At 40.3% G+C, this 127,850-nt stretch overlaps 4 protein-coding genes across 5 annotated transcripts; 2 read left to right on the top strand and 2 right to left on the bottom strand.

The window, feature by feature from the left end:
- Positions 1–43,297: 43,297 nt before the first annotated feature.
- LOC137268242 (ventricular zone-expressed PH domain-containing protein homolog 1-like) lies at positions 43,298–74,114 on the bottom strand. The gene is made up of 15 exons (XM_067802779.1): positions 74,004–74,114; positions 72,910–73,126; positions 71,159–71,303; positions 61,952–62,126; positions 59,391–59,554; positions 58,837–59,046; positions 55,449–55,663; positions 51,500–51,673; positions 50,877–50,994; positions 50,278–50,395; positions 47,992–48,128; positions 46,384–46,518; positions 45,096–45,245; positions 43,973–44,077; positions 43,298–43,812 (listed from the first exon to the last, which is right to left on the bottom strand). The coding sequence occupies exons 2-15, from the start codon at positions 73,116–73,118 to the stop codon at positions 43,582–43,584; spliced, it is 2,286 nt and encodes a 761-aa protein (XP_067658880.1). The 5' UTR covers positions 73,119–73,126; positions 74,004–74,114; the 3' UTR covers positions 43,298–43,581.
- A 3,788-nt stretch (positions 74,115–77,902) lies between these two features.
- LOC137268266 (uncharacterized) lies at positions 77,903–85,193 on the top strand. The gene is made up of 2 exons (XM_067802809.1): positions 77,903–77,995; positions 81,922–85,193. The coding sequence occupies exons 1-2, from the start codon at positions 77,985–77,987 to the stop codon at positions 82,574–82,576; spliced, it is 666 nt and encodes a 221-aa protein (XP_067658910.1). The 5' UTR covers positions 77,903–77,984; the 3' UTR covers positions 82,577–85,193.
- A 2,554-nt stretch (positions 85,194–87,747) lies between these two features.
- LOC137268478 (purpurin-like) lies at positions 87,748–91,034 on the bottom strand. Its single transcript, XM_067803044.1, has 2 exons — positions 90,709–91,034; positions 87,748–88,850 (listed from the first exon to the last, which is right to left on the bottom strand). Exons 1-2 carry the CDS (start codon positions 90,980–90,982, stop codon positions 88,456–88,458), a joined length of 669 nt encoding a protein of 222 aa, XP_067659145.1. The 5' UTR covers positions 90,983–91,034; the 3' UTR covers positions 87,748–88,455.
- A 1,832-nt stretch (positions 91,035–92,866) lies between these two features.
- Positions 92,867–119,456, top strand: LOC137268649 (uncharacterized). Of its 2 annotated transcripts, none has more exons than XM_067803225.1 (4): positions 92,867–92,963; positions 113,806–113,898; positions 114,568–114,681; positions 115,167–119,456. In XM_067803225.1, exons 2-4 carry the CDS (start codon positions 113,841–113,843, stop codon positions 119,375–119,377), a joined length of 4,383 nt encoding a protein of 1,460 aa, XP_067659326.1. In that variant the 5' UTR covers positions 92,867–92,963; positions 113,806–113,840; the 3' UTR covers positions 119,378–119,456. The 2 variants fall into 2 exon arrangements, with proteins under 2 accessions (XP_067659326.1, XP_067659327.1); XM_067803226.1 differs by lacking the exon at positions 92,867–92,963 and adding an exon at positions 93,412–93,475.
- The last annotated feature ends 8,394 nt before the right edge of the window (positions 119,457–127,850 follow it).

The following is a 127,850-nucleotide window of genomic DNA, read 5'->3' as shown; positions in this document are numbered from 1 at the left end:
GGCAAACAAGGATAAGTATGATCTCCAACCTGATAATTAAGCCATATTAGCATGTGTGAGGGCCGCACTCTGGGTCTTGTCATTGTGAGCGAAGGGGCCTAGGACGACCGTGATCATGTGAGACTAGATGAGAATCTTATGAGCAAGTCATGTGAAGCTGTGGAATCAGTTTCATCATTATGCACTGCATGTACACTAGGCTACATCTGCTCTCCCTTTCACAGACCACGTGGGTTTGCTCGCTGCTGTGCACCACCTACTTCTTGTACACACATTCTCTGTGCCAGTCCAACTTGTCCTTGTTCGCCAGTACGTTAATGTTGGTCATGCAGAGTATTTTTCAGTGGTAGACTTAGTGCTAACCCTTAGTTAGAATTTGGCCACAGTAACCCATGTTTGTTGTAAGGAAGTCTAAAGGTATCTGGTGGTCAATCTTGCTGACTTGGTTAGCTCGTCACATATCCCTATTGCATAGATCAATACTGTTAATTACCGGATTGTCTGGTTGAGACACAATTATTTACAGGGTGCCATATAGCTTGAGTGTGGTCCATTTCTGCTGAAAGCTTGTGTAGTAGTCCTGATATCTCCTTATATATAACAAGTGACATTGTGAATACCCAGAAGAATGGGATGGTTATGTCACTCCTATTCTTTTTCTGGGGGTGGTCAAAATAGTTTTTTGTGTTCTAAATATTTTGTTAAATATATAGTTACAACTGTCAGAAATTTACAATGGACATTAAAATGCCTATAGGTACCCCAAAGAGGACTCTCTTCAAAGAATCAGCTACCTGTGCTTGTTAGTTTAAATTTTTAACATTTCAAAGGCAGCTCTTTTTCTTTGTGATCTTTTGACCAGTGTTGTAGGGAGATCAATCATGGTCGAAGCACTTAAGAGCAGATATGAATGAGAAAGTGTAGTATACAAATTCATGATCCCCAGGGAGCTGAGAATGATAATACGACATGCCAATGAGATTGACATCCAGTGATCAAGGGAAAAAACAAAGCACCTTTGAGTAGATATCCTAGATATCGGCACTATTCATATGTTAGTGTAATAAGGCCAGAACAATTTTATATCATGTTTTACAGAGTTCTGTGCTCAGAAAACGTTTAATCATCGCCAGTCAAATCACCAAGGAACACCTAACATTTTTTTGTCCATTTTTACTTTTAAATTCTAAAAGTATTTGACTTTTGGCAATGTATGAGGTGTGTATGGGCCAAAAAAGCAATCTAAGACAAACTCTTCTGCAAGTATACATTTTTGGCCAATAAAAATATTATTTTTTGAGCAGGGAAAATTAATTTATATTTTTTTTCTTACTCTTGTAAATACATGGTGGATCCTTGAAACAAGAAATAAAATTGGTCAGGCCTATGAAAAAATAAATTAATTATCAGTTCTTAAGCTGAACAAAATTAGTAATAGCTATAAGTTGAAGAAACTTAAAAGGCATGAATTAATAAACCAAATTTGAAAATATGTGAGTAAGAGAAACACAATTCATGGTCCTGTCAAAAATACAATTCAAGATAATGGACTACTTATTTATGGTTGCTGTTTCCAAGAAATACATCAAGCGGTTGACTGTGCTTTTTTCTGATAATCCTCTTGCATAATGACAAACTGTCTCACCTCTCAGATATGAGGAGGTTATTTCTCAAAAGCATTATTTAGACAACAAAAACTTACAGAATCGATAATCATGACAGCTACTCAATATACTATGCAAGAATTATCATCTGACTATATTTTGTACCTTATATAATTTTCAAACAATTTGAAATATTTTTTTCTACTTTTTTGTGTTGATATGGTGCACATTTTTATGGAAAGTATTTTTTAATGTTTATATGGTACTCTTTTGAATATTTTGCAAATTAGTCCTGTTCATGTTCTAGATGACCAGTCACATCTGATCATGTTGTTGACAGTGAAGCTCTGTTAAACTCCCATTTGTCTGGAATCCTGAGTTCAGGCTTGTGGTTCTGAAAGTATACACATTAATCGTCATGGTTTCAGCAACTGCATTCCGTGTTCAAACAGAGTTGGAAAAGATTTGACCTAGGTTATTATGCAAGTTATGTCACCACTGCCTTAAAATGCATTGGGTTCATCTTACATTGTGGTGTGTCTGAAGAGGATGTGTCCATCATAGAGAAAGTGGGTCATACATGGAGAGGGTGTGTCTGACATAGAGAGGGTGTCTGACATGGGGAGGATGTGTCTGGCGTAGAGAAAGTGTTTCTTACATAGATAGGATGACATCGAAAGGGTGTGTCTTACATAGATAAGGTGAGTTTTACATGAAGAAGGTGTGCCTGGCACGGTGGCAGTTTGTATGACATGGAGACAATGTACATAATTTGGAGAAGGTGCGTACAACATAGAGTTTGGAGGACATAAAAACGATAAATCAGACAAATGTTATGACCCACTGAGATCGTGGACATGGTGTGTATGTCATTGAGATGGTATGACAGATGTAGAATTTGTGTTTCACATACAAAGGACTTCTTGGACACATGGTGTGTCATGGCGTGTTCTGGACAGAAGATCCTTTTCATGCGTTTATCATTGGTTTGTAACTTTAGGGGTAGAATGTTCTCAAGTTTCCATTGTCTGTCAACTAACATGACAAGGATTATTGATTGGGTGGGCAAGTCCTGCGGCTTTCTTCCTTACTTGTCAAGCTCTGTGGCTTAGCTGCTTCTTGTCACTGAAACAACATCGGGGAGCGAGTTTAGTTGACACCACTTTTAGCAATATTCCAGCAATATCATGGTTGGGGACACAAGAAATAGATATCATGTGAACCAATATGAGGAATCAAACCCAGTTCTAGAGAGCAAACGCTAGGGCCACTAGACCACCCCCACCACCCATATGTTGTTAAGAAGTGGTGGGGTAGCCAAGTGCTTAAAGATTTTGCTCGTCATGCTGAAGACCCGGGTTCAGTTCCCCACATGAGTGGCCTACAATACGTGAAGCTCTTTCTGGTATCCCCTGCAGTGATATAGCTGGATTATGGCTAAATGCGGCATAAAACAATGCTCACTCACTGTAACAACATTTCAACGTAGATCATTGTTCACATCATCCAACATTGGATTGTCACGTTCCATTAAGTACAGGTCAGTGAGATATGACCAAATATTGAAAGCGTTAAACATCACACAATCATTGTATTAATGCTAGTATTATTGTTCATATGTATGATTTTTGCAATGCATATTATGTCATGTTTTGTTGATGATAGTCTAGCTTACAAGTGACGTAACATCCTGAATTCTAGAAGTTAAGCACTTTTGTTTCGAAAGTTTGCTGTTTTTTTATTCTAGAATAATTTATTAATAAATGTACAGCTAAGTTTGGGCATATACTGTCAAAAGTTAGTCTGTCTATGTTGAAGTTTTCAAAGGCTATATTATCTAAATGTTTCGTGAGTCTGGCCCAACACTCAACAGCGCTGTTGAGTTAGAATATTGTTTAGAGATGTTGTTGAAATTATGTTTGTTTTGTACAGATTATTTTGTTCTTTCCCTGTTAATAACATCAACTATTTGACAAGTTATTTCATAGGTGACAGTTTATTATTCATGTAACTACAAGCAATTGTTTGCTGTTGGCTTTTACGTTCTTATTCAATGGCCTTTCCCGTGTGTTTAAGTTCAAGTGGGAAAAAGTAAATAGATATGTTACATTGTTATCAATGCCTACATTCCAAATGAAAACAAACTTATTTAGTTGCCTCTTTTACAGGTTATCTTGTTTTTCTTTCTCTCCTTAGTTTTCCCATGTGTTTAATTATTTTCTTGCTCTGTGTGATGATATTTAGGACAGTTTATTTTTGGTTTGCCTGACTGAAAAGTTGGTAATTTTTCAAAAATGGAAAGATTAAACTGCTGGTCTTTCCGATTTTGTCATAAAAACAAGTGGAACCACAGAGAGAAAAATACAAATTGATTTCTGTGATAAAAAGTCAGTGATCTGGATTAGTTGCTAACAGTTTGTAAAGAGTTAGTGTGCAAGAAGGAAATTCTTAATGGCCATTATACCACACCACACGTCTATAAAAATAAGTAATTCATTTCACTCAATAATACTATCAGCCCACAGTGAAGCTGTTATATAATGTATTCAAAAAAGATTAGATATTTAGATTAAAATACAAATTAAAACGTTTGAATGCTGTATATGGCAAGTGTTCTCTGTTTTGAAGTTTCAATTATCGATTTGAGGCAAGTCATAAAGGACAGTAAGACAATGTTGATGAAACTAAAATTTTAGAAAAGAGGCATCAAAATACAAATACTCTCCATTTCCTTCTTATTTCTTACATAATTATCATTGGTTTTAAATTATTTAATGTGAAAGTTAAAGATTCCCAATTAAGTTGGGTATATACAAAACAAAAGTGATATAAAATGTAAATATTTAGGCTTGGAACATGTCATTAAACATTGTCTTTCTTGAAGTGTAAAGACGAAGGATCTTGGAACTTGTATTATATTTGTTGAGGATGAAATTTATATTGTGTTTTGTTCTGTCAGCATATTGGCTTCTGTCCTCATATTGTTCTAGAGGCATCTTGGTATCGTTCCACGGTATTAAAATTTCAACATTTGACTCACAGCAGGACGCATCATTGATGATATTCCATATTAGATTCCTTAGTTTTTTCATTAAACCCAACATATATTTATGTGATACCGTATACGAGACCAGGGTAATTTAGCCTTCATTATTTGGATTAATCTAATAGTTGTAGAATAAGAACTCACTGTTTTTGTTTGTGTTATTTTCTTTCTGTTTGCTGTTCACATTTTAGTAATATTTTATCCATTTGGCATTGGCCTTGTGTGGAGTTAGTCAGTCATATTTGTTTGGTTTTTTGTTTGCCTTTGGTCTTTAGGAGCAGTGTAACAGCACAAATACCCAAGAACAAGATCTTTGTAAAGGTGCATTCTCATGGTTTAACTTGTAGTAGCAACTTGTAGCATAGAACACACTTGCAATGTTGGAATGCCCAGCTTGTAATGATTTGACATCGCATACAAGCCGAGTTGTAAGACACAGGGTTTGTCCAAATTCCTGCTACAATGTGCAAGCTTTTGACCAATCAAATTGTTTAGATCTCTTTGCACTCAGAGAGAGTCAAAATGATTTAGGCTTTAATTCTCATGTTTTATAATGACTGCAGTATGTAGACTGACATAAAGGCTAGCGTTGTGTGCAACTTAGAAAGTACACAAATTTCAAAGTGGTTGCAATCTTTGTTACTACAAGTCGCATAAGATGCTCTATTACTTAGCACACTGTCCATGGTTTAGCTGTTCATTTTCTTATTTTCTTTTGAAAGAATAAAGCATGATAAAGAGACTTAAGTGAAGATCCACAGATATACACTGTGCAGCATAATCTAGAAAATAAATATCCTAAGAGCACAAAACATTATGTCAAAAAAAACTGCTTAGAGACCAGTCATAATGTATAGTGATGATGACTTTTTCATAGAGGAGCATGTACAGAGTGATTGAGAAATACATGAACAAGTACACACACAACACACACCTACACCCCCACCCCATACCCCTGCATGTCATATTCAGTGACCCTCTCCACCCCATAATTATAAGTGGAATTTTTAAATACTTTCATGTACAGAATTGCTGATCCCCCAACCCCCAGTTATTGTGTACAAACTTGATAACCTCCCCAGAACAAGTCTTTAACATCTCTCCCCCCTCTCTCTCTCACACACACTCACACACACTCACTCACACACACACACACACACACACACACACACACACACACACACACACACACACAGACAGACAGAGCCATAAATTATTTTAGTCCCTAATGGCAGGGTACACAACAAATGGGCTTCACACTTTGTGGAGAACTGAATCTGGGTATTCGGCACAAGCCAATGCTTTTAGGCTATCCCACTGCCCCTTAGCAAAAGGAAGATTAATTGGGGCAAGGTGTCATAGAGAAGAATCTCCCAGCATTCACTCTTCTTTTCCAATGTAGTCCAGCATGGCCACTGTAAAGATACTAACAACTTTTGTTTTGGATACCTATCATGTTTCTTTGTCACCTTGATTTGAAAGATTACATGTCAGTTTAATGAGACACATATTTCTCTATATCTAGTATTATGCATATTTTATTTGAGCCATTTAACAGTTCAGTTAATTCTTGAAGAGTAGTGTGCCAACTATTGATGATGTGATAATAATCAAGATTTCTGTGGTTCTTTCCAAACTTATCATTGTTCAGGATGCATCATAAAACATTGAATTTGTGGGGTCGACTGAATGATATTTATGATATTTTTGTTGATGCCCGGTTAACAATTTTGATACACAGATTTATCAGATATTTTCCTCACAGTGTTAATATGCTAGGATATTTTTTACTCTGTGTACAAAAAAATGACCACCGTCTTTTCTTCATGTTGTTAATAATTTGTTGATCATTCCAATAAATCAAACGACACATTTCACACAGTGTTGTATTGTTGAGACAGCCATGACAAATGAGTGTGTGAGTGAGTTTTGTTTTATGCAGCAATATTCAAGAAACATCATGGCAGACATCAGAAATGGGCTTCACACATTGTACCCATATGTGGAATCGAACTCCATGAGGAGCAAACAATTCAACCACTAGACTACCCCACCACCACCATGACAAATGAACTTGTTTTGTCAGATATACTGCTCAAAAGAAATCATGGACCTAATTCTTTTATGATTTCATACTTGTTAGTTCTTTGAACATTAGTATAATAACCTGTTCTGAATAGCAGATACACCAATTGTGCCTGTATCTTTTGATTAGATCAAAATTGCCACATCAAGGTGTAAATACAGAACACAAAGGCCGAAAGAAATGATGATGATTATTGACTGTAATCATTGTGTTTTACAGATTAGGATAAATAAAGCACAGCAATTTTTCAGTGATCCTGGCACAGTCAGGCCGGTAAGACTCATCATCAGCTCAGGGCCCTCGCCCCGTCTACACGCAGCCCAGACAGCGAATGGGACTTCTCCCAGGAAACACTGCCTAGTCGAACCTACCAAGAACTTTCGGGAGAATGTGGAGACTCCCCAACACTACTGGCTTCTGCATTACCCAGTGTCAAAATGGCTGTAGCTCCAAGGAGAACATCAAAAGATAAGGAGGTAACACCCAGGACACCCAGAAATACTGGAGAACCCCATGAGAGTACACTACCCGTAGTGGTGCAAGTGAGACATTTTACTGGCAATGTACGCATTGTTCACATGATTATTCCTGATATTATTTGGGCTAAACACATCGTGGCCATGTGGGGAAGCGAACCCACGTCTTCGGGGTGACAAGGGATTAGCACTAGACTACACCACCACCCAGATTCCCCTTAGGTTGTGGCTTGGAAGACAAAGGATGGAAGCCGAATAGTTTTAGAACCATGACACCTTGGGTAAAAACATGCATTATGATTTGGGGGTGGGGGGTTGTGGTATATGTAAATGAGCAATAATCGACATAAAATCAATATGGATTCCAGTCATTTTGTCGTTTTGTATGAGTCAAAGGATAATTCTGGTCACCACGAGATGTTTTCTATAGGTGTTCAAAATACCAGGGGTTCGTTGTGTATAGATGTAAATGGATATGTAATTTTCAGCACTTCTTTGAATTTCACATTGTCCTGAAGTTGTTTCTGCTTTAGTTTATTCTACTGATTGCTTTGTTCGAGAGATCAAAACAGATCTGACGTGACAGAAGGGCTACGCTCTCAATGTAAAAGGTTTCCAATATGAATACTCTAGATAGAGAATTGAGGCAAGCGATGACTCCATTTTCAAATCACGTCCTTAAACCGTGTTTATAATATCAAAAATGTTTTCTTCAGTGTCCTTACTAAATATCTGCATCATACCAGTTTCGCAAAAAAAAAAAACATTCCCTGGGAGAGGCGATTAGTTACGAATGGTTATGTAACCTGCCTAAATTTCATGGAACGCATGCAAGTCGGGCATATTTGCTACAAGCTTGGCTTGCGCACGCGCACTCGAGGTCAGGAACAATTGTGATGAGTACAAGAGCCACAATGGAGGGTCGACAGCACCATCTTTCACAGCCAAATATTTGGGGCGAATTCAATGGTAAGTTGTATGAATTATCTAAATATGGTAAACAAAAGTAAGATTAAATTTGATAGTTTTATCTGAGGCGTTATTTGTTTTGTGTGTTTGTTTTCTTGCAACGTGAGGGTTTCCTTTTCATGTTTTCTTAAAGTATTACAACATATCAGATTAGTTTTTGAAACTTCACATGCTCTCCGAGGGGACCCATGGTTTGAATGAATGTTGAATGAAAACGCTTTGTTGAAAATGCGAGACTGTCTGAATAAAAAATATGCTATATTTTTGCACGCATTGCCTAAAAGGAAAAACAATTTACGAAGAGCATTCACCTTTTCAATATTTTGTTATATCATTTCATGTCATGTTTCTTTTTGTTGAGTCTGTGTAGGTAAATTGAGTACTTAAGCTTTGCTAGATGGTAATTCTATCACATTTAATGTTTGGAAAGACGTATCCCCTCTTAAATTTCAACCTAGTCAAATCATATCTGAATATATATATATATGCCTCATCATGATGACAGTGAGGTTTAACATGTTTCTTTAATTGTATCTGAACATACTGAAAGATGCCACTCGAGGAATTTTGTTAAAGTTAAGAGGGGATACGGGTTAAAGTGTTTGCTCGTCACGTTAAGGCCCGGGTTCTAATCCCCACGTGAGTACAATGTGCGAAGGCCATTTCTTGTCTCCCCCGCCGTGATGTTGCTGGAATACTTGCTAAAAGATGCGTAAAAGAATACTCGGACAACCGCCATAATGCTTGAATAATGCGGAGGGTTCAACAGTCAAAACTCTATTTTGTCACACAAGGATCAAACACATGCAAAGGTGACACAAGTGACGTAATAAAAACAAAACACATCCGCTCACGTGATTCAAGTCAAGGACACTGTAGTTGATTATTTTGATCACATTTCCTTCCCTAACAGAAACATTCGCGCAGATAAGATTTCCTGTAGAATGTAATGTCAGAACCTTTCCTCAACCCCAATAGAAAGTTTTGGAAAGGTGATACAAATCAAGGGATGATAAGTACATTTCCGGTAGAACAACTTGATTGCCGTACCTGTCGCTAACCCCAAAGAAACATGCAACCACGTGATGCAAATCAAGGGCAGATAAGTAGATTTCGGTAGATTATGCTGTAGAACATCTCCTTCCCAAGCATAAACATCCGGCCACATGATGCAAATCAAGGGCAGATACGTTTGGCAAATTGCGGAACATGAATCTGAAACTTTCGGTACACGTGATGTTAATCAAGGGGAGATTTCCGGGAGAATGTAATGTGCGTATCTGTTTCCAAACCAAATAGAATCATCCCCTCTCGTCATGTAATTCAAAGACAGGTATGTTTCCACTAAACTGTAGTGTCCGAACCGGTTAAGTTATCTAATTAATGGGCAAACAAGTACATTTCCGGTAGATGATGTTGAGCTCACGCAATGCTGTTCAAGGGCATGCAGGTATTTACCGGTAGAACAATTGATTTTGTAATTGCCGATCCTGCCCCCAACCCAGAAATATCTAGGGCAGATAGGTATATATCTTTCATTTAGGTTATGTTGTAGAACATCTCTTTCCCAAACACAAACATCAGCTCACGTGATGTAAACCAAGGACAAGTAGGTGGATTGCCGGTAGATTATATTGAGGAACGTCTCTCCTTGCCAAACAAACATCAGCTCACTTGATGCAAATCAAGGGTAGATAAGCATGTTTCCGGAAGCTCTACCAAACATTGATACCTCCACTCTCGTGATGTAACGAAAATCTCTCTTCCCGAAACAAGAAACATCCGATCAGGTGATGCAGTTCAACTTATCCCTAACCCAAACAGAAAGATTCTGTAACGTGAAACCAAATAAGGACATATAAGTTGCTCTTCAGTAGAATGTTATGTGCCAACCTGCCCTCAACCCAAATAAAAACATTCCCTTTCGTCATCAACGGCAGATACATTTCCAGAAAAAACCATGTCATGTAAATCAAGGGCAGATAAGTAGATTTCCGGTAGAACAACTGCCGAACGTGTCCTTAACTTATATAGAAACATCCGCTCACATGATGCAAATTAAGGGCAGGTAAATAAATTTCAGGTAAAATAGCTTCATTGCCGAATCTGTCCCGACCCAAACATGCATCTACTCCAGTGAAGCAAATCAAGGGCAGATAAGTAGATTTCCGGTAAAAAGTTATGTCCGAACCTGTCCCCAAACAGAACCACCCGCTAACGTGATGCAAACCTCCACTCAAACAGAAAGTTCTTGTCACCCGATACAAGTCAAGGGCAGAGAAGAACATTCCCGTTAAGAATATAACGTCCTACCTGACGATCGACCCTATCCCCAGTACAAATAGAATCTACCTGTCAAGTGATGCAAATCCAGGGCAGATACGTATATTTCCGAAGAACAACCGGTTTCCTGAACCTGCTAATACAAATAGGAACTTCCGGCAACGTGATGCAAGTGAATGGGAGATAAGTGTTTCTAGCAGACTGTAATGTCCGAACCTTTCCCCAGCAGAACCAGAACCATCATTGGCAGATAAGTATATTACCGGTGGATCAGCTCATTTGGTCCCGGGGTAGAGTAGGTCTTCAGCAACCCATGCTTGCCATAAAAGGCGACTATACCTGTCGTAAGAGGCGACAAACGGGATCGGGTGGTCAGGCTGGCTGACTTAACACATGTCATCGGTTAACACATGTCTGATCCAGACTGGATAATTTACAGACCGCCACCATATAGCTGGAATATTGTTGAGTGCGGCGTAAAACTAAACTCGCTCACTCTTGTAAAACGTTCGCTCTCGCAATGCAAGTCGACTGCAGAAAAGCATGCTTCTGGTAGAATAATTTGATTCCCGAACCTGTCCCAGTCAAGGGGAGATGTCACGTCCAAAACTTTCCCTAACCCAAATAAAAACAACCGCTGAAACTAGGGCAGATAAGTATATTTCCGGTAGAATGTAATGTCCGAACCATGCTACCCCAAAGAAAGCTTCCGGTCACATGATGCAAATCAAAAGCAGATAAGCAGATTTCCGGTTGATTATATTGTGGAACCTCTTTCCTTCACAAAAAAATCCGCTCACGATACAAATCGATGGGAGATAAATATAAATAATGTCTGAACCTTTCCTCAACCCAAACAGAACCATCCACTCACGTGATGCAAATAGAGTGCAGATAAGCATGTTTCCGGTAGATTACATCTTGGAAAAATCTCGCCTTCCAAAATAGGAAACATCAGCGCACGTAAAGAAATAAAAAAGGGCAGATAAGTATGTTTCCGGTAGAACACCATGATTGCAGAGCCTGTCCAATATGCAAATACGAACTTCCGCTCACGTGATGCAAAACGGGCAGATAAGTAAATTTCAGGTAGAACAATTTGATTGCCGAACCTGTCCCCTTCACAAATAGACACTTCCGGTCACATGAGGTAAATCAAGAGGAGACAAGTAGATTTCCGGTAGAACCATTTGGCTGCCAAGCCTGCCCTCAACATAAACAGAAAGATTCGCTTACCTGCTGCAACTCAAGGCAACAAGTAAATTTCCGGTAGATTATATTGTGGATGATCTCTCCTTCTGAAACAGAAACCACCTGTCACGTTATGCAAAACAAGGGCAGATAAGTAGATTTCCAGTAAAACGATCTGAGTGCCGATCCTTACAAATAGAAACTTCCGGTCACATGGTGCAATTCAAGTATGCTTCCTTTTCACCATATTGTAGATGATCTCTCAAGCAGAAACATGCGGTCACGTGATGTAAATAAAGGGCAGACAAGTATATTTCCGGTAGAACACATTTTTGAACATCTTTTCTTCCTAGACAGAAAAATCCGATCTCCTGATGCAAATCAAGAGCAGACTAATGCATTTCCGTTAAATGATCTGGTGAAATATCTCTCCCTTCCCAAATACAAATATCCGCTCATGTGATGTAAGTCAAGGGCAGAGAAGTATGTTTCCGGAAAAACAGTTTCATTCCTGAAGCTGTCCCAGTATACAAATACGAACTTCCGGTCACGTAATGTAAATGAAGGGCAGATAAGTAGATTTCCGGTAGATTATATTGTGGATGATATCTATTTCTCAAATAGAAACTTCCGGTCACCTCATGGGAACAAAGGGCAGAGAAGTAGATTTCCGGTAGAACCACTTGGCTGCCAAGCCTGCCCCCAACCTAAACAGAAACATCCGCTTATCTGCTGCAACTAAATGGGATACGTAAATTTCCGGTAGATTATATTGTGGATGATCTCTCCTTCTGAAACAAACTTCCGGTCACGTGGTGCAATTCTCGTATGCTTCCTTTTCAACATATTGTAGATGATCTCTCCTCAAGCAGAAACATCCGGTCACGTGATGTAAATAAAGGGGAGATAAGTAGATTTCCGCTAGAACCACTTGGTTGCCGATCCTGTCCTCAACCCAAACAACTGGTCACGTGATGTGAATTAAAGGCAGACAAGCATTTTTCCGGTGGAATACATTTTTGAACATCTTTCCTTCCTAGACAGAAAAATCCGATCTCGTGATGCAAATCAAAAGCAGACAAATGCATTTCCGTTAAATGATCTGGTGAAATATCTCTCCCTTCCCAAATACAAATATCCGCTCATGTGATGTAAATCAAGAGCAGAGAGCAGAGAAGTATGTTTCCGGAAAAACAGTTTCATTGCTGAAGCTGTCCCCCTATGCAAATACGAACTTCCGGTCACGTGATGTAAATGAAGGGCAGATAAGTAGATTTCCGGTAGATTATATTGTGGATGATATCTATTTCTCAAATAGAAACTTCCGGTCACCTCATGCGAACAAAGGGCAGAGAAGTAGATTTCCGGTAGAACCACTTGGCTGCCGAGCCTGCCCCCAACCTAAATTTCCGGTAGATTACATTGTGGATGATCACTCCTTCCGAAACAGAAACTTCCTGTCACGTGATGCAAAACAAGGGCAGATAAGTAGATTTCCAGTAGAACGATTTGATTGCCCAACCTTACAAACAGAAACTTCTGGTCACGTGGTGCAATTCTGGTGTGCTGACTTTTCACCATATTGTAGATGATCTCTCCTCAAGCAGAAACTTCCGGTCACGTGATGTAAATAAAGGGGAGATAAGTAGAGTTCTAGTTGAACGATTTGATTGCCGAACCTTACAAATAGAAACTTCCGCTCACGTGGTGCAATTCAAGTATGCTTCCTTTTCACCATATTGTAGATCCCTCAAGCAGAAACTTCCGGTCGCATGATGTAAGTAAAGGGGAGATAAGTAGATTTCCGGTAGATTATATTGTGGATGATCTCTCCTTCTGAAACAGAAACTTCCTGTCACGTGATGCAAAACAAGGGCAGATAAGTAGATTTCCAGTAGACCGATTTGATTGCCCAACCCTACAAATAGAAACTTCTGGTCACGTGGTGCAATTCTCGTATGCTTCCTTTTCAACATATTGTAGATGATCTCTCCTCAAGCAGAAACATCCGGTCACGTGATGTAAATAAAGGGGAGATAAGTAGATTTCCGCTAGAACCACTTGGTTGCCGATCCTGTCCTCAACCCAAACAACTGGTCACGTGATGTGAATTAAAGGCAGACAAGTATATTTCCGGTGGAATACATTTTTGAACATCTTTCCTTCCCAGACAAAAACATCCGATCACGTGATGCAAATAAGGGTAAGATAACTAAATTTGCGGTAGATTATATTCTGGATGATCTATCCTTCTCAAACAGAAACATCCTGTCACGTGATGCACAACAAGGGCAGATAAGTAGATTTCCAGAAGAACGATTTGATTGCCGAAAGTTACAGATAGAAACTTCCTGTCACGTGGTGCAATTCAAGAATGCCTCTTGTAGAGCATATTGTAGATGATCTCTTCTCCTCAAACAAACTTTCGGTCACGTCCGGTCCGGTCCGGTCACGTGATATGCACAAAGGGAAGAAACAGAAACATCGCTTACGTGCTGCAACTCAATGGGATAAGTATATTTCCGGTAGAATGTAATGTCAACCTTTTCCCCAACCCGAAACGAAAGACCCTGTCACATGATACAAATCATCTCCACATAAGTATGTTTCTGAACTTCTGACTTCCGAAATAGAGATAAGTAGATTTCCGGTAGACCAACTTGATTGCCGATCCTGTCCCCAACCCAAACAAACATATGGTCTTGAACATTTTTCCTTCCTAGACAAACGTCCAATCACGTGATACACATCAAGGGCAGACAAGCATACTTCCGGTAGAATATGTCTTGGATAATCTCTCCTTCCCAAACAGAAACATCCGCTCACGTGATGCAAATCATTTGATTTTCGGTAACATGTAATATCCGCAGTTTTCTCCAAACGAAAGAGGTCAGTAACTTGGTGGAAATCAAGCGTAGATGAGTATGTGTCCGCTAGACGGAACTGATTACTGAATTAAGCTCTCCCAAACCTGTATACAAACGTGCTCTCTTTATGCAAATCAAGTATGCAGATAAGTATGTGTCCGGTAGAATGTAGTGTCCGAACCTTTCCCCTACCGAAAAGGAAGCTTCTGGTCAAGTGATGCAAATCAAAGGAAGATACGTATGATTCCGGTAGAAATTAATGTCTTAGCCTTTCCCCAACCCAAACAGAAACATCCACTCAAGTGATGCAAGTCGAGTGCAGATAAACATGTAAAATATTAGATTCCTGAACCTGTCCCCAATGCAAACAGAAAGCAGAAACACCCGATCACCTGCGGCAAATCAAGAGTAAACAAATATATTTCAGACAGATAATCTTGTAGAATATCTCTCCTTCCCAAACACAAACATTCGGTCACGTGATACGTATCAAGGGCAGACAAGACAAGCATATTTCCGGTAGATTATATCTTGGATAATCTCGCCTTCCAAAATAGAAACATCCGCTCACAAGATGCAAAACAAGGGCAGATAAGTATGTTTCCGGGAGAACAGTTTGATTGCAGAGTAAATACATTTCCGGTAGATTATATTGTGGATGATTTCTCCTTCTCAAACTTCCGGTCACGTGATGGAAAACAAGGACAGATAAGTAGATTTCCGGTAGATGATATTGTGGATGATATCTATTTCTCAAATAGAAACTTCCGGTCACCTCATGCGAACAAAGGGCAGAGAAGTAGATTTCCGGTAGAACCACTTGGCTGCCAAGCCTGCCCCCAACCTAAACAGAAACATCCGCTTATCTGCTGCAACTAAATGGGATAAGTAAATTTCCGGTAGATTATATTGTGGATGATCTCTCCTTCTGAAACAGAAACTTCCGGTCACGTGGTGCAATTCTCGTATGCTTCCTTTTCAACATATTGTAGATGATCTCTCCTCAAGCAGAAACATCCGGTCACGTGATGTAAATAAAGGGGAGATAAGTAGATTTCCGCTAGAACCACTTGGTTGCCGATCCTGTCCTCAACCCAAACAACTGGTCACGTGATGTGAATTAAAGGCAGACAAGCATTTTTCCGGTGGAATACATTTTTGAACATCTTTCCTTCCTAGATAGAAAAATCCGATCTCGTGATGCAAATCAGAAGCAGACAAATGCATTTCCGTTAAATGATGTGGTGAAATATCTCTCCCTTCCCAAATACAAATATCCGCTTATGTGATGTAAATCAAGAGCAGAGAGCAGAGAAGTATGTTTCCGGAAAAACAGTTTCATTGCTGAAGCTGTCCCCCCATGCAAATACGAACTTCCGGTCACGTGATGTAAATGAAGGGCAGATAAGTAGATTTCAGGTAGATTATATTGTGGATGATATCTATTTCTCAAATAGAAACTTCCGGTCACCTCATGCGAACAAAGGGCAGAGAAGTAGATTTCCGGTAGAACCACTTGGCTGCCGAGCCTGCCCCCAACCTAAATTTCCGGTAGATTACATTGTGGATGATCACTCCTTCCGAAACAGAAACTTCCTGTCACGTGATGCAAAACAAGAGGAGATAAGTAGATTTCCAGTAAAACGATTTGATTGCCCAACCTTACAAATAGAAACTTCTGGTCACGTGGTGCAATTCTGGTATGCTTACTTTTCACCATATTGTAGATGATCTCTCCTCAAGCAGAAACTTCCGGTCACGTGATGTAAATAAAGGGGAGATAAGTAGAGTTCTAGTTGAACGATTTGATTGCCGAACCTTACAAACAGAAACTTCCGGTCACGTGGTGCAATTCAAGTATGCTTCCTTTTCACCATATTGTAGATCCCTCAAGCAGAAACTTCCGGTCACATGATATAAGTAAAGGGGAGATAAGTAGATTTCCGGTAGATTACATTGTGGATGATCACTCCTTCTGAAACAGAAACTTCCTGTCACGTGATGCAAAACAAGGGCAGATAAGTAGATTTCCAGTAGACCGATTTGATTGCCCAACCCTACAAACAGAAACTTCTGGTCACGTGGTGCAATTCTGGTATGCTTCCTTTTCACCATATTGTAGATGATCTCTCCTCAAGCAGAAACTTCCGGTCACGTAATGTAAATAAAGGGGAGATAAGTAGATTTCCGGTAGAACCACTTGGTTGCCGATCCTGTCCTCAACCCAAACAACTGGTCACGTGATGTGAATTAAAGGCAGACAAGTATATTTCCGGTGGAATACATTTTTGAACATCTTTCCTTCCTAGACAGAAAAATCCGATCTCGTGATGCAAATCAAAAGCAGACAAATGCATTTCCGTTAAATGATCAGGTGAAATATCTCTCCCTTCCCAAATACAAATATCCGCTCATGTGATGTAAATCAAGAGCAGAGAAGTATGTTTCCGGAGAAACAGTTTGATTGCTGAAGCTGTCCCGGTGTGCAAATACGAACTTCCGGTCACGTGATGTAAATAAAGGGGGAGATAAGTAGATTTCCGGTAGAACCACTTTACTGCCAAGCCTGCCCCCAACCTAAACAGAAACACCCGCTTATCTCCTGCAACTAAATGGGATAAGTAAATTTCCGGTAGATTATATTGTGGATGATCTCTCCTTCTGAAACAGAAACTTCCAGTCACGTGGTGCAATTCTAGTATGCTTCCTTTTCAACATATTGTAGATGATCTCTCCTCAAGCAGAAACTTCCGGTCACGTGATGTAAATAAAGGGGAGATAAGCAGATTTCCAGTAGAACGATTTGATTGCCGAACCTTACAAATAGAAACTTCCGGTCACGTGATTCAATTCTAGTATGCTTCCCTTTCAACATATTGTACATGATCTCTCCTCCAGCAGAAACTTCCGGTCACGTGATGTAAATAAAGGGGAGATAAGTAGATTTCCGGTAGAACCACTTGACTGCCAAGCCTGCCCCCAACCTAAACAGAAACACCCGCTTATCTCCTGCAACTAAATGGGATAAGTAAATTTCCGGTAGATTATATTGTGGATGATCTCTCCTTCTGAAACAGAAACTTCCGGTCACGTGGTGCAATTCTAGTATGCTTCCTTTTCAACATATTGTAGATGATCTCTCCTCAAGCAGAAACTTCCGGTCACGTGATGTAAATAAAGGGGAGATAAGCAGATTTCCAGTAGAACGATTTGATTGCCGAACCTTACAAATAGAAACTTCCGGTCACGTGATGCAATTCTAGTATGCTTCCCTTTCAACATATTGTAGATCCCTCAAGCAGAAACTTCCGGTCACGTGATGTAAATGAAGGACAGATAAGTAGATTTCCGGTAGATTATATTGTGGATGATATCTATTTCTCAAATAGAAACTTCCGGTCACCTCATGCGAACAAAGGGCAGAGAAGTAGATTTCCGGTAGAACCACTTGGCTGCCGAGCCTGCCCCCAACCTAAATTTCCGGTAGATTACATTGTGGATGATCACTCCTTCCGAAACAGAAACTTCCTGTCACGTGATGCAAAACAAGAGGAGATAAGTAGATTTCCAGTAGAACGATTTGATTGCCCAACCTTACAAATAGAAACTTCTGGTCACATGGTGCAATTCTGGTATGCTTACTTTTCACCATATTTTAGTTGATCTCTCCTCAAGCAGAAACTTCCGGTCACGTGATGTAAATAAAGGGGAGATAAGTAGAGTTCTAGTTGAACGATTTGATTGCCGAACCTTACAAACAGAAACTTCCGGTCACGTGATGCAAAACAAGAGGAGATAAGTAGATTTCCAGTAGAACGATTTGATTGCCCAACCCTACAAATAGAAACTTCTGGTCACGTGGTGCAATTCTGGTATGCTTCCTTTTCACCATTTTGTAGATGATCTCTCCTCAAGCAGAAACTTCCGGTCACCTAATGTAAATAAAGGGGAGATAAGTAGATTTCCGGTAGAACCACTTGGTTGCCGATCCTGTCCTCAACCCAAACAACTGGTCACGTGATGTGAATTAAAGGCAGACAAGTATATTTCCGGTGGAATACATTTTTGAACATCTTTCCTTCCTAAACAGAAAAATCCGATCTCGTGATGCAAATCAAAAGCAGACAAATGCATTTCCGTTAAATGATCAGGTGAAATATCTCTCCCTTCCCAAATACAAATATCCGCTCATGTGATGTAAATCAAGAGCAGAGAAGTATGTTTCCGGAGAAACAGTTTGATTGCTGAAGCTGTCCCGGTGTGCAAATACGAACTTCCGGTCACGTGATGTAAATAAAGGGGAGATAAGTAGATTTCCGGTAGAACCACTTTACTGCCAAGCCTGCCCCCAACCTAAACAGAAACACCTGCTTATCTCCTGCAACTAAATGGGATAAGTAAATTTCCGGTAGATTATATTGTGGATGATCTCTCCTTCTGAAACAGAAACTTCCGGTCACGTGGTGCAATTCTAGTATGCTTCCTTTTCAACATATTGTAGATGATCTCTCCTCAAGCAGAAACTTCCGGTCACGTGATGTAAATAAAGGGGAGATAAGCAGATTTCCAGTAGAACGATTTGATTGCCGAACCTTACAAATAGAAACTTCCGGTCACGTGATGCAATTCTAGTATGCTTCCTTTTCAACATATTGTACATGATCTCTCCTCAAGCAGAAACATCCGGTCACGTGATGTAAATGAAGGGGAAATAAGTAGATTTCCGGTAGAACCACTTGACTGCCAAGCCTGCCCCCAACCTAAACAGAAACACCCGCTTATCTCCTGCAACTAAATGGGATAAGTAAATTTCCGGTAGATTATATTTTGGATGATCTCTCCTTCTGAAACAGAAACTTCCGGTCACGTGGTGCAATTCTAGTATGCTTCCTTTTCAACCTATTGTAGATGATCTCTCCTCAAGTAGAAACATCCGGTCACGTGATGTAAATAAAGGGGAGATAAGTAGAGTTCTAGTTGAACGATTTGATTGCCGAACCTTACAAATAGAAACTTCCGGTCACGTGGTGCAATTCAAGTATGCTTCCTTTTCATCATCTTGTAGATCTCTAAAGCAGAAACATCCGGTCACGTGATGTAAATAAAGGGGAGATAAGTAGATTTCTGGTAGATTGTATTGTGGATGATATCTATTTCTCAAATAGAAACTTCCGGTCACCTCATGCAAACAAAGGGCAGAGAAGTAGATTTCCGGTAGAACCACTTGGCTGCCAAGCCTGCCCCCAACCTAAACAGAAACATCCGCTTATCTCCTGCAACTAAATGGGATAAGTAGATTTCAGGTAGATTATATTGTGGATGATCTCTCCTTCTGAAACAGAAATTTCCGGTCACGTGGTGCAATTCTAGTATGCTTCCTTTTCAACATATTGTAGATGATCTCTCCTCAAGCAGAAACATCCGGTCACGTGATGTAAATAAAGGGGAGATAAGCAGATTTCCAGTAGAACGATTTGATTGCCGAACCTTACAAATAGAAACTTCCGGTCACGTGGTGCAATTCAAGTATGCTTCCTTTTCAACATATTGTAGATCTCTCAAGCAGAAACATCCGGTCACGTGATGTAAATAAAGGGGAAATAAGTAGATTTCCGGTAGAACCACTTGGTTGCCGATCCTGTCCTCAACCCAAAACAACTGGTCACGTGATGTGAATTAAAGGCAGACAAGTATATTTCCGGTAGAATACATTTTTGAACATCTTTCCTTCCTAGACAGAAAAATCCGATCTCGTGATGCAAATCAAAAGCAGACAAATGCATTTCCGTTAAATGATCTAGTGAAATATCTCTCCCTTCCCAAATACAATTATCCGCTCATGTGATGTAAATCAAGGGCAGAGAAGTAGATTTCCGGTAGATTATATTGTGGATGATATCTATTTCTCAAATAGAAACTTCCGGTCACGTCATGCGAACAAAGGGCAGGGAAGTAGATTTGCGGTAGAACCACTTGGCTGCCAAGCCTGCCCCCAACCTAAACAGAAACATCCGCTTATCTGCTGCAGCTCAATGGGATTAGTAAATTTCCGGTAGATTATATTGTGAATGATATCTATTTCTCAAATAGAAACTTCCGGTCACGTGGTGCAATTCAAGTATGCTTCCTGTTGACCATATTGTAGATGATCTCTCCTCAAGCAGAAACTTCCGGTCAAGTGATGTAAATAAAGGGGAGATAATTAGATTTCCGGTGGAACCACTTTGTTGCCGATCCTGTCCTCAATCCAAACGTCTGGTCACGTGATGCAATTTAAGGGCACACAAGTATATTTCCGGTAGTATGCATTCTTGAACATCTTTCCTTCCCAGACAAAAACATCCGATCACGTGATGCAAATAAGGGTAAGATAACTAAATTTGCGGTAGATTATATTCTGGATGATCTATCCTTCTCAAACAGAAACATCCTGTCACGTGATGCACAACAAGGGCAGATAAGTAGATTTCCAGAAGAACGATTTGATTGCCGAAAGTTACAGATAGAAACTTCCTGTCACGTGGTGCAATTCAAGTATGCCTCTTGTAGAGCATATTGTAGATGATCTCTTCTCCTCAAACTTTCGGTCACGTCCGGTCCCGTCCGGTCACGTGATATGCACAAAGGGGAGAAACAGAAACATCGCTTACGTGCTGCAACTCAATGGGATAAGTATATTTCCGGTAGAATGTAATGTCAACCTTTTCCCCAACCCGAACGAAAGACCCTGTCACATGATACAAATCATCTCCACATAAGTATGTTTCTGAACATCTGACTTCCGAAATAGAGATAAGTAGATTTCCGGTAGACCAACTTGATTGCCGATCCTGTCCCCAACCCAAACAGACAAACGTCCAATCACGTGATACACATCAAGGGCAGACAAGCATACTTCGGGTAGAATATGTCTTGGATAATCTCTCCTTCCCAAACAGAAACATCCGCTCACGTGATGCAAATCATTTGATTTTCGGTAACATGTAATATCCGCAGTTTTCTCCAAACGAAAGAGGTTAGTAACTTGGTGCAAATCAAGAGTAGATGAGTATGTGTCCGCTAGACGGAACTGATTACTGAATTAAGCTCTCCCAAACCAGTATACAAACGTGCTCTCTTTATGCAAATCAAGTATGCAGATAAGTATGGGTCCGGTAGAATGTAGTGTCCGAACCTTTCCCCTACCGAAAAGGAAGCTTCTGGTCAAGTGATGCAAATCAAAGGAAGATACGTATGATTCCGGTAGACATTAATGTCTTAGCCTTTCCCCAACCCAAACAGAAACATCCACTCAAGTGATGCAAGTCGAGTGCAGATAAACATGTGAAATATTAGATTCCTGAACCTGTCCCCAATGCAAACAGAAAGCAGAAACACCCGATCACCTGCGGCAAATCAAGAGTAAACAAATATATTTCAGATAGATAATCTTGTAGAATATCTCTCCTTCCTAAACACAAAGTTTAACTATCGGTCACGTGATACATATCAAGGACAGACAAGACAAGCATATTTCCGATAGATTATATCTCGGATAATCTCGCCTTCCAAAATAGAAACATCCGCTCACAAGATGCAAAACAAGGGCAGATAAGTATGTTTCCGGCAGAACAGTTTGATTGCAGAGTAAGTAAATTTCCGGTAGATTATACTATGGATGATGTCTCCTTCTCAAACTTACGGTCACGTCATGGAAAACAAGGACAGATAAGTAGATTTCCAGTAGAATGTAATGCCCGAACCTTTTCCCCAACCCAAACAGGAACTTCCGCTCACGTGAAACAAACCTAGTAGATTGTAACGTCCTGGCAAACCCGTGCCCAATGCAAGTAGGAACTTCCAGTCACGTGATGCAAGTCAAGGACAGATACGTGTCTCTTGTAGAAGTTAATTTCCGAACCTTTCCCCAACCCAAACAGAGCCATTCGTGATGCAAATAAGGGTGAAAAGTAGATTTCTGGTAGAAAATAATGTCCTAACCTGTCCCCAACCCAAATGTTCACGTGATACAAAGTAAGGACAGGTAAGATATTACCGGTCGTGCGTGATCTCGCCTTCCCAAACAAAGTTCCAGTCAGGTGATGTAAGTGAAAATACTGTAAGTAGATTTCCTGTAGATCCAACCCAAACAGAAACTTCCACTCACGTGATACAAGTTTCGGTTACGTGATAATTAGATTTCTGGTAAAAAGGTGTGTCCGAAACTTTCCCAAACCCAAACAGTTCGAAACACCGCTTACGTGATAAGCAGCAAGCATTATGAACTATTTAACCGGAAATCTGTATCATAAATCGTAACTAAAGGTCATATACAACCAAAAAATCAAACATAATTAAAACACATTTATCACTTATTCATGACATATAATATACATTGCTGCTTTAAAAAAACACAAAAAAAACCCAGTAAATTATAAGCGTACAATCGCGATTCAAAAGTGCAATATTTTGTACTTGGGCTTACTTGCCCCGAAACGAAGCCCTCGGGAGACCGAACCCAGTCACAGCGGATGGATGTGCACTCAAGTGTAGTGACGGCTTCCGATTGGCTGTTTCATTTGCTGAGGGTTCATTGTATGTACAGAAAGATAATCTGTTTGATGGGCATTTTAGAAGTATGCAGAGTCACAAGAAAGTAAGATTCTTTATGTCGTATAGTCTGATAGGTGTTAAGTTCAAATTGCACGTGGTCAATGATTGAAGCTGTGTACTGCATGTTGTCTTTAGCAGACAGGCAGACAGACATATAGGTGTGAATAAACCAGACAGTGAGCTTTCTCTTAGACAGAGACTGCTTACCACAATCAACAATTTTTTACGTAACGAGTAGATTATTTACTTGTTTGTGTACACAACCAAGATTAGACTACTGCTCACAACCTCAGACCCTAGGCATGCATACTGTTTCAAGCTCCGCGAAACCTATTCACTGCGCATGCGTTATTGACATTTTTCATTTGTTTCGGTAAGTGCATACCGAAAGGTACCAGAATCTGCAGAGTTGTGTTTTACGTTGCATGTGACCTTTAATGTGAATTCCAGATGCCTTAGACGCGGCAAGAAAACAAATCACTGGGCTTTACGTTTCTGTTCCAGAGATCGAGTGATGACGTTGTGCCGGGAGGAACGATTGAAGACTGGGAAAACTGGAAGAAACTGGACCCAGCTGAAGAGACCAGATGTATCAAAGAAAGCTTTTCCGTCCCTCAGTGTCAACTTGAGATAATAAATTTTTAGTCTCTCTCAACTTGTCCTTATATGGGTTTTTTTCTGTGTCATATCCGAAACAATCATCCTCAGTTGAGACCCTGGACTTGAGAACATCAAAACAAATCAGTCACAAAGTACACACCAGAACAACACGGGTTTGAGGTTTCGATTTCTTTGCATGATAACGATCTTCACGCGATCTTCCACAGTGCAGTTTGTCCACTTTACACCAAAACACAGCTGCTCAAATGTGCGGAGGACCATTCTGTTATTTCGTATGTAGCCGGGTTTTTCACACCTCCATACACCACGGTCACTGGTGAAAAAAAAGCTTCGAAAGTCGAGGTCCCGCAACACCCTTGCCTCTTAGAATTCTAACACGGAATAGTTTTTAAACCTCCGGGTTCACTTTCCTAGACACAACGCGAAACGTTGTTTATTTTAATTACAAAGTTTCCATTCGCACTTGGCAGTTTCAGACAACAGTTTACATTATTTTATGCTTTTACCAATGTTCCAGGTGAAAATGTGTTACTGAAAATGTCCGTTTTTACCTAAAAATTAACTTTGGTTCTGTTTTGGAAGCAATATTTCCACAAAGGGCCAGATGAGTTAGTGAATTAAGTTTTACGCTATATGGCAATCCAGATTAATATCCCGCCCTATGGCGATGGTCTGTAAATAGAGTCGAGACCAGACCATCAACAACATGAGCATCGATCTGCGCAATAGGGAACCGATGACATGTGTCAGCAAGTCTGACCACCCGATCCCATTAGTCACCTTTTATGGCAAGCATGGGTTGCTGAAGGCCTATTCTACCCCGGAACCTTTACGGGTCTTTGATTACATGATTCACAAAACAGACACAAAAATATTATAACATTATTATTGACATGTTTTTACATGTGTCAACCAAGTCACCAAGCCTGATCACCCGACCCCGTTTGTCGCTTTTTACGACAAGCACAGTCGCCTTTTATGGCATAGTATGGGTTGCTGAAGGCCTCGGACTATCACGGGTCAAACGTGCTCCTAAAAAAAGTAGGAACTGAGGAACGTTACAATGACATTCATCGATTACTAAGTGTCCTATGCCCATTCAAATGTTATCGGTTTTCTTCTTCTTCACAACCTCATGCAACAGAAGGAACATATTAAAATTCTCCATTGCATTTTGATATCTGATTTTGTTCTGAGTGAGTTCAGTTTTACGCCGCACTCCGCAATATTCAAGCTACATGGCTGCGGTCTGGACCAGACAATCCAGTGATCAACAACATGATCATCGATCTGCGCAGTTGGGAACCGATGACATGTGTCAACCAAGCCAGGTAGCCAGACCACCCGATCCCGTTAGTCGCCTCTTTACAAGCAGTCGCCTTTTATAGCAAGCATGCCTATTCTACCTCGGGACCTTCACGTGAGTGAGTGAGTTTAGTTTTACGCCGCACTCAGCCATATTACAGCTATATGGCGGTGGTCTGTATCGAGTCTGGACCAGACAATCCAGTGATCAACAACATGAGCATCGATCTGCGCAATGGGGAACCGATGACATGTGTCAACCAAGTCAGCTAGTCTGACCACCCGATCCCGTTAGTCGCCTCTTACAAGCATAGTCGCCTTTTATGGCAAGTATGGGTTGCTGAAGGCCTATTCTACCCCGGGACCTTCACGGGTCTATTTTGTATGTCATGTATATTGATTTTATTCGCGTTTTGTTTTTATTTTTATTTACTTGTTCCTCAACTTCCTCACGGCGATCTGGAATAACCAAATCCAGGAAGTGTTCTTGACCAGAAAATCCGGTCAAATCGGTCGTGTTTCAGCCTTGCTTGACTATAACATCACTACCAAATAACATTCATAACGTTTGAAAGTAGAACCAGGAACATATGCACAAGGCCTTATCACCAGTTACTATGCCACCATGCTGGGGACCACAACAACTTCCGGCATCTTTAATGCCAGTATGGAATCCCTGCTAAATTTACCCCTTTCCCTTCAGCTGCTGTTCAAGTAAAACTAACAAATAACCACAATTCAAAATTGTGGTTAAGGGGGAACTTTATTCATTTATTCATTCAATATGCATTGCAAACCAAGACAAAACAGTACACAAACCAAAATATTAAATAGAGTGAGTGAGATTAGTTTTACGCCGCACTCAGCTGTATGACGGCGGTCAATAAATAATCGAGTCGAGACCAGACAATCCAGTGATCAACAGCATGAGCATCGATCTGCGCAATTGGGAACTGATGACATGTATCAACCAAGTCACCAAGCCCGATCCCGTTTGTCGCGTGTTACGAGCACAGTCGCCTTTTATGGCAAGCACGGGTTGCTGAAGGCCCTGGAGTATCACGAGTCAAACATGCTCTTTAAAAAAAGTAGGTAGAAAGAAAACCCATTGAGGAACGTCACAATGACATTTATCTTGTGTATGCAGCATCATTTCACGTTATCATCACATGCAAACACAATGCATGAGTGACACTTGCACAACGAGGGAGCCTACAACACGTGCATGGGGTATCATGATGAATCTTGACGTTTTTCAGACATGTCGCTAAGTCACTGTAGACCATTTTTGTGATAATTTTCTTCCTTCTGCATGGTCAGGTTTTTCAGAGTCAAATCTACTACTACTGAAAATTGTAAACATGACCTAACAGGGGAATAACTGAACGAGATATCTAAAAATGATATCCAACAAGATATTCGTACGTTAGACAAACGCTATTAATACTTATATATTCCTCTCCCTCGGTCATTTAAAGCCTCCGCACTCGGCACTCAGACTGCTTGGTGAAACCCACGGGTGAGTGAGTGAGTTTAGTTTTACGTCGCACTCAGCAATATTCCAACTATATGGCGGCGGTCTGTAAATAATCGAATTTGAACCAGACAATCCGTTGACCAACAACATGAGCATCGATCTGCGCAATTGGGAACCGATGACGTGTCAATCAAGCCAGGTAGCCTGGCCACCAGATCCCGTTAGTCGCCTCTTATGATATTCTACCCTGGACCTACACAGGTCTGATTATACTCCTCAAAAACAGTAGGGGAATCATTTTCGATAGGAAGTATAAGCGCTGAAATTTTTTCAAGGACAGACTTGCTATGAACGCACCACCATTTTCTTTAACCAACGCATGGCAGTAGCCCAAGTCTTGTGCATGTATCATTCTTGATTTTGACTGTTTTCAAGATCGATAAATCACTGTAGACCATTAATTTTGGCAGCCATCTAGTCGGGGGTTTTGTTTGAAAATGAAAATCGTACATATGCAAATTTCACATCATACAAGAGTCTTTCAAGAGTGATTACTGCACTACGATTGTGCAAGTTGCGATGCTCTCAAAACATTCATTATTATATGAACATTGACTGGCTCCGAAATATCTTCCAAGTTTCTCAATCGTTAACTGAAAATGACGTTCTCTACTTTTTGTAAAGAGCATATGTTCATCGTAAGCGATGAAAGAAAGAGTAAGACTCCCGTTCCCCCATCCCAAATAATATTTATATTCATAATTATAATAATTACCTATTGAATCACAGAAATAACTAAAAGCCCCAAATATATAGGGTTGGACTATTTAGTACCTCCTCTTCTGCGGAAGAAAGAATTTGGGGGAACGGAAGGAACTCTTTCAAAACAAAGAATGACAAGGGTACAATGACAAGTACAGATGTAATAAAACAAACATACAAATTATACATGTTGTTTAACGCCGCACTCAACAATTTTTGGATGCAGTAAAGCACTAGCTGCATTGTTTGAGTGAGTGAGTTTAGTTTTACGTCGCAACCAGCAATATTCCAGCTATATGGCGGCAGTCTGTGAATAAACCAGTCTGGACCAGACAATCCAGTCATCAACATGAGCATTGACCTGCGCAATTGGGAACCGATTACATTTGTCAACAAAGTCAGTGAACCTGACCACCTGATCCCGTTCGTCGCCTCTTACGACAAGCATAGTCGCCTTTTATGGCAAGCATGGGTTGCTGAATGCCTATTCTACCCCGGGACCTTCACGGGTAGGTTGCATTAAGTCACTTTCCATAATTTAAAGTGGGGTGGGGGTGTGATACTGCCCATGGAGCGACTTTTGGTTTACGCAGCTTCTACCAATAGTCCAGCAATGTTGCGATGGGGAACACCAATAATAGGCCTCTCACACTGAACCAATGCGGCAGGTTTTCCGCGTGACGAGCGAACCACTAGACTACCCATACGCCCTAAGTGTCGAGACAGTCCAAACAGAATCGTTTGAAAATTTCAAAGACCACGACATCCTATACTACCCATCAAAAGGTTAGACTCAATAGTGTAAACGTTGCCACTTCAGCCAACGGATCTAAACTAGATTTTGCAAAATATCACATACGTTTAAAGATTCTGATTACACATGAACATGTCTTGAAAAAATTCGTAACATTGAAAAAATTATTGTCAAGAGTTCAAAAATGTAAATTGACGAATTCGTGACAAAACGTTACATCCAAATGCAGCTGTTCAAGTGCACAATATTTACACATGCTTTTCAGCAATTTGGTGCAATGATCCCTGTGCAATTCATGTGCATAACTTTTGCAGCTGGTTCCCAAAGTGGAGAAATCTTCGATGCAACATACAGTAAGTGCTTTCAGCGAGTCAAAACATTTGATGGACAGTTTATAATCTTGTCTCATTTTGTGAAGGTGTGAGTCAAAAACACAAAGTTCACAAGGCAAGTAACACAAACTTACAGAAATGCATATAAACATTTACGCTGATTGACAATTTTTTTCTTAATTCATCAAATAATGGCGTCTATCTCTTACCGAAGATACCGTACATATAACAACAAACTACCAACATCGACGACAATATTCTGCAGTGAAACGCTGAGCTGAGTTAAAGATGTCTTCCACAAACTAAACAACACCCGACTCCTTCCTTGTTCCTCTTCGACTGATCACCAAAGTGCATGAGATTCCTTCCGATGATGTGCGCATGTGCAGATCAAGCTTATCGCATCCAACCACTCTGCACGAATTACACGTCTTTCATATGACATGTTACATAACATCATTGTTATGTTACATAACATCATTGTTGTCGCATTCGTGACACTCGTGACCAACTCGTGCTAATGTTGAATGGAGGTAACATATGTCATATTTGGGATTTCACTTTCTTAGTAAAGTACAGATTCTAGTACTTTTTTGGTTGAGTCCCATCCGGGATTCGAACCCACACCCTAAGAGTCAGGCACCTAACCGCCAGCACATAAAGTCAGCCTTCTAGCCCGCTGGAATGGAAGTCTTCTTGGAGGTTACGGAAAGAGTCGAGTGGTGACGAATGGCAACTCGTGTTGTTCCGAGACAAGCTTTATTCGTGAACAACACGTGTTAATCCAGGACAAGTTGAATAACGAGGTCACGGAAAGGGAGGAGCCGATTATATTTTTCCTGAACAATTTGGATATATTTTTTTTCAGTTCGGGTGAGCCGACTCAGAGTGAACAGAATGAAATAATAATGTTTAAGTTAATGATTCAATTCTGACCACCCAGTCTGAATGAATGAAGCGTCAGGTCTTCAGCCAATCAGATGCCACCTTTCTAAACCTATTCGTCATCCTTCCTGTGCCCTTTGCACCCACTGTCAGTTTCGACCGATAACTGATACCGGACATACTCATATCATATATTTACACCTCAGTTTGGGCATCAGTTCGATCAAAGTTAGACTAGAATATGTAGAGAGAATCTCAGTGTCTTTTGATATCGAATATATCATTACTTGTGCTGGTACTGGCATACAACCTGCGATACGACATATCAAATTTTAGTCACGACGGTATGTTTATTACCGAAGTATTGTCTCCTTAAAGGTCACATGCAACGTAAAACACAACTTTGCAGATTCTGGTACCTTTCGGTATGCACTTACCGAAACAAATCATAAAAAATGCCAATTCAACCTATAAAGTTGCAAAAAACGCGATGAAAGAAGCCCGCGAAATCGGAGTTCAAACAATTCATTATATTTCCCCCAGCGCTGGGGGAAAAACTGGTTTCAACATCTGTGCTGCGCTGTGTCCATAACGCATGCGCAGTGAATAGGTTCGCGGAGCTTGAAACAGTATGCATGCCCAGAGTATGAGGTCGTGAGCAGTAGTCTAATCTTGGTTGTGCACACAAACAAGTAAATAATCTACTCCTTACGTAAAAAATTTTATTGATTGTGGTAAGCAGTCCCTGTCACAGAGAAAGCTCAGTGTCTGGTTTATTCACACCTATGTGTCTGCCTGTCTGTCTGCTAAAGACAACATGCAGTACACAGCTTCAATCATTGACCACGTGCAATTTGAACTTAACACCTATCAGACTATACGACATAAAGAAAATAAACTGATTTATGACTCGTGCACCCGAGTCCTCTCGCTGCCACATTATGTAATTAGGCAGGTGTGACACTTGTACACATGACATGTTTTTATGTCTGTGGGTTGCAAACAAACTACATTCGGTTTTTTTTCGGATGATTGAATCTGACGGAAACTGGTGCAAACTCTTGTTAGTTTCAAGTCCTGCTTTGTACTTGGACGAATGACAGATTCCAGCCACGCAATAGTTTACCATCTCTACTGACATGATGTTTTATTGGATCGAGCGCAAATTCGGAGAACATGTATTTTCAAAACCTAGCATCTCTATATACATTCTTCATGGATAACCACTTCTTTTAGTGTATATGATTTTGTTTTGACAACAGTATATGAATCCATACTGGAACGACGCATCAACTACACAAAAAAGAGGTTGTTACCCATAAAGAATCTTACTTTCTTGTGACTCGTCATACTTCTAAAATGCCCATCAAACAGATCATCTTTCTGTACACACAATGAACCCTGAGCAGATCAGCAAATGGAACAGCCAATGGAACAGCCAATCGGAAGCCGTCGTTACACTTGAGTGCACATCCACCCGCTACGACTGGGTTCGGTCTCCAGAGGGCTTCGTTTCGGGGGAAGTAAGCCCAAATACAAAACATTGCACTTTGGAATTGCGATAGTACGCTTATAATTTTGTTTATTTGTTTTTTTCAAAAGCAGCAATGTATATTATATGTCATGGATAAGTGATAAATGTGTTTTTATTATGTTTGATTTTGTGGTTGCATGTGACCTTTAAGTTGCGATACGATGCAAGTCCAGATATAAGGATGGCGATACGATACGTATCACGATGCTAAAATCTTTAATTCTAACCCCAACTATTACACACCTTAACAAAACAAAAATATGTTTAAATCAAAAGTACTTTCATTACAAAAAAACAACAACATCGGGCACTTCTAAACTTGAAAAAATAAATAAAACATAATACTGTTTTAAATATAATACTGGTACAAAGAACTTCTGGGCATAAAAGTTTCTTTTGCTTTTTATTTTCTGAAATAATTCACTGTACTGTGTAAATTATTTTTATTGCATTATATTATAGTTAATGGAGAGGCACTTACATAAGCCTTTGGCTTGTTGTGCCATTCCATATTCAAGTTATTTATGTTCATGAATAAAAATATGTTTACAAAAAAAACCCAAAACTTCTGGGCATTGAGTTGCCTGAAATCCAAATGTCTTCCAAACAGTGGCTTAGAAAACAGCCGGGGCTAACACGAACACGGCCGTTCCCCATTTTGGCTTGTGTTTCATTAACTTTCGTTTTGCTAAATTTCGGTATGTTTACATGTTTATTATAAACATAGCTCGTATACAGTTCCTTGGTAATTTCAAGCAAATATAAGTGATAATTAATATTAGTAAGAATTTTAAAGTGTTTCGTCAAATGCTCAATGCGTCAATGTTCATTCGGAAACAAGATAATACACGGACTTTGTTCTTGACTCTTCGAATTCCCCAGAAAAGCCGTACTTGAGGAGGGGGAATAAGTATGCACATATTTTAATCATCAACAAAAGTCGCGACTCGGTAATATACAAACTTAAACATCGATTTATCGTGGCCTATTTGCAGTATCGTTTCGCGATACGCGACAGAGCAAAACTTTGTATCGATTCACTGTATCGGCAGCTCGTGGTGAGTTGATAAACACGGCAAGCCTCGGAGGTTTCTCACTTGTATCAACGAGTAGTGACATATTTGATATCAAAAGATACGAAGGTGAGATTTTTTCATCCAATATCATACTTAATCTGTCCTTCATGGGAAATTAAAAACGAAACGTCACCTCTGACAAGTTAATTTGAAGACTTGTGCAGGAACGTGAGTACTGGAAGAGGGACCACGTGACACCACAGCGCCATACAAAACAAGCTCACAAAAAGGTTTTGTTAATATTCATTGCTTTAAATTCCGCAATGCATAAGTTTCATCATTACTTGGTGGCGTTTCAGTCAAACTTTAATGTCATTCGAGTCAGTGAGTTCAGACTGAAGTCTGGGGACTTATGCTTGACTTTTTACTCAAATTTTAAAAAATGCATTTCCCAGAATGAAGTAAAATCCATATCAAACTCAAATATAGTAGACAATCTGAGTTGGGCGAATAGAGTATTTAAGTTGTTTGGACTTTTGTTATAAAATGCTGTTTAAAAGATCAGCTGTTTGAACTTGTCAAACTCATTTTGAAATTTGAGTAAAACCTCAAGTTTGTTATGAGAAATCGGAGCAAGGAGAACGAACCTCAACTAACCATGGGACTGATTCGTGCCCTTGGTTCTCACAATATTGAATTACCCACTCTTGGTTAATATTTTACAAACCAATCAAATGTCAGATAAAGAAAATGAAAATGGCCTAGGGAGATAAGTCGTGTTGCATAAGAAACCCCCAAATCCACAGCAAGGTTTATTGAACGGAAATGCATACTTACTCGTAACTTCCGAGTGTTAGTCACACCATGAATGTTGAATTTCATCCTGTCTCAATCAAATAGTCTGCATGATGTCACTGCCATAAAATAGGGACTCGTTTGTAACCTTGATCCAGATTGCACTGTTAGAATGAACAACAGTCGCCCACATTTGCCAAAGAAAAGCTGTGACATATGAGATCGTGAGAACCAAGAGAATGAAATACCGAAATGTAATCCAGAATTTTCAAAAGACTGTACTTGGTATCATGCATTTCTGCATTAACCAGTGAGTGAGTTTAGTTTTAAGCCGCTTTATCCATTTCAGGTCGCTAAAAGTCAAATTTGAACACAGATTGGCTGCTAAACAAATTACAGAGTATTGCTTTTTCCATATTTTATTAACACGTAGAATAATGTTGATATCATCAAGATATCAGATATGATTTTTCATATATCACAAGTACAATATATAAAAAGTTCCAACATGATCAACAGTTAACAAGTAAACATGGAATTTATGAAGTAAATAAGTGTGTGTTGGTAGTACTTTCACAGTAGCAGATTCCAACAGAACCACACCATCCTGGGTAATCCAGGGTATTATATCTCCTTTCTGTTTATAATAAATACCTTAAACCAACATGTGAAATGAAGGTTTCAGTTTGCTAAAGGGTAACCCTGCAAAGATGATTTATCCTACAGTCATCTGAATGGTTAATCATCACACCGTTTATTTGGAATGGCACTCAAAACAAAGTTGTGACACTGAATATGTTTCAGGTAAATCTTAATATTTGGCATATAATTACACACAGCTACACAATTTACTAAGAAGCCCGGAGTTGGTGTCAAACACAATCCTGGTTCTGCTGGGATCAATGTCAAACACAATATTGGTTCCATCAAAATCTTTGTCAAACACAACATTGGTTTCATTAAAATCATTGTCAAACACAACATTGGTTCTAGCAGAATCATTGTCAAACACTATTGGTTCCATTAAAATCATTGTCAAACACAACATTGGTTCTAGCAGAATCATTGTCAAACACAACATTGGTTCTTGCAGAAACTTTGTCAATACAACATTGGTTCCAGCAGATCTTTGTCAAACAAAACATTGGTTCTAGCAGAATCATTGTCAAATGCAACATTGGTTCCAGCAGAATCATTGTCAAACACAACATTGGTTCCTGCAGAATTAATGTCAAACACAATTCTGGGGCACAAATCAAACAGTGCCTTGCTGTGACAAAGCATGAAACGCCACCTATGACAATGCATGGAGGACGTCAGGTTGTATAACTCCTACTGATAATGCTTTCACTATGATGTTACACTACAGTTACTTATACCTTTATGACATAATGTTAATAACGTTACAAATGCTAAGGACTGAGATGTTGAAATCCATACGTCAATATGTTTCTGTGGACAAAGCACCAAAGATTAGAGCAAGAAGTGCTGACACCTTAAAATGTGATAAAGGTGACAACACTAACTCTTACAATGTGTTCTTTGAGTGCCATTTTCAGAAGTTGGAAGTCACATAGAACAAGTATATCTATGGATGACAACTTCTTTAATTCCACAGCATGACGTTTCTGTAATGGTTCTTGTATCGTTTTGAACACTTGAACCTGTGTTCGAAAGGTCGTTCTGTAGAAATAAAGTCATCATCCAAACATACTTGTTCTGTCTTACAATGTGTATTTGTTGATGTGTCACAGAAATTATTTACCATAACAGTCATCAAAATGTTAAATACCAAAATAGGCACATTATTTTAACTCAACACCAGGACACTTGACATTCAAGAAAACTCATGAGAAAGAACCCCAAGGCTGTTTTTTTATAAAAAGTATTCTTTCCTTTCTGGTAAGACCTGCAAGGGAATATTTCACCTTTTCTTGTTCCTTGACTAGGGCGTATAATCTGGACACTTGTTAATCTGGACTATTGTTTCCACTGATTCTTTAGCAATTACAGTGTCCTAATTCATAAATCACTGGAACTGAGTCATGCATCAGACATTCCAAAAATCTTATCAAGATGGGTTTCTAGAATAGCAGGGTCCACAGGTCAACTGTACATAGCTATAACAATACTAATCATGATAACTCACTCCAGTTCATTAATATCAGGAAAGTGGGATATTTTCCTTTAAAAAGGAACATATAGAAAAATGGAGGGTTTCACTGTTGTAAGACACTAAAGGTACAAGATTTGTGACAACTTATCTACAGTGAACAAGTACAAGGCAATGTCAAGGGGGTAACACCCTGTAATATTGACAACTAAATGTATCCCACCAAAATGAAACATCAACATGTTCAACTCAAAAAATAGTTTAGAGAAAGCATGTTTTGGAAACATCAGGCAAGGTACATGTAATATATCATCAGATTCCTCTGTACCCATTCGCTACCACAATTTTGTAAAATATTCCATTGACATAGCACAGAATATAACTCAGTATTGAGTGTAGATGATAATAAACTCAAGTACTGATAATATTGCTGGGTTTTACTCTTGAAAGAAGTTTGTTTGACAAGATGTCTAACTTCATCTTGTATCAAAGACTCAAAATGGGGCTATGATGGTGGATGGGCCAAGTATAATAATCATTATACAATGGTAATAGGTTATTCTGGATAATCAAGGATGCAACCTTGCCATGAAGTAACCAAGATCGCTGCTGCAACAGCCTCATCCATGGACCAAAAACTTGTCTTGCATGTTTTCACAACACAATTGTCAGTCAAGGTTGCCATTTTTCTCTGTGACTGTTGTGAACATTCACACAGATCCTCCGCACATCAACTATACAAATATGATATGTGATGCTGGTAGGCATGAATGTGCCACTCTAAGTCTATACATCATGTATCCCCATTAGAAGGTCAGAATCAAGCATGCTGCCCTTTAGCTTTTCAGAACAGTCATAGAAGGCATTTAATGTCATCTCTCATCATGTTAGGTTATCAGGAGGAAAACCAGAATGATTCAGGTGGAAGTTTCATAAATCATTAATGAAGTACTGTGAAACATTGATACATGTGGTAGGCATATTAAGACATCCCTTATATTAAATCCTTCAAATTAGTTTTCCTGTATCTTCTGACAAAAATTTGTCTCTAATCTCACACAGTGTGTGGGCACTTGCTGAATCAACTTCTTCAATAAAATCCCAATGTACATCACACACACACATACACAGTGGTTAACACATACATATACAGTGGTGAACACACACACAATACACACCCCTCCCAGATGATATATATGAACTTATTGAGTGATGGACGGGTCATCACATTGATTATCAACACTGCATATAGAAAAGCGAAACATATTGCTGTGGGTAAATCACGTCTGTGAAATCTCTGCATAGACAGGGTGAAAACTGTATTTTAAATATGATGTAAAATATTTCAAAAGTTGTCAATCACAGACAATGCAATCAGCAGGGCAAATATCTATATTGGAAATAAAATTCAAATCTGGCTGTTACAGTAAAACCTTGTCCACAAGATCATTATCTACACATCTGTGTATTTTTAAGACAACCTTTCAGATTCATGGGACAACTGTTTACTTTTCTTGACTGAAGATACTTAATTTACACATTCATCCTTAAAGCAAAAGGAATCAACAATTTCAGGTTACAAGGCATGCACTCCATAGTGTCAGAAAGTGCAAAACTTCAGATATAAATCAATAAATTTGAAATTATAATTTTAAGGCGAGATAAAACATTTCATATCTGAATACATAATATATTGATTCTTCAATGTTTCAAATACTTCTTAAGGAATAAAAGAGAGTGTGAGCGAGTTGCTTTTACATCGCTTTTAGCAATATTCCAGCAATATCACAACCAGGGACACCAGAATTGGTCTTCACACATTGTACCCATGTGGGAATCAAGCCTGTGTCTTTGACATGATGTGCGAATGCTGCTTTGCCATACACTTCAATATCAAACTGGCAAGGTTTCACTGTAAGTCACTGCATGGCCACCAATTTTATTTCTAGTTTTACGAATCCGTCATATTTTTTTCAAGAATTACAAAAAAATTAAAAACTTAAACTTTGCCACTCAAGAAATAAAATCCTAATATTTTTATTTGCCAAAAATGTAAAAGAATTTTTTATCAGATAATGTTTTGCCCATTGACACTTCATTAATTGCCAAAAGCAATATACTTTTAGTAATTAGAAGTATGGTAATATTACTTTGACTGGTGATACTTTTTCTTCTTTTTCTTTCCCGTGATTATTTCTATATTGTTTACCCAACTGCCGTTAGATTTTCTTGAGGACAAAAATCCATAAAACAAGAAATATATTTGGTCTGGCTTGATATCCACAAAGCCGTGAATTGCAGGAAAATAGCTGAAGCACCGTTGATCAACATTTATTCACAAACCTTGTGGAGGGCATTACGACACATGGTACCGGTTCTATACTTACAATTCTGAAGATAAACTTCACTCAAGCAGCCATAGCCAGGCAACACTTTCAAACATTTCAGGTTAATGCATAGTAAACATCGTAAAACAGAACCTTAATAGCTGCAAGCAAAAGGTTTTGCTATTGTACAAAATATGTAGAATATAACAGTAAAAATAACTTGTAAGCTCTATACATAGGATAAAAAAATAGATCAGTTTACTATTGGAAGGATGTGTTTATATCATCCAACTATGTTTTAATATTTGAGTTGTTCAGCATTTATCCATGACACATGTATAATCTGTATGTTATTAGTTGAAATATGTCATTTTTAAGATCAAACTGATATTTTATACTCATCCTGACTCAGGCTATATTGCTTATCTCCCTTTCCCTTTTGCTGGTTACACTGAAACGTGAATCCCCTTGTCCTCAAGAACACCCGAAATCAATCACCCATTAGGAGCTTGAGTCCCCTTGTCCTCAAGAACACCCAAAATCAATCACCCATCAGGAGCTTGAATCCCCTTGTCCTCAAGAACACCCAAAATCAATCACCCATCAGGAGCTTGAATCCCTTTGTCCTCAAGAACACCCAAAATCAATCACCCATCAGGAGCTTGAATCCCCTTGTCCTCAAGAACACCCGAAATCAATCACCCATTAGGAGCTTGAATCCCCTTGTCCTCAAGAACACCGAAAATCAATCACCCATCAGGAGCCCCACTTTCCTGACCAAACCGTCTAACATGACATGAACAAAGCTCTGCTCACTCTCTCCTTCATACCCAAGCAATGGGCAGCAGGGCGGATTCCTGGGTTCCTAAGGTTTATATTCTTCATAATTTCAGCTAGAAAAGGGGAAATCCAGATCAGCATTTTTCGTAAGGATAAGGAAAAATATTCAGCTTTGTGTGTGACATCAGAGGACAAAAAGGTAAAAATGATGAAAACATTTTCCCATTCACTCGATGAAGTCGTTGTTGCAAGATTACCATGGATATCTGATTTCATCTCACTTGTGTATCCATGGCAACAACAAACAAAATATACACAAATACATGACATGAATGATAATGTTAACATGGTGATTTCTACTTCCATCTCACGTATGAATCTATGGCAACAACAAATGAAATGTATACAAATACATAATCATATGTATCATATCATAAAGTGATCATATTATCATGGTGATATGTCACAAGACCTGACAAAGATTTGAGCGCAAAGTAAGAAAAAATAAATCAATATGTTATCACACAATCTGCACAAATACAAAGCTGATGTACAGGCAGTAAATGGAATCATGTCTGTAAAATAAAGTTCAAGGATATCATCCAATTATCTCTGAACCAGAAGGCTTTTGCAAGGCAATAGACTTTTCTGACCTCTCAACCAAGAATTCATTTTTCTCTGGATCTCTGAACAGAGGATCTCCACTTGTTGCTAAACAAAGAATATCTGCATGTAGGATCTCTACATGCAGGATTTCTACAAAAAGGATCTTCACTTTTAGCAACACATACAGGATCTCTGCAAAAGGATCTCTGCATGGAGGATCTCTATACAAAAGGTCTCCCATTAAGGATCTATGGACAAAGGTTCTGTGAATGAATGATCTCTATACACAGGATCCACTTCCCATACAGATCTCTACATACAAGATTTCTCCACTGAAGAGTGTTGAATACAGGATCTCTACACACACATCTCTTCTGGGATTTTGCTGACCTCACGACCAAGAATTCATTTCCAACATGATGATAGCCTGAAAATATGTGAGGCAAGACCTGACAATCCCCTGTTAGCATTTTCAAGGAACAATGGCCAAAATGAACAATCACCTTGTCTGAACACCCAATCTATTTGGCCTTTCAACGGCCAGCATACATCTAACCTGGAGTGAGTCACTTCACTCAGCAATATTCAAGGTTAATGCCGGCGGTCTGTAAATAATCAAATCTTGAATACACAATCCAGTGATCAACAGCATGAGCATTGATTTACGCACTTGGGATACATGACATGTGTCAGCAAGCCAGCCAGCAAGCCTGACCACCTGATTCTGCTAGTGACCTCATGCTAATGACAATAACAGGCTCATGAATATAAATTCCAACTCAAATCTCCATGGGTCAGAACAAGAAGGCCAGGTCTTGCTTAGAACAAACGACTGACTGGTCCATATTGATAAGCAAAAAGTCACAATTTAGCTGCACTAAAGCCTTCTGGTTCAATCATCAGGTACATACTCAGTTACACATTCATACTGAGTTCCATGTAATATCCATTATTAGCCCTAACTGAGGATAATTAACACAAGCATGTGAACTGCCATAATATGTCCTCAACAAGGGCTGTAACGTTCGTTGGTTTCACATAAATTTTCAATTAAGCAGCGCATGCGCAGGGCATGTAAAAATATTTCCGTTTTGGTCCTATGCTTTACCAACAGACAAGAAAACAAGACAGGACTTAGCCAAATAAATAGTTTACTTCATGTGAACAAGCTTTTGTATTAAACACCACCATCTCCACCATCCTTCTTGCACAGCCTAAATTGGACACCAATTATTGAAAAGCTTCTTCAAATGGACGTATGTACTCAGCTACGAATAGTTGTCACACGTAAATAATCTTCATAAAAGCTTTCATTTAGAGTGTATTTACAACATCGATACACACACAACCAAACAGGAACTGGTCAGATTCTATTTACACATGTTCTGCATATAGCGAGTCAAAAAGTAATGTGAAACCACAGAATATTCACAACTGCCCTATTAACCTCACAAGTTAGAATAAAAGAAACAAAAAATTAACAACATTAACAGAAGATTCACAACCAGAGAACATAAAATGTACACCGAGATTCAAATTCTGAACGTGTCAATGATCTGAAACAACTATCATGAAATCAGAACACATGAAGGACCACACAGGTTCTACTGTGAATGACCCTATTGAAGAGTTCTGCATTGAGAATTTTACTAACTTGATTTTGTTCAACCTCTGTAATACAGAGGATGCATTCTCAACTGGTACAGATACACCCTGTTTATACTTATCATACTGGACACCTCACATTCCACTCAATGACAATTCATTTAAGCTACTGTAAATTGATAACAGCATTACTGTCTGTGTAATGAAATGATCAGATTTACCATTGCATCTCTCCAGTACATTTTTAGATTCAAACTTTCACCCCAAAATGTCCAAGTCCAACAGCGTTGAGACATGATATTACGATAAAATTCATTGTTGTACATTACTCATTTAACATCTATTTTCCATTCAACACTGGAAGCTTGAAATATGACCCTTCTACTACAACATAGGGGGAGGTATTAGAACTGCAGCTCATTAACATGAAATCTAATAACGACTGATATACTAAAAACGTTGCGACAATGGATTCTTGTACATTTTGTTCTTGTATTTCTACAATAAAGATCCACTAATATAACAATCTAACCCAAAACCATTAAATGATTCAAATAGTTAAAATGTTCTTGATTATAGTAGATCTCCATCTCACAGTGTCAACAATATCAAGTATTCAGTTCTTTAGGTTATATCAAACAGGACCTCTAACACAACGGATCTCTGCTTGCAGAATGTCTATATACCAGATCCGAACATGTTGCAAAACATAAAGGATCTCTGCTCACAGGATCTCTGCTCTACATATAGGATCTCCATTTGCAGCAAAACACAAAGGATTTTGGCAAATACGATATAAGCTTGCAGGATATCTATACGTAGGATCTCCACTTGTAGCAAAATGCAAGTGATCTCTGCTTGTAGCATATCTACATGCAGAATTTCCAAATGTTGCAAAACACAAAGGATCTCTGCACGTAGGCTCTCTGCTTGCAGCATATCTACATTGAGGATCTCCACTTGCAGCAAAACACAAAGGATCTCTGCTTGCAAGATATCTACACGTAGGATCTCCATGTAAAACATAGAGGATCTCTGTTTGCACTTATGATCTCTGCATGCAGGATCTTTTCACAGGGTCTCAACTTATGATAATACTAAGATCCCTAACATAGAGGATTTCATATCCCTTCTTCCAAGATCATTAACATACCATCCATACATATCATGATCTCTTCACATGAGAGAGTCAAATGACGGATCTCTACACATGATCTCTTCAGAGGCTTCGTACACAAACCTCTGCTCAGGAGATCTTGAACATACAGATATCTACGTACAAAATCTCTACATACATGATTTCTTTGTACATTTTTGCCACTAACGTAATATAAGTCAAGAGTAAGTAAGGATCTGTAAGTTAACATACCTTTGGTGCAGTCAGATGAATATTATAATAAACAGAATGATCAAGAATAATCAACTAACATTATCCTAGTGTGTAACATACACAACATATTTGATCCAAAATATACCCTTGTACAAAGTCTTAATCAATATTCATAAATAAATAAAGGCTGTCTGAAGTTAATAACTTCTGACAGTACTCAGCTGTAGAGTACAAAATGTACTACCAGGGAACTTAAAAATGAACTCACAAACAAAACCAGTTTATCAGGTCCATCCACAAAAGCATCACTGGATGACATTATCTGTAAAGTATGATAGTGTTCTTTATCATTTTGTTGAACAGAAGCTCCAACTGGTAAAGGGTTTCCCAAACTGCTTTCTGGACCTCTTGCTTTCTCCATACCTCCAGCTCTTTCATTTGTCACCAGCAACACACTTTTTCTTTGATAATCTAATTTCTGCTTGCCATGGTGTAATGTGATTTTACAAGAAATAAGGCACCACTTTTCAAAAGCCTCTGACAAATTATATTACTGATTTTTGTCTAAAAATCAGGAAAAATAACTAGACTTCTCAGAAATACTAAAATCTGGGACTACCATCACTCAACTGAGACAGTTCTAAATGGGTTACCATTACATGCCGATAGTGATAATATAATGATAATATCTCAATATACAAATCATCACTGATAAAAGTACTTACATACTTCACTTGTACTTCTAAGGTCTTTACATAATATTCACTTTTCAGTAGTAATAAATACTGGGATTACACTGCTATACATGAAAATATATATACAAATTTGAGTTCAGTGAGCGATTAAGCTCACATGTAATGTCACTGCTTTTCATGTAGATATTATAACACAGCAGTGTTCAGGCAAACACTTGATGAAGTGGGCAAGAAAAGGGAAATGGGCCAAGATACTAGAGCTAGTTTCAAAACTCCATGTCACCAAACCTCATTTCACTTAACCATATGTTATCTCACCCATTTCTATGAACTCCATCTGACCTGAACCAATTTCACCAAACCCCATTTCATCAAACCCCATTTCACCAAACCCCATTTCACTTAAACCCATTTCACCTGAGCCCAATTTGACTTCACCCATTTCATCAAACCCTATTTCATCTTATACATTCAGCTAACTCAATTTCACCAAACCCCATTTCACCAAACCCCATTTCATCAAACCCAATTTCACAAAACCACATTTCATCAAACCCAGTTTCATCAAACCCCATTTCATCAAACCCCATTTCACGTCAACCCATTTCACCTGAGCCCAATTTGACTTGACCACCATTTCACTTAAACCCATTTCATCAAACCCTATTTCATCTTGTACATTCACCTAACTCAATTTCACCTACTCCCATTTGACTAAAACCCGTTTCATCCAACCCTATATCATCAAAGTCCACTTTACATAACAATACCCTATTCACAATGTATGTGCTGTTTCTAAGACATTTCAAGTGGGGAATTGACTGAGGAGAACTGAGTGATTGAACTGACTGAGTGCTACATGCTCAGAAAACCATTGTGTAGCCTGTTTACAGAAAAGGGAAGTCATACTTTTTCAAATTTCTACCACAGGGACGGAAGCCATTCCACATGAGTGACATGTCCCTGTATGTTGGCTTGAACATGCTTGTACGTTACCTCCCTTGATGCCATGATTTTAGCACTGACAGATCATTCCAAAGAAGATAACACAACCATCGCAAACCTCGAAATACTATATGATGGACCTATCAAAAAATAGAGAGAATTATCAATATATTTCAGGACAGAGAATTGACCTGTGCTATTTTGAGATCAACCAAGACCATTTATCAAACTCAAAGCTGTGCTATGACTGATGTAAGTCTACGTAAAATGATACACAGTACCATGACTGTTGTAAGTTTGTTTTAAAGCATGGAAGTAGATTAACATAAGTTTCTGCTAGGGAAGAGGAGGAAAGATAGGGACAGAGTTGTAAGTTCATGTTTGAAGTGCAGGAGCAGAATCCCCATGTTAAAGAGTCAGAGTTCTGTAGAAAAGCAATGGTCAATCACAGTCTTAACATCACCTTGAGAAAGATGGCACAGCATGCTCTCAAATGTCTTCCAAATATCACAAATCACAACCAGACAGCCTCTACATATTAGCGCATGATGGTGATTCAGATTCATGTTGTCGATCATGATGCTGCTACAGTTTGGTATCGCTCATGACAGAACGTGGTCGGATGTCCCTATTCTGTGTCCTGGCCACCGCAATGTGGAGACACTGCACCCACTGTTCTACATTCTGCTGGCCTTTAGCCTTGAACACATAAGTCTGATCTGCAGTGAAGATCTCAAATGCACGAGGAATGTCCCGGATTCCTTTCCGGACAGCTTTCACACTCTGAATCTTGCTTACAGGTAACATCTCTTTACACTGAAAGAAAACGACAATGAAAAGTTGAAAAAAAAAACATAAACGAAGCACAAATTTAATCTCTCCTTTGCATCATGTACAATACATTTAGATTTGACCACTGACAAATGATGTTGGCAATGATTAGTTATTTCTGTGCTACACTGTGAGTGTTACTTACTGAATCACTCTTGCTGTAGGTGAAGTTGCCTCCAGAGAGAGTAAAGTACCGAGTCTTCCAGCGTTTGAGGAATTTCCAGCGACCCTTCTTCTCTTTCAGCTGACCCTGACAAAGTTTTCATAAATAGTTTATTTACAACTTCTGTGTGTAAGATGGGCACGGAAGACATTTCAATAAATCCACTTGCCAGAGTAATGACTAAGCATTAAACCAGCTCTACAACAGATCACTTTGACTGACTTTTCTGGTTTCTAAACAAACACACACCTACTAAATGTATGCAGTCCAGGCCACAGGAACTGAATTTTTGCAGTGAGATTTACATACCATTAAAATAAAGTTGGATATATTCATTTTTCAAAAATACCACTAGCCTATGCATACGAGAAAAAGTGATATATATTCATACAGATGAAACCTTTCCAAAGGAATAAAATAACTGTCACATTTTCCCTTAAGTTCCCTTCATCATCCGTTTCCTAACTGGCTTCTTCATTTGTATTCTATCAATCTTTTAAATCCAATATCCCCTACTTTTGTTTTAATGGTATACAGTTGAAGCTGTCAAAACCGGCATCTGTCTAATCTAACAAGTTGTTAACACTGGCACAAAATCTCAGTCACTCGTACATTTATCATCAGCTCTACGATCCGGCACATTGTCTAAACCAGATTATTTCTTCAGTCCCAATGAGTGCCAGTTTTGACAATCTTCCACTGTAGATTGATTGCCAATATGAATATCTTTCAACATCATTCTTTTTTAAGTTTCATTAATATTTTTTCAGTGAATTCAGGCATTTCTTGAGACCCATAAACTTTTTCATCTAATCATGCTTCAACTATAATAGTTCAGGGTGAAAGTGTGCTTTATTACACCATACATGGTGGTAGAGCGAACTGTATTTCTTGAGTACAATCTGACATCTTCTCTCCATATTTACTAAAATCAACCAGTCAGCCTGTCAATAGCCAGCTGATAACTAACATCCTGTTACTGGCAATCTTTCAAGATCCAGCACTTGCTGATTGGCGATAGTGATAAATGTCAGATCTATCTGTCTTGTGGAAGGTAGTACATTGCTGACTAGGGACACTGGGTAGGAGAGCCTACCCGACTTACCGCTATGACAGGAAGACCATCCTGAAGTAAGCCTGACACTTTCTCTGGATGATTGCACATGAAGCATGCCCAGTTTTCTTGACTCACGCTCAACTCAAACACATCAAAGTAACGTTCTTCATGGAGTTCGTGTAGCAGTGCATCTTGATCCTAAACAACATTAGCAAATTGAAAACATGTAATTAGAATTACAGAGAATGAGGTAATGATACAACCTGTCAGCCATACAGTATAAAGATTACCAAAGATTGCAAAAGATTTTGTGTATGAGGGCACATTCATGAATGTTCCTGTGTGCACATGAATGTACCTCTGTGTGTCCTTGCATACATATATGCATTATGATGGGGGGCCATCTTTGTTGTTAGCTTAAAAGTAGTTCCTGCTATAACACCTGATCTACATGCTTTTCTCATCAACCGTATGTATTCATGATAACATTTATATTACATCATCAACTGTATTTGATCATGATACCATGTGTATCTCATCAACTGTATTTGATCATACCATGTATATTACCTCAACTTCATTTGATCAAGATACGTTGCCAACGCATCAACTTTATTTGATCATGATTCCATGTTTATTGCAGCAACTTTACTTGATCATGATAATAGTTTTATCACATCAACTGTATTTGATCATTATGCCATGTGTATCATATCACAACTGTATTTGATCATGACACCAAGTATATCACAACTGTATTTGATCATTATGCCATGTGTATCATATCACCTGTATTTGATCATTATGCGATGTGTATCATATCACAACTGTATTTGATCATGACACCAAGTATATCACAACTGTATTTGATCATTATGCCATGTGTATCATATCACCTGTATTTGATCATTATGCGATGTGTATCATATCACAACTGTATTTGATCATTATGCCATGTGTATCATATCACAACTGTATTTGATCATTATGCCATGTGTATCGTATCACAACTGTATTTGATCATGACACCAAGTATATCAATTCAACTTATGTCATCACTATACCATGTATATCTCATCAAAATCAACTTTATTTGATAATGATACCATGATAATGAAATCAACTGTATTTGATCATACCAATTAATCTCATCAACTTTATTTGATCGTGATATCATTTTTGTTGCACCAACTATATTTTACCATAATTCCATTTTTATCACATCAGCTTTATTTGATCATCAAGGATTCAAAAGGGGTGCTGAAACAGTGCCAGATCAATCCATTACACTTTAAACACTGTCAGTTACATATGATGGTATTGTTCATTAGCTCACCTTCTGAGCAGGGAAGGTGGAAGTCATGAGGGTCAGGAAGCTGCTATTGCCCCGCTCCCCCTTCAGTGCATCCCAGCAGCGCTTGAGGTCACTCACGTTGGTGTCTCGCTGACTCAGGGCTGATGATGACTGTGCCTGAAGCACAAGTGTACATAGAAGCTGGCAATAGTGAGTAGAGTTGTGACAATTAATCGATATGCAAGTTATCGCGATTCAAGAGCTGCACGATACGATACATCGATACGATTGTCGTGATTCGATTCAACATGATACTTAGCAGGCTACAAAAACACAGTCTCCCCTTCTATTTAGATTTTCGTGGAAAATATTGCCATGGACATGCTCTGACTGAGATAATTTTCACAAATTTATTTTGCTATCTGTGCAGAAAAGCCAGTTGTGCCAATGTTGATCCCTGCTGTTCCATTTTTGGGGAAAACACTACTTTACTGACACATGCTAAACATTTTTAATAAAATGTCTTTCATGATGACGTGTTTTATTTTTCTTGGGAGGAGAATACCTTCCCCGAAATGATAACATAACAGCACATTATTTCCAGTACTTTTACTTTTCTGTATACAAGGACAAAATATTGTGATACGTATCGTACTACCAGTATAGTGATACGTATCGTATCGTGGCATGGGCATATTGTCACAACTCTAATAGTGAGTATAGTTTTACACCTCTTTTAGCAATATTCCAGCAATATCATGGCAGGCGATGCCAGAAATGGGCTTCACATACTGTAACCATGTGAGGAATCCAACCCACGTCTTCGGCATGATGAGCTAATGCTTAAACCACTAGATCACCCCACTGCCCCAGAAACTGGCAGTAAGTCATGAAAAATCAAAATCTGCTATGAATTTTCTCACTGGTTACAGTCTGTGTTGATATAAATATCCAAAACAGGTAACAACGAGAAGGAAATGATCTGGCAAAGAGTGAGTTTAGTTTTAAACCTCTTTCAGGCTTCACACATTGCCCCAACTGGGAATCAAATCCAGGTCCCTCGTGTTCCAAACAAATGCTTGCGCTACTATGCTTCCCCACCGCCCCTTATAATAGTGCACATTTTCAGCAATCCATTGAAGTATGCTGAGTGAATATTCGGTCTTTATCACCAAGGTTTCTATACATCTGATCTGCACAATAGGTGAGTGAGTAAACATTTATGCTGCTGTTAGCAATATGACAGCAGTATCACAGCAGGGGACTTACATTGTACCCATATGGGGACGCTTTAATCACTTGGCTACACCACCACCCTGCACAATAAGGAGACCATGACATGCAAGCCTCACCAATTGATCAGTTGATCACCTTTTATTATAATCATTACTTGCATCTCCTTCATGGGAGTACCACTGTGAGTTAACAAATTACCTTTTTGCATAAAATATGTATGTGAAACCTGAATCTATTGCCTGGACACCTTAAACGTAACTGGCAACCCAAACTTCAATCACACTCTGTAATCAATTTGCCTATAACATTATGATGCGATGACATCAAAAAGGGCTGACATGTTGACATTTGTTCGTTTCGTGGATAGGTACATTAGAAGTCATAAAAAAATCACATACATGCCATGAAGCTTACCTGTACAGATAAAAACATAAGGTGTATCCATGTTTTTGGCAGTCTTGTGTTGAGTGTGAAGTAGCTGCTGAAATAGAGGCACTGCTCTGACTGACTGCAGCACTGGAAGTGGAGACGCAGGTACCGTCGCCGGCCATCTACAAACATGATGCACAAAATGCAGCCAGACTAGTGTTGGGAATTGGTTGAAATCTCACACTTGAAAATTGGTTAGAATATTTTTTCAGACTGTCCTATTCAGGTTGTTATTGCAGATATGTAAAAAGAAAAAAAAAACCTTGGGGTTCTCTGTTGTGTTTTTTTTTTAATTTAGAGTGAGTGAGTGAGTGAGTGACTTTAGTCCTACACTGCACTCAGCAATATTCCAGCCATATGGCGGCAGTCTGTAAATAATCCAGTGATCAACAACATGAGCATCGATCTGCGCCAATGGGAACCAAAGACATGTGTCAACCAAATCAGCGAGTCTGACCACCCGATCCCGTTAGTCGTCTCTTACGTCACCTCTTATGGCAAACATGGGTTGCTGAAAACCTATTCTACCCCGGACCTTCACAGGTTTTTTAAATTTAAAAAGTACGCAAATTGCATTTGTGAATTTCACAACCAGTGTCATTGGATTCAACTACTCTTAATACATGACTCATAATCATGATGTTCAAACAGAGTTCCTAGTGTCTTCAAGAAATATTCAATCACGACTTTTCAACAAGGGAAGTGAGTTTTCTAAGAATTAAAAACATGTTCAGGCTCTGACAGCTTGTAAGACATGTTTCTTCATCAACTATTTCAAACACTAAAATAGCAGTTCCAAAATTGTTTGTGTTTGATTATGAGATTGACTGCATGATCATTCCTTCACTTTGATTACTATGTCACAGTCCAGTAGGTTAAAGAAACTTTCATGATATTATCAACTTTTCCTCAATACCACTACAAAAATATGAAAAACAGCATTGAACTTGTCTACAAAAAACAATCACCATCCCAACAAATACACTGATCTGAAATGTGATAGCTTCAGTATCTGACAAAGAATTTTCAAGCAGGCAAATCTAGATCCACTCACTTATATTCAAAACAGAGTAAACGGTTGTGGTTGAACACTACATTCAGCGATATTCCTGGTCTGCTGACACACATTATACCTCCATTGGTAACAGAACCGAAACACTGGCACTAATGTGTTAACCTCTAGGCCAACCCACCATTCCTGTAATGGTCTATTTCAATCTTGGACAGGATTGAGACTTGTTTGACACGTCACTGGTTCCCAAATGCACAGATTGATGATTATGTTGTTGATCACTGGATTGTCTGATCCAGACTCGATTATTTAAAGACTGACGCCATATAGCTGGAATATTGCTGAGTGCGGCGTAAAACTAAACTCATTCACTCATTCCATCTTGGATGGCCAAATTTCAAAAGTAGTTTGTCCAGTGGTAGATATTTCTACCCCTAACAGCAAATATTTCATAATGTCAGGCAGGTTCTCTTGTGGTAAGTTTTAGGTGTTTAAGGTATTATGAAAATTAAGTTAAACTACATATGAATGGACAGTTCACGTTACGATAACCAATCATGTGGACCTTCAGTTTATATAAAGCTTGTTCGTGCTATGTATTTAAGTGTGACGCCTACGAACAGTGAATGGAGCTTGCACAAGTTGGAAAGAGCAGTCACAGATTTTTTATTGTTGAAAAAAGGACAGGCAAATTCGCATCAGGACTGGCAATTTTTTCAAAGTCCAGGTGTCGGGCTTGGAATTTTAAACACTTAAACTCTGAAAAACATCTTTAAAGTCTCCTCGACAGGTGAGTATCTGTAATACTATGGTTCCTTTATTTCATACATAAAAACATAGACACCGTTTTCTGGATGCATCTGTAACATCATTCACGTAATGTTTCAGAAGGGATATCTGGCAATCCTCTACACCATAGGCTGAATAAGAAAAGTGAAATGTTACTCGGGCATCAGCGTGTCACTTTTTTTTGTGAATGTAACAATTTTTTATTGCCATTTATAAAAAATAATTTCGACTTGGCCATCGTCCATTTGTCCACTATAAGAATGAGAGTCCGTAATAACAAGTGTGACTGAATCTACAACTCATTAACACATGCTAAACTTCACAAGCTGTTTTTCTGTGGGACAAAAAATGAAAATGCCACTTGTCACTTTCTTTCTACCAGAAATTTACAAAATGTCCTACTGCCCTTGTCACCTTTGAAAAAATTGTGCCCATGAAACATTTAATATTTTTTATGCTGCCATACTTACTGACAACACTGCACTTTGTTGGCAAAGGGATTCTGGCTTTGAGGCTGCTTATGAAGTTCTTGATTTTACTCAGATGTTTTTCACAGAACTGCTGCACGCCATCATGTGTAGGTTCAAACTGAAACAATGACATCATCCTTGTGTAACAAGGCCTCTGGCCTGAACAAAACACATACAAACATCTTGACACAACCTCATGCCTGAAATTCCCTGACACTTGAGAAGAATGTATTTTTTAAAGTAAAATTGATATTTTCATACTTATCCTGGCTCATGCATATTATCCCTATCTTCTATGCGACTGACAGTGGAACACTTGAATTCCTTGTACTTCCCTTGAAGAGGACACAGAAGTTCACTCACACACGAGTTGCCCAGAACAATAAGCGTGAGTCAGGATATGGAAAAATATTAAATATGTATAAGATATTTACTACTTTTAAGTTTTTGGTCAAATGGCTGATATTGGTAGATTTTCAGATCAAATCTAGCATACAGAAAAGTATCAAATCTCAGACAGTGCAGTTTCAAATCAGACTTCAGAGTCAGTATTCTGCCTTGAATGAGGTTGGGTGTGTATAGAATGACAAGACACTCACAGACTGGTTCTGCCCAGTCAGTGTGGAAGCACTGTTGGCAGAGAGTCTCTCTGAAACAAGAGTGGACGTGGGGCTCCCTGCTCGGTCACTTCCAACAGCCATATTGGAACTGCTGGCCCTGGGAACACAAACAAGCATACATGTGAAGATCATTGTGTCAGCATAACATATCACCAGAGTTTAGAACTGGTCCTCTACAACAGTAACTTTCAATGGTTGTAAGGGGAGACTTAATGGATCAGTTGGTGACACTGGTTCACCTGGTCAAGGACTTTTTCAGTGATATCGATACTGGGTATTTTTGCTTCCCCTGGGGATACTGTTTTAGTGCATAGATAACAAAAGTGAACAAATTTGCTTCAGTGTGCAGCTTTAAGTATAAGGGACTAGCATTATGCCCTCAACCTTAAAGAACTGAAGGAAATGTAGTCTTTCAGATTTCGGATCCAGATTTTCACTCTGTTATGATTCAGGGATTGTGCCCCTTGTTCAAAGGCGAAATCTCGTTTTCACAACATTTTTGCTCTAAGTTTCATCAATAGTGAAGTTAACAACAATCAATCGATATTTAATCACGATTATCAATCTCTTTGAACTGTATCATTGGCCAAAGCTAAACTGACCTTGATGACTTTGCCAAGGATTGCTGACTCGCCATGTTACTAGACGGTAGCGTAGTAGTCTTGACAGACACTGTGCCGCTGGGATGGGTTGCATTTGGAGGGTTGCCCACGGTGATGATTGTGATTGTTCCTTCTGTCTGGCTTGACACTGATTTCATCTCTTTCTCACCATTGCTGGGAAGAAAGGGCGATAACTCATCTTGAGTTAATGAATCATAACTAATGTAATTGATAAATAGACAAAGGTCTACACAAGGCCAGATAGGGGTGGAGTGTATCTTGTGATGCGTTTAGTACAAATCATCAGATGCGTTTCATACAATGTGTACACATCAGACAAAGATACTATGAGCGTGTGTGCCTTCGTATAGAGAAACATCTCCATGGCAGTGTCGTTTGTGATGTCACGAGATGTTTTCTGTCCTTGACGTCATGAAATCACAGCTTATTGCCGGTAGGGGATGACCGATGGTAGTGATGGCTGAGTTTTGCCCGTGTCTTTTTCAATCTAGTTTGAGCTAGAATCGGCATGGCTTGGGATTGAGAATGTATTATTCCATGTTAGAGTTATACTGAAAACTGGTGGTGACATGTAGTTGTTAGTTCATACTGTCTGACGGGGTAAGGGTGTGTGGACAGTGTGGAGTCAGTGTCAAATTGTGTTAAAAGTTAAAAGTTGTACTAATGTGACAACCCTTATTGAATAAAAGACATTATTGTGTAGCAAAACAAAATGTGTTTTTGTCTTATTCTGAAATGTGTCGTCTCTCCTAGCAGAAAATTGGGTCCCTAGATATCGGGGAAAATATCGGGAAAAGATCATACTTTTGTGAGGGAGGTAAACAAAAGCAATTTTAATACAAACCTCCAACAGTGGTGTATTAAGTACATAGATTAATATACACACATAAGTTAGCGCAAGGGCGCTGTGGCAGAATGTCAAGTTTAGCTCAGTGAGAGTGGGTATCATGGTTGTCCTCAGTATGTCCCGGAATGGCAAATCACCCCTACCTGTCTCTGAAACCTGCGAAAAACAGTCCTACATAAAAACAGCTTCATCTTTAATGGTGCTCATTATTTCCATGTTGGGGGTACGGCAACGGGAACCAAACTAGCACCCTTGTATGCCAACATCTTTATGGGAGAACTAGAAGAACGAATCCAATAAACCGATCAACCCTACCTTTGTGTAAGGTTCATCAATGATATCATCATGATATGGACACTAGGCCAACAACGCCTGGAATCCTTCCTTAAGTACCTCAATAGCTCACAGCTGACTATTAAATTCACGCCTAAATTATCTTTAGACAAAATCTCATTTCTGGACATGTGAGTATCACATAAGGACCTTCACAAATTGGAATTAACCTTTTTTTGTAAACCAACCGACACACAGTCGTACTTGTTGCACACATCCTGTCACCCCAGATATATCTAACTGAGAGGCCCTTTCAGTCAGTTCCTAAGGTTGAAATGCATCTGTTCAACAGCCGAGTAATATGAAAAGCATAGCCCCAATCTCATCAACTACTATCTCAAACGTGGTTATCACAGGAAACACATAGAACAAAATAAAAACTGGTCTGACTCGGAAGAGAGAAGCTCTCTCTTATCCACCCCTTACAAGGAACCATGAAACAATCAAAGACTGGTCCTAGTTAGCAGCTACAATCCCATGAACATTGAGCTTAATGCCATTGTCAGAAAAGGCTGGCACATCTGTCAAGAAACTTTAGCCTCCCCATATATTGCTGCCTATAGTGAAAATAAAACCCTTTGACCTATCCTAGACAGTTACAACAAATCAGCGACTGAACTGTCAACTTTATCGAGAATGTTTGAGACAAAGACAATTGCAAAATCTGCAAAATATTAACAGGCAGTAACACCTTCACAAGCTCTGTCACAAACAAGGTCTTCAATAAAAGAAGCTACACCTCCCAATCCCACAATGTAGCCTACCTATTTACTTGCAAACACAGCAACAAACAATATATGTTGGCAAGACTAAAAGATGTTTCAGAATCCAACTATCAGAACACTATGCTGATATCACACATAAACGTGATAAACCAGTTGTGTCACATTTTAACTCCAAACATCATGGCAGTAATAATCGAAGGTTTGACATTATCACAGAACTCTGACATTACCCAGGCTATGAACAAACCACAAACCACCAAGAAAAGAAGATCTCTTGAATTATGATGGACACACATTCCAACTGCAAGGACTCAAGGATAGGATTGCATTGGATTTCTTAATGTAACTGATAACAGAAGCATAAAAACCATGAACTTAAATACTTTGTCATACATTTCCATGACTATGATTCTAAAAAATGCAAATATTGGAACCATAATTTTGAATAAGTTCTTGCCCATGGCAGTAGCTGCCCGGTTTATCCTGGAGTACGAGAGAAAGCGTGAGTTTAGTTTTACCCAATATTCCAGCTACATGGTTCTGCAGAGGCTTAGATATGCAGAATATCTGGGTAAAATATGAACAGAAAATTTCCAATTCTGCATTGAAAAATAATTATAGCATACCAATTACTCATTAATATTGTTAGATACACAAAAAGTTTAAAGCATATGAATACAGAATAAATTTATGAAAAATCGCTTGCTATCAAGTTGTTAGTATAGGTTTAGTGTTGTACTGTCAGTATAGGTGAGTGATTTTTTTAAGGTGGTTCTGATTAGGCTAAATAGAAAAAGTCAAATGGTTTTCGGGCATCGGTGCATCAGTTTTATTTGTACTCATGACAGTTTTTTATTGCCGTTTAAAAAAAATAATTTTGACTTGGCCCCTTCCCGATCATCCATTTGTCCACTATAAGAATGAATGTCTGTGAGAATGAGTGTGACTGAATCTGCAACATATTAACACATGGTAAACTTCCTAAGCTGTATTTCTGAGAGTACAAAATGAAAATGTGTTCCTCCCTTGTCAAAAATTAAAAACAAAGTCCTACCACCCTCGTCACTTCTCACAAAAAATGCGCTGGAGAAACATTTAATTTTTTTATGGTATACCATAAGGCAGTTCAGACCTTCATATTTAGTTGTGTAAACTCATTGGAATACCTATGCTTGAGAGCAGAGGGTAACAGAAATAGTCAATAGTCATAATACCCATTCAAAAAATAGATACAGTGGGTACAGTACCCACAACAGCTAAATCTTATCAGGAGCTCTGGGGGTGCTCTGTAAATAATCGAGTCTGGACCGGACAATCCAGTAATGAACATCATGAGCATCAATCTACACAATTGGGGTACAATGGCATGTCAACCAAGTCGGCGAGTCAGACCACCCAACCCTGTTATTCGCTTCTTACAACAAGCATGGGTTACTGAACTCAATGCACATGATGGAGAGGTGAAGATATCATTCTTTAAGTTTTCCATCTGACAAAATCGATTTCTGTTTGAGAATTTTCTCAATAACTATAAACACACTTTACAGATGCTTTCATACATCCTATTCAGTCCTGAGAAGATTTGGGTTACAACTGGTCCTCAGCAACCCATACTTGTCGTAAGAGGAAACTAACAGGGTGGGTTACAACTGGTCCTCAGCAACTCATACTTGTCGTAAGAGGAAACTAACAGGGTGGGTTACAACTGGTCCTCAGCAACCCATACTTGTCATAAGAGGAAACTAACAGGATCTCATGTTCAGGCTTGCTCACATGTTGACATATCATCGTATCTTATCAGCGTAGATTTCTCAATTACTTACAGACTGTGCCATATAACTGGAACATTGCAAAGTGCGGCATTAAACAACAAACCAACCAGTCATACTTATATTATAGTTAGGTCATGTTAGGCGTTTCAAGTTTCCTACAAAAGAAAACACGGGAAATTGATTTTATCATTAAAAAAAGAAACTAAACAAAGACAATAGAAAATGATCAATCAGAGGTTAGGAACACCTACTATTTTTTGAGATCTTCTTTTATTTGTTGAACGAAGAGCCGAACTGCACTGGAACCACTTGATGCTAGTTTTCCAATTACTTCCATGTTGTCTGCCAAGAGTGTGTTGTGGTTCATTCCAATACCTCGTATCTCCTGAAGGATTGTGGGTAATAGGGCTGGCTCTGTTGTCGTTAATCTACTCACAAGATAGCTCATTGACTTCTTGGCTTCAGTCTAGTGAGGAAATAAAAAAACAAGGTCAATTTGCGTATGACTAATAATACAACCTCTGATGTATTAAATGTGCATACTTTTTCAAAGACTAAAAAAACCCCAAGAGGGTGACATATTATGAAGAGTCCTGCCAGGCATCTATCTTGGCCTGCCTAGAATTCACTAGAAATCACAGTCTGCAGCAATTTTTATTACCCCTACATGGAACAAAAATAACAATACATGTTAACAAGTCTATTTGCGTATGACTAATAATACAACCTCTGATGTATTAAATGTGCATACTTTTTCAAAGACTAAAAATTCCCAAGAGGGTGACATATTATGAAGAGTCCTGCCAGGCATCTATCTTGGCCTGCCTAGAATTCACTAGAAATCACAGTCTGCAGCAATTTTTATTACCCCTACATGGAACAAAAATAACAATACATGTTAACAAGTCTATTTGCGTATGACTAATAATACAACCTCTGATGTATTAAATGTGCATACTTTTTCAAAGACTAAAAAACCCCAAGAGGGTGACATATTATGAAGAGTCCTGCCAAGCGTCTATCTTGGCCTGCCTAGAATTCACTAGAAATCACAGTCTGCAGCAATTTTTATTACCCCTACATGGAACAAAAATAACAATACATGTTAACAAGTCTATTTGCGTATGACTAATAATACAACCTCTGATGTATTAAATGTGCATACTGTTTCAATGACAAAAAATTCCCAAGAGGGTGACATATTATGAAGAGTCCTGCCAGGCATCTATCTTGGCCTGCCTAGAATTCACTAGAAATCACAGTCTGCAGCAATTTTTATTACCCCTACATGGAACAAAAATAACAATACATGTTAACAAGTCTATAGAAGTAATTTGTGTATCACTGATAACACAGTCGATGATGCCCATGATCTGGACAATCTGTGACACCTGTCATATTCTACTGCCTGTAATTCCCAACAACTGACCTCACATAGATGGCTCCCATGATCTGGACAATCTGTGACACCTGTCATATTCTACTGCCTGATATTCCCAACAACTGACCTCACATAGATGGCTCCCATGATCTGGACAATCTGTGACACCTGTCATATTCTACTGCCTGTAATTCCCAACAACTGACCTCACATAGACGGCACCCATGATCTGGACAATCTGTGACACCTGTCATATTCTACTGCCTGTAATTCCCAACAACTGACCTCACATAGATGGCTCCCATGATCTGGACAATCTGTGACACCTGTCATATTCTACTGCCTGTAATTCCCAATAACTGACCTCACATAGACGGCACCCATATCTGGACAATCTGTGACACCTGTCATATTCTACTGCCTGATATTCCCAACAACTGACCTCACATAGTTGGCTCCCATGATCTGGACAATCTGTGACACCTGTCATATTCTACTGCCTGATATTCCCAATAACTGACCTCACATAGATGACTCCCATGATCTGGACAATCTGTGACACCTGTCATATTCTACTGCCTGATATTCCCAATAACTGACCTCACATAGATGACTCCCATGATCTGGACAATCTGTGACACCTGTCATATTCTGCTGCCTGATATTCCCAACAACTGACCTCACATAGATGACTCCCATGATCTGGACAATCTGTGACACCTGTCATATTCTACTGCCTGATATTCCCAATAACTGACCTCACATAGATGACTCCCATGATCTGGACAATCTGTGACACCTGTCATATTCTACTGCCTGATATTCCCAATAACTGACCTCACATAGATGACTCCCATGATCTGGACAATCTGTGACACCTGTCATATTCTACTGCCTGATATTCCCAATAACTGACCTCACATAGATGACTCCCATGATCTGGACAATCTGTGACACCTGTCATATTCTACTGCCTGATATTCCCAATAACTGACCTCACATAGATGACTCCCATGATCTGGACAATCTGTGACACCTGTCATATTCTACTGCCTGATATTCCCAATAACTGACCTCACATAGATGACTCAAATGATCTGGACAATCTGTGACACCTGTCATATTCTACTGCCTGATATTCCCAACAACTGACCTCACATAGATGACTCCCATGATCTGGACAATCTGTGACACCTGTCATATTCTACTGCCTGATATTCCCAACAACTGACCTCACATAGATGACTCCCATGATCTGGACAATCTGTGACACCTGTCATATTCTACTGCCTGATATTCCCAACAACTGACCTCACATAGATGACTCCCATGATCTGGACAATCTGTGACACCTGTCATATTCTACTGCCTGATATTCCCAACAACTGACCTCACATAGATGACTCCCATGATCTGGACAATCTGTGACACCTGTCATATTCTACTGCCTGTAATTCCCAACAACTGACCTCACATAGATGACTCCCATGATCTGGACAATCTGTGACACCTGTCATATTCTACTGCCTGTAATTCCCAACAACTGACCTCACATAGATGGCTCCCATGATCTGGACAATCTGTGACACCTGTCATATTCTACTGCCTGATATTCCCAACAACTGACCTCACATAGATGGCTCCCATGATCTGGACAATCTGTGACACCTGTCATATTCTACTGCCTGATATTCCCAACAACTGACCTCACATAGATGACTCCCATGATCTGGACAATCTGTGACACCTGTCATATTCTACTGCCTGTAATTCCCAACAACTGACCTCACATAGATGACTCCCATGATCTGGACAATCTGTGACACCTGTCATATTCTACTGCCTGATATTCCCAACAACTGACCTCACATAGATGACTCCCATGATCTGGACAATCTGTGACACCTGTCATATTCTACTGCCTGTAATTCCCAACAACTGACCTCACATAGATGACTCCCATGATCTGGACAATCTGTGACACCTGTCATATTCTACTGCCTGATATTCCCAATAACTGACCTCACATAGATGACTCCCATGATCTGGACAATCTGTGACACCTGTCATATTCTACTGCCTGTAATTCCCAACAACTGACCTCACATAGATGACTCCCATGATCTGGACAATCTGTGACACCTGTCATATTCTACTGCCTGATATTCCCAACAACTGACCTCACATAGATGGCTCAAATGATCTGGACAATCTGTGACACCAGTAATGTCTATTACTGTATATTCTATACTACTGACCTGACTCAGTGTGCCGAGGGCGCCCATGATCTGAGCAACCTGTGGCAGCAATATCGGCTGCTGATCTGCAACATCCTCCAGCTTTGCACGATGGTCAACAAATGTATTTGGGTTGTCAGTTGCCATGTCAACAAACATGATCATCACCACAGCTCCCAACATGTTGCTTGGGAACAGCTCACAAAACTTGGGAACATGTTCTTCTAAAAGCTAAAAATAAAAGAGAAAGCATGTTAGAGACTACATTTTCAGCACCAAACAGAAAGTAACCCTCAGAGTAACCTTCAGATTAGAGTAACCTTCAGATTAGCTAACACCTGTCTACAGGCTGCTTTATTTGGTCCTCAAAATTCACAATATTAGTGGTCAAATACAATGTTCCTATTTTAGCTATACACTTCAATGTATACGACTGGCATCAACAATATGGTTAGGGGTATTTACAAGCTGTTTTGATGTTGGTAGAGGGCAATGTCTGGAAATATTCCACTGGGAATCTGTATAAAACAACAATTGAACACCATGTACACCTTACTCTGGAATATTGCATTTACCTGGGGTTTCTTCTTGGCCACGGAACCAAAGACTTGGATGAGGGAAACTTTCTCTGAAGAGTCACACTTGTCCAGCAAGGCTACAAGGTCATCTACATGATCATCAACCGGCGCCGGGTTCTGGGAGTAGATCTGTGGCATCACCTGACTCATCTGGTAGTTACCTGGACATCACACATGTCATGTATCACACAGGTAACTAACTACCTTTTACTATCTGTTATAATTATGTTTATTATATTAGCATTTGTACAGCACCAATATCTAGTTTCTCAAAGGCAATTTTTATTTCCCCCTTGAACACTGGATGTCAGTCTCGATGTCATGTCGTATTACCAATCTCAGCTTCCTGGGATAATACAACTCTTGCAGTTAATGTGGTGTTTATATTGTAATGAAAAAGCCATTCACATTTGGGTGGACTGGGACACATTGTACCTTTCCAAGTTTACTGGACATAACTGTACCTGCATATAGGTGCTTGCATGTATTCACATGATTCACATGTATTCACAAGAGATTCATGGTTTCTCTTACATCAGGACCAGGGAAGGTCCAGGGTAGAATAGGCCTTCACCAACCCATGCTTGCCACAAAAGGCAACTGTGCTTGTCATAAGAGGCAACCAACAGGATTGGGTGGTCAGACTCGCTGACTTGGTTGACACATGTCATCGGTTCCCAATTGCGCAGATCGATGCTCGTGTTGTTGATCCCTGGATTGTCTGGTCCAGACTCGATTATGTACAGACTGCCACCATACAGCTGGAATATTGCTGAGTGCAGCGTAAAACTAAACTCACTCACTGATGTCAGCGGGGTTGTGAACTGCACACTATTAATGGTGACAACACTGAAAGAGTCTGTACATAAAACTGACTCAAAGGTTTTTACATTCACCTTAAGTTCACTTGATCACTAGCTTGCTCAGCACTCTTCAATCTAGTTCTTATTAAAATATATCTACTTGTATATCGTTCAAAGCCACAGTTAATGCTAGTATTTCACATATTTCAGCCAATGCAACATTAAGCCAGTTAGTCTAAAATCAGGATAATGTGTCTTTAAAGTTACCAACTTGCAGGACACCATCCCTGACTACCTCTCCCACTGGACAGGGCAACTACCTCCATCATAAGACACTACAGCTACCTGCCCCTCAGGACACTACACCTACTTATACTTCAGAACACTCCAATGAACACAACAGCTATCAAGTATGACACTTGACTCGCCTACCCCTGAGGACACCCCACTTGACACTGCAGTTATCAAGCAAAACACATCAACCACCTACCCCTGCAGACACCACACTCGACATTACAGCTCTCTACCAGGTTACTAAAACTACCTTCCCCTTAGAACACCCCACTGGACACTGCTGCTAACATGCAGGACACTTAAGCTACTTATCCCTCAAGACACCCCACTGGACACTATGCTTCACAAGCAGGACACTTCAGCTACTTACCCCTGAAGACACCCCACTGGATGCTATGGTTCACAAGCAGGAAACTTCAGCTACTTATCCCTCAAGACACCCCACTGGATGCTGTGGCACTCAAGCAGGACACTTCAGCTACTTACCCCTGAAGACACCCCATAGGACACTATGGTTCACAAGCAGGACACTTCAGCTACTTATCCCTCAAGACACCCCACTGGACGCTATGGTTCACAAGCAGGACACTTCAGCTACTTATTACTCAAGAAACAATACTGGACACAATGGCACTCAAGCAGGACATTCAAGCTACTTACCCCTGAAGACACCACACTGGACACTATGGTTCACAAGCAGGACATTTCAGCTGCTTACCCCTCAGGAAACCCCACTGCACACTGCCGTTATCATACAGGACACTACAGCTACCTACCCCTCAGGACATCCAACTGGAAACTGCAGTTATCATACAGGATTCTACAGCTTCCTTCGCCTCAGGACATCCAAAAGCACACTGTAGTTATCATACAGGACACTACAGCTTCCTACCCCTCAGGACATCCAACTCAACACTGCTGTTACCATACATGACACCACAACTACCTACCCCTCAGGACATCCAACTGGACACTGCAGTTATCAAGCACAACACTATAGCTTCCTACTCCTCAGGACATCCAACTGGACACTGCAGTTATCAAGCACAATACTACAGCTTCCTACTCCTCAGGACATCCAACTGCACACTGCAGTTACCATACAGGACACCACAGCTACCTACCCCTCAGGACATCCAACAGGACACTGCAGTTACCATACAGGACACCACAGCTACCTACCCCTCAGGACATCCAACAGGACACTGCAGTTATCAAACAGGGCACCACAGCTACCTACCCCTCAGGACATCCAACTGCACACTGCAGTTATCAAGCACAACACTACAGCTTCCAAACCCTTCAAGACACCCCACTGTACACTGCAACTATCACACAGGACACTTCAGTTACCTTCCCCTCAGGACACCCTACTGGGCACAGCAGCTCTCAAGCAGGATACTAAAACTACCTACCTCAACAGAAACAACACCTACTCAGAAGGACGCTACAACTACCTACCCTGCAGGACACTAACAACGATGAGAGCCATGTGTTTGGCCAAGAGGTCAGCATTGTCGATTGTAGCAAGGGAGAGGTAGCTGGACACATTCCGAGAGAGGTCTTTATTCTCACAGTCAAGGAACTGGACCACAGCTGGGATAGCAAGATTCATCACACTCTCCTTGTTGTAGTGCTGCAAACAGAAATTACAGGTCATTATATGCACAGTGGTACATACTCGATTGTTACTGGATCAATGTTGGACAAAAACACAAAGACTATAAATGTCAAACGCTTTTATCAAGTTATGTGGTTGAATGTATCATATATAATCTTAATACTTATCAGAAAGAATATTCTGTTGTTTATGCAGATTTATTTGACTGTCTTATATTTACATACTACATAAACATGTAAAAATAACAATATAACAGCAGCTGTAACAGTCTATTCAAATTGTTGCCAAAATCACAGAATCCGGTGATCAACAACACAGCATTAATCTGTGCAATTGGGGACCGATGACATGTGTCAACCAAGTCCGTGAGTCTGACCACTCGATCCCATTAGTCGCCTTTTACGACAAGCACCTTTTATGGCAAGCATGGGTTGGAGAAGGCCTATTCTACCCCTAAGAGAGAGATAAGGTATCTGATGTTGTTAGACAGTTAATCTGGGCAGTGTCTGAACTTTGTTTTATGATTACATGTTTTTCAACATCACATGACGAACATGTGATTGCAGTGTTGTCTTTACTGTACAAGACACCAAGTGGATATCTCATTCTCGAAGCAAACAAGGTACCTTATGTTGTTCGACTTTTAATTAGGATTTTGTTGGAACCTTGAGTTACTACTGCATTCTCTTCAAATCACCGATCACTAACCACTGATCTCAGTTAGCACTTACAATGTTCTTGTGACATGATCCAATTGATATATACAATGTCTGGTTTTTGATCATTATATTGGGCAGTAATAAGTTTGTTTATATCATGTAGCTGGCGTCATGTAAACCTAATTTCTGAAGCTTAAGGTGGATAGCAGAGCTTATCTGCACTGGAACACTCGTGGAGTTTGTTTCAGCTATAGGAAAATATTTTCCATTTCAGTATATCTTAATTTATGTGAAGGCACTAAATTTTCTCCAGCATGTACTCCTATACCTTAAAGATAATAAATTAAAAATAGTCTCTGCAAACTGTAGAGTGTTAGCTGAAACGCGTAAAATGCTAGAAGTGGAAGTAATGAAAATTTGGCAAAAGAAGAAATATTCCGTGATATGTCTTCAAGATATTCATATCTCTGATGAAGATATACTTATATTTAGAAACGAATGGGGTCTTAATTGCATTATTGCATCCTTTAGATCCAACTCAAGAGGTGTGGCGATACTATTTAAAAACAACACAGAAACTGAAATACATAAAAGGGGGTAACTATATTATATCAGATGTGACTATAGATGGAACTAAGATGACATTAAGTTAACTAATCTCTTTGACCCAAACAAAGATGAGCCATCTTTTTACACCAAAATATTTCAGCTGATTGATGACACAGGAAATGACCCTATGATACGTGGTGACTGGAATCTGGTATTAAATCCATCTATTGACCTAGAAAACTACAAACATGTTAATAATCCTAATGCAAGAAATACACCTCTAGGACATACATAACAATTTGATCTGATAGATGTATGGAGGAAACAAACAATGACTGCAGAAAATTTACCTGGTGGACGAGAAACCTTAAACAACAAGTTAGATAAGACTTTTTTCTCATAACACAATATGTATTTAACATCTCATGTGATACTGCCGTTATTCCAGGATATAAATCTGATCACTCCCCACTTACTTTTCCTTTTCCAAATGCTCAAAGTAAAGACAGGGGACAAGGGTATTGGAAATTCAATACCTCATTGTTATGCAATAAAGACTATGTTAAACTTGTCAAGGACACTTTAAAGGAAACACTATATGAATATGCATACAGGATACACACTAAGGAAGATAGTGAGACCAGTATCCAAGATGGATCTCTGCGACTGAAAATTTCTGATTGATTATTTTTAGAGACCTTCTTAAAGAACTTGAGAGGAAAAACTATTTCTTACTCTTCCTTTTTGAAGAAACATGAAGCACATAAAGCAGTATATAAAATATAAGGAATGATTTCCAAAATATTAATGAAAACCTGTTATGTGAAGTATCAAAAAAGATAAAACAATTAGAACAATACCACGACGAGGAAATCAAAGGAATCCAAAGAAGAAAGAGAATAACATGGTATGAAGGAGAGAAACCAACTAGTTACTTCTGCCATCTGGAAAACAGACCAACAAGCTGATAAATAGCATAAGGAACCAAAATGGAGAAAATATCACAGATGGAAAAATCATTTTGGAGGAACTGAACAATTTCTACTCTAAACTTAATGAACAATCAAACTGCGATCTTAACATTTATAATGAACTTCTAAATGATGTAATTGTACCAAAAATAAACAAAATAGACAATGACAACCTGGATAAGGACGTGACAATGGAAGAAATAAAGAAAATGTAATTTTCTGAATACATTTGATATTTATTCTTATCCTGACTCATGCTTAATTGCTTATCTCCTACTACCTGGCGAAGATAGTGGAATACCTGAAATCGCTTGAAGTTCCCTTCTAAAAGTAGAGGACGTAAAATACACTCACCCACTGGAAGCCTCCTTTTTCCCACCAAATCGGTCACATGACTAACCATGTTTGACACTATCTCCTTATAAAATCACCCAACACAAGAATTTGGGAATTGAGCGTGCCTGAGAGGGGCAGCTGGGAGGGCATTAATCATGAGTCAGGTTAAGTATAAAATATCAATTTTATTCAAAAAATGACATATTTTTCCTTGTCCTGACTCATGCTTAATTGCTTACAGAATTTGACGGAACCGGTGGTGGGTCAGACCACGCTGTATTCTGACGGCTGTCAAAATTAAGTCTGATATTTCTACCCCTAACGGGAACTTGTAACAGGAGTAATTCAGTCCTGTTCTTCCAATACTCATCTGTAAATAGATTTGCAAACACTGTGTTTGACTTCCAAAAGCTGCCCTCCATTGTAGTTAAAAGCGTGCAATTTCTGTGTAGAGCTAGTGTAGGGGCCAAGGCTCTGACTTCTTGTGGGTTGGAGGCTCGCAGAGGTTCCAAGTTTACTGCTATCTAGGCCCTCAGTATAACAGCTCTGATCCATGTGGTACGTGTGAGATATATCTTCAGTGCACTGACTAGACATAATGATAGGTCTTGAGTATCATGAGCTCCTAGGATTGAAGATAATGCCGGTATGTGGAATTGTCTATCTGGCTGTTGATTCTTTGCAATAAAATCCCAACGTAGACCAAGATGAACTGTCTCTTGATGACTTGAATCAAATCTTGCGTGAATTTCTGACATTCATGCAGCTGTAGCCAAGGCAAGTAAAAACAGCATCTTCTGAGTTAACAGTTCAAATGAGGTCTGGTCAAGTGGCTTGATCCCAAGCTGGAGCTCTAAACCTGCCTTGTTGATCTTCCAACTTGCAGGAGCATTATAAGGCTACTAGCTCAGGTACTTAAGTCAGCATGATCCCTGTTTTCATGGTGATGACTGAGCTGGGGGCTGCCAAGTATGTAGATAATGTAGAACCTTTCAGATCTCTGGAACGTCGTAGATGACATAGACAATCCGCAATTTGAGGATGTGTTACCTTCATAGCTGTGAATCCTTTCTTTCTGGCGTATGTCTCAAACAGTTTCCACTCATCATCATATGAGGTGCGAATGGATTTCCGTAAAGCTAAGGTAACTGCTTTCCCTGCCCTCACCGAGTATCCTCTGTGTTTTAAACAGGCTTTAATAAGTCTATACGTGAAATGCAGATGGGTTGCTGTGCGCCTGTTTGGTGTGCGGATGAATGAGAAGACTCTTCCAGTCTGATAGTTGTAGAGCTGCCTTTCCCAGTTCTTCTGTAAGTATTGGGAACCAATGCTGCATTGGCCAGTAAGGCGCGACCAAAATCATTTGTAGCAGTTTCATCTGTTTGATTTTCTCAATGACCTTTGATAGCAGCACTGGAGGGGGAAATGCGAACATGCTGAGAGCATCTGTTGCTCTGGCTAACGGATCTGGTACCGTGATACAAAGGTTGTTGACTGTTGAACCTTGTTGCAAATGAGTTTATTTGCAGCGATCCGAATGTCTGGCTGATTAGTTGAAACGCCTCCCGATGCAGCATCCACTCTGTTGGTGATGGACAAAGAGGACGGGATAAAGCGTCTGCCATGATGTTGCAAGCTCCTGGTATGTGACATGCTTTCATTTAGAAATTCGACTGTTGACCATGTCGAAGAGTAGAAACGTCAGGTGCAGTAGAGATGCTGATCTCGACCCTTGTTTGTTTGTGTAGAAGGCCACTGTTGAGTTGTCTGTGTGGATCATCAGTAGCCGGTTTCTCAGTGTTGTTGACTAGTGATGGATAGCATGAATCACCGCTTTCATCTCCAACTGATTGATGTGAAGAGCTTGATCTCCCTTTTTTCCAGATTCCTGCTGCAACCCCATAGAGATGGTTGTTGAATGCCGGTTCTAACACATAAGTTCCTGTGCAGACGTTCGACTGACGAGTCCAACAGAGTAGAAATGACTTCAGATTGTCTGGGAGCAGAATCTCTTGTTGAGATGAAGATTCGAGAAGTGTTGCAGCGGGCGTAGATGCAGTCTTCCTCTTCTGGTCATATCCTGAGCTGACGTGAGAAGACCTATGAGACACTGCCATTGTCATAGTGTCAACGGAGAGAGTACTGCTTGATTTATCATCTCTTGAATCTTGACCCACCAGTCCTCTGCGACGACAATCCAATTCAATGTGGTGATGAAACGAATCATGAGGAACTTGTGAGGTCCCAATTCTGTCTGCAGATGATTTAATAGACATCCCAGTTGTGTGTTAGTAGCCTGATGGTGAAGTCTGAGTCTGAGCTGACATTTCTCTTGATGAACTTGGGTGGGTTTGGTTACCCAAGTAAATAGTCACAGGGCCAAAGATATTCCAAACGGTAGGACAGTCCACTGGCAGTGCTGACTGTTGAAAAGGAAGTGCAAATATTTCCTGAATTCTCGATGTATCGGGATGTGTAGATATGCATCCTTTAGATCGATGCTGGCCAGATAATCGGAACGGATCGGATGAGGACTCTTAGTTGTGGAAGATGTATCATCTTGAAGCACTTTGGTTTCCGTAATAACTTCTTGTTGAATTCCTTCATGTTGTATATGAGCCGAAATTTTTCTTTCAAATTCTTCTTGGGTACCAGAAAAATTGGGGAGTAAAAGCCAGGTGTTAGACTCTGTGGCTGTATTACTTAGACTGCTCCCTTCTGTAACAGCATTGTTATGGTGTCTAGTTGATCCTTTGCATAAATGATGGGAGCTGGTATGCTTGTGACTGGCAGTGTGGTTTCCAATGGAATCTTGCAGCCATCTCAAAGAATCTTCATGACTAAATCGTCGATGAGAATTCCCCATTTCTTTTAGTCGAGTTCCACCCACTTGAGACAGTCAAGAACGGGAATGGCTGGGGTGGAAGACTCCAGTCGTTCCAAACCTGATCTTCAATGTTTAGCTCCTCTTCCGTCCTTGGACTGACTACTCCAGTATTAAACTTCTCATCTCTTGCTCCCTGGACTCTGGAGAACTTCGACTTGTTAGTGTAGCGTTGACTTGTCTGCTTGAGCACCGTTGTCAAGATGGACTTGATCATCATGACTTCTCTGGAATCTTGGGCGACCGTCCTTGCTACCTCTTCAATCTTCCCATCAAATATTGTAGGCGCTAACCATGGGGCTTGGTATAAGGACATTGTAAAATTCTCACTCCATGAAGAGGCGGACAAGAGACCTTGTTGACGTAGTAGATTCAATCCTGCAGTAATTGAGGTGAAGTGTTCGGACATAAATTGCTGATTCGTCTTTTGTGTGATGTATGCTGACAGGATCATTCTCTCTTCCTCGTTGGCAGGATTGCTGAACTTGGAGATGAAAGTCTCGTTGATGGCTCTAGACCTGATAGTCCAAAAAAGATTGAGTTAGTCTAAAGTGGTGTCCAGCTGAGCAAGCCGCTTATCGTCTATCTTGTAGGATCTGTTGCAGGCACTACTGACGATCTTGTATGCTTCGTCTACATCTGGTGCTCTCATGACGGGCACCATATGGTGAAGAGGAAAACGAGGAACATTGAAAGGTGGCATGTGTTGTTGCTGAAACTTGGTTGCTGACTTGAATGCTGACGGTGCATTCGACGAACTGGGGAGACTGATGAAGATCTTCTGCACTGACAAGTAGACCTGTGAGTGCACTCACCCGAGCAAGTGTCCTCACTCACGCGACCATAGTCACTCATGTGAGTGCACTCATCCATATGGGTGCACTCAATCAACGAGTGCATGAGTAGATCTCTCTCCGAACTGCGACGGGATGACAAAGACGACGGTGATGATCTCCTTGAACAGGTGCGTGCATACGATGTCTCTTCATCCTCTGGAGTGAGTGCAGATCTAGTGGAGTGCTCACACAGAGCAGCAGTCAACGTAGCTGAAGATTGTAGTCTCCGCTCTTCTTCAAAACGCCGCTCCATCAAGCTCATCATGTGCATGGTGAACTGTTGCATGAAGATGCCTGTGTCAAAAAATGTGTGTAGTGACGGCTGACTCGTAGCAGGTCTTTGAATGTCGTACTCGTAGAGTTGTCTGATGCAATGACAAAGGTCTGCTGACAAAGTCTGAGTAGTCTGACAACCGTCATAAGGGTTCTAGCCGATCTAGATGAAGGCGAAAGTCTTTGGCGGTTGACATTCTGCTCATTGTGTAGAATCAGCGATTGCTCATCGCAGATATGTCGTTCCTGCAGAGGGACGATCTCGCAGCCGAAGGACTTCTTCATTAAAGTATGTTGCTTCTGCGACTTCATCTTCAACGACGATGATCTAGATTTGTTAGTCTTTGACCACCCCATCTCCGTTGAAGTTCTCTTTTGAGGTCTAGGGGACGACTTGCTGGAACCAAGACATAGTCCAGGAGACATGCCTGACTGGTCACTAGGATGAATTTCACCAGTTAATAATAAACGGTTACCTGTGGCTAAATCACCCAATTTAGACATGGCTAATGAAAGCCAACTTGGCCTGTCCCTCGCATGTCTGTGAACAGCACAAATATATAAAGTAAATTCTGAAACAGATAAATTTCTGCAAAATTCACAGCGAACAGTAGAAGAATAGATGGGCGTACACACCGGACAAACTAAGGGCGGGTCAACCACAGACAAGCATGGTGACATGTGACTGATTTGGTGGGGAAAAGGAGGCTTTTGGTGGTGAGTGTATTTTACGTCCGCTTCTTTTAGAAGGGACCTTCAAGGGATTTCAGATATTCAACTACCTTCACCAGGGAGGAGGAGATAAGCAATTAAGCATGAGTCAGGATAAGGAAAAATAGAAATTATCAAGATGGAGGACTAAGAATGATTGATATAGAATGTTTCATTAATGCTCTGAAATTATCCTCATTGAAAAGGTATATAAACAGAAATAAGGAATCGATAAACATCTTTCCGATTATGCATTTATCATCAATTGACTCCAGTGCTGTTGACTGTATATCTGACCACGATAATCCTTATTGGAGAGACGTTTTGGCTGCTTGGAGGAAATTCTATATGAAAACTAATATTAGGGAAAATGATGTAAGTCAAATCTTAACTCAACACTTTGGTGGAACCATTTCTTTACATCATCATACATCATAAACAGCTGGTTTAGTCGTGGTATACATAGGATAAAAGACATGTGATGGAAATGGCTTTCTAAGCTTTGAAAATTTAAAACAGACATACAAAATACAGGGGACTTTCTTAGACTATCGACACCTGCTAAACAATATTCCAAATAACTGGAGATATCAGATAAGAAAGACAAAACTTACATTTGATCAACCACTTATTGGTAATATATTACCTGTAGTGCTAATGGCGCAAGGGTATTTTATGATGAACTAAGTAAGAATGATTCTACACCAATGTCTTTGAAACACTGGAACACTGTCTTTCAGCAGGAGATTGACTTGAAAGATGTATTTAGCTATTATAGGAAATGTACAAATGACTGCAAGCTCTTAAACTTTCAATACAGGTTTGTAAACAGAATACTTTCCACTAAAAAAGACCTACAGAAAATGAAGTTAGTTATGACAACACATGTTCATTTTGTAAAACTGCCCCAGAATATATACATGTCTTCTTCGATAGTGAAATTGTTCAGAACTTTTGGCTTAAAGTTGAAGAATTCCTAAATAACAACCTCCAAACCAATTTGAAACTATCTAAATTAATTATTATGTTTGGACTGCCCTCAAACACTCAAACAGTAAATCACACCTTACTACTTACAAAAAGGATGAATATATACTTCAAGCCTTAAACAGCACGATATATCCTTTGCTTAATTCCTTAAGTTACTGAAGGACATATGCTATACAGAAAGGTTTATTGCAATGAAAAATAACAATCATAGTGGTTTTACTAGGAAATGGCATCATCTATATACGACAGTCTGATGTTCTTTAATTTAGCACATATACAGTTTGACCTACTCTAACTAGTATTCCCTCTGCAGTAATGATATTTCTATCCAGCTTCCATCTGCTTATATATGTACACCTCTCATGTTTATACAATTTGATGATGTAAATGCCAACATGTCATTCTTCTGCCTGTAATACAACCTGAAGTGGAATAAAAAAGATACAACCCCCCCCCCCCCAACCCCAAAAACATTATGGGATATCTGGGGTCCTAACGGGTACCATAGTATTCAGGATCTCTTAATTTTTTTTACAACTTTTAAGATACAAGTAAGGGATTACCATTGCAAAGAATTTCCTTTGATCAATGTTATATGGAGGATTTGGTAATTTTTGGTTGTTTGATCAGTAAACCAAGTAACCAAAACAAAACTCCAGTCAACACAATAAAATCTCAATGGGCAGTACTCAGAATATATGACACTCATTGTAAATTTGCTATTGGTTATTAGAACCCATCAGACCCTCATGTGATTTTGTCTTTCAGTTCATTACAATTTACAAGGATCCCCTGACTTCCATGCTTAAGTTCCATCACACCGTGGAACTACTCCTACCATGAAAAGACAGCTCATGACATCGGAGGCTATCTTGACGTGGGGCGGGTCTTCCTCCTTCTTGGCAGGGGTGAGGTTGTGTGTGTGACACATCTCCAGGAGACGCACCAAGGACTTGACATGCTTCTCTATGCTAGACGTCTCCCTGTTTTAATAGGATGTGCAAATGATTAAGTCAATGACTTGTTGCCTCTTAAACACCATGAACACCTGAAATCAGTTATAAACATCACCATGTTTAACATGCTAAAGTTGGGCTTTGAACAGTATGCCAGCTTAATACTGGAGGCACAACCTAAGTTAAGAAGATACGGTTTTTACTACGTAAGAAGCACATGTCAGATGCTTATGTCAGCAAAATCTGTAAGTGTAGGTATGTATGATCACTATGATTATGATGATGATGACAAAACAAGGAACATAACTTGAAAAGCCTTTTCATCGGTGTAAGCATTAATATTTTTGTCTCTTGTTATTGTGTTTCACGGTAGGACCACTGGAGGTAAATTTGATGTCATTAAGTTATTGCCACGAAGTGGCGCACAGACTGAGGCATGTTTGGGAAACTGTGCATCGCTTGAGCAGAAAAAAAACTGAAGTACGAGTGTGATTCTGCCACAAAAATTGTGAGTAATTACCTGAAACTATTCCATATATATTTTCCATATCATTGTTTCTCTCATGACAGTGGTCATTATTTGTAAATATTGCAGTGTTAAAGTCTAAATGTTCTGCGCTATGCAGCCATGTGCTTTTCATGCTTGAGTAATTTCATTCAGTAACCATGGTAACAGTACTTCTTATGCTAGGTAAGCTCAGTGAATTTACTTTTCTGGTAATTCAAGCATGGGGACACATTATCTACTAGATATTATTCTAAGCTGGGGTTTCCTTATTTGAATTTCAGCTTGAAAACCTGTACAACCTGTTAAAGCTGTACTACCTGTTAAAGCTGTACTACCTGTTAATGCTGCACTACCTGTTAAAGCTAGACTACCTCTTAAAGCTGCACTACCCATGCACCTGTCAAAGTGCAAACTGTCATTACAATGGCAAAGAAACACAACAAAATAAAAACGTAGTATCTCAGGAAAATGGCAGAATCCTGTTTTTGATCAGAAGAACCTATCTGTGGCACACAAATTTAGCATTATATCAATCTCTGGATACTGGATTGTTGTACTTATTATGAAAAGAGAACTACAAGGTTCAGTTCTTACAATGCACCAACGAATTATATCTCAGACAAGTGGTGTATAATGATGCATAGATGTATTTAGCATGTTTAGGTGAAATTTGCCATGAATACATAAGACAGTTTTGAAGAACCTTTGGTTATCATGATTATTATTCACATGTTTTTACACCATCTACCTTGTCATGAAACCATAGTAGGCAATGACATAAAGAGTGAGTGAATTTAGATTTACGCCGCACTCAGAAATATTCCAGCCATATGGCAGCAGGTCTGCAAATAATCGAGTCTGGACCAGACAATCCAGTGACCAACAACATGAGCATCGATCTGCACAAATGGGAGCTGTTGACATGTGTCAATCAAGTCAGCAAGTCTGACCACCTGATCCCGTTAGTTGCCTTTTATGGAATGCACGGGTCGCTGAAGGCTTATTCTACCCCAGGACCTTCATGGGTCCAATGACATAAAGCAATAAAGGTGTTCAAATAATGCACTGCTGACCTGTATAATCAATGCTGATGTTGCTAATATTCGGCGAGTTATTCAGGCTTACCTGATGGCAGTTGTAATTCTAGTGATGCAGATCTCCACCACACTCTGATCGTTATCATTACTGTCATAGTCAGCAGTATCTGCGATATCATGAATGCGGTCAATGATATCCGAGAGGTCCGCTTCTATGTCCTTATCCTCCAAGGAGAAGAGCTCCCCTGCTTTTGACAAATCCTTCTGGTTAAGGACTTCAGCAAAAAGCTTGTGCATTTTGCCATCTGGCAAAAAGAAAAAACATGTTTAATTCTTGTCTTCACCAAACCAAGCCTAAACAAGAAAATCTACTGAATACTACATGTCAAACTTCCTGCCTCGACAAAGATCATAAAGTCTGTGAAAAGAGTGACACAGAAAATAATTTCTGAATACGTGGTATTTTCATGTTGCCTTTTGTCTGTTTATGTTTTTTATAGTAAAGTGAAATATATATTGAGGTCCTTAGGTCACTACGACAATGCTAAGGTCCATATAACTTTCAGGATAACTTTTAACACTTGTTCACATAGTTAATGTGATGAATGTATTTTGTCCGTTTATTTCATATGGGATGAATATGACACTTTATGTAAGAGGCCTGTTTCTAACTTATTATGTTGGCAAGCTACAAATTGAGTACAATACCTCCTTGCTGAGGTGTAATATAACCAAAAATAATTGAAAACTCTGTACGCTGAATGACCAAGTAATTGAAAGCTATTTTAACGGAGCACCAACATATTTTCATAAAACCTTAAACGGCGGCATTTAAACCTCATACAGTAAAATAGGTTTGTCGTGTTTCATAGCGGGACACCCAAATTCATCGTTGGTTCCATAAATCTTTATTTCAAGGTGTCCGTTTTCATCTGAATGATAAGGTGCAAGTATAAATGGATATTTCGAAGCGAAATGTCTCATCATCATCTGCATTTAACTGTGATACGATAAAAATGCTAAGTGTGAACCCACTTAGCAATGCAATGTCTGTTGACAATATTGAATACACAACCTGTCACGCTCACAGGTCCGTCTGTTGATTCAGTACCTCGACAACTTTTAATCGGCTGTGTTTGGATACACATGAAGTTGTCTTTTAAGCTAATGAAAACAACTTACTTACAACAGATGAAGAACGTCTCTTTGAACAAAGATGCGTTGATTCAACGCATTTTAAAAACTTTTCCCTTTAATTTGGATAACGCGATCAAACTTGAACCGGAAGTAAATACAAGGGAGCAGTCATTAAGTTTAATTGAACCTTGAGGGTTGTATTCAAAAACAATCTATTCCATAAGATAACAGCGATAAGACATTTTTGCGTCTATAGTAATTACTATAGGAAAATAGATTTGATGGTCTAAAATTGACGATGAAGCGACATGTCAGTATTTCAATCTGTTACAGTGTTATTGAATGAGCACTCATTTACAAAGTACAAATCAAAGCGAAACGAAAAACTCATTTCATGGCTGATATATTATGTTGTTTTCATTTGATAATTACCTCGCGAGAGCCTATAATTTATTTATTGTAAACAAAATCCGCCGTGAAAATCTAAAGATAAAACAAGGCCTGAGATCACGACAAGTTTTAGTCTCAAGTTTCTATTTCAAGTGGTTCAGTAAGTATGCATGTTTCACTGTTCGTGGATGAAATCAAATCCGACAAAAATAATTAGTATGTTATCATTTAATCAAAACCATTAACATTTTATGTAGATTAATAATGATAAATGCTTGTGTAAAAATCATTTTGATAACACGTTTAATACACAATGTATTCTTCTCTATGGGTTTCCTGAAGACAAGTACATGTAATAAATCGGACATTTTACTGTATGGCGCCTGATAAGAACCATCGTCATATTGTTCTGACATATCGTACGGGTACATCTTTTATACACATCATTATGGTATGATTTATCATCAGTGAGTAAATTTATGCAATGCCACATATAACCAGTGAGGAAAGAATGCGTAAAGTTTCGTCATTTGAAAATTAATCATGTCAAAGCGACTACAGGAGTATTACATGTCGATGTATATTTAGGTATTTGTATTGTTTTCTTTTTAGAATTACATTTTTATAAGTATTGTTTTAAAACAAAAAGCAGAAATACTTGTTTTTAGCATATATCCTTCAGACTTGCTAAATGTATTTTCATATCGGGATAAGAACCAACTTGTTGAAACGTGTAGTTTGAACTGTTTCTTTGGCAGATAAATTGGCTGAACTAAATTACACGATGAAAATAGCCTAAATGTATGGTATACTGGAACGGTCAAAGCAGCGGTGGTGCTAGCGATTTTTCGTCACGTAGAAGACCAGGTTCGATTCACCATATGGGTATGCACGTTGTACACCGTGTGACACCCATTTCGGGTTCCCTCGGCGTGATATTACTGGAATATTGCTGAGAACGGCGTAAAATAAAAAAGAAATGGAATACACTGGACTGTGACCCTACTGTGACGTCATTCAACAGTGACGTCATTCAACGATATTATTGCTCATGTTATCATTTCTTGGTATTCATGCTCAAGATTCGGTTATTACAGTCTATTCTGAGATGCTTCTGTGAAAGATCAAAGGCGCCGACAATACGTTATCAGACGATAATGTTCACTTTTTTGCATTAAGTCGCAGTGTGTTGGTCAACGTCGCTGCGCCATTTCAGTCTGCCCCCTTGTAATCGAACATTACGTCACAATGTAACCGACGTCACGATGGATGTCAGTTGCAATCGCCTCGTACAGCCTCCCACAGTAAACTGCTTCGTCGCATCCCGTTTCTTTTCTTTTTTTTTGCAGTTGCATCAAACAGCTAACATCACTGGTGGAAACATTATGTTTATGTTTTCCGAGGGATAAAATGCCTCGTAGCTCGACTCAAAACATTACAGAGACACGGCAATGTTTGCAATGTTTACATTCCCACAATGCAATCGTGGAATGTCGCATGACTAGTCAGCTTCAGCTGAATGTACTGATCTAAACTTTCGTTGGTAGTAGAAATGAAACGGTCATTTTGCATTTTATGGTTTATGAGAATCACAGATGTAATTAAAATGATCTAGAGAAGATATTTAACCCGAACATAAACCTTCACCAAACTGTTCATCATTTGTTTTTCTAGTAACGTTTTTCTTGACGCAGACACGTCAAGAGAACAGCGCGTCAGTTAGCCCTGAGCGAGGTCACAGACACCGTCGTTTGTTTTCTGCCATAGATTAATCGAAACTAGGCTTAGAAATTATTAAATACGGCATCCTAGAAAAGAAATACAGTTTGTTCTACCACCATGAATAGTGTAATAAAGCACACTTTCGCCCTCCTGCCCCGTCTACTCTACCATACAGACTCAGAATTCTAGTGTGGCAAGTACAGTTGATTTCAGCTTCAGCAGGAATAAAAGTCTGTGGGCTAAATCCAGTCGCCATACTCAGCGTACGCTAATGCTAATCCTTTGACTATATAATTTACATAGTAACAAATAAACCTATTTGAATTAAACAAGGAACTCCATAGAAACCAGAGATTAAGAACCCGAGGAAATCTAGAAGTGCTTCATTTTAGGCTTCAGCATTGCATAGAGGGTTCGGTAGTAGGGGAAATAATGGTTCAGAGACCGTGAGACCGACTATGCTGAACGATATACGATTATATCTACGTGTGCGTTCCGGTGCTTGTGCTCCTGCCTGTCGCCTGCCTGTTTGACTTAATGTTTGTCAGTTTATATTTGTGGTATATATTTCACGCTGGAACGCAGGACTTACAACCACTATTCAGTTTTGCTTCAGTTAAAAATATTTTCCCTGAAGTTTCAAATCAGTAACGAAATTTCTGTCATCTGTAAACAGAGTTGCTGCTTCCACGACCATACTTTCGTGTATGGGTGAGATGTCTTCGATACTGTGTCTGACAATGATGGACAGTGGATATTCCCCATGGAATAATAACAATATACTCCATCCAGCTCAACTCATATCTAGTCAGTACTTACTGGAAAGGCGACTTGGTTTATGTTAAAAACTGAACATTCCATTTTGACTGTTCCGGAATTCATGTACAACACATTATTTTAAGCCACCCCCAGCAATATTGTAGGAATACCACGGAGGGGGACAGCAGAAATGAACGCAGTGTACTCATGTGGGGAATCAAACTCGGCCCTTCGGCGTGTCGAGCGAACGCTTTAACCACTCACTCTTACGCGAGAAGACGTGCTTTTAATCTGCTTTTTTAAAGTCTGACCAATCTGACAAGAATAATGTCATTAAACGGTTTCTCTGATATTATCTTGAAACTTGAAGAACTATGTCCGTTTTCATATTAATCCTGAACGCGCTGTAATCGAATTCGAAGTTAAGCGGAGACCAGTAACGTCGTTATATAATGCTACACCGAGGTGCACCTCACCTGTAGTAATATATATTCATGATGATGCTAAAGAGTAAACTATGTAAAATCACACCGATAGACTTGCACTTGCTCTTATTTCAGAAGAGGAATGTCACATCAAGTAATAATAGTAAACCCACGGTATGGTCGCTGGAGCAGAAACGTCTCTTGTGGAATAAGCCAGCCAGAACCGAATAACCTAACCTAGGGTAACTGGATTTTGTCTCCAAACAATGATTCAGAAAGGCAACGTACTGTCCTATAACCCTAGTCACATCACCTCGTTATACAGCTTCTCCCGTGTGACACTCCTAGCCTGACGATAACGTACATTTGTCTGCAAGACCTTTTATCTTTCACGCTGCACAGTCGCCGCATTAGTCTGTCATCTATGAAAGAGTGTAAAGGACACTCTTATGTTATGAATGTCTGTTGGTTTAGAAACAAACACTATGTCAAAGATGCGAGTCAGTGAGATACACGTAAATATTCAACCTTCCCCATAAGCCCGAGATTGCCTCGAACAGGACTTAATCTATATATGTACCCGAAACAAAAACGACGAGGTACTATATGTGAGGGTTGTAAATCATTTGATCTACACAGCCAGGACAGCACAGGCGGGGTGTATGTGTTGTAGGTCGGGGAATCGCGGAACCTGAATTCAGCATCACTGAGTATAAGGGACATTGCCGGCATGTCAGACAGGTAAGGTGAACACCACCATCAACGCGATATCAGTTAGTGACATCAGGTACTGCATCGTTGTCCCTCCTCTGTAAGGTTGCAGACACAGGGTTGTCTGTACCCAGTAAAGAACATAACATGGCGTTTTGAATGACAGGGTAAAATGTATCACCTGTGACCGAAAAGGCTACTATATGATATTTCACTGTTTTACCTTTGACAAAACAACCACGTATATACTTCTATTTATAGGCCTAGACGGATGTATCCTATTTAAAACGCTCTTGACGTTATGCATTCGACTGATAAGAAAAGTATGTCATCTGCTTCGTGTCCTCTTTAGTTGAGAGCAATGACATGATTTAATAGCCTTGTATCATATTAGTCACGTCAAACAATATCCACGGCCGGACAACAAAAAGTGTCACCCACGTTTGATTGCTTGTTGTTTAACGCCGTCCCAAGTAATATTTCAGCGAATATTGCGGTGACCTGTAAATAATAGAGTCTAGATAAGACAAGCCAAATGGTCAACACCATGAGCATCGATTCACGCAATTAGGATACGATGATACTTGTCAACCACGTAAGCAACCCTGGTCACCCGATCTCGTGGTCGCCCACAAGCATGGGTTTCTGAAGAAGCGTTTGATGGGTTAAGTTGAAACAAACAGAAATTAACATAATTATTCGAAAGACATTTATAATTATCATCCAGTACCGTTTTCCACTGGAGGTGTCAGGTGCGTAGCTACCATTACGAAACAAAGTTCTATCTTACGCATCATTTTTGCCAAAAAGGTTGGGCAAGTCCTCAGTACTATCTAAATATATAGCCTTGCAACCTATCGGGCTTACACGAAAAAAGTGGCTTGCTACGCGCCTGGATATTGCTTGTGTGAGATCAAATGATATCTCCTGGGAGATGGTTTTGACAGTACATTTAGTACAATGCCCCGACAGTGACATTGACATTGCGGCCCCGCATGTATGATGGTAGCACCGTGTTCAGAGACCTACATTTGGAAGATTTTGCGGTCCTTTATCGTTGATTTAAGACCGCTAAATGCGTAATCTAAAAACTAAATGCGTTAGCGGTCATTAAACTGTCATTTATGATCAGCATTAAAGAAAAACTGTATAAAAAGAATCAAGTATCTTTTGTCCGGTAGTTTAAGCTACACATTTTGTAAACAAAAAGCCCCCATGTCCTGCAATGCTGTTTATGGACCTGCATATCATACAAAGCCGTGAGCTTACATTCAGACAGTGTGTGAATGAGTGAATGTGGCTTGACAGAACACGAGCTGACAATCTTTTCTGCATGATATATCCCTTGGAGACTGTGCAGCATAAGGTTGTGAGAAGAGGTCATGAGATCCCTTTCAGTCACTTTCACACTCTCCATTATGATAACGAAATAACACTAGACTGTAATAAACGAATCTTGAGCAGGAATACCAGGAAATGATAACACGAACAATTATTATTAAAGTATTGTTGAATGACGTCACAGCTGAATGACGTTGAATGACGTACTAGCAGTGGGGTCACAGTTCGTGACCAGTACATGTGATTTGCGTTTGTGTTTAAGCCGCTTTTAGCAATGTTCCAGTAATATCGCGGTGGGGGACCCAGAAATGGGCTCCACATATTGTACCCATTAGAGAAGCCGGGTCCTCGGCGTGACGAGCGAACGCTCGGCTAGGCTACCCTACCGCTCTGCATTCAGACAGTGATAAACATGCATAGAGAGGTGTGGTGACACATGCTGTGCATTCCGTTTGGGTTCTCTGTATTCATCAGCGGTTAAATATGCCTGTCTGTAATGAAGGCCCTGAAAAAGATATACCCAATGCAGCAGATTCAAGTCTTGAATCTGTGGCAAGTCTAGATTACCACAATGCCATGAAAGTCCCCGGGCTCCCTTTCAAATATTTCAAAGTATAATTTTTGAACATTATTTTGCAAAACATATTCCTTTTAGAGACAAGCTGTACGTCAAGTAATATGTGTACTGTGTCAGTATCCATGCTTGACCCGGTATTGCAATTTCCAAAACAAATGGTTTGTTGTTGTTGTTTTTGTTGTTGTGTTCACGAGCCTTACGTCCTGTGTATTTGTGGTGGCTTGAGTCGCAGTGGGGCGCACATGCCGCAGTGAGGCACGCTGGTGAAAAAAACGTCCGCTCTTCACGCCAAGAACCAGGGTTCGTTTCCCCACATGGCTACAGTGTGTGAAACCCATTTCTGATGTCCCCTGCTGGGATCTTGCTGGAACTCGCACTCGTAAATGTGCAAATTCTTACATGATCTCATTCAACCTGGTACTCATGATTCATTACGTTGAAGACTATTTTCGAGTAACTCATGATCACCATCATTAATATGATTTGACCAATGACATCAAAGACAGCAGATCGTTGTTTTAGCTGGAGGCGACTGGGGTAGTCTTGTGGTGAAAGCGTTGTGAAGTCATGCCGAATACCCGAGTTCGATTCAACACATGGGTACACTGTGTGAAGCCAATTTCCGATGTCCCCAGCCCTGATATTGCTGGAATATTGCTACAAGCGGCGTAAAACCCTATCTACTCACATAACTGAAACCAGGCTGGCGCACTGGGTTGACATTCAACGATCCAGTGTACAACACAGGCGCTCGTGTCACTGCGACTATTGCAGAAAATTTTGTGATGACCCCCGACTTGAAACGCTCCACAATATAATATATCTAGATATATTGTACTGTGGAGCGTTTAAAGTCGGGTGTATCTAAAAACTTTCATACTTAAAAAAACAAACTTTAATCCTTGCAATGACACGAACGCCTGTTGTGTGCAGAGGATTGAGGCAGAAACCATCATGGACATCTCTTGTCAAAGTGTTCTTGTGACCGGCGTGACATGGTTACTTCTCTTTTCCTTTGTGTATGGGTATGGCAGTTTGTTAAATGGGGGATGAACTTTGTGTCACCATTACCATTCTTACTCGCGTCCAATAGGGCTTGTCATTTTAGATTAAGGAGGCTTTACATTTGTTTTGTATTTCAAGTTTGATGAAGAGAAAAGGATGTGCTTCCGCTGTACCTTGAGCTGGTTTCCACAATGTCTCGTTTTTCATTTCGGTTAATGTTTATTTGAGGTAGCACCCAAAGCAATCACAAGTTCCAATTATAATTTCGTGTATTAGTATAGATTATTACAGACACTGTTTGACCAGGATTTTCTGGTGCTGATGGCTCTTCATGCCCTTGGCGAGCCTGATAAGCTCACTTTCTTTGCCACCGGAAGTTCCGGTATATGTGACGCGTTCAGCAGTGAATAGTGTCTGACCACGAGGCAGAAATACCGAATCTCTGGAGTTCAATGCACGGATATCGATCCCGGTGATCAGCAGTCAGTGATAGGACTCTTGGGTGTTTCCGAGCATATCTGAACTCAACTATTGAAGTTGAAGTTTAGGCATAGGTTTGGAAAGTATAGTTAGATTGGCTTTACTCTTTTGCGACGGTGCCAGCCTCCGCACTAAACTTTGGAAGACCTTGGGCTAAATGTTGCAACAAAAGGACCTCAAATGACTGAATGTACACATATCAAAGAGAGCTTGAGAAAGGGCATTTTGCGAAATAGGTCTTCATCTCGGGTGATAGATCCGCTATCTGCCATAGATCTCTGTAAGACAAATGATACAATAGCAGAGACAGCAAATAGAATCTATCTCTAAAAGTAGGTAGCCAAATACATTCTGTGAATATCTAAAGGAAAACACCAGAAATTAACAACCTCTGTTCACATCAATTCGAACACAAAAATCTTTTCAATAAGATTTCTGGTGACCTCCCCGCCATGATATTGCTAAACTTTTGCTAAAAGCGGGGTCAAACCAAACTCACTCAATCACTCATAAAACGAATCCGCGTGAACTCTCATATATATTCATGTTTCAGCGAGAACACCGACCTTGAGGAAATCCAGTACAAACAGGATGACAAGACTGCTAAAAAGAGGTGCATCCGGATCTTGAAAGAAATGGAGTTCCGCTGCATGAACTCGGCAATCATGAACTACGAGTTGTCCAGTCACTATGATAACCTCCAGTTCCGGGTGTCCGTCGTTTCGAGCATCGCCGCGGGAATCATGACCTTGCCCGTCTCCAAGGTCATCCCCGTTGCCCAGACTACCATGACGAATTTGGGCTCAAGGGTCACAAAACTGGGAATGGTGGGACTTCTCGGTGCATCTGCCGCCGCTGTGGCCTATTCAAAGGCGGCAGAATACCTCCTTCCGAGTTTAAAACAGAAGATGAGGGACTACAACACAGCAGGGGCCGGATGGCAGAGGCTTGAACTGAATATTCGAGGTTTTCTCGCGTCTTCTACGGTGGACCAGACGACCGTTAGCGAGTACCGGGCGTTCATAGAACACTGCGGAGAAAAACGGGAAGAAATTTGTAACATCGCTCGCCCCGAAGACTGGAGTTATAAAAAGTATAACGAAACATGTAGTCACGTGATTGAGAGGTACAGGAGAAGAAGTCAGTGGCATATGGAGTTTCGGCGACAGCAGAAAGAGGTGGAGGCAGAAATGAAGAAAACTGGATAGACTGGGTCCCGGTCGTTTCTGCGACAGGTAAGGAAGCGATAAAAAGTGAAAGATCCCGGAACCAGGCTACAAACTCGTAACCGGATGTTAAGAGAATTTAACATGTACATCATTATTCACTGTGTATTGTATATGAATTCGTGAACAATGAATTCGTGTATTACAAAATACTTCAATTATTATGAGTCTGCTATTGCTTTTAGTGACACATGTCAACGGTTCCCAATTGCGCAGATCGATGGTCATGTTGTTGGTCACTGGATTGTCTGGCCCGGACTTGATTATTTACAGACCGCCGCCATATACTCAGTAGTTGGAATATTATTTTATTGCTGGGTGCGACGTAAAACTAAACTCACCCACTCACCCTGACCGTATGCCGCGGGCCGTTACGTAACTAGTGTAGCCAATTTGACGTCAGCTTAGTATTTAAGATTGAGCCCGGTTTATTTTCAACAGCTGATTAAATTCGCTAAGTGTTGTAACAACTGAAAACCTACATGTAGAAGATAAGTTAACTATTTTGTCACTTCAGTTTAAGTCAAATAATTGTCATTAGTGTCACTATTAGGACAGTAGATTTTTAGTAAAGGTTCAAGTCGGTATGTTATAGCTCACTGGCTTCCATTCTCGATTCACCGCGAAGATAGAATAACTTGTGTCGATATAAACTTCTTTCACACATTCGTTTAAATTTTAGAAGGGAAACTTTAGAAGGGAAACATACCTTTGAAGGGTATTTGCTAGTAATTGTGATAGTTTTATGACTTTAAAAAGTTTAGGGTGTATTTGAGGTGTGTGAAAACTATGATATATCGCCGATCTGTTGTGATCCGCCATTGAAATACTACGTTGTTTGAATGTTTCTAGTTATTATTCTAAAACTTTTTTCACATACATTTAATTTTTATGAGGGGACTACACTATCAGTGTTTGCAAGTAGTAGTGATAGTTTTATGATTTTAGAAAAATTGCTAGGATGTATGTGATGTGTGTGAAAAATATGACATATCGTAGATCTGATCTGATCCGCTGACCTGATGATGCTTGAGTGTTATAGTTCTATGGTTTTCCTGTTGATCGTATTATTTGACAAAACTGGAAAGGTGTTTACAATGCTTTGTGACAGTTTTACACTTTCTGTTTTTGAGGGATGTGTGACAGTGTCACTTACCATTTTGTTAATGTCCGTGCAATTCCCCACGTGCGATAAGATATCTGAATTAATTATTAATGTAAACAATGTTCAAAGTAGATTTGTTAAAAAGGACAGCTGATGTTTACACATGCGATACTTTTGCGTTCTTTAACGTGTTTTTGTATCATTTATTCTTTCATTCATTCACATATGTACTTCTTTCTTTTATTTTTGCTTTAATTCTTTCATTCATTCACATGATTCTTACAAGCGAGGTACATTTCAATGAACTAATTTTATGTACATTTTAACCAGTTAAGCGAACAATGTTACATTCACGGGCTACTGTTTAATTTTCTTTTGGGGGTTTTGCTTAAAAAGTCAAACATTATTCTGCAAAACAAAATTTTTAATTGTTTATGGTTACAAGAGTTCAGTTTGTGAGTTTGGGCTTCTGTAGTAATAGCAGGGGTTAAAGAATCCCATCGCCCGACGCTCGGGACAAGTCAGTTTTCATTTCAGGCAATCAAATAATGGTATCTTACTTGTCCTTGGACTACTACATAATTTCCACTTATGGTTTCCAACTGCAAATAAACTTGGATATCGTTTCATGTCTGCTCATATTGTAGTTACTACATTTTGCAATCATAGTAATTTAGAACTATGTTTTTTATTTATCACTCTTCACTAAATAGAACAGTAAACATTAACATCAAACAATGTGTCATAAAATCAGGGCAAGAAGAAAATTAGTCAGGACAAGTTACTTTCTTGAAGTGACTTGCCCTGTGGCAAGTGGCTTATTAAAAACAAATTGAAACCCTGTAATAGTTGTTGAAACATTATAGTTTTCCTTACTACGCCCGAGGTATGGTAAATAAACAGAAAGTGAAATTTATCTCCAACATCGCTTGAGTGAGTGAGTGTGTATTGTTTAACTCCGCTTTTAGTAATATTCCAGCAATATCATGGCTTGGGACACCAGAAGCGGGTTTCACACATTGTACCCATGTGGGAGTCGAACCCGGGTCTTCAGCGTAAACTTTATATGACATGTATGAAAAATACAAAAGCTTTACTTTCTGGTGTGCTGGATATTGCTGGAATATTGCTGGATATTGTTAAAAGCGGCGTGAAACTCACTTATTCACTTCCGAAAGCTTTACGTTGTCTTTTGTCATGATGTGAGTTAGGCTTTTTTAGCAATATTGGGGCAATATCATCACGGGGGATGCCATTCTCAAATTTGCTATTATACATTCACATTTATCTTCACCTCAAATACTGGCGTTGTTACTAGCTGTTTTAGTACTACTTGACACACTAATGGGTGTTTTGTGTCCTTATGTATGTTTATCTCTTCTATTGTATGTGTTTCTCTTGTATTGTATGTGTTTCTCTTGTATTGTATGTGTTTTCAATTTTAACCGTGCAAAACAAATTTCCTTCGGGATAATAAAGTATTATCTTATCTTATCTTATCTTATCTTATCTTATCTTACTGGGTTTTACACATTGTACGCATGTTGGGAATCGAACCCGGGTCTTCATCGTGGCAAGCAAATGCTTTAACCACTAGGCTATCCTCTCGCCCCAGATGTATAATACGATGTAATCCCTGTAAGAAAATGTAATGTGATGAAGCGTACATAAAATAACAATAGCGTGTGTCACGGCAATGCCGATAAATGTATGTCTGCACAAAAGTGAGTAACTTTCAAAGCAAAAAAATACCCTTCTTTAATAAAAGTATGAATTCTTTTATGCTAAGAGAGGCTATCGAAAGGAAATGAGCTTCACCAAGAAAATAATATAAATGCAGCTGTTTTTGTTTTATTTTTCTACATGTTATCAGTTAATTTGCTATATTTCAGTCTTACGATCCTTATTTCAGACCCCTTGAAAACGCAAAATCTGCAATACATGCATCATAAACTCCAGGAAACAAAATATGCAAGAAACACTTTTTTGTGTTTGAGATAGGTAGAAGTCCACTAGACATTTATTTAGATATTAAAGTGCACAAAAAAGGCAAATTGAATCTAGAATTGCTAGACTCCCTCTTCAGGTGTACTTACAGAGCTTGTTTTGGAGATGTTTGTATTGTCTCAGGACGGCACGTAATAGATCCATTTGAGTGGTTATTTGTACAACAGGCAAGTTGTAAGACACTGATTATAATTACGACGCTTAAGCACACATTGGAAATGTTCAAGCACAAAGTGTAAGGCGAGGTGTACCGCTGTCGGCGAGTTTTTGATGAAATCTACTGCTTCACAAGTATTAGATGAACCAGCGCAGTGAACGCGTTTGTTTGACAAGTAATCTGGACGAATACATTTGGTTGCTACGGGTAGGTTGGCGATTTAGCACGTGCAATACATGCTGACCGCGTTGTGAAATAAATACCGCTACTATTTAACATGTATCTCATAGAGCGATTTTGTTCAGCAAAACACCATCACGACACGATTCGCACGAGGAAACTGAACTTTGTGATATTTAGACAACCTGTTTCCCCCTTGTTTCAAATCGAATGTTCTGGAGGGCGTTCCCATATATGCAAATTGGCGTCACTTGTCAAGTCGTGGCTCACCTAATACTTGTCAAGCAGTACCTCACCCGTGAAGGTCCCGGGACAGAACAGACCTTCAGCAACCCATACATGCCATAAAAGGCGACGATGCTTGTCTTTAGAGGCGACTAACGGGATCGGGTGGTCAGGCTTGCTGACGTGGTTGACATGTCATCGGTTCCCAGTTCACTCGATTATGTACAGACCGCCACCATATGGCAGGAATATTGCTGAGTGTGGCGTAAAACTACACTCACTCACTCACTCACTCACTCACTCAAGCAGTACCTAACGCTTCCATCCCCTAGAAGATTCCAACAATACCAGATCCATAAGCGACATGAGGAAGAGAGGTCGAGAAGAGATTACACAGATGCATACTTTGAACGATGATGAAGTGGCGAAGCAAGGTGAAGAACCTGTTGCCTTCCTTTCAGTCCATGCACAGTGCTTCTTATAGACACAGGTGAAGGACTCTACCAGTTCTTCCACAGACCGGAAGTGAATCACATCTTGAAGGAAAGTATACATTGACTGGAGATGGTAAACCATATTTGCTGTTCAGTGAAGGTGACCAGGATAATAGTATTGCATTCAGTGCAAAAGAACACCTGGTGACTCTGCAGTCTGCCAACGCGTGTGCAATAATGGTTTTTGTAATGGTTTTAAGCCGAGAAGGTTTGGGGATGTGGAAGTTTGCAGAGGATACCCATCAATACCACATCCAACATATTTATGTCATATTATCTGAGAGCATACCATTTTTCTAGAGGTACCAAACTGTATATAGTGTTTCATTTTCTGCAGTTATTTACAAATATATGACCCTAGTGTGATGCGATGACTAACATCTCGTTAGTCACATTGTCTACATTCATCGTATGAGAACTTTTGGGTGACGTTGCTAATGATTCTTTCAAAATACATTGCCAGCCTTTCAATCACTGAACATCGAGAATATAAGTTAGGCGCAGTACGATTTGTTCGCCTCTCGTATGTCAACACCACATGTTTCCTGTTATGTCCTGTTTCTACCATGAATGGTTCTGTTTGACCCCGAGAAGGTTTGGGATAACACCAGTCATGGTAGCCGATGTACATATATTTCGAGATCCGTGAAGGTCCGGGGTAGAATAGGTCTTCAGCGACCCATGCTTGTCGTTAGAGGCGACGAACGAGATCGGGTGGTCGGGCTCACCTACTTGGTAGACACATGTCATCGGTTCCCAATCGCGCAGATCGATCTTCATGCTGCTGATCACTGGATTGTCTGGACCAGACTCGATTATTTACAGACCGCCGCCATATAGCTTGAATATTGCTGAGTGCGGCGTAAAACTGAACTCACTCACTCACTCACATATATTTCGTAAGAGGCGACTTTGTTAATCGCAAGAGCAGACGCACGGAGTTAAGGAAAATAAAGCAACAATTTAACAAACAAACAAGCCCCGCTTTTAGGCACGTATTTATTTGAAACTACAACTAAAGCACATGTCTACAAAATAATCAAACTGTATCTAAAATAAATGTTGACTAAATGGAGTATTTTCGCAGTGAAATGTCATGATACATGCACACACGGTCAACAGACATATTCCTTGTTGGTCAAGTGGTTCCATTGAAACGTTTTTCCATTAAAGTACAATGGTGTCACACACACACACACACACACACACACACACACACGCACACACATGCACACACACACACACACACACGCACACACATGCACACACATGCACATGCACGCACACACAAAAATAGACAAAAACATCTCAAACAGCTTCTGTCTATCTATCTATCTATCTATCTATCTATCTATCTTCTTTTACGTTTCACTAGGTCGCGTACAAGAGGACAGTTAGTCTCTCCTGTAAATACTACACTAGACAGTGTTTCCTTCTAAAGGCTTGCCAGTGAGAAAAAAAACATTGCAAAACATGTTAAAAATAAAATCTCGTTTATCCGGACGTCAGCTGTCCCCCTCAGACCCTGAACTTCACAAACGTCAAGGAAAAGAAAATAGTTATCTTGTCTCCACAAGAAACATTACCTCATATGTCTTTTACCCAATTGATAATTCCGAAAGGGACATTCCTGGACTCACATGGCTTAGCTGTAATCACTGCCAATCTAACAAGCCTTTGCTTTCATTCACAACTAGATTTCGTCTTTGGGTAAGTTCTTTTGTTGAATATTGCATTTTCCAGTCTGTTCAATAGGTTTCATCGTCAGTGGGTCAATACACACGTCCCTGATGACGGCGCTGATCTGCCGCCATTGTTCGGGTGTGTGCCCTTCCGGTTTCCGGTTCAGTGTCCATACAAACTCCTTACCCGGTTTGCACGTCCCGTCGTCCAATTTTACCCAGCAGGCATACACTACAGCAAACCCAGTGTAGTCTGTGCGGAGAACCCAGTACGGTTTGGCCCCGATGAACCATCCAAATAGAGTTCCTGGAAACGTCACAATGTTCTTCTGTGGGAAATCCTTGTTCGGAGCTACACCAAGTCCGCTTATGCCCGAACACCCAAATCCGAGGACACCAGAACTACCTGTTAAAAAAACACATGAATATATTCTGCCAAACGAGGATAGGCTGAGCACCGGTCTGATAAATGACCCGTATTATCATGCAGTGCCGCCCACTGGCACTTGTGATTGTGAGCGAAAGGGCCATAAGTTGTCCGTGATCATCCGGCTTCGATTCCTCACATGGGTGCAATATGTGAAGTCCATTTCTAATTTATGGTATCCTTCGCCATGATATTGCTGACATATTGCTAAAAGCAGCGTAAAACTAAACGACTAAACCGCGTCATTAAACAATATTTACCAACCATCATGTCTTCCTGGAGTAGATGACGCACTTTTGAAACTATACAGTGTGACATAGAAGTGAAGTGAAAGCTACTGAGCCACTTAAAGTTATGACAAAAATCAAGATTATCAATAATATGTAACGATACACAAATTTTTGCACTTCTAGACCCATTGGGCCACACCCTAACAGAACATGGTGTCCTGACCAGCAATCCGAATACAGAAATACCACGGAGGCAGATACCACAGCGGACGGGGAAAAGACGTTATAGTGTACTTAAGTTGTGGTGTACGGAATCCCAAAGTCCAAATACACGTTTCGGGCACTCATGGCATTACCCCTGTGACAGTGCCTAGAAACTAGTAATTTGACCTATGTCACGGGATTTGGGGTCTTCCAAAACGAATCTGAATAAAAGATACGCTGTCCAACAAACAGCGAAACACAAGACATTGAGTTATTGATCTACTACTACTACTACTGCTGCTACAACTATTTACGCATCTGCTACTACTATACCGACTGCAGTGTTCTACAGACCCATACGCGTGCAAGTTATATTGTGACACTTGACGTAATTCCCATAGACTTACATGTTAACTTAGGGTAGAATAAACAATTTTCATGGATTCAATTTTTTTACGACCCAAGTCAAAAATTGCACATATGTGAGGAACCATCTTGCCTAAAATAACACATATTTTGTTGCGTATTTATCGAATGGCATCAACCTAATCAACACATGTACGGTGCCGTGAACTCCTTTAACCTATGGGATTGTGCATTGTGGAAGCACAATGATACTTGATACATTTGATGCCATTAGCTAAATAATGGTCGGAAAATTGAATTGAAATTATGTGCACAGAGCAAAGAAGATTTCAAATTGCCTGTCACATTTCACAAAGATCCATCCTAGACCATAGGGGTTTGTAACGCTAAAACTGCCATCAAGGTATATACTGTCACTGACCCGTGAAGGTCCCGGGATAGAATTGGCCTTCAGCAACCCATGCTTGCCATGAAAGGCGACCATGCTTGTCGTAAGATGCTACTAAGGGGATCGGGTGGTCAGACTTGGTTGACACATGTCATCGGTTCCCGATTGCGAAGATCGATGCTCAAGTTGTTGATCACTGGATTGTCTGGTCCGGACTCGATTATTTACAGACCGTCGGAATATGTCTGGAATATTGCGGAGTACGGCTAAAAACGTAACTCACTCACTCACTGGTGGGATATTATATCCTCTTATATAGTACTAATACTCCGTCAGTGACAGTATGATGTTATACCCTGATGGTAGTTTTTAGCGTTACAAGCCCTTGCGTCCTAAACTCACATCATGAAAATTATTTATGCTCCACTGAAATAACATGTAAGTCTATAGAAATATACGTCAAGTGTCCGACTCCAAATATAACTGTCACGAGTCTGAACTTCTGGCACCATGACTCACGGGGATAAGTAGTACTACCATTGTAATTTATTTGCAAGTCCCACTGAAAAACCCTCACATCAATCACGTGATATAAGCAACAGCTTCTGTAAGGCTGGGTACATGAACGTAACTGATCACATCACCTCACCTGTCTGTATTCCAATGTTGCCGTCGGTGTCCAGGCTGTAGACAGCCTGGATGTCTGTGGGAGGGAACCTGTTTGTCAGGAAGGGAATTTCCATCCAGTAACGGTTGATTGCCACTGTGTACCAGTGCCCTTGGTACGCGGCGGGGGTGAAATCCGATTGTGTTGGAAACGCATCAACGCGACAGTCTTGGTTTGCAAACGCATCGCCGGCAATGTCGGACCCCCCTCGAGCCAAGAGGGTAAGCACTATGGCTGCACATGCTTCCAAGTGCATTTTGCAGATGTCCCGGGGTTAGGTGGTTCGGTGGCGTCACGTTCGTGATGATAAACGACGAACGTAAAATAATGTGAGGGTCTTTACGGATGTGTGCTTTATACCTAAGTATGTATTTTGTGTTTCAGAGTGAGTGAGTGAGTGAGTGAAGTGTTACGCGTCTATCACTATTCCAGCACGTCGGCGGATACCAGAAAATGGCTTCGCATTGGAATCGAACCCGGGCTTCGGCGACGTGGGACCGGAAGGCTACAGCCTCCGTTATACATTAAGAAGGTGGTTGTTACGGCCATAGAAACACCGGAATAAAAGGTGCATGACTGCCCGACAGCTTCTTGGCCCAATATCATCTGATTCTGTTTACTTTGGGGCGGTGGGGTAGCCTTGTGGTTAAAGCGTTCGCTCGTCACGACGAAGACCCGGGTTCGAAGTTTCCGCCGTGAAAATGTTTAAATGTTGCCAAGGCGACGTAAAACCAAACTCACTGTTTTTATTTATTTATTTATTTATTTATTTATTTATTTATTTATTTATTTATTTATTTATTTATTTATTTATTTATTTATTTATTTATTTATTGTGTGTGCGCACATCATAGTTATCATCATCCATGTTTCTGTGGGCAAGCAACGCTCTCCAGGCCGACATGTTTCCACCCCATACAGAGCCTCAAGTCACGGCTTGTGACTGCTGCTCCAGGCGGGCGGCAACAGGTTGTCCACTTAAAATATTCACATTCGATAAGAAGGATCTACAGATCGAAGATGGGAAGTACGAATACAAAGCGCGCTGCTTCATTGATTTACTGAGAAATCAAACACTTCTCTGGTACTGTATTGTATCCTTCACACGCATGTGTCGAAATGTCAATCAGTAGAAAATCGATTTGATTTCATAACTAATATGGGTATTGGTGATTAGAATATCAAGGGGCAATGAAATATTGAGGACGAAGCTAAGGTTTCGATATACAATGTAAGTTACTGAGCGTATGGGCTCCGTGTCTATGCTCATTACTTATCAAAATATCCATTCTTGCAAATTGGCATCATTCATTTATTCATCCATCCGTCATCACGTCATCATTCATCCATCGATTCATCATCAATAAGTTTATTCATTCAGTAATCACCAATCAATAATGGCGATGAGTGAGTGAGTGAGTTTAGTTTTACGCCGCACTCAGCAATTTTCAAGCTGTATGGCGGCAGGCTGTAAATAATCGAGTCTGGACCAGACAATCCAGTGATCGATAGCATGAGCATCCTCTTCGAAATTTGGAACCGATGACATGTGTCAACCAAGTCAGCGAGCCTGATCACCCGATCCCGTTAGTCGCCTCTTTTGACAAGGAATATCCGCGCGGGCTGTAGCTGAAAGGGGCTTCACACAATGTACCCATAAGGGGAATCGAACCCGGGTCTTCGGCGTGACCAGCGTTAAGCTTAGAAGTGAAATCAAAACAATTTTGTCATGTTGTCACTGTTTTGTTTTACGGGAAAGTCGGAACTAAGCACAATAATGCATTGATACTACTCGTGACAACAATGACGGAATCTTCTTATAAGGAATCAGAAGGATTAAAACTGTCTAGAATGTGGGCTTTGAATGAAGCTCGGTTGAGGAGACAGGTATTTCATCGCAAAACATTTACACTGAACCAATGATTTTTAATGATAATGTTAAACGATATTCCACCCCAACGATCACCCCCATCCCTTTCCCTTTCTAACTGTAGAAAAGAAAAGTGAAATGTGTTTGCAAACCAGTCAAATAAGAATAAGCGTCGTCTCGTGAAGCAAACGTATATTTGTAGGGGCACCTGTTTACTCAGAATCCGTGGGCCAGCTAAATATAATTGGAAAACCCATGACATGTGTGCCTATAAATAATTTTGTGATCGCCAAAATGGCGGTGTGCACCTGTGTGCTACTGCTTCCTGGGTAGAAATATTTATCCGCAGATAGGATTGTGGATTGAGGTATGTGTTTTATGCCGTAATTAAAGATGATAATTCATTTCTCATTTCTCAGAATTTTCCGTGAACAAGTAATAATGTATAACATTAAACAGTTCATGTATGTTCCATCGCATCTATGCCCAATTTAGAAAGATGGAAGTATTTAAATGAAACTGTGTCGACATAAAACGACATGCCATTGTATCGTAAAGAATGGGTTTGTTTTTTTCCTGAATCTCTGGTCGAATACATATGTATGTAAAATATGTATCTGATAATATATGTCCTTAAACGGTAACGCTCTCATTCCAGTATGCTGTTTTCCGTTTACGTGCTATAAGCAGTAAATCAATGTTTTTGTGTGGAACTACTGCAGATACAACAGGTGTTAACAACTCGATACAGAAAGTTACTTAGAAGCAACGTTCTTGGAAAATGCGTGACATTTGTGCCTATTAATAGTTTATGAGCGATCGACAAAATGGCGGACCTGGGTGGGGACATTTGTCTGCAGTTATAGGTTGCAGATAAAGGTACGCATGTTATACTTTTATTGAATATGTCAATTCACCGTCGAGAATGGTTATAAATGGTAACTTTTACTGTAAAATACGAATAATTATGTTGATTCTTAGAAATCTCGCTGACATGTAAGAATTTTGCCTTGAACAAATTATATTGGTGAATAGGGAGAGAGAGAGAGAGAGAGAGAGACTGTATATTATGTAAATATTTATATGATTACAAATATGTGTTTTAAAGGTAACACCAATTCCAATATTCCAATATAATGTACTCCTTTCATGTGTTGTATACAGTAAGTCGTGTGTGTGTGTGCGTGTGTGCGTGCGTGCGTGCGTGTGTGTGTGCAGCTTATCAACAGGTTTTAACCACTCGATACATAAAGTTTCTAAGAAACAGCGGTCTTGGAAAAATCAATGACATCTCTGCTAAGAAATATTTTAGCGGTCATCAACAAAATGGCTTGCGGGATGCACCGGTGTGCAACTCGTTTTCTGGGTGGAAATATTCTTCTGCAGTTGAGAATGCAGATTACAGACAGACTTACATGTTTACAGTAAGAGGCCTCATGCCCAGAATACAATCAGGATGATATGTAGTACATCAGAGCAGTTTATAGTGTTTGCAGTTTGTTTACTCGATATATAAACACGTGTAAACATGTATTTTTACCATAGCCATATTTTCATTCTCTAGAATATATATAATTTTTCTAATTGTTTGAAAGCTATTAAAGCATTTCGTTGTATATATATTCTTAATATTTGAGTATTTTTCACAAACATGAACTACATGCCATACATCTTCAATTAAAAAAATACTGTTGGATTTACAATTTTCACTATAGTTGATATCGGAACATCTGCCCCTTTCCACTTATGGTCTAAAACTGAACACCTGAATCTAGCAACTATAATGTTTAAATATTGAGGAAGCTTACTACATGACAACTATTTCTCTACAGTTAACAGTGATTCAAACTATTTATAATATACACTTACCGTTATCTTGTAGATTGTCATGGCTAATAAACTGTCAGATAATCTTTGTTTAAATAATTTCATAAAGACTTTTTGACTATGAATCTCCAGGCGTATCCAAGCAAAACCAAAACCAAACTGGAAAATAATATTTTTTTTATTCTATCGGCCCATGAAGTGCGACCTACATTGTCTAACGATAGAAACATACGATGACACTGTTTAGGTAATCTAAGTAGTATAGGTAATAGGGGTTCTGGACCACTTTCAAGAAATGTCTCTACAAAGCCTTATTTACTAAATAAGGCTTTGGTTGGGTCATTAGCTCTTGCTACTATTACCCCTACTACAAAAAAGTTGGCGGTAATTACTGTGCCTTGGTAGGAGGTAACACTGTGCCGTACGGTACGATCAATAATTCTTCTCTTACAAATCCCCTACCCGGCCCATCCCTCAAGTAGTACAAGTTAGGTTCGTCGGCTTTCATATCCACTTTATCTATGTTGTAAGTTTTGACTGACCATATAGGATCGGTGGCCCGCTTACGGCTATCGCCCTCGTGTTCCCCCGGCTGGTATAGATACCTCACTAGGGCCCTATCTGGTATCTGTTTCTCCTTCCCACGCAATGGAGCGGCCGACTCTGCAACTATTGATTTTAGTTTGATAGCGTCTGCCGGTTTCTTACCGGTGAGACGGGTGACTTCATGGTTGATTGCCGACACCACCTTGGGTAACCTCGTGACCCATTCAGTCGATCGTTTTCCAGGGGTGGCCATCTCCCTAGCATACTGATAGCCGAACAAGCGCTCAGCCAAAGTCCTATTAAATCTCTCAACTATGGCTTGGCTGCGATGGGCTCCGGCCGTGCCACGCCTGACCTTTGTATCGTGTTTGGCTAGCAGTTGTGACACGGCACCCATGAACTCCCGTCCGGGGTCAACTTGCAGCTCTGTTGGCCACGTCAGCGGGCTGCGTTTGTATATACGTTCAAATCCTCTGGCTACCTGGGCCGAATCTTTCGTGGTCAAGGGTTCGGCTTCCTTGTAACGACTGGCTACGTCCACTACGGTTAAGGCATACTTGTACCTCTTGTCGTGGGGTAGGAACAGTAGGTCTGCCTGGTGAACGCTATTAGGTATGTTAATACCGAACCTCCTTCTAGGCACATAGCGTGGTGCCGGCAAATAGATCTGCCACAGGGCTTGTTTTTCAAGCCACGCTTTGGCTTCCTCCGGGGGTACTCGCGCTAGTTTAGCTAGCTTATCTACTGCGTTAGCTCCTTTCCAGTACCCACGCGGGCTGTAGTAAATAGCCTCAAATTTTTTCATGTCCATACGCGTATGTGTTTATACCATCAATAGCTATCCAACGTTTCGTGTCCATAGGCGACAGGGACGTCTTGTTTATAGTCAGTCCGTATATCTTATGCCCATCACTTCTAAGTGTGTTCATTTTATGTCTAAAGGTACGGGTCTTGAACAGGGCTTCCTTGAATCTGGCGTGTTTGATGTGTTGTTTCACCACATACTTCTTAACCCCCTTAGCCTTCCGGATCTCACTATTGTCGGCTTTCAGTATGGAGTACATCTTAGGTCTCAAACCTATGTACTCGGCTATGGGCGTGCCAGCACACTCGTCCTTCATCTTACCTAGGACCTTTTTATTTACCGTGCTGTGTAGGGTATGGGTCTTAGGGTAGTCGCTGGTGTCGTATAAATCGAGGTGTTTTTTCATGTCCTCGTACACGTCCTCGGTTCGAATCTCCATCAGCAGGGAATCCGTGTCAGTGTACAGCACTTCACACTTATCGCCGTACTGTTTCTTGAGCTCGTTGTAGTAAAAGTCGTACATCAGGTGTTTGGATAAATCGAGGATGCTCATCCCCACGTAAACAGGCCGGTTGAATTTTATGTGACTTTTCTTCATGTGTAGGGCAACCAGGTTGTCTGTGAATATCTTACTACGGTTGAATGCCGGACTGGCTATCAATCTCCTGAGCTTGTCTTCCTCACTCGACCGAACCAGCTTCACGGTCACGCGTTTCCTCAGGTTCTCCATAGTCTTACCAAACACCGAGTTGTTCATGAGCTTGTAGAGATTTTTCTCAAAATCACTGGTGGCTTTTTTTCGTAGGTCTGTGTTCATTCTGATGTAGGGCTCCATCCATGGGCTCTGGTCGAACATGAGCACCCTATGTATTTTGGTCAGCCTCATACCCAACGACAGGTACAGCTGTAGGTTGCGATAGTGAACGATGTACTTGGTCTTATTCATTAAGTTAGGAACGAGTTTTTCAACGTCTGTAACACGCCCACCTAACAAGTTATGTTGGTACTCAGACATCCAGTCTGGGTTAACCCTCATACGTTCGGGGGCCAGGGGGTAGCTGTTGTGTGATGTGTATAATTCCTTGGTATACTCTAAGTCAACCTCGAGGATATACCCTTTGTTCGAATCTGGTGCAACCCCCATAACATCAACGTGGGGTACCCATTCGAATCCCCCTGTAGGTAGATACTGACTCATGGCCCAGCCGTACAGGTTGTTTGCGTCGAGGTAGAGAATGTGATTGGTTGGTTTGTTAGGATCGTAACCTTTCACGTATTGATTATTTGCTTTCGCGTATCGTTTGGATGCCATGGAAATCCCACCTCGCAAACCTTTCTCAATGAATAGGTGCATGTCGTAATCTGTGAGCAATTCCAAATTAACTCCGGTCTTTTTAAGCAAGGCGTCCCACGACAGACCTGGGCTGGTGTAATACCATGCGGGGTCGAGTTTATACTGCTTGAAACATGTCCGCCTAAACGTTTCAAACACGTCGGCTAACAGCAGTACATCTGTCCTCAAGTACAGGTCGTGATAATCACCCAGGTTCTTACAACCCAGTTTATTCCATACGTTAGTCGCGTGCGAGTAATCATCTCGTGAGACGGACGCCTCATTCAGCTTGCTATAAAAGCAGTCAATAGGGGGTAGTCTGGTCTCGGTGAACTTGACCCAACTATCCATGTACTCATAGGGGTACACACCCTTCCTCATAAGCAGGGGTCTAGTCTCGGCGTCTGTGTATCGATCGGTGATAGGGAAGGTATTGTTGGCCTTGACCAGACTGTCGAGTGACGACAGGAGGAACTGAAACGAGTCAATGAACCTAAGTCCGTTTAAGCTGAAGGAGATGTATCTCTCCATGTTGTTGGGGATACACGTTATATTACCATCGATTTTCGCGATGGCCTGCATGATCAAGTGTGAGTCGTACCCTCTCAAGTTGTGAAAGACAACGGGGATGTTTATTGTCTTAGGGTTGATTTTAAGCTTGAGGTTGCACGCGTTGTGAGCGGCGCCTCTATACTTACCAGTTATGTGGCAGTGATCTCTCACCGAATCACCGTTAAGTGGTGAGTCGCACACGTGACAGTTAGTGCTACTAGCGTGAGCTAGCCTGTCGGCTCGGGTCATACGCATGGGAGCGATTCTATACAATGCATTCCTAATAATTTTTTCTTCCTCCTGTAAACACGTTAGAAACCTTTCAGCCGCGTCAGGGCCCCTATACACTACCGGAGCTTTCGTTTCCCCGTCACAACGGACGACAATGTATCCAAACGAACAGGCTTTATGCTCTTGTGTCTTGTGGGTGAAGCTACCCCCACTGGGGGAATCCCCACCCACAACTAAGGCTTCGAAGTCGGCGTATATAATATAAGGTACAGACATTTGGTTCTTGTGGTTACTGAATTTTAGGATATTTTCACCTTCCTTAGGCATGTCGACTCGTATGGCCGTCTGCCCCACACCTTGACAATCATCCCGGTGGGATTCTAATAAATCAGCTCTGGTGAAGCCATGTAGACATCGTTCACAGAAGTGGGTCTTTCCTTTGTATGCTGATTGGTCATACAACAGCTTGCTAAAGTGTTTTATCCATGTGTAGTGATACTTTTCACCTCGCTGGATCATGAATATATTGATAACTTGGCGATCCTTCACCGGGCTGACCCTGTGTACTATTGTTGTGTTACCTTCGTGCCCAAAGACATTTATAGCCAGATTATTCTGTTTTTCTACTTTAGTGATCTGGGATATGGGGGTGGGTTCATCTATACCATCCCAATTAAGCCCATCGTCTTGGGGATAGCTAGAAAGCCTATCTGAATGAGTGCCAGCTGGAAATAAGGCTGACCTGATAGCTAACCTCAGGCAATCGTTTCCTCTATTCTTAACGTTTACTATGGCATGTTTGTTCCTATAGTAGGGAGGCAAGGCTAGGTATGACCCGCCTCTGAACGGCACGTATTTAGCTATGTCTAGATAGACGTTATCGATTTTATCTACAGCCCACCCGGACCCCAAGTGTGTGTAGCGTTCTAGGTATTCTCGTATCTGCTGAAAACTTGTATCGATTGATGCGTCAATGGTCTCTGCATGTGTGACGACCTCTTGTTGACCTCGGAAGTAAGGCTGAACATACTCAGTGGTACTCCCAACCTGCTTATCGAGCGACATTTTCACTGTGATCTGAAACTTGATACTTCCTAGGTTATTTAGTTCCTGGTTGACCTTATCAGATATCAGAGGCTTGATATCTGTAATGTCTATGTTTCTATCAACGTGCATGCGCCAACCTCTCAAATAGTTACCTACAGCGCGCTCAGTGCGCACGAACTGTAGGTCAATAGCTCTATTCTGCCGTAATAATTCTACAAGCTGTGGTTTTCTCATACGGGAATACCCGCCTAAACCCAAATCGTGTGCCTCGGCTTTCAGTTGTTTTACAGTGGGAGGTTTTGCTACGGGGGCATGTGATAACAATGCGGTTAACCCGGCTCTCCCCAGGTTTGAATAACCCGTGTGCCCAAGCTGTTTCGCTTGAGCTTTTAATTGTTTTACTGTAGGAGGGGCTTCTAAACCTAGTAATCTCAACAATGCTGACTTCCGCATTCTAGAATACCCGATAACACCTCTCTGTTTTGCGACCCTCTTGAGCTCGCTTACAGTAGACATCGTGTTTACACCTAAGAGAACTAATGTCTAATTGGTTCACAGTAACCTTATTAAAAATATTTCAATCCAGAAGAGGCCAAACTCGGGCAGCCGGGTCCAATTCTAGTAATTCTGTCAAATCGTCCCACGTACCTGGTAAAATATATAGTGTGGCTGTTTCAATCCAGCACTCGCCTTGGTTATAGTATTCACTTAGACTTGAAAAACGTTCTATATGGTATTGAGTCGCGATATCCCGCTCCCATTCGAAGGGGTGAGTATACTTAAAACCCTCTTTAATCCATACCACGTCCAATATTATCTTAAATCTGAAGCTTCCCCATAAAGCCAGTTCATATTTGAATATGTTTTTAATCACACTTTCCGCAGACATAGCTATACGTAGGTGTGTATAATCTCTAATTGGTTCACAGTAAGGGGAGGTAACCCTTAAGTGGCTATCTTGAGCAGTCGCCTACGTTCTTTTATGTAGCCTTTTTTATTCTCGTAGATGAGTTGATGTCTGACTACGTTCGCTCCGTGAGCTTTACATAGACAGTAGTGTCCTTTAACCCCGATACCACACACAGAACACGTGTAGTTAGGACTTCCCATATGGAAACAACAGAACCCCTGATTCCTGCATTTCCTACCACAGGCCTCGGTCTTCCCCATAAGTATATATTCGCATCGGTATGGAGCGGGTCTCATGTTTACTTATATAGGTATTTTAGTTTAATTGCTTAGCAACCAACGCAGTAGCTGCTATACCCAACACTATGAAGCCCAGTTCACGATTCATTTGTCCCTTGGATGGTGTGTAGTACTGAGCGAGTGTGGGTTCATTGAGCGGTTCCAATTGTTTACCAGTTAGTAGGTAGTATTCTTTCATTGCTTCATCGACATCGTAGAATGTTTTAATGGCATGGTTTTCACGCTTGAGTTGTTCGTTAATAAAATCGATCCTCTGGAGGCGTTTTTTAACGTACTCGTCCTGTGCTCTTTGTAATTTCTCAGTAGCGAGATCGTGTCGCTTCCTTTCTTCCTGTATTTCAGCCGCGTGATCATCTCGTAGTTTCGAGAAGAGGAAATTACTCCCGGAAAATGCCAGGGCATTCACTAACGCCCCACCGACCATCATAGCTATCGTGGCCATCCCTATATTTATTTCATTATATTATCAGGTATTATTCCTTGTTTTACTAGGATGTCTTTTGTGGCCATCGCCATACCAAGGTTCATTATGAGCATACCCATATCCTGCAGGTTGAAATCTAGCTTGATAGTTGGTTGTTTAAGCACCATTTTAGTCAACCGAGCGTACCCTACGGCTAGACTAGCGACCACTGTGGCGTGGTATGCGTCGTTGACGAACGTTTTCCCCTCAGACATTATGTATATGATATAAAATATTAAAATTATAACATGATATGCGGGTCGACGGTGGGGGTACCCCCCACAGTGGGGGTTACCACCTCAGGTACCACCTCACGGTGAGGGTTTCCCTCACGTGTATATAACCACGAGATAGCCAAGGCAGCAGTTACACCTACAGCCAACAACAGTCGGGTTGGGTTGGTCACTTTATGTTGGTTACACCACCGTTTTTTACCGGCAGCTACTCTCTTAGGATTCTTCTGTCTGGTTACTGTTGGGGGTACCCCCACTGAAGGGGTCTCCACCGTCACTGGTTCCTGTGAACTCACTGTTTGGGGTGTGGGGGGTACCACCACTGGGGTTTCCTGTGCAGCATCCATCTATACTATTATTATTATTCTTTCTCTCAAATTGACAATGTTTTGCCGTGATAATCGCCGCCGTCACTGGAGCCAACAACATACCATATTTGTGGTACAACCCGCAGCTGATAGAGCTCACGGCGTGTTCGATAAAAGGGTCTTTCTCGAGGTCCTCCCACAGGTAAAGTCGGCGCTCTGGTGGAATGGGAAGGAAGTGTGATACAATACCGGTGTATATCTGGGTCATAGCCGATCCTATTGTCTTTGTCATTTCTGCTCCGAGCCGGGACTCGTATCTAGCGTACAGCTTATCGATTTCTTCGGCTGACATTTTGTGAATTTTATCCGGAGTGTAGTCTCCAAAGTAATGTTTGGCTTTGCCGCCAACAGCCAACGCCACCAGTTTCTCTCGCTTGTCATCAGTGGGGCCTCACACTCCATCTTATAATATAACAAGTAAGATTTAGTTTTAACTATATAATACCCGATGTAGACAAAACACAGAGAAATGAAAGTTAAGTTCCACACGACAAATACTTCAAATATCATAGCTATGCTTAGCATTTGCTTAGCTTTAGCTTAGCTTTGCTTAGCTTTAGCTTAGCTTTGCTTAGCAAACTATATATGCTACTGGTTGGTCAGTCTTTAGCACGAGCTTAACGTGTTTAGTTTCAGCGAGCTGTTTCTTCACCCGTTCCCGTTCTAATTTACTCATCACATCGTTCTCTCTCAAACACTCCTCAAACGAATCCCTATCCTTGCAGTGAAATAAGGCCACCCATCGCGTCTGCTCCCTGAGGTCTTTCAACACCGAGTTGAACTTCTGCGTTAGCACCCAGACGCTGTGATTTGCATGCCGGCCGGAGAAGGCTAGGTACGATAGCATGTCTCTCTTTTTTGTTATCTCGCGATTAGCGCTGCAGTCGTCCAGTATAAACAGCGTCGGTTCCCCTTTAAATTTCTCGTGAAGAGCTTTCAACCAGTCCTGCAGGCGTGTTCCAGGGTCGATTTTGTGTACGTCAGGGTCCGTCATTACCCAAGGTCGCGCGTACGTTTTATTCATGCTCAGAGTAGGGCACATGATAACGATGTTATCGAACACATCCTTGTAGTAACCCTCCAACATATCCAACACGAAAACGGTCTTCCCACAGCCAGTCTGCCCGCACACTATAGCGCAGTGTGGGTCAGTGGGGAGGTGGGGCAGTTTATTGTTGGGGGGTGTGGGGGGGTACCCCCCATCAGTAGATGGCTTGCACGAATCTCCCATTGTCTATATTAAGTTGCGCGTCCATAATTACGTACAGATATAATTTCAACTTACCAGCGGTTTGAGCCTTCTTAGTAATCTGGATGGTTATCCCTTCGCTGCCGTTATCTATACGGCGTCCGCTACCGTGCAGTTTATCATCATCCGTGGATCGCATGTCCAACCATAGTGCGTACTTGGTGGTCAGGTATTCACCAATCTGCACGGAGCTTAGGTCCAGGTCCTTTGTTATGTAATCCCCCACTGGTAGCTTTTTTATCTCATCCCACTGCTGATGTGGTCTCATACCATGACTGAACAGCTGGTTGGGCACGCCCTCGATGGTCACTTCCACCTTTTCAATCTCGGGGTTGAAAAACTTCTCGCTGTCCCTCTGGAATGGCTCGTAATCCTCCACGGGGACGACCAGGATACCTTTCATCGATCGCGCCGGCACGTTCAGGTTGATATTCCACACAGTGTCGCTCTTATCTCGCACGATTGATCTATGTCTCAGTACGCGATCGTATAGTATAGCCATCTTCCCAGAGTACTGGCTTCGAACCTGCCTGGCCAGCTCCGGGCTAGTGACCATGTCGAACTCCAGAGAGATGTTGTCTATGGAATAACTGGCCTCGTCACCGTTCGGCGTACGCACTACTTTGCTATAGTCGTTAAACGTGAGCTCGTATTCGAGCCTATCACCAAGCGCGGCCTGGTAAAACGGCGCGTGTCCCGTGAGCAACTCGAAGTCGAGCGGCACGCAGAATCGATTCCCGTATGCTAGAGCGATGGCCTTTTCACCGGCCGATAGCTTGTCTTGTTGGTCTTGCGTGAAGACATACCCTATGCGCGCCCGGGTTGATTTGCTGATACCCTGGTACACATCATTGACTCGTTCTCCATCGCTTTTCCAGAGATCCTTGTAGCAGTGAAACACGTCGCTGTCGTCGATGCTCAGCACCTCGTTACCGCTTATCTTGACGGTCGTTTTCTTGATGATGGCTCGACCCACGTTCCGCACTAGCTCGCGTTTGTCGTTGTCGGAGGTCAACGTGATATTGAACGCCAGTCGAACAGTGCCTGGTACAATGAGGTCATTCTCACCAAGGTTTGGAAATCTAACCAGCAGAGTTTGATTCTGGTCTATCTTGCTGGGATTGTTGGTGATGGTCACCGACTGTCGCACGGCTCTGGCGCCTAATGGCTCTCTCAATTTTCTGAAAGGATCTAATTTTCTACCGTACATTGTTATATAAAAGAAATATATTTTTAATACTAATGGATGAAGATATAGATATGACGGAGATGCCGGGCGCTAGTGCCCAGGCATTCGATGATGAGCAGGAGACCTCATTTACTAGTTCACCATTGAACCAAGAACTCTTGGAAACAACGGTAAATGATTATTTCGAAAGTTTAAGAAGAGATAAAAACTACGTTGAACCACAGGGTCGATACCATAAGGATTTTTTTTATTGATACAAAGGGTGTTCTACGCCTTAAGTCTGACCCAGGGGTTGACCTCTTTAACAAGAGCAATAAAAAACCACTGGCCTTGTCAACTCTAGCCAGCCGCTATGGTGTTGAATTTATCCGTGAAAATCTAAACATGCGTAATTACGGTGGTGCAATACCTAAGGCCGTTGAAAAAGATCTGCAAGCTACCAGATCCCACCTCACCACTAGAGATGAAATGACACCACAGCGTGCTACAGAAGCCTCAGACAGCATAGAAAAACTGTTGAGCACCTACTGGGACAAACCGTTACCGGGGTTTGACTTTCCGGTAAGGGAACTGTACGGCTTAGACGAAGCCGTGAAACGCGTGCGTGGAGAACTCGTGAACAACATGGGGAAACTGAACGAAATCGACGAGCACATCGCTAAGGAAAAAACCAAACTCAACGAAACTGAAAACGATGATATGAAGCGTCGTATCAATGAACGACTACGCGATTTAGAAGACGAGAGACGTACACGATTGGAAGCCGCTTCCTCGAATCGTGAACAGCTTCGATCCCAGATCAGTCGCATTCGGGAAACAATCGATAGAATACTGAATGAGGATACAACTTTAGCCAACAGGATTCGGATATTGTTCCGGGAGCAAGGGATCACCATCGCCAGCATTCTGACTGCATTGGGTTTCATCATATCAACCCTGGTGGTGTCACTGGTGGGAGGAACCCCCACACCTGGCGGAGGGGGAACTCCCAGCGGTGGTGGTGTTAAAGACTGGATTAAAAAACTCGGGGAAGGCCTAGCTAAACTGGCTGGTAAAGCCGCCGAAGCCCTTCCCGGCATCCTGGGTAGCATCGTCTCGTGGTTGTTGAGCGCTCTGTCTAAAACTGCCATGTGGCTCAGTCAAAACCTGTGGGCAGCCATCGTCGCCGTGGCGGGTCTGGTGTACGTAGCGGCTAAGAAATCTTTAACCAAATAAGTCCCAAAGCTACCCCACCAACCACTAGGGCTGTTTTATTATCAATATGCTGCTGATAGGGGGGTACCCCCACATGCATATTGGGGTGTGTGGGGGGCACATGAACTTTAGGCTCCGGGGGTGGCGCCACTATACCCTTTTCACGTGGTTGGATGTGTGGGGTAGAGTGGGTGTTAATATCGGGGTTGATACCCAACTTTTGATCCTTCGTGGCTATGACTATTTTGTTGTTATAATTCAACACTTTTTTTATTCTCAGTTGCATATCACTCGGCGCCATATACAACCCCACGCCGAACACGTAATTGACTTTCGATCTGGCGTTTTCTAACACGTTTTGGTAGCGTTCGATGGCCCGCGGGAGATCAACTGGAGAATTGATAGTATCATCAACGTTGGCAACGAACTGTTTCTGAGTGTCGAAAGCAGCTCCCGAACCGATGATATTGGAACGCGTTTGCGCCTGCGCACCCAACAGCGACCACACGTACGTTCGAATCGAGTCGTTCAACCTGACTATCCCGGCACGAGTGAATCCTTTCGACGTGTCCAGCATGAACATTTTCCACCCGTCTGCGGTTGACTGCTCCACTTTCTGGATTTTGAAAGCAACAGCACCTTTAAAGTCCATACGATCATCCCTCCATTCATTACTCGACAAAGCCAAGTCCTTCCGAAGTATACCTCGTCTCACTAAATCATCACTGGCATCTTTCACTGGTTGTGGCCCATATTTGGCAGGTTTAGGAACAATTTCAGCTAATTCACTGAAAAAATTCCCAGGACTAAACATTTTTCGTTTCAGAAAGTTTGTTAGTATATGTTTATCAAATGCTTTTGGTGAGAGCCCATGAGCGTAAGGAATACCCAACCCGTGGTTCAGCCCCGGCAAACGCCAATCCGTCTTAGGGTCTATTTCGAATTCGTTGCAAATACGTTCGTAGACCCGTCTATCGTACGGGTTGTTTGTTGCGTCCCACGCTTTGTCCTGTGGGAGTGGGGCGCTGATCTCTTTAAGGATACGTCTGACCTGGTAGTACACGTGGAACTTGAACACAGACTGACTCAGCGGTCCACGCCGAGTGTCGGTTAATGTCACACCACACCCCGTTGTAGCGCACCACACAGCAAAGTTTAATTGATTCTGCCAGAACTGCATAGGGTTGTTGAACCACGCGTGGACTGCCTCAATGTTAGTCACCGAAAGCTTATACTTATCAAACACATCTAAAAGCTTGGCATTGAAATACAACTCAGGAGCAACCACGATCTTCATGGGGGAGAAATCTACATCCAGTTTAGGGTAAAACACACCAGGGGAATACATTTTAAAACTATTATATAATGAGTATATATACTCTAACATGTACATAACACTTCCAGGAATAACGAGCGGTGAGGCCGTTCAGCTGACGCACGCGATCGATAACACGTCAGGCCAACTCGAAGTCGCACTCTGCGATATCACCTACCTACCGCAATGGACTAACATTAATATCAGCAACAATAAGCTGTTCGTCAGTGGAACTCGCAGTCAAATAACTGACGGCTACTACAGCGTGTGCTCGCTAAACGACGAGGTCTTCAAACCCCTGGGAGCCGAACTCAAGATGAACGACTCAAACGGCACAGTGGTGTTAATCAACAATGGAAGAAACCCTTTGAGGCTCGGCCGACCATTAGCAAGGATGCTCGGTATGTCTCCTGACGAGATAAAACCAACAACAACCGTCACAGGCACGAAGTTACCCGACCTAGTACCGTACCGAGAGCTGTACATTCATCTCGATCAGGTGAGCACAACGTACAACATTCAAGGAGGTCACCCTTCCACTATACTGAGAGCAGTGCCGGTGAAAACTGAGAAATTCAACGACGGTAGAACCGAGTCGTTTTCACCACGGCAGTATAAGAGATTAACCCAGGGCAACATACCTGAGCTGACAATATCGGTGTTAGATATAAATCATAATCCTGTAAATATAGGATACCTCAGCTTAACACTTCATGTAACATGACCAGCGCACAAGGACCCGGAGTGAAAAAATGCGTCAATATCGGGATCTCCGACCTCGGAGACACGCGCGGTTTCGACGCTCCAGGAGTAGATGGTAAATCGTACGCCTTGCAACTGAAAAACAACATTTACAAACGCGTTGAAATCCCCTCCGGTGGAACCCTAAGTGATATGATAGATACCACAAGAGCAACAGTCAACACTAAGTACGCCCTTGTCAACACCGGTAATAATAATTGGGTAATATACCCATCGTTCGGTGGTAAACTGTTCGACTTAGACGATGTTGAGAGCACTACCGTCGTCAAAAACAAACCATATATGCTCGTCTTCACCGAAGATGATAAGTGGGTGTTGTTACCCGATAAAGACGACTGGTTGATCAATATTAGACTCGTCTCCCCTTATGTGTTCACAGATAACAAAGACAACCACCTAAACAAAGTCGTGAACAATGGAACCCTGCTCGTGGCTTACGTCCCAACTCAAAGACGTAGCGTAGTCGTCAGCCCAGCCAACACTGCGGTAGCCCACATGCTATCGAGTAAACCGGCCGTACAAAACGTGAAATTGCAGTTGGTGTCTGAATTCGAAGGCGTGACCAAGGTACTAGATAATATAACGATAAACGGAACACTGATCATCAAAGTATACCTAGGGGAATCATCGGGGAATAATATCGAGATCGTGAAGGGGATCAAACTCGGGTGGGGTAAACAACATCAGTTTCAAATTTGTAATGTTTACGTGCTGGAGGGTGTCGGCCCCAAGACCAGTCTACAGGGGGTCAACGTGATCGTGGAAAACAAGATATCACTAATCAATATCTTCCTGCCTGACAACATACACTTCATGGGTATGAAGTTAACCCCTGAAATATTATCAGAAAACCAGTTGGAAATTATATCATAATAGTATAATAATGACCAGTCATCATCCCAACACTACGCTTAACGACCTGGGAGATACGGAGGGATTCGATCAGCCTGGTGAGGAAGATGAATTATACATCCTGCACTTCAAAGACAACGTGTACAAACGGGTGCCGTTATCAGATTTTAAAGAACCCAAATGGCTGATCAACTTAACACCAGCCTCACCTTATATCACAATAGGTGAAAATGGGGTGATCTCTAAGATTAAGAACAACGGTAGTTGGGTCGGGGATTTCATTCCGGAGAGGTCATTAATCATGATAACTACTGGTCCCGGAAAAAATAGGTTAAGGACTATAGTAAAAAATAAATTACCATTTCGCAATAATCATTATAACGTATATCTTGATATATCCTCCCCTTTCACACTCATCATAGAAGTCTTCTTTTTCTATTTAGGTAATGAAAACACCTCAAAAGTACAACAAATTTTACCCGGGGTGTCAATACACTGGTTTGATGAACACACAAGCCAATATTGTCGTATTGTTATACAACAGGATACCCACGGGGCCCCTATAAACCGCTTAATAAGCCTCAGTGGGGTTTTTATTACAACAGAAAAGTCTATTAGCCTCTCACCTATTACCCTGATTGATGGTCTAGATCTTGTAGGCTTCAAATATATTAATAGACAATTAACTGAAACCCAATTAAAATATCTTTCAAAATATATATTATAGGATGGGTCTGTACCCAGTCGTAGAGGAAGTAGCGAAGACGTTGGAAACCGTAGATGGGTTCCGCTTGAGGCAGTTATGTGATGTGAAACGCCAACTAGAACAAGACCGTGACACGCGGAAAGCTCTATGTAAAAAGTACAATAGAGCTTTCAATATCGTGGACGGGGCTGACACTACCCTTATGGCAACCAGCATGGGACTAGGGGCGGCAGGCGTTGGGTTGTTAACCACCATCGTGGCTGCACCTATAGTGTTAGGTATTGAAATAACGGCTGGGGTGACAGGGTTGGTAGGGTTGGCGCTTAAGTTAGTATCACGCAGACTTAATCGTAAGGCATTGAAACACGACGAGATCAGGGTTCTGGCCGAAGCAAAGCTGAACACAGTGAGTGAGCGAATTTCCACGGCACTCTCTGACAGTAAGATCTCAGAAGAGGAGTTTCGTTCAATCCTATCTGAACTCAAAAAATATAACGGAATGAAACAAGATATTCGGTCCAAGTCTCGTAAGTCTGCTATCAGCGAGGACGAGAAAAAAAAGTACATAGAACAGGGGATACAAAAAGCCCAGCAAGCCTTTATTACGAATACCAAAGTGATCGTAGGCGGTTCACATTAAACTGTTTCATCGATATAAACGTGACATAGGGGAACACGAGGGCGATAGCCGTAAGCGAGCCACCGATCCTATATGGTCAGTCAAAACTTACAACATAGATAAAGTGGATATGAAAGCCGACGAACCTAACTTGTACTACTTGAGGGATGGGCCGGGTAGGGGATTTGTAAGAGAAGAATTATTGATCGTACCGTACGGCACAGTGTTACCTCCTACCAAGGCACAGTAATTACCGCCAACTTTTTTGTAGTAGGGGTAATAGTAGCAAGATCTAATGGTCCAACCAAAGCCTTATTTAGTAAATAAGGCTTTGTAGAGACATTTCTTGAAAGTGGTCCAGAACCCCTATTACCTATACTACTATCTATAATTAGGATTAAGAGTCTACACCAGTATCATACTGCATTAGATGTATGAGTAAACTGTAAGGGTATTCTGCCACATTCGCCCAAAGCCATAATGGTACACGTGGACTTGCCAACTTACAACACCTACATGTATTTCCAAAACGTGATATGAACAGCTTCAATTGAACTACAATACGGTGTGCCCCAAATTTCAGAAGCATCACAAAGAAGGGGTGTTGTCATGCTATCTTAAAAAGATCTATACATTTAATATTATCAAGTTTCCTTTCAATTTTTGTACAGAGGACAAAGCTTTATTTGCTTGTTACACCAGGCAAGATTTAGCCTTCGTCCAAGCTAATTTATTCGTGAACAAAATTCGAATGTACTTATAATAGGATAAAGCATCTATGACATTTCGCTCATAAAACCATTTCTCATTTGAGTGAGTGAGTTGAGTTGAGTTTTACGCCGCACTCAATAATCCAGCTCGTCGTCGCCTTTTATGGCAGGCATGGGTTGCTGAAGGCTTATTCTACCCCGTGAAATTCCCGAGTCATTTTTCATATGAATGCAGAGGACCATCATTACTGAACACAGTGATCTATGTCTATTTCAGATTTACTTTCTGATCACAAAACCTTTTAAGAACATGAGCCTTCCTCTGAAGCTGCACACATGCATCACCAACAACCGATACATCACCAACAAACATGGGAGCACGAAGACTGCCAATGGAAAGTGAAACTAATACCCTGGCCACCATCCCTCTCTAAAAGACAGCACAACTTATTGACAAAAATAATAAATATCTGTGGGCTCAATACACATTCTTGACAGATACTAATATTAAAAGCGAAACTACCCAATAACCCACTAGATGTGAAACTGAAGCAGATAGAGACCTGTACATAGACGTCAACAACTTTAGAAATTTACCCCCCTATACCAACTTCTGCAAGTGATTTTATAGGTACTTCCTGCCTTGAGGTATCAAAGGCTATAGTAAAATCCACAAACAGACAATAGAACCTGCTCAGTGGCAGAATAGTCAGCTCTAAACACAGCTTGCGATTCACTAACAATATTATAATCTTCACACCACCACTGAAGGCGAGGGACAGACATAAAAACCTTTCAAGAAGAATCTGTGAGAGAAATTCCTTTGAAATCATCTGTAATATCTCTACTTGTACATAGCACGAATGATATTCTTATCCTAAGAAGCAGGACAATTACCAGAGTAAATATTATTTATTAAATAGATGGGTAAGATATTGTTCAATAAGATGCCTAGAAGCCTTTACCATTTCACCATCTTGCCCTGAGGACTTACTCGCAGCACGAAATATATGGCGCAGAACTTCTTCCTTAGTAATAGGGTCATCTAGCCCATCTGTTCGCCGACTTCAAGTAAGCATCGCTATCTTCATCTAAGCTGAAAGAACTGCATTGACTCACAGGCAACCTGTAGCGCAAGTGGGGTTGCGCAGCGTAGAGACTATGACCAGTATTCATACATGAAGACTGGTAATTTTCTTTACGCTGCGTAACCACATTTGCTTCAGTTTGCCTGTGATTGACCTCCCCATAGTAGAGACATGAAATGATTAGCGCACTGCTGATTTGTAACTGACTCAGAAATAGTACTTTGGAAATAAGCTGTTGTCAGAATCTTCAAAATTAACTTTACTAGCATCAGCACTTCACATTTTGTTTACACAAGTAACCTTCCTTCTTAGCCTGAAAACCTGCTTAAATCAGTTTCTGAACTATCTAAAGATACCAAGACTTTCGGTCTGGAGTCTGTTAGCTCTTGGTAGGCTTAAATAGCTCCTGATTCCAGCATGTGGGTTGATCCTTATCATAATGACTAGAATATACAAGTGGATAAATATTCTCAGTATGTGCCTTAGAATTATGGAGTAAGTTAATACAGATAAGTATACAGATATAGAATCATCAACACGCGTATACAGAAGAATTAACGAATAAAATACGAATGAGAATGAAGATTTGTATGGATATCAACTTCTTTATATGAGAACACAACGTTTCGGAGTTAATGCTTACTCCCGAAACGTTGTGTTCTCATATGAAGAAGTTGATATCCATTAAAACCTTCATTCTTACGTATTTCACTTCTAAAAAATGCCCCTCAAAGACAAAATACGAATGGTATTGACACGTAGAAATCTCGCCGACATCAGATTTTATCCAAAACAAATAACACTGAAAGATAATATATGTCACCAAATTACTAGAACGCATTGCCCGCATCGAATATATCCATTACAAAGGATGAAATTATTTACTTGTAATTAATTCGACACAATATGGAACGCTATCGTCTCGTAAAGTTTTGGGTCTGTCGTCATCTTGAATCCCAGAACGAATACACGTGTGAGAGTGCGCACGCGCGTGAGTGTCTGTATGTCTGTATGTAAAGCATTTGATTTACATATATGCGTTTTATAGGCAACACTTTAATTCCAAAATAATATATTCCGTTTATGCTCTGTCTACAGAAAGAGCAATGTCCTTTTATAGAGTTGGGCAAGATTAAACATGTTTCAACCACGTGATGCATAAAGGTTCTAAGAAACAGCATACTTGGAAAATCCATGACGTTTGTGTCTATCATTAGTATACAAGTAATCGACAAAATGGCGGTCGGGGTTCACTGGTGGGCAACTCACTTCCTGGGTGGAAATATTCTCCTGCATTTGAGATTGTAGACTGAGGTATGAACTTCATTCCTGTAATTAAATATGATAATTTCATGCCGAAAATGGTAATTTATACTGTAAAATACAAATAATTATGCCAGAATTTTGCCGTGAACAAATTATATTGCATGACCAATCAGAGACTCGCTCTGCTACTCGGTGCTGGTTTGTAACCTGAGATTTGTTTACTTCCGGGCATATGTCCTGACTTCGCAAGTGATACGCAAGGTAATTTACATAGGTCAGCGGAGTGTAAATTGTGCAGTTTTTTCAACGATCAAAGCTACAGAAGCGTATCTCAGACCGAAAACGAGCCGAGGCGAGCCGGGCCGCCATTGTTAGTGTCACGCCTTTCTATATCTTGTAAATTTAGGTCATACTTCCAAATATATATCAGAGTCAAGCGCCTATGTGCATGACGCTGAAAGGTTAATTCATGTCACCAAATTAATGGATCTTTACTTGTAACTGATTCAGTCACACATAACATCACATTTCACAAGTTTCCCACTACAACTGCAATTACCACCAATATAACCGCCACCACTACCACGGCTATCACTATAACAACTATCACCACTACCACCACCAATACAACCGCCAGACCTAACAACAACACCACCACTACCACTACCACTACCACAACCACCATCATCAACACCAACACTACCACTACCAATACCACCACCGCCGCCACCACCACCATCAACACCAACACTACCACTAGCACCACCGCCACTATCATAACCATCACTACCACTACTACCACTACTACCACACCACCACCACAGCTACTACTACCACCACAACCACACCACCCCAACTACCAATGCCACTACCACAACACCAACACCACCACAACTACCAATGCCACTACCGCCACACCACTCCAACTACCAACACCACTACCACCACATCACCCCAACTACCACTACCGCCACACCACCCCAACTACCAATACCTCTACCACCACACCACCCCAACTACCAATACCACTACCACCACCACCACACCACTCCAACTACCAATACCACTACCACCACCACCACACCACCCCGACTACCAATACCACTACCACCACCACCACCACACCACCACTCCAACTACCAATACCACTACCACCACCACCGCACCACCACTCCAACTACCAATACCACTACCACCACCACCACACCACCCCAACTACCAATACCACTACCACCACCACCACCACACCACCCCAACTACCAATACCACTACCACCACCACCACCACACCACCACTCCAACTACCAATACCACTACCACCACCACCACACCACTCCAACTACCAATACCACTACCACCACCACCACACCACTCCAACTACCAATACCACTACCACCACACCACCCCAACTACCAATACCACTACCACCACCACCACACCACCCCGACTACCAATACCACTACCACCACACCACTCCAACGAATGCATCCTGATCCACTTTGTTATAAATGGTTGGATTCGTGTCGTTGTGAATACACATTCTGTATACCTTTAATTTATTCTAGAAAATGGATTTAAAGTATCACGTGTCGTACAAATGATATTTGGTGGTATTTTCTTTGCATGTTGTCTGTGGGTTTTTTCAGGATTCATGTAGCATCTAGTGACGCGACGCATCAGTATGGCGTCGTCCCGAAAAGGAAGGCCGAAGCAAACTGCCAACAGCGCAGCAGAAAAAGGTATACACGTGAACACGAAAACTGTCTCATTGTTTTTAATTTTTTTCGAGATCTATAAATGTTCACGGTACGATTTATTACAGCTCAAAAACTAATTACGGGACAAGTGTGTTTCATATACAAGGCGAACAAAATGTATTAATGAATATGAGGTTTCCCCCAAAAATTACAACATGGGGTGTTGCTGTTTAAATGCCCATGTATACTCTTCAAAAATTGTAGGGGAACATGGGAAGCATATGCATAACGTGGGAACCTCCTACACGTGCATGGGGTGTCATTATGAATCTTGACGTTTTTCAGGCAGATCGATAAATCACTGTAGACCCCTTTTTCCAATAATTTTCTTACATCTGTGTATTGTCAGGGTTTTCTGGGTCGAATCACACACTACTGACTGAAAAATGTAAAAGTGAAATTTTTATGTCATACTCCAGTCACCGAACAAGGTGGTTAACTGAACGAACAGCTTTTCTTTGAATGAAATCCATGTGGTGATGCATTCTCAAAACATCCATTATTATTGTATCAACATTGATTCAATCACATATATCTCCCAATTTCGACGATCGTGCATTGAAGGTACAGTTCACCTACATTAGAAGAGTATTTATGAATTGAACGTATGGTTACGTCTTTATTCAGATTTTATGTATGCTTCATTAACAGGCCCGATCATCCACCAGTATTGCTTGAATGACTGCTCCGGGGTGCAAATAGGAAATCATAATCAACAGTCTGGCGTATTCAACGATGCCGTTCAGTTGCTGGAGAAACCGCTCGGTAAATATACCTTTGTATACAAATATCACTAAAAGAATGTTGCTTATGATATATAACGCCGATCTGGCAGGCCGCCATCGCAACGTTGACATGTTCTACAAGCACACAGTATATTCGCTGGTTTTTCATTATTGGAATGTTGTTTGTCTCAACTTGTGGTAGGAGTTGAGGTGGCTTTAGGTCGGACTCAGCAGTATTCCATTGTATTTAAATGATCAAATCTTGAACAGAGAATCCAGTGATCAACATCATGACATAGCCACCTGATCCCGTCACTCTGGGCTACTGAAATCAAATTCTAACATGAACCTTCAGTAGTCACAAGCAGTTAAAAAAGTGATAATTGTGCCCGTTACACAAGTGACTACACCATTATCACCTTTGCCCTACTCGCAGACCTTAGAACACGAATTATTCACAAAATATGGTTCGACGTGTTTTAACGTCAGGTTTATATTACCGACACTTCTATTTGTTCACTTCAGAGGCAGAAACTCATGGATTCACAACTGATCAGGTAGTTGTGGCAATGTTGATTAGCATCCTCAACCCAACGCATAGTGCAGATGCACCGCCGTTAAGTCTGCAGAAGCTAGAAAGCTCCTTTAATAAACTTTATGGAGATGTTGGGCGTAAAAGGAGATTCAAGGAAATCGCAGGTATGAATTTACTGCCATTCCTCAAACTTAAACCTGAAAAGTTCGAGCTAACTTTGAAAGAATCGAATTGGTTCGTAAGATCGGTCCCTCTCGCCAAAGTGATTAAAGGACCACAATCAAGCGGGCTTGAAAATGAAGGCGAACAAGAAACTATTCAAGAGAGAAGGACAAAGACAATGGAACCAGCAACCTCTTCAGTACCAAGCTCCGATGACGCAAGTGATGAAGAAACACGTTGTGACTGGACAGTTGTTGAGAGGAAGAAGGGAAAGGGAAGTATGGCAAAACATGTACCTTCTGAAACCAAAAGGAAAACTGAAAATACAGCAGCAACGCAAAAAAGATCATACGCAAATATACTGGCAGGTCCAACCAAATTTGGCAGCAAGAGATCAGAAAGGGATTCGATGAAAGCAACTGACACCAAAAGTCCTGAAATGCTCGTACCCTCTTCCCCATTTCTACAATCATTAGATACGCAGAAGGTAGAGCATACACAATCAGCTTTTGAAACATTCATGAAAGGGGTAGACAATTTCAAGAAAGGTCACTTTGTTCTGATGACAGGGCATCTGCCTGGCAACGTTCTTTCAAAATCAGCTGAAGTTCTTACAGCAATCCCATGGATATTGGTTTTTGACTTCGATGAAAATAGTCGCGATCATGGCCTCCTAGCACAAGTAGAGGAACCACTTAAAATTGCACGGCCCTTGCATATATGCAGCTGGAAAGAGCATGTGAAGATATCTCAAATGGCAACAACTTGGTATTTCATCCGTGGTTACCGAGAATTTCCAGAATCAAGATTTGAAAAGGGATACCGGGATTGGTTCAAACAAGTGAATAGTTATGTTACAACTGTTGCTGAAGACATTTCAAGTTTTGTCCAAGACACAACTGTCCTGAAGGTTGTAGTAATTTGGAATGATAACATATCTAAGTACCTTGACTACATTGTTTGCAAGTTAGATGAAAATATACAACAGGGTGTACAAATCATCATCTGCAGAGACGGAAGTTGCAGCGACTTGAGCTCCCAAAATGATTTCACACACATGTGTGGTCAAGTTGAAGAAAACATAACTGTTATCAATATATCAGCACCGAACCTCTTTCTTGGTATATTTGATCACATTCACAAAAGTGCCAGGTCAAAGAGAAACTATGACTTGTTGGAAATACCAAATGATTGTGGAAATACAGTTGACAAGCAAGGGTTTGTATGGCTACATGAATATATGGACGTAATCTACAAGAAGATTCCTGAAGACTCAGCAGATGCTGACGTCATTGAAGAAGAAGCACATGTTTTCTTTAAAGGTGGAACACTTAAATGGGACACTAGGTTTCTTTGTGGGTCAGATTACTTGGATGTGGAAAGAGATGCAATGGACCAAATCGTTGAGAAAATCAAAGGCTTTGTCCTGTCATTTAAATCTGGACAGTATACTCTTTATCATGCACCTGGATCAGGTGGATCAACTTTGGCACAACGTGTTCTTTGGGAATTAAGGGATATTTCACCTTGTGTACAAATACACTTCCACTCAGGTGCATCTGTTGGGGACATCGTAAGCCGTCTTGAGTATCTGTATGAAAGAACACATCTACCTGTCATCGCACTGATTGACGGTGAGGATGAGCACAACATACGCTATCTGAGGCGAAGTGTACGGCAGATGTGTTTGGTTGTGCTCTATGTGAAGAGATATCCATACAGCATGTCAGAAAAAGCAAATACATCTAAGGAATTCTGGCTCCAGGGACATGTCAGCAGAAAGGAAGCAAGAAATCTTGCCACAAAATTTGGATGTTTTTGCACAGATAAACAGAAAGCTGATGCACTTAAATCACTAAGCAAGGATGTGAAGAAAGGGGTTGAGCATCAGTTATACGAGTTTGGACTCACTGCATATCTGCATGAGTTTAACGGCATTCAGTCCTATGTGGATGGATATCTCCGTGTGGACAAGGACACCTCAAAAGAACTTCTTCCATGGCAGAAGATGTTGGGGTATATTTCCCTTGTCTATTACTATGGACAAACCTCGATTCCATGCCAGTTCTTTGCCCGTATGCTTGGAAAACCAGCCAACTATGTTGTGTCTATTGACGATTTTCCATTTGAAGTAAGACTGTTTGTTGTCAATGATGCTTCCAAAGGCAAATCAAATGAGATCAGGGCATGCCACTATATCATTGCAAAGGAGATATTAGAGCAACTTCTCACAAGGGGACATGCCAGCAGAAGTGATCGGAGTGAGTCACTTTCCTTAAAGGCATGTAACAATTTGGGCCGGTTGGCAGTTTCCTTCATCGACGATGCAAGCCTGAAAAAGGGGAAATCAGCTGTATCTCCACAGGCAGTAATGTATATGCTCGTTCAAACCTTCATCTCCCGGGACAGCAAAGGTTTGGGGGAAAGTGAGGCACAGTCCAAGAAACGTCCTCCATTAGCAAAACTGCTGGTGGACATCACATCAAAACCACCATACACGGAACGACTTCAGGTCTTGCAAACGCTGTGCAAAGCATTTCCCAAAGAACCAAATTTCCATGCACACTTGGGACGATTTTATGCAATGTGTAGGCCAAATGAGGACGATAAAGCTATATGTGCCTTCGAAACAGCTTTAAACCTTTGTGTGAAGAAAATGGAAAGAAAAACCCCTGAAGAACAAAATGAAAGATTGACAATAACTCTGTCTCAAATTTATCACATGTATGGCATGATATATGGACAAAAGGTAAACAGATTCAAACCTTCAGGCAACAGCTTTGAGGAGATGGCTTCGGATATATTGCAGCTAGCAGAGTTAGCTTGTGATCGGTTTGTCAAATGCAGAGAAGCTAAGCCATCAGGGCATGAAGATAGTTTCGGGTATGTCGGGGAGATTAATGTCAGGCTACAGGTGTGTGACTTTGTACGTCGGTATAGTGGTTACAAAAACATAGCTGATTACATTGATTCAGAAAATGGTTCACAAGCTGCCATGTTCATAAAGAAAAGTATCACAGCCATTGATGATTTGATCATGGAATGCTCGACAGTCGTTGATCCTGCTGACATTGATAGCTCTTTCACTGATGCTGTAACTTGGCATCAAAATTTGCTTGGCAAATATGGTCAAGGATTAGAGGCATTAAACTTACCTGATACTATTGGCAGTAAAAGGTTCAAAATTGCTGCCAAGAAGTTAAAACATGGTGGACATGCCCATTTTGAGAGCATTCGATGCGAAGAAGACATTAAAGTAATTGTTGCTTTATTTCAAGAGATCTTTGAAGATGCATTCTACAGAGGCGTGGAAGACAAGAGGACACTTGAGATTGATTTCCAGGAATGGCTACACGTAATCAGACATGAAAGTCTTTCTCGGGTCTACAGTCTAGAAGCTGTCCTGACTGAGGTCAGAAAATGGCATTCAATGCTCGGTTCACCTATGTCAAAGTTTTATCTCTTTGTTCTCACAAGCATGATTGGATTTGGCTCGGAAATGGGGAATGGCAGCCCTGAATGCTTGTCTGAGGCCCAGAACTTGAAAGAGGAACTGCGGAAATATGGACGCTGGGTAACAAGGTCTCGATTTCCCCGAGAGTGGTTAGGAAACACCGGAAAAGGGATCAAGTGTTTGATTTCCAACAAAATTTATACTGGTAACTCTGAAGGAGAGGTTACAAAAGTATCAAGTGCAAGTCGTTCTCTCGTGGTATGTCGGGGTACCATCCGTCCGCCAAACAAGAACAAAGTAGCAGGGTTTATCGAACTCGATCTCGGCAACAACTATGTTCCAGTTTCAGTGTTCTTTGTACCACTGCGTACCGAATTTGAAGGTCCCATTAACGCTGGTGTTCGTGTGGAATTTCATCTTGGATTTAGTTTCTTCAATGGATATGAGGCTTTCAATGTAAAGGCATTGAAAAAGTATGAATGCATTTCGTGTGGATCAAAGGTTGAGATCCTCAGCTGTGAACAGTCAAAAAAGTGTGCAAATGAAACATGCCAGCAACAAATTTGCAAGAGCCAAGAATTTTGATCCTTGTGTGTATATACACATATTGACCTCTACTGGAGGTGCACATACATTGTATGTGTATATACATGTTTGAACATTAGTAAAGATGCATTTTCACTGAATGGGAACACGTATGCTTGTCCATTATGAGAGAATTACTTTAGTTGTATGTGAATGTACACGTTTGGCCATTATGAGAGACCGTGACTACAGTTGTACTTGTGTTGTCTGTGTACACATGTTTTACCATTATGTAGTACTCATTACTACAGTTGTACTTGTGTTGTCTGTGTACACATGTTTTACCATTATGTAGTACTCATTACTACAGCTGTACTTGTGTTGTCTGTGTACACATGTTTTACCATTATGTAGTACTCATTACTACAGCTGTACTTGTGTTGTCTGTGTACACATGTTTTACCATTATGTAGTACTCATTACTACAGCTGTACTTGTGTTGTCTGTGTACACATGTTTTACCATTATGTAGTACTCATTACTACAGCTGTACTTGTGTTGTCTGTGTACACATGTTTTACCATTATGAGAGACCGTGACTGCAGTTGTACTTGTGTTGTCTGTGTACACATGTTTTACCATTATGAGAGACCGTGACTACAGTTGTACTTGTGTTGTCTGTGTACACATGTTTTACCATTATGAGAGACCGTGACTGCAGTTGTACTTGTGTTGTCTGTGTACACATGTTTTACCATTATGAGAGACCGTGACTACAGTTGTACTTGTGTTGTCTGTGTACGCATGTTTTACCATTATGAGAGACCGTGACTACAGTTGTACTTGTGTTGTCTGTGTACACATGTTTTACCATTATGAGAGACCGTGACTACAGTTGTACTTGTGTTGTCTGTGTACACATGTTTTACCATTATGAGAGACCGTGACTGCAGTTGTACTTGTGTTGTCTGTGTACACATGTTTTACCATTATGAGAGACCGTGACTACAGTTGTACTTGTGTTGTCTGTGTACACATGTTTTACCATTATGAGAGACCGTGACTGCAGTTGTACTTGTGTTGTCTGTGTACACATGTTTTACCATTATGAGAGACCGTGACTGCAGTTGTACTTGTGTTGTCTGTGTACACATGTTTTACCATTATGAGAGATGTACTCATTACTACAGCTGTACTTGTGTTGTCTGTGTACACATGTTTTACCATTATGAGAGACCGTGACTGCAGTTGTACTTGTGTTGTCTGTGTACACATGTTTTACCATTATGAGAGATGTACTCATTACTACAGCTGTACTTGTGTTGTCTGTGTACACATGTTTTACCATTATGTAGTACTCATTACTACAGCTGTACTTGTGTTGTCTGTGTACACATGTTTTACCATTATGTAGTACTCATTACTACAGCTGTACTTGTGTTGTCTGTGTACACATGTTTTACCATTATGAGAGACCGTGACTGCAGTTGTACTTGTGTTGTCTGTGTACACATGTTTTACCATTATGAGAGATGTAATCATTACTACAGCTGTACTTGTGTTGTCTGTGTACACATGTTTTACCATTATGTAGTACTCATTACTACAGCTGTACTTGTGTTGTCTGTGTACACATGTTTTACCATTATGAGAGATGTACTCATTACTACAGCTGTACTTGTGTTGTCTGTGTACACATGTTTTACCATTATGTAGTACTCATTACTACAGCTGTACTTGTGTTGTCTGTGTACACGTTTTACCATTATGTAGTACTCATTACTGCAGTTGTACTTGTGTTGTCTGTGTACACATGTTTTACCATTATGTAGTACTCATTACTACAGCTGTACTTGTGTTGTCTGTGTACACATGTTTTACCATTATGTAGTACTCATTACTACAGCTGTACTTGTGTTGTCTGTGTACACATGTTTTACCATTATGTAGTACTCATTACTACAGCTGTACTTGTGTTGTCTGTGTACACATGTTTTACCATTATGAGAGATGTACTCATTACTACAGCTGTACTTACTTTGCATTTGTATACATAGTATGACCATTATGAGAGAAGGCAGTGGGGTGCGGTGGGCGAGCTGGCTAAAGCGTCAGGCTAGTGAACCAGCGAGGTTGAGGTGTCGGGATCGATCCCACCTGTGGCCGGGTATAAAAACCTTAGAGTCAACCTTGTGTGCAGATTCCTTCCGTGTTGTCACAACCCCTAATGTACAGTACACAACCCTGTGGACTTAAAAGAACCCACGAATCCGTTGGTATGTGACCAGATGGTGGCCATATGAATGCATGCAAACACCTTGTTGTGTGTACAGCAACGTGCAGTAAACTTGGACAAAGTACTGTGACTGTGTGTCCCAGTCCACCCAGCTGTCAGTTGGGTACCTCCTTAGGATGAGAGAGCCACAATAAACACGGTGCGCCTGGTGGCAGCAAGAGTTGTATACTCCCCAGGGAGTTGAGGTTGATAATACGATGTGATGCGCAGACGGACATCCATACCAGCTGCATGAGCAAGCAAGCAATAGCTGAATGGATATATGACGATCCAATAATAATAATAACAATAATCATCATCATCAGGAGCGTGCCCGGGTTCTCCACCGCGAGCACAGCCTTTCTGACAATCTGGGTAATGCAGAAGGCTGCAGTGTTAGGGAGCCTTCATATTCTCCGGAAAGTTCTTGGTGGGTTCGACTTGGTGGGAGAAGTCCCATTCGCTGTCTGGGCTGCGTGTGGAGGGGGTGAGGGCCCTGGGCTGATGATGAGCTTTGCCAACATCAGTGTGCCAGGATCACCCGAGCCCTCTCTATCTTAATCTGTAAAACATAATAATAATAATGCACTTTCGTTTTATGCTTGACCGTTACTATGGATGCGTCATATTTGTTTGAGTATGCATACGATTGACACTACAAGAGGTGCACTTTCAATGAATGTGTACACATATGTTTGACCATTCTGAAAGAATATACTTTAGTTTCATGTTTGACATTACAATATGCACCTTCTTTGAATGCATCTGTACATATGTTTGATTTGTACTACAAATGTACTTTCGTTCTACGTGTATATCTTACAGTAACTATGTATAATCCGTAAATATGTATATTTATGAATATATGTATGTATATTTAGTACTGATGTTTTCAAGGGACTGTGTCCATGTACTGAAATGTTCAGAAAGATACACATTTACTGAAATCTACACTGATTCATTATACATATTTACTGAAATCTACACTGATTGATTATACACATTTACTGAAATCTACACTGATTCATTATACACATTTACTGAAATCTACACTGATTCATTATACACATTTACTGAAATCTACACTGATTCATTATACACATTTACTGAAATCTACACTGATTCATTATACACATTTACTGAAATCTACACTGATTCATTATACACATTTACTGAAATCTACACTGATTCATTATACACATTTACTGAAATCAACACTGATTCATTATACACATTTACTGAAATCTACACTGATTCATTATACACATTTACTGAAATCTACACTGATTCATTATACACATTTACTGAAATCTACACTGATTCATTATACACATCTACTGAAATCTACACTGATTCATTATACACATTTACTGAAATCTACACTGATTCATTATACACATTTACTGAAATCTACACTGATTCATTATACACATTTACTGAAATCAACACTGATTCATTATACACATTTACTGAAATCTACACTGATTCATTATACACATTTACTGAAATCTACACTGATTCATTATACACATTTACTGAAATCTACACTGATTCATTATACACATTTACTGAAATCTACACTGATTCATTATACACATTTACTGAAATCTACACTGATTCATTATACACATCTACTGAAATCTACACTGATTCATTATACATATTCACTGAAATCTACACTGATTCATTATACACATCTACTGAAATCTACACTGATTCATTATACACATTTACTGAAATCTACACTGATTCATTATACATATTCACTGAAATCTACACTGATTCATTATACGTATTCACTGAAATCTACACTGATTCATTATACATATTTACTGAAATCTACACTGATTCATTATACACATTTACTGAAATCTACACTGATTCATTATACACATTTACTGAAATCTACACTGATTCATTATACATATTTACTGAAATCTACACTGATTCATTATACATATTCACTGAAATCTACACTGATTCATTATACATATTTACTGAAATCTACACTGATTCATTATACATATTCACTGAAATCTACACTGATTCATTATACACATCTACTGAAATCTACACTGATTCATTATACACATCTACTGAAATCTACACTGATTCATTATACATATTCACTGAAATCTACACTGATTCATTATACGTATTCACTGAAATCTACACTGATTCATTATACATATTTACTGAAATCTACACTGATTCATTATACACATTTACTGAAATCTACACTGATTCATTATACACATTTACTGAAATCTACACTGATTCATTATACACATTTACTGAAATCTACACTGATTCATTATACGTATTCACTGAAATCCACGGAACTTTAAATGTGCATGTTTATCCATTTTTCTCATCTCTACGGTCAACTCACCCTTCTTTATAGTCATGTATATACACACAGTGCCCTTTTGCAAGGCACGAATCCCGGATGAGGTGACTCTTGTAATAAACAGAAACGGAGAGTTTTTTTAATATAACAATAAAATCACTTATAATATTTTACACTGTTTGCTAAACCATAAAAGTAGGGTAAGAGACGAATTATTATAAATGAGAATGCACTATATTTCAAATGTGTATCTCCTTTCGCTACCACTGATATCAATTGGTTTCATGTTTCTAACCAAAGGAAAAACATTTGCAAAAAAGGTTTCCAGGTTTGTATTTTTTCGTTTGCTCTGCATGCCATTTCATGTGAGAATAGCGTGCGCGAGTACTAATGGTCACTCTTTCAGGGTCATCTGCTTGAGTAGCATGTCAAACATTTATGCGTGTCACCTGTAGGAAACGGTCTATGGTAATTATTGCAATACAAATTAACACACAATTTCCTGATCTTAATAGTATACTTCAATATTGGAAGGGATTGTTGGTTGATAATATGTGAACTTAAAGAATATTTTTAACAACACAAACCCGTTTATGTGCATCCCTGAAGTGAGTTACATAATGCCGTGAGGAGAAAACGGCAAACTAATTTTGTTTCCCAACACATCTATTTTTTAAAACTGTATTTTCTCTGCTGTAATTGTGTAAACCCTCTGTAACAAAACTACTCAAACTGCACCTTATTCAACATGTTTGTTATTCGCTTTACATTTTCATGTTCTGCAAGAAAATAAACAGATTTTCATCTCCATCTACAGTATTTGCTCCTTGTCTTTACCAGTCGATTGCGTCGAACCCGTGAAGATCCGGGTTGGAATTGATCTTCAATCACACATGCTTGTCGTGAGAGGCGGTTGTCGGGATGCAGTGATCAGGCTCGCCGGTTAGGGAAACACATGTCATCGGTTCCCAGATGCCTGGATCGATGTTCATGTTATTCATCACTGGGTTGTCTGAACAAGACTCAATTATTTATAGACCGCCTCGATATAGCTGGAATATTGCTGACTGTGGCATAAAACTAAACTCATTTTGCTGCTGCAACTTCTAACATGAGTTGAGACAAAGACCATTTCAATTTGTCCATTGCACAATATATATCCTCTGAGTATATTCTTGTAATTCCTTTCTCGTAATACGAACCTATCAAAATTGTTTTAAAGGTCACATGCACTTACCGAAACAAATCATAAAAAATGCCAATTCAACTTATAAAGTTGAAAAAAACGCGATGAAAAAAAAGCCCGCGAAATCGGAGTTCAAACGTTTCACTAAATTCCCCCCAGCGCTGGGGGGAAAACTGGTTTCAACAGCTGTGCTGCGCTGCGTCCATAATGCATGCGCAGTGAATAGGTTCGCGGAGCTTGAAACAGTATGCATGCCCAGCGTCTGAGGTCGTGAGCAGTAATCTAATCTTGGTTGTGTACACAAACAAGTAAATAATCTACTCGTTACGTAAAATAAACTTGTTGATTGTGGTAAGCAGTCTCTGTCACAGAGAAATCTTAGTGTCTGGTTTATTCACACCTATATGTCTGTCTGCCTGTCTGCTAAAGACAGCATGCAGTACACAGCTTCAATCATTGACCACGTGCAATTTGAACTTAACACCTATCAGACTATACGACATAAAGAAAATAAGTTGATTTATGACTCGTGCACCCGAGTCCTGTGTGATACACATGACATGTTTTTATGTCTGTGGGTTGCAAACAAACTACATTCACTTTTTTCGGATGACTGGATCTGACGGAAACTGGTGCAAACTCTTGTCAGTTTCAAGTCCTGCTTTGTACTTGGACGAATGGCAGATTCCAGCCACTCAGTAGTTTACCATATCTACTGACATGATTTTTGATTGGATCGAACGCAAATTCAGAGAACATGCATTTTCAAAACTCAACATCTCTATATACATTCTTCATGGATAACGACTTCTTTTAGTGTGTATGATTTTGTTTGATAACTGTGTATGAATCCATACTGAAACGACGCATCAAGTACACAAAAAGAGGTTGTTATCCATAAAGAATCTTACTTTCTTGTGACTCGCTATACTTCTAAAATGCCCATCAAACAGATCATCTTTCTGTACACACAATGAACCCTCAGTATATCAGCAAATGAAACAGCCAATCAGAAGCCGCTGTTACACTTGAGTGCATATCCACCCGCTATGACTTGGTTCGGTCTCCCGATGACTTCGTTTCGGGGGAAGTAAGCCCAAGTACAAAATATTGCACTTTTGAATGGCGATTGTACCCTTATAATTTTGTTTATTTGTGTTTTTTTAAAGCAGCAATGTATATTATATGTCATGAATAAGTGATAAATGTGTTTTAATTATGTTTGATTTTTTGGTTGCATGTGACCTTTAAGCAATATGTTTTGAAAACATTATATTGACTGGAAGAGGTTAAGTATATTAAACCACGACATATAGTTCCTTCAGCAAAAACAACAAAAGAAAAAAATACAAAATAAAAAAGACCCCTCCAAAACGCACACCATACCATGTTTCTACTTTCGAGCAATGCCACCCCAAGAAAAACCGCCATGATAATAGTTCCCACATATACATGTGACAAAACACCATATAAAGTATTTACGTTAAAACAATGCCACAAAGATGCCATGATAAATAGTTTCCACACAGAGATCACAATACACTGTACCAAGTAGTTAATTTAGAGCAATGCCAGGCAACAAAGCACAATGATAAATAGGTCACACACAGGTATATTAAAACACCATGACAAATAGGTATGGCACAAAGATGCCATGATAAATAGTTCCCACACAGACATCACAATGCACTATAACAAGTAGTTAATTTAGAGCAATGTCAGGCAACAAAGCACAATGATAAATAGGTTACACGCGGGTATATTAAAACACTATGACAAATAGATATGGAGTAAAATCCTGAGAAAGAAATACGACAGTGTATTATCACAATAACACTGAGACAAAAATTTGATTCAGAGCAATATTATAAAAAATATTGTGACAAACACTTCCTGTAAAATAAGGAATTCGCATATCACAAATGCACAACTGTTCGCTTCTATATTAAAAGTATAAAAATAACAAACAAATGGCACAAGATTTTGACATTAATTAAAAAAAACCAAATAAGTAGAGAAACATTTGTATGTTGTTTGAAGCATACATGCCGAGCGTCGTTTCTAAAAACAATAGAAATGTTACTTGTCTGGACAGTTTCGCATTTTCTCCTATCTTACGAATGCGTTTCATCGGTTTCACATACAAGTCATCAACTTGACACTTGCACTGATCTTCGTGTGCATATCCACAAATGCACCTGTTTGCACCCATAATTATTGAAATAATAATCATTATACAAGACTGCGCATCTTTGACCTAAAGTTCGCTATTTCAGACTAAGTGGTAGATCAATGTCACCTGTTTTCTCGGGCTCATGTCACAGAATACCAAAACTAAGTCAAAGGTCAGAGAGACGTTAACTGTATGTCTCGTGACGCATACTCCTTCCTTAAGGGGTAGTGTGATCTAAGCGTTAATATGGCTGTAATGCTAATTGATTAGGGCGTTATTCTATACACGTTCTTGGGATGCCCTGAGGACATATGTACTTTTTGCTCATATGTGTCGATGGATATAGCCAGATTTAACCCCTTCTTTGCAATGTGAGGAAATCTGATTATTTTTGTTTACTGTTTATAGTACGGGTGACCCCCAGGTTTATAATACAGACAATACCAGGCGACCAAATTACAGAAAGAAACAAAATGTCCTACTTCACATCTAGTTGTATATACGCCTGGTATACAGTGAAGCCTCGTTAGTCTGGACGCCGATAATCCG

This window comes from Haliotis asinina, chromosome 16 (genome assembly GCF_037392515.1).
Source record: "Haliotis asinina isolate JCU_RB_2024 chromosome 16, JCU_Hal_asi_v2, whole genome shotgun sequence".
Taxonomy (NCBI): domain Eukaryota; kingdom Metazoa; phylum Mollusca; class Gastropoda; order Lepetellida; family Haliotidae; genus Haliotis; species Haliotis asinina.
Note: the sequence above shows the minus strand (reverse complement) of the source record. Positions and strands in the feature narration are given on the sequence as shown.

What these genes read in the sequence shown, in the direction of transcription:
- LOC137268649 (XM_067803225.1), top strand. Translation starts at nt 113,841, where the DNA reads ATGGCGTCGTCCCGAAAAGGAAGGCCGAAGCAAACTGCCAACAGCGCA. An exon ending in CAACAGCGCAGCAGAAAAAG is followed by an intron (nt 113,899 to 114,567) that starts GTATACACGTGA and finishes CTTCATTAACAG; the next exon opens with GCCCGATCATCCACCAGTAT. An exon ending in GTTGCTGGAGAAACCGCTCG is followed by an intron (nt 114,682 to 115,166) that starts GTAAATATACCT and finishes TGTTCACTTCAG; the next exon opens with AGGCAGAAACTCATGGATTC.
- LOC137268242 (XM_067802779.1), bottom strand. Translation starts at nt 73,118, where the DNA reads ATGCACAAGCTTTTTGCTGAAGTCCTTAACCAGAAGGATTTGTCAAAA. An exon ending in AGAATTACAACTGCCATCAG is followed by an intron (nt 71,304 to 72,909) that starts GTAAGCCTGAAT and finishes CTATTAAAACAG; the next exon opens with GGAGACGTCTAGCATAGAGA. An exon ending in AAAGAAGATCTCAAAAAATA is followed by an intron (nt 51,674 to 55,448) that starts GTAGGTGTTCCT and finishes CTTTCTTCCCAG; the next exon opens with CAATGGTGAGAAAGAGATGA.
- LOC137268478 (XM_067803044.1), bottom strand. Translation starts at nt 90,982, where the DNA reads ATGCACTTGGAAGCATGTGCAGCCATAGTGCTTACCCTCTTGGCTCGA. An exon ending in CAACATTGGAATACAGACAG is followed by an intron (nt 88,851 to 90,708) that starts GTGAGGTGATGT and finishes TTTTTTTAACAG; the next exon opens with GTAGTTCTGGTGTCCTCGGA.